Source organism: Thamnophis sirtalis, unplaced genomic scaffold (assembly GCF_051295495.1).
Source record: "Thamnophis sirtalis isolate CommonGarterSnake01/CBP01778 unplaced genomic scaffold, rThaSir2_p1.2 scaffold_2, whole genome shotgun sequence".
Lineage (NCBI taxonomy): Eukaryota > Metazoa > Chordata > Lepidosauria > Squamata > Natricidae > Thamnophis > Thamnophis sirtalis.
Genome location: NW_028261382.1, coordinates 12,580,766 through 12,724,944, shown reverse-complemented (window position 1 = coordinate 12,724,944; position 144,179 = coordinate 12,580,766). Strand labels below are relative to the sequence as shown.

General features: G+C 44.4%; 3 protein-coding genes across 4 annotated transcripts in view; 1 reads left to right on the top strand and 2 right to left on the bottom strand.

The window, feature by feature from the left end:
• ACAN (aggrecan) overlaps positions 1–2,114 on the top strand; it is an 87,800-nt gene extending 85,686 nt beyond the window's left edge. The window contains exon 18 of the mRNA XM_087704298.1: positions 1,801–2,114. Coding sequence (XP_087560424.1) covers positions 1,801–1,877 — 77 coding nt within the window. The 3' untranslated portion in view covers positions 1,878–2,114. The remainder of the gene's footprint in view (positions 1–1,800) is intronic.
• A 6,402-nt stretch (positions 2,115–8,516) lies between these two features.
• Positions 8,517–34,182, bottom strand: HAPLN3 (hyaluronan and proteoglycan link protein 3). The gene is made up of 6 exons (XM_087703639.1): positions 34,082–34,182; positions 31,881–31,989; positions 16,221–16,357; positions 13,913–14,281; positions 11,413–11,715; positions 8,517–8,847 (listed from the first exon to the last, which is right to left on the bottom strand). The coding sequence occupies exons 2-6, from the start codon at positions 31,916–31,918 to the stop codon at positions 8,567–8,569; spliced, it is 1,128 nt and encodes a 375-aa protein (XP_087559765.1). The 5' UTR covers positions 31,919–31,989; positions 34,082–34,182; the 3' UTR covers positions 8,517–8,566.
• Positions 34,183–59,339: 25,157 nt separating this feature from the next.
• On the bottom strand, positions 59,340–104,177 carry MFGE8 (milk fat globule EGF and factor V/VIII domain containing). Of its 2 annotated transcripts, none has more exons than XM_087704296.1 (10): positions 104,001–104,177; positions 82,242–82,367; positions 80,857–80,982; positions 78,662–78,775; positions 76,336–76,517; positions 73,254–73,409; positions 69,768–69,912; positions 66,930–67,114; positions 64,829–64,984; positions 59,340–60,848 (listed from the first exon to the last, which is right to left on the bottom strand). In XM_087704296.1, the coding sequence occupies exons 1-10, from the start codon at positions 104,071–104,073 to the stop codon at positions 60,705–60,707; spliced, it is 1,407 nt and encodes a 468-aa protein (XP_087560422.1). In that variant the 5' UTR covers positions 104,074–104,177; the 3' UTR covers positions 59,340–60,704. The 2 variants fall into 2 exon arrangements, with proteins under 2 accessions (XP_087560422.1, XP_087560423.1); XM_087704297.1 differs by having other exon boundaries at positions 66,930–67,132; positions 104,001–104,174.
• Between the last annotated feature and the right edge of the window lie 40,002 nt (positions 104,178–144,179).

Here is a 144,179-nt window from a genome sequence, read left to right as displayed (position 1 = left end):
CCACACCTACAGAAGAGGTTCCAAAAAATTTTGAAACCCACCACACACACACACACACACACACACACACACACACACACACACACACAGACAGACAGACAGACTTACACAGAGAGAGAAAGAGAAAGAAAGGAAGAAAGAAAAAAGAAAGAAAAAGTGAGAGAGAGATGAAAGAAAAAAAGGAAAAAGGGACAGAGACAAAAGGAAGGAAAGAGAGAGAGAGAACACATGGCTGGCAAGCCACTCCCACCAGGTCACATAGCCAGCAAGCTACACCCACAAAGGAGGCCACACCCACAGAGTAGGTTCGAAAAAATTTTGAAACCCACCACTGGACTGGCCCAAGGTCATGCAACTAATTTTGTGTCTAAAGCAGGAGTAGAATTCACAGTCTCTACCTGATGGCTCAACCGCTACAACAAACTGACTGTTTGTTTGAACCGTATTCTAACCCAGCTGGAGAATTTGAGCTATACCACAGAACTGCCCAACCTGTGTGCATCTGTATAGTTCATCTGAACTGACTCTTTTATTAGAAATGGTAGCTTTAACCTTCTTTGTAGAACATAGAACGATTGGGCTACAGGGGATCTTGGAGGTCTTCTGGTCCAACCCCTTGCTCAAGATAGGAGATCTTATACCATCCCGGTCAAATGTTTCTCCAATCTATTTTTCAAAATCTCCAATGAGGGAGCACCCACCACTCTGGGAGGCAAGCTATTCCATTGATTGTTCTCACTGTGAGAAAATTCCCCCTTATTTCTTGGTTGGATCTCTCTAACGGGCTTCCACCCATTACTTTTTTGTCTTTCCCTCTGGTTCTTTGGAAAATAAGTCAACGCCCCCCCTCTCCAGTCCTGAAAGACAGTTATCATGTCCACCTAATCCTTCTTGAAACTCAAATCCTTTGGCCACCTAATGAGAAGGAAGGACTCATTGGAGAAGAGCACAATGCTGGGAACACTGGAGGGCAAAAAAAGAAGGGGACTGCAGAGAAGGAGGTGGCTGGATGGAGTCAATGAAGCAGTAGGCATGAGCTTAAATGGACTCCAGAGGATGGTAGAGGACAGGAAGCCCTGGAGGAACGTTGTCCATGGGGTTGCGATGAATCAGACACGACTTCGCAACTAACAATAACCACAATCCTTCTTGTTGATAGGCTAAACATACCTTATGAGTTAGATTTCAAGGCTCCAAGAAAGTTTTGGACCATTTTTTATCTTCATCATAAAAACGGGGGGTGCGGGAGGAAGCTCCTGTTTCATTTTTAAGCCACCCGGTCAAAAGATTAAACTTTCCTAACTCTTAATGCTAACAAGGCTTTCATTGACAAGCACCTCCCCCTCTCCATCTGGGTCCCTTCAAGCAGCTCTCTTGCTCATCCACAGGACAGGGACAGAATTCTCTCTGGCAGTGCCCAAAATCTGTTTGTGGGAAGGAGGAGGATTGGAGGGACAGGAGGAAGGCAGGACAGGACCTCCCCCCCCCCACCCGCAAAAAATGCATGAAGAAATCCCCTTCCAGCTCATACATCAACTCCCGGGGGTCCACAAGTAAGAAAAAAGCACAATTGTGCAAGAGAAAGAAATCTGGCACGGTCACACACTTGCCATGGGCAGCCAGAGAAACAACATGCTGCAGCCTCTGTGGTGTTTTTCCACAGAGAGAGAGAGAGAGAGAGACAGAGAGAGAGCCAGCAGGAGGGGAAAAGTCATTCAATCCAGCCCAGGACAAGCCAGGCTTGTGTAGCCACCCTTCCTGAGTAACAAGGTCTCTTTTCTTCCCTCTCTCCTCCCACAGCCTCCACCTATAAGCGCAGACTACACAAGAGGAGCTCACGGGCTCGGTCAAGGACCAATGGAAAGATGACGGCATGATCCACCCTTCCAAGAGAGAGCAATCGGGGAGGAGCAGAGAGGGACAGGCAGAGAAAGAGAGAGAATTTATGGAACAGTTATATTAACAAAATTGATATATTTTTCATTGTTGTTGCTTTTAAAGGGGGTCTCATTATATAAGGAACAATGTGTGTATATATAAAGAAAAAAGGACAAGGAAAAAGAAGGCAGAGAGGAGTGGGGGGAAATCTTTTGCCAAATAGGAAGCAAACATGATTCCAGCAATATTTTTTTTTAAATATAATGATTCTTAGAGCCAACTATCTTTGTGCCTTTGTGGGGAAAAGGGACAGGGGGTGGGGTGTTACAGAGGGTTAAGTTAAATAATAGATTATCTGGAGGAGGTGGAGAAGGAGGAAGAGGAGGAGGAGGTGGAGGAGGAGGAGGAGGATAGGGGGAATCCTGATTTTTATCTCACACAAAGCGTAATTTTTAAACTGCAGAGTGGACAAGTACTCTTTTTAAAAAGCCCCCTTTTCCAATCCATCGTTCCACATTTGCAGCAAATATCATGGGATGGAGTGGGGACTACAGGGAGGAAGCGATCATAAGCGGGTGGAAGGTCAGGAAAGCTCTTTTTCAGCTCTCCCGAATACACATCATCATGGGTGCGAACTGCGATTGCTTGTTTTTGGATATGTTCATTCCTTTAAATAAATGCAAAATGTCAAATCACGTGTGGAAGTTGAAATTAGCCAGAGCATCAGAGCCGCTCAAATGCAAACAGGTAAGAAGAGGGAGTTGGGGAGGCAGAACAAAACTCCACACCTTACTGCCTTTTTTTTTCCCAGTTCCGAACCTTCGTGGTCGGAATCCGAGGGTCCTAGTTCAGGGGTCAGCAATCCGCAGCTTAGGAGCCGCATGTGGCTCTTTCATCCCTCTGCTGCAGCTCCCTGTCACCGGTCAGCTCCACAATTGATAGGGCTTTAGGTTAGGACAGGTAGAGGGTAAAGGATGCCGCACTAGGAGGAGACTCTATGGTGGGGGAGCCAGGCTTCCGTTCGGCTCCAGAATTGAACGGGGAGCTTCCGGTTAGGACCTTTGTGGCTCTTTCAAGTGTTTAAGGTTGCCAACTCCTGTCCTAGCTGAACCTGATGCTGCATCTCTTCTGACTTGTTCCCCCTGCTCCCCATTTTTATTCCGCGGGGACAGTCTAGTAACGCAACTTCATATTGCCTTTGTTTCTTCTTGGCTGCAGTTTTCTTCCCTGGGACACCTGGCAAGGCAAAAGCAGCTTCCACCCTGAGATGGCGTACTCTCTCTCAACAGGGAACGGTGCAGGGCGCTTAAGATTCCCTGCACCTATTTATATTTTTTTAGAAAAATACATATATATGTTATATTGATTGAAAGCAGAGAGGAAACCGAGAGGGGTCTTTTTTTTTTTTTAAACAGTAACTTAAACGGACTTGCCAAGGTCTCGGAGATGCTGGTAGGAGTTCAGCTTTGGGTTTGTGCTCTGTATACCATGGGGAAGGGGGAAAATGCATGGAGACGGGAGGGAAGAGTGGGTCTGGTGAACAGAACCAGGAAGAGCCTTTTATATTGCAAAAGAAAAAGAAAGAAAACGCCATCAAGGAAAACGGCCTTTTATTTTCTTTTAAAGTTCTGTGCACAGACACACACACACACACACAAAGCAACTCTGGAATGAAAAAAGAGCCAAGCCTATTGCTGTCAGTGCTATGGTGAATCCTTGTACAATAAAAGTTGTTGTAATTTAACCTGGCTGAGGTGCTATTTGAATGCAATGGGGGAGGAGGGAAGTCCACCTGGATGGATGCGTGAATGTATTTGATTATCGGGGTATTCATGCACCGCTTGTGGGTGAGTGGTGCGGTGATCTAGAGGTGGAGCCCTCACCTCATAATCAAGAGGCTGTGAGTTTGATCCTAAGTAGATCATTTTCTCCCTGCGCACAATGAGCATATTGTGAAGGAAAGAAGGAGAGCCTTCTCTGTGGCTGCTCCGACCCTCTGGAACGAACTCCCCGTGGAGATTCGCACCCTCACCACCCTCCAAGCCTTCCACAAAGCCCTTAAAACCTGGCTGTTCCGACAGGCCTGGGGCTAAAGAACCGTGCCCCTATCTCGAATGGTATGATTGTTGCGCTTTTTAAATTATGTATTGTTTTGTGTTGTTGTCAAATTGTCTGTATTCCCCTTCCCTTGTTTGAGTTGTGAGCCGCCCTGAGTCCCCCTCGGGGGGAAAAGGGCGGCATACAAATGAAATAAACATTCAAACAAACATTCAAACATTCAAACATATCTGCTGAACAAAGCTCCGCATTGGTGACAGGAAGGATATCTGGCCAGTAAACACTCAGCTCCATTCAGTTACTCAGACTCCACCCCACAAGGGATTATGGGGTTGTTAAAAGAGGATGATGATGATGATGATGCACTGCTTGTGGGTATTGTAAAGGTAAAGGTTTCTCTTGCACATATGTGCTAGTCGTTCCCAACTCTAGGGGGAGGTGCTCATCTCCATTTCAAAGCCAACAAGCCAGCCCTGTCCGAAGACGTCTCTGTGGTCATGTGGCCAGCATGACTAGATGCCAAAAGGGCACGGAAGGCTGTTAGAGCCAAGGTGGCGCAGTGGTTAGGGTGCAGTACTGCAGGCTACTTCAGCTGACTGTTATCTGCAGTTCAGCGGTTCAAATCTCACCGGCTCAAGGTTGACTCAGCCTTCCATCCTTCCGAGGTGGGTGAAATGAGGACCCAGACTGTGGGGGCGATATGCTGACTCTGTAAACCGCTTAGAGAGGGCTGAAAGCCCTATGAAGCGGTATATAAGTCTAACTGCTATTGCTATTCCCTTCCCACCAAAGGTGGTTCCTATTTTTCGACTTGCATTTTTACATGCTTTCAAACTGCTAGGTTGGCAGAAGCTGGGACAAGTAACAGGAGCTCACTCCGTTATGCGGCGCTAGAGATTTGAACCGCTGAATTGCCGACCTTCTGATCGACGTCTTCGGACATCGCTGGCTCTTCGGCTTTGAAACGGAGATGAGCAGCGCCCCTTAGAGTTGGGAACGGCTAGCACATGTGTGCGAGGGAAACCTTTACCTTTACCTTTATATATATATAAAACCTGAAAATGAAGTCTCTATTAATGTTGATACAACTCAAGAGAAGAACACCTTTTTTTTAAATGAAAAAGGTATTGGATTCCATCGTTAATTGTTTTAGTGAAGAGGTCCAACAACAAATCAATGGTCCTACTTTGAAGATTCTCAACAATTGACCAGTCCATAACATGCAGTGGTAGGGATTCGAACCGCTGAACTGTCAACCTTCTGATCGACAAGCTCAGCGTCTTAGCCACTGAGCCCCCGCGTACAATACACTTTGGCTATTGTAGGGCAGATTAAATGCCCTGCTTGGTCCCATCCAAAAGAGAGGACAGCTAAGACCCCACAGCTCAGAAGATTCACATGGAGGTGTGGAGATGAGAGACCCTTCAAAAGATACTCCTAACATTGGTCCTCATGAATTGACATTGCTCACTGAAGCAGCCTCCTGTTTTCTATATCCTTTTATTAGTGGGTGGTTTGCAAACATTTACAAATGCTCATCCAGTTGTGCTTGTTTCCCTTCCACACAGTCACATGGTTCTTATGCCTAAATCACTGTATTTTCTGTTTAACAGCGTGGTGGTAGAAAACTCCCATGTTATAGCCCGGAAATCATGACAGTGCCAGTACCCAAGTGAAACCCGGGGAGTAAATTTAAAGTGGGTGGTGGGGGAGAAGGTAGCCCAGCCTTTATGACCAAAGTGTATTTCAGAGTCTTTGGTGCTCTCTGAGCTTGGTGCTTTTCTTGCAGACGTTTCATTACCCAAACTAGCAACATCATCACTGCTAGTAAGGAGTGAGATTTACGAGGAGGAGGAGGAGGAGGAGGAGGAGGAGGAGGAGGAGGAGGAGGAGGAGGAGGAGGAGGAGGAGTCCTTGGTATCCTCAGAGCTTGGTGCTTTTCTTGCAGACATTTCATTGCCCAAACTAGCAACATCATCAGTGCTAGTAAGGAGTGAGATTTACAAGGAGGAGGAGGAGGAGGAGGAGGAGGAGGAGGAGGAGGAGGAGGAGGAGGAGGAGGAGGAGGAGGAGGAGGAGTCCTTGGTATTCTCAGAGCTTGGTGCTTTTCTTGCAGACATTTCATTACCCAAACTAGCAACATCATCAGTGCTAGTAAGGAGTGAGATTTACGAGGAGGAGGAGGAGGAGGAGGAGGAGGAGGAGGAGGAGGAGGAGGAGGAGGAGGAGGAGGAGTCGGAGGAGTCGGAGTCCTTGGTATTCTCAGAGCTTGGTGCTTTTCTTGCAGACATTTCATTACCCAAACTAGCAACATCATCAGTGCTAGTAAGGAGTGAGATTTACGAGGAGGAGGAGGAGGAGGAGGAGGAGTCCTTGGTACTCTCTGAGCTTGGTGCTTTTCTTGCAGGCAATTTCATTACCCAAATTAGGTAACTTCATCGGTGCTAGTGGCAACATCAGATAACATCATCAAGACTAGCACCGATGATGTTACCTGCCGTAATTTGGCTAATGAAACATCCACAAGGAAGCCACCTAGCTCAGAGAACACCAAGGACCCCCTCATTCCATCCCTGACTTACAAATATTCTCCTTTATCGGTACGAAGATACTAGGAAAGCAGGAAAAAGATGAAGATACAATTCTCTGTCTTACACCAGGAGGGTCAACACCATTCAAACGTGATCACATCGCCTGCAGTCTGCTTCAACGGCATGAAGAGAAAAGCCGCCTCTGTGAACGATTTAGACTCTTTATATAAAGAGGGTGTTTTCATTTGATTTCAATATTTAGCCAGAGCATTTCGATCTGTGCGGTAAACAGCAGAGACCTTTCATAGCTGTGATGAATGCAGCTCATTCAAAGCTCCTTCCATCAGCCTTCCGTTTTTTCCTTTGGCCCCTCCATGCCCCCTCCCCATGTTTCCTTTCTACCCACCCACCCCGACCAACACAACTCACTTTTCAACACTTTCTTTCCATTCTGCTCCAAAATGCTCAGGATTCATCGTGGTTATCCCACTACCCACCTCCGTGCTATCTGTGTGAGTCAGGTAGGGGGGAAAAATTCTAGCGGAAAATTAGGATCGGTTGACGCGACAGCTTCGGTAATCAGGATGGAGCCGGCAAATTGACATTCAAGTTACTTCTTTGAGTGGTTTCTTCCAAGTTTTATTAGCAGACATCCCAGAGACCCCATCTTTGGACACTCCCCCCCCCTCCCCAAGACAGTGTTTAACTCACATTTGACAATAAAAAAAGGTATGGAAGCCATTGTTCTCTAAAATAATGGTTTGGTTGAATGTCCCAACAGAGATTTGCTTGTTCTGGATACAAAAACTGACAAAACAAAATGGCTTACTCTGTTTCCCCCAAAATAAGACCTCCCTGGATAATAAGCCCAATCGGGCTTTTAAGCGCATGCGCTAAAATAAGCCTTCCCGGAAAATTTTGCAACACAGCAGCAGCCATGAGGTGACCACGCATGCCGCCTCCTACACCTCAAAAATAATAGGATCTCCCTGAAAATAAGCCTAAGGGCCTATTTCGAGGGTCAAAAGAAAATAAGACCCTGTCTTATTTTTGGGGAAACAAGGTAGTGAGATGAGTTAATCCAGGTCCAGATTTGTCTGCCCTTACAGCAAGCTGAACAATAGATTGTAAATGATTCTTTCTTTTGTCCTCTTCTTCTCTGGTCTACCTCTAAATTAGAAAAGGTTTATATGTAGGTTTTTACAAAGACAGAAATCAGGACTCATACATTTCTCCAAGGCATAGTTTAACTACGGTTTGCTAAACGGTTGGGTTGGTACAACAATCTGTGCCCAAACCAAGCAAAATACAGCCCAGCCATGCCACTTTCTTGTCGCTTTATAAAAAGAGTAGGAGACAATTTGGTGACTTCACAGGCACCGCTCAATAGGGATCTAGGTCCAATTCGTCATTAATCAGAAGGAATTGCATTCCCCCCCAGTTCATATATCAACAGCCTGAAGAACAGGAGAAAAAATACGGAGAAACAGCTCCTTCTGCATCCATTTTTTTGCCCTGAGATTCTTGTTGATCCCTTATCACACAGTGTTCTGAGCCATTAAAACAGCCGCTTCAGTTTGAAAAGTTGCAAATATTGGATGACTTAAAGACGAGATCATATGCTACTATAAAAGAGTTGGGGGATGTCACCCTGGAGCAGGAATAACTTTCTCAAGAGAGTTGTTACAACAGCTGCCTAAACCGGTACTTCAGACGGCTTCCCTAATCTCACTGACAGATGTCGGCAGGAGCAAAAGACATCATCAAATGGCAAAAGATATCATAATCAGATGAGCATCTTCTCACATGTGCGGTCCTCATCCCTAGGCTCAGGTTTCCCGATCGCATAATTAAAGGGGCAACATCAGCACCAAGGCACTTCAATTTCCACATCACAGCTTGTACAGCATTTTCTGTTTCGTTACGAAAGTGTTTTTTTAAAAAAACCATAGAAGAAAACAGAAACTGGAAAACATACAGTTAAAACAGACCTACCCCCCTCCCACCCACCCCCACCCACCCCTGAGACTGGCCCTTTAAATAATAAACTCTAGGTTCTGATAAAAAGGACACCGTCCACTGATAAAGGACCCTTTTCTTTAGCTCATCTTGTAACAGTAGACTCCAAATTTCCCAGTTTGGGGGAAGCCAAAACTTCGGATTCCTGGTTCTGGTGGGCCACAGTTGGGCCGGGGAGAAGTGATGGGGTAGCGCACGCTGCCATCCGCCAACCAGCCGGAATTGCAGTTGTCCAAGTCAAAGAACTTCCATGCCGAGTAGAGCTGACCCACCTTGGCAATTTCCGCTTGGTCGTCTTGGCACGCTTGCTTGGCTTCTTCTAAGGTGAACTTCTTATTGTGATCAAGATAGTAGACAGTCCCTGTTTGGGTGAGCAAAGAATATTTTACTGATATTCGTGTATTTTTTAACATACCGTATTTTTCGGAGTATACGACGCACCTTTTTCCCTCAAAAAAGAGGCTGAAAATCTGGGTGCGTCTTATACACTGAATACAGCATTTTTTGTCTGCTGAAACCACTCCCCTTCACCAAAATGGCCATGCATAGCCTTTAGGAGGCTTTCAGAGATCTCCTGGGGGCTGGGGAGGGTAGAAATGAGCAAAAAATGGGCCATTCTTTGCTCAATTTTGCCCTCCCCAGCCCCCAGGAGCACTCTATAAACTTCCTAATGCTCTTTTTTTGACAAAAAATGGGCTGTTTTTTGCTCCACCCCCCGTGCCTCCACAAGAACACTCTACAAGCCTCCTAAGGACTATTCATTCCCTTTTTTTGAAAAAAAAAATGGGCCTGTTTTTGTGAATAACAGGCCGGTTTTGGGAGGTTTCCAGAGTGCAAAACCTTTTTTTAAAAAATTGCCTCTTCAAAACCTAGGTGCATCTTATACTCCGGTTCATCTTATACTCCAAAACGTACTAGATAGATAGATAGATAGATAGATAGATAGATAGATAGATAGATAGATAGATAGATAGATAGATAGATAGATAGATAGATAGATATAATTAAAAAGTCAGAATTGCTAAAAAGAAAAGAGAATGAATACACTGCAAATGATTAGTTTTGCATACCCGTTGAGTTATTCTACTGAAACAAGCCAAATGTTGGCTAACATAGGTTACTAATCATTCCCGACTCTAGAAGGCAGTGCTCATCTCCGTTTCAAAGCCAAAGAGCCAGCGCTGTCTGAAAACGTCTCCGTGGTCATGTGGCCGGCATGACTAAATGCTGTTCCCTTCCCACCAAAGGTGGTCCCTATTTTTCTACTTGCATTTTTACATGGTTTTAAACTGCTAGGTTGGCAGAAGCTGGGACAAGTAACAGGAGCTCACTCCGTTATGCAGCGCTAGGGATTCGAACCGCTGAACTGCCGACCTTCTGATCGACCTCTTTAGACATCACTGGCTCTTTGGCTTTGAAACGGAGATGAGCAGCGCCCCTTAGAGTCGGGAATGGCTAGCACATATGTGTGAGGGAAACCTTTACCTTTACCTTTAGATATATATATATAACCTGAAAATAAAGTCTTTATTAATGTTGATAGAACTAAAGAGAAGAACACCTTTTTTTAAATGAAAAGGTATTGGATTCCATCCTTAATCGTTTTAGTGAAGAGGTCCAACAATGAATCAATGGTCCTACTTTGAAGATTCTCAACAACTGTCCAGTCCATAATCTAATCTTTGGATACTTTTCATTTGATTATAATTGCTGTTTTCAAGGCTCCTTCAGAGGCAGATGCGTGAACAAGACATGATATCAGTGGATCACAAGTGACATCAGAACGTGGAAATCACCAAAATGAGAAAAGCTCCCCAGCCTGTTACCTCTTTCTCAATACATCTGCTTCTACATGTCTATGGAGATTCTCAAGTCATCCAGGTCATGTTTTTCAGTGGCTACCAATCGGTCTCCGGATACGCTTCAAAGTGCAAGTCGTAACTTATAAAGCCCTTCATGGTATTGGACCTGGGTACTTGAGAGACCGCCTGCTGCCAATTACCTCCCAAAGACCCATCAGATCACACAGGGTCGGCCTCCTCCGGGTTAGTCCACCAGCCAATGCCATCTGGCTACTACCCGGGGGAGGGCCTTCTCTGTAGCAGCTCCGGCCCTTTGGAATGAACTCCCCGCGGAGATCCGGACCCTCACCTTTCTCCAGGCCTTCCGGAAGGCCGTCAAAACCTGGCTGTGCCGGCAGGCCTGGGGTTGATGAGTTCCCCTCCCCTCTCGACTGGTATGGCTGTGTGATTTTTGTGTATTTTAATTATGTGTACTGTTGTTTATGTTCCCTTTCCCCTTTGAGTTGTTCGCCGCCCTGAGTCCCTCCTGGAGAAGGGCGGCATACAAATAAACCAAAACTGAAACTGAAACTGAAACTTGTCCCAAAGGTGCTTTTTCAGGCGGCAACTGGACTTTCTTTCTTTTTTCTTTTGAAGATGTTTCGCTTCTCACCCAAGAAGCTTCTTCACTTCTGACAGTTCAGGACTGTAGAAGATTCTTGGGGGAGAAGCAAAACATCTTCAAGGAAAAACAAAGCAAGGCCAGTTGTCTTTGGGGGAAAAAAAACACCTTTGGGACATCCTTGGAGAATTACATTTTGTCATGTATTTTTTTTCCCAAAAGGAAAACTTACAATCTCACCAAGCCTGGGCAGAAGAAAGATTCCAAAATTTCATAATACCCCATAAGAGAGAAGTCATAAAAACTCTTAACCATCAAAACAGGAAAAAGAAGAAAATGCGGATAAGGATTTGAAAGAAAGGACTCAGCCTCATATCTGAGTGGGGAATTAGAAGATGGCAATTATTTCTTGAAAAGAAAGCTGGAAAGTCATATTTTATAACTTTTGTTTCCTCCCTCCCTCTCTCCCTCTGACTGGTCCCCTTCCACAAATAGTCGCAGCCCCAAAGATAACCCCGCTCACCTTTCAGAGCAGAAGAGAAGCAAAAGACATCAAAGCGATGGAGATTCTTGTGACGTTCTCCATAGCTTCTGATACCAGGTTGTAGGTGATGCCCACCACAGGGTTCCCGGGGTACCGTGATAGGATACTGGACTGTGCCATCAATCAGCCAGCCAGCATTGCACCAGTCTAAGCCGTCTAACCAGGAGTCGAAAAGCTGGTCAAAAGAGGCTATTACTGCATCCTGATCTTCACAGATCTTCTTGGCTTCGTGGAAGTTAAGCTTATAGCGTCCATGGGGAGGCTGGTAAGGAAAGACCACTCCTGAATCGGGAAAAGCGAAGGAATACAAATGGAAAGATTACCGAATGTGTGCATTTTGTAACTGGATAATAGCAATAGCACTTAGACGTATATACCGCTTTACGGTGCTTTAGAGGCCCCTCTAAGCAGTTGACAGAGTCAGCCTCTTGCCCCTGACAATCTGGGTCCTCATTTTACCCACCTCGGAAGGATGGAAGGCTGAGTCAACCTTGAGCCTGGTGAGATTTGAACTGCCAAACTGCAGCTAGCAGTCAGCTGAAGTAGCCTGCAATACCGCACTCTAACCACTGCGCCACCTCGACTCTAATCCAAGGCTATAAACAAAGTACAGAGTCACATCGATGCCTGGAATTGGAGGAGTGACTCAAACCCTACTTAGATGACCTTAATCTGGGGAAAGGTTGTGTAAAACAGAGATGGGCAACTTTGTGGCCATCTAGACACTGTTCGACTGGAAAGCATAGCATCCCTCACTGCTAGCCATACTGGTAGTAACATCTGGAAATTTTAGTAACAACAAAGGTTGCTTGGTTTTTAAAATATATCTCCAGATTGCAAGCCACATATTTTTGTTTTGGATCTGGATTGTGTCAAAGCAATCAGACAATAGGCTTCTTATATCAAAAGGATACCAATTAAAAAATGACAGACTGCTGGTGACATCTGGTGGCCAGAAAGAGGAAGAAACTCTAATGTTATCTTACCAAAATAAAAACTGATCCATCCCTTAACTACCAATATATCTCTTTCCCTCTCTCTCTCTCTGTCTGTCTGTCTGTCTCTGTCTCTCTGTCTCTCTCTCTCATCTATCTCCTATCTATCTATCTATCTATCTATCTATCTATCTATCTATCTATCTATCTATCTATCTATCTATCATCTAATCGTCTATCGAATGATCTATCATCTATCAATCTATCATCTATCAATCTATCATCTATCAATCTATCATCTATCATCTATCTATCTATCATCTATCTATCATCTATCATCTATCATCTATCATCTATCATCTATCATCTATCCTATCTATCAATCTACCCTATCTATCTATCAATCTACCCTATCTATCAATCTATCCTATCTATCTATCCATCTATCTATCATCTATCTATCATCTATCAATCTATCCTATCTATCATCTATCTAATCTATCTATCATCTATCTATCATCTATCATTATCAATCATCTATCAATCATCTATCTATCAGATACCATCTCTAACATCTCTATCTTCTATATTCTATCTATCAATCTATCATCTATCAATCATTTATCCATCTATCTATCTATCATCTATCATCTATCATCTATCATCTATCATCTATCAACTATCAACTATCAACCATCATCCATCATCCATCATCCATCATCTATCATCTATCATCTATCATCTATATCTATCTATCATCTAATATATCATCTATCTATCTCTATATCATCTATGTATGTATGTATGTATGTATGTATGTATGTATGTATGTATGTATGTATGTATGTATGCATCTATCTATCATCTATCTATCTATCTATCTATCTATCTATCTATCTATCTATCTATCTATCTATCTATCTATCTATTTATCATCTATCTATCATCTATCTATCATCTATCTATCTATCTATCATCTATCATTATCAATCATCTATCAATCATCTATCAGATACCATCTCTAACATCTCTATCATCTATATTCTATCTATCTATCTGTCTGTCTGTCTGTCTGTCTGTCTGTCTGTCTGTCTATCTATCTATCATCTATCAATCATTTATCAATCATCTATCTATCTATCCTCTATCAATCATCTATCAATCATCTATCAACCATCATCCATCATCCATCATCCATCATCTATATGTATCTATCATCTAATATATCATCTATCTATCTGTATATCATCTATCTATCTATCTATCTATCTATCTATCTATCTATCTATCTATCTATCTATCTATCTATCTATCCCGGCTGATCTGACTGTTTCTAAATAAAACAGTAAAATACCTTCTTGCTATATAGTCAGAAGTTAATCCATCAAATTAAATGTCTCTTTCATGGTTTCAAGTAATGATCCCAACCAATTCCTGGTTGCCTCAGTCAGACTCCACCCCACAAGGGATTTCCGGGTCATTAAAAGACAAAAACAAAAATTATATCTGAGAATATTGGCCACATCCGTTTCATCCCTGTTCACCTTGCAGTTCTAGATCCACGGTCCCACTTTCATCTTCCAGACCATCAATGACTTCACAGCGGTACTTCCCAGCATCATTCAAGCGCAGGTCATTGATCACCAGGGAGGCTTCATCAGCCGACTCTTGCTGCAGATGAGTCCTTCCACGGAAATCGCCAAAGCTGCGATGATTTCGCCCAGATGCCACCAACACGTCTCGATCTTTAGAGTTGTCCTCCCGCAGCTTGGACCACTTGATGCGGATCCTGCGAGGGGCATCCAGCTTAGGTGCGTAGTGATAATGGCAGGGCAGTGTAACATTGGCACCACGCTGGGTAGAGATGGCATCGTCGGAGGTCTCAACTAGTAGTCGGACACCATTGTGCAGACCTGAGAAAGGAAGAAACCAAGGTCAGATGTCAGGCAACACAACTCAAAACACCAGGTCTGGTAAACAACAGTGGGAGAAGGTGCATCTCAGGGGACCAACAATGGGAACAGGTTAATCTCTGGTGAACAACAGTGGAAGAAGGTGCATATCAAGTCAACTTCAAGGGAAAAGGCGCATCTCAGGTGATCAATAGTGGGAAAAGATAAATCTCAGGCGAACTATAGTGGGAGAAGGTAAGTCTCAGGTGAACCACAGTGGGAGAAAGTGCATCTCAGGTGAACTACAATGGGAAAAGGTGCATCTCAGGTGAACCACAGTGGGAGAAAGTGCATCTCAGGTGAACTACAGTGGGAAAAGGTGCATCTCAGGTGAACCACAGTGGGAGAAAGTGCATCTCAGGTGAACTACAATGGGAAAAGGTGCATCTCAGGTGAACCACAGTGGGAGAAAGTGCATCTCAGGTGAACTACAGTGGGAAAAGGTGCATCTCAGGTGAACCACAGTGGGAGAAAGTGCATCACAGGTGAACTACAGTGGGAAAAGGTGCATCACAGGTGAACCACAGTGGGAGAAAGTGCATCTCAGGTGAACTACAATGGGAAAAGGTGCATCTCAGGTGAACCACAGTGGGAGAAAGTGCATCTCAGGTGAACTACAATGGGAAAAGGTGCATCTCAGATGAACCACAGTGGGAGAAAGTGCATCTCAGGTGAACTACAATGGGAAAAGGTGCATCTCAGATGAACCACAGTGGGAGAAAGTGCATCACAGGTGAACTACAGTGGGAAAAGGTGCATCACAGATGAACCACAGTGAGAGAAAGTGCATCACAGGTGAACTACAGTGGGAAAAGGTGCATCTCAGATGAACCACAGTGGGAGAAAGTGCATCACAGGTGAACTACAATGGGAAAAGGTGCATCTCAGGTGAACCACAGTGGGAGAAAGTGCATCTCAGGTGAACTACAATGGGAAAAGGTGCATCTCAGGTGAACCACAGTGGGAGAAAGTGCATCTCAGGTGAACTACAATGGGAGAAGCTGTGTCTCCAGCTCCAGTTTGCAAACACCCTAAAGCAGGGCCAGGCAATTAATTTTCCCAAGGGGCTACATAAGACGCTGGACTGTTGCGGAGGGCTGAACCAAGAGAGAAGTGAAGGTACATTGCATGTACACACTACATCGGTAAATTTAAAAATAATAGCAGTTGCCTTCCAAACAAAGCAATCCAAGTGGGCCAGACAGGGGCAACCAAAGGACCAGATGTGCTATAAAATGCCCAAGTCTGCCCCAAAGGCAAACAACAGTCTGGACTAAGATGGACCTCGGACTAGCTCAGTAGAGCAATTTTCACAATTGAATGTAATTTGCAAAACAACCTCAGTGCTATAAAATGTGCACATTTCTTGTTAGGTCAAACCGTTCTCTGACCCACGATGCCCATAAGTCATATCAAAATTAATTGGAAAATTGTGAATGCTCAACTACAGTTTTTATTTCTCTCCTGTACGCTCTAATATTCTCATTTCAGAGCCCTGGGAAAGGGGGGAGGTGTTCTATAAATTTTCAGTGAATCAACCAGAGATAGTATTCAGCAGGTTCTGACTGGTTCTGGAGAACCGGTAGCAGAAGTTTTGAGTAGTTTGGGGAACCGGTAAATACCACCTGTGGCTGGCCCCGCCCTCATCTATTCTCTATCTCCTGAGTCCCAGCTGATTGGGAGGGAATGGAGATTTTACAGTATACTTCCCCTGCCCGCCCATCAAGCCATGCCCGCCAAGCCACATCACGCCTACCAAGTCACGCCCACAGAACCTGTAGTAAAAAAAATTTGAATCTCACCACCGGAATTGACTTGTTAACTATTTACTCTACCCACCAAGCCCAGGTACTCAATTCCCCCATCCAAACTGTATCGTCTCCATCTCCCTGATCATCACCTTCATCATTCACGGGTCTGTCATAGTAGAAGCCATTGTAGAAAGGGAGGCTGCCATGACTACTCTCGGTTTGTAACAACATCACCACCAGGGGGAAGAGCATCAGTTCTGGAAGATTCTGGAAGTGGAAGGAAAACCTGACAAGTGAAGGAAGAAACCATCCAGATTAATAGTGTCTTTACTATATTGCCTCAACAGGGGGAAGCATCAAACTGGCCTTGGGGGATTCCCCCTCAAGCTAAGCAAGATAGACCCATAGCATGGGATAGCAAGACAAACATAGTTTATTAATTTTGAATTTATATGAGCCAGGGTGGCGCAGTGGTTAGAGTGCAGTACTGCAGGCTACTTCTGCTGACTGCCGATTGACTGCAATTTGGCAGTTCAAATCCCACCAGGCTCAAGGTTGACTCAGCCTTCCATCCTTCCGAGGTGGGTAAAATGAGGGCCCAGATTGTCGGGGGCAAGAGGCTGACTCTGTAAACCGCTTAGAGAGGGCTGTAAAGCACTGTAAAGCGGTATATAAGTCTAAGTGCTATTGCTATTTATTCCACCTTTATTACTTTAGAAATAACTCAAGGCAGCGAATCAGAGGTGGGTTCCTACCAGTTTGGACCAGTTCAGCCAAGTGATTGATTGATTGATTATATTTCTATGCCGCCCTTTTCCCCGGAGGGGACTCAGGGCGGCTTACAATCCAAGTCAAGGGGGGGGGGGTACAAATAAGGGAAAGAAAAAGCACGAAACAAAACAGTACCACACTTTAAAAGCACACAGCAATCATACCATTCGAGAGGGGACAAAAGCTCATTAGCCCCAGGCCTGTCGGAACAGCCAGGTTTTAAGGGCTTTGCGGAAGGCCTGGAGGGTGGTGAGGGTTCGAATCTCCACGGGGATACCAGTTCTATCGGCGGAACCATAGGTGCTACCATCTTGTTTTTTGCTTCTGCGTATGCGCAGAAGCATTTTTCTCAGTACTGCGTGTCCCTGAGCAAACCAGCAGTGGCATCAGCCGGAACCCACCCCTGCAGCGAATATATAGAAATAACTCAAGGCAGCAAAACACATAGAATACTCCTTCCTCCTCCTATTTTTCCCCACAAGAACAACCTGTGGGTTGGCTGAGAGAATGTGACTGGCCACCCAGCAGTCTTTCATGCCAAAGGCAGGACTAGAACTCACAGTCTCCTAGTTTCCGAGCCAGTACACTAACCCCTACACCAGATTGATTTAGGTCGGTGCATTCTATCTCTTAGTGATTGTGCCTTCAGGAAAGGGAACTGGGCACCGGCAATCCAACTGAATTTGTACTGTCCTGAAACATTAGAAGGAAAAGAAATGTCTCAATACAAATAGGGTTTTTTCAACTTCCTTTTAAAAACAATTTATTGATTCTTTTATTAATTACATTTCTTAGTGCTTAATAAACATCATGTTGTCTGGGTCTTTAGTTTGCTTAACAATGCTGATTATATGGGACTCAGTGGCTAAGACGCTGAGCCACCATGGTCGGAAAGGTTGGCAGTTCGGCGGTTCGAATCCCTAGCGCCGCGTAACGGAGTGAGCTCCCGTTCCTTGTCCCAGCTTCTGCCAACCTAGAAGTTCGAAAGCACGTAAAAATGCAAGTAGAAAAATAGGAACCCCCTTTGGTGGGAAGGTTGAGTTGAGTTGAGTTGAGTTTATTATATTTCTATGCCACCCTATTCCCCAGAGGGGACTCAGGGCGGCTCACAACCAAGTCAGCGGGGGGGAGCACAAATAAGGAAAAAGAACACGAACAAAACAATACCACAATTTAAAACACTCAACAACCATACCATTCGAGGGGGGACAAATAACTCATTAGCCCCAGGCCTGTCGGAACAGCCAGGTTTTAAGGGCTTTGCGGAAGGCCTGGAGGGTGGTGAGGGTCCGAATCTCCACAGGGAGCTCATTCCAAAGGGCCGGAGCAGCCACAGAGAAGGCCCTCCTCCGGGTGGTCGCCAGTCGGCATTGGCCAGTAGATGGAATTCGGAGGAGGCCTAATCTGTGGGATCTAATCGGTCTATTGGAGGTAATTGGCAGTAGGCGGTCTCTCAAGGTAACAGTGTTCTGTGCACCTCCGGCAATAAGTCATGCCAGCCACATGGCATGACTTCCAGCTGCTCTTCGGCTTTGAAACAGAGATGAGCACCACCCCCTAGAGTCAGGAATAATTAGCATATATGTGCAAGGGAAACCTTTACCTTTATCTTGCTGATTATATTCTTAATCTCCACCCCTTCTTTCCAACCACTGGTAAAAATAGATTCTATGTTTGATAGTATTCTGTGTCTTCTTTCTGCTTAATTTTCAATATCAATCAACTTCTTTCTTAAAGACTCGGATTTATCCAGGCTCTTTTTCTTCCCGCCTTCAAATTTCTCCCTGGCTTCCAAACTTCAAAAGATGCTTGGACTTTTTAAAATAGTAGATTAGAAAATCATACCCTGTTTGGAAAAAAAGAGTTTCGTTTCATGGTTTCTTTGCATTTAGGGAATGACATTTGTCCACATACTGAGAAAGATATGCATCTCCTGGAGAAAAAAAATGTCCAAAGGCTGGAGTTTCACAGTCGTTTCCAAAAGTCATGACTTCATGAAATCATCCTTTTGTTTCGCCCTGTGAGACGGGTGGTCTCCACATTTGATACATTGAATAAATAAATAAACATATTTAGAAGGTTGCTCCTCTTCTCCAAAAATTCATGGATTCCTCCATAAAACCACTCTTTGTGGTTTTTCTTTGCTGTCTTTTATCACTTTAAAAAAAATGTAGATGATGTAAGTGTCCTTGAGAACATAACTACATTTTTCCTGTTGTTAGTTGCGAAGTCATGTCCAACCCATTGCGATCCCATGGACAACGTTCCTCCAGGCCTTCCTGTCCTCTCCCATCCTCTGGAGTCCATTCAAGCTCATGCCAACTGCTTCAGTGACTCCATCCAGCCACCTCTTTCTCTGTCGTCCCCTTCTTCTTTTGCCCTCCATCTTTCCCAGCAATAGGCTCTTCTCAAGTGAGTCCTTCCTTCTCATTAGGTGGCCAAAGTATTTGAGTTTCCTCTTCAGGATCTGGCCTTCTAAAGAGCAGTCAGGGTTGATCTCCTCTAGGACTGACCGGTTTGATAGCCTTGCAGATCAAGGGACTCGCAGGAGTCTTCTCCAGCACCATGGCTCAAAGGCCTCAATTATTTGGTGCTCAGTCTTGCTTATGGTTCAACTTTCACAGCCAGACATTGCAACTGGAGAAACCATCGCCTTGACTATATGCACTTTCATTGGCAGGGTGATGTCTCTGCTTTTTTGTATGCTGTCTAGATTTGCCATAGCTGTCCTCCCACAGTTAAAGAACAAAGATTCTCTCAACTTGAGTTCAATTTCCGGTGACAACACAAACATGGCCAATTCCTTGGCAGCACTCCTGAAGTGGCTTGTAATTTCCCTCTTCAAGGAAGTTTTACTAACTTTTCCATCTAGCCGATAATTCTGGAATGTCCTAGTGATGTCTTCTCCAAGTGATCCTGCTTTAACCTTTTTATAATCAGCCAAGGTCAGCTAAGTAATGTTACCTATCTGGGCAAAAACTATTTTGGAATGCTTTTAAGGCTTTCCAAGTGCCATAAAACATTTTTAATTCCAAAGTTTCCAAAACCTTTAAAATAAAAAACACCGGGGAAGCCACTTCTCAATATGTCTTTGTTCTTTTCTATTTTTGAATCTAAAAACATTTTATGAGTAGTACACTTTTTTTGGTACTCATCATTTTCTGCCTGCCTTGGGCTCACTTAGCCTAGAAAAGTATAAGTACTGCGGCTGTCTGTTTTGGGAGAACTGTTTTATATAACTTGGATGAAAGGCAGCTTAAAACTGAGAATTCTATGTGGTTGGCAACCCATCATTTTTCCACTCTTAGCATTGGAAGAACAGATTCAGTAGATGTTCAAATGTTCATTCTTAAGGGGACTGAAGAAGAATAGAAGAATAACAGAATTGGAAGTGGCCTTGCAAGTCTTCTAATTCAACCCTCCTGCTCAGGCAGGAAGCTGTATATCATTTCAGGCAAATGGTCTCTTCTTAAAATGTTGGAGCGCCCACAACTTCTGGAGGCAAGTTGTTCCATTGTTTAATTGTTCTCACTGTCAGGAAACTTCTCCTTAGTTCTCTCCTGGATTAGCTTCCATCCATTGCTTCTTGTCCTGCCCTCAGGTACTTTGGAGAATAGCTTGAGTCCCTCTTCTTTGTGGCAACCCCTAAGACAGAGGTAGTATTCAGCCAGTTCTGGCCAGTTCTGGAGAACCGGCGGAGATTTTGAGTAGTTTGGAGAACTGGCAAATAGGCTGGCCCCGCCCCCTGCCTCCCAGCTGATCTTCTTTTGTTGAACAGGAGAACAGAGCTGGAAAGTGGATTAGTGGGGTAGGGAGGGAATGGGGATTTTGCAGCATCCTTTCCCTGCCAAACCCACAAAGCCATGCCCACAAAGCCATGCTATGCCTACAAAGGGATGAAGCAGAGACAGAGACAAGGCCGTCTGGCAGTGATCAGGTGCCTTCAGAGCTAGACAGCAGTGAGGCAGAGGAACAGCTGGAGCCTGTTCCCGATGGACGCATGTGCAGAGCTGCCAGGAAAAGAGAGCAGCTAAGAAATCAGGGTAGACTTGGGGGTAAAATCACAAGTGGACGGTGAATGGCCCCTCCCATAGGAAATAAAAGAGGAGCAAAAGGGGAGTGGCCTTTTGCAGGAAACAATTCGTTCGTTCGTTTTCAAGAGTGTGAAGATCTGTCCGTGAATCTCAGAGACTCTGTGCCCAGCCTTTCCTTGCACAGCACCTCATTTGGAAAATATTTACATGGCAGCTTTCCAAGCTAGATAAGGTCTGTGGTAATAAGTTCACCTTTGAAAGACTGTTTACCAGGCCTTTACTGAATGTGAATGAGAAGAATTCCCATTCATCTAATAAAAGGGGTTTTGCCCAGACCAGGAATCTGCTTTGTGCTTTTTGGGGAAGCCTAGCTCAGAACACAGTGCATCTGATTAAGGTGACATAAGTGTGTCTTTAATTCCTCCTCCGATGCAAAACCTCTTTCCTTTTCCCACTGCAAAATTATTGCAAGCTGTCTCACCTGATAGATTGAATCTCAAAAATACTGCTCCTTTCTGCCCACAGAGGGCGCTTTGCACCCATCACTATATTTTTCCCCCTGTATACTCAGAAATTTGACTTTTTGGACTCCGGGCTTAGGCAAAGATTGAACCTCCTTTGGAAATTGCCGCCTTCCCTGCCTGCTACCAAAGGAGCAGCTTTATAAAGAGGATTTCCCCCCAGCCCTCTCTTCTTATCAAAGGCCTTAAATGGCCTTTCTCATCACACCCACATCTTGCAGAAATTCACATGCTTGGCTTCTTACTTACGGAGCCCAATAATGAGTGCCTTTCTTAGCCTTGTGAACTCTGGAAAAGAAGTGTAAAAGCCGGTCATTATGGTAACTGCAAGCTGATGTGCCAAATTTCAGCAGAACAGAGCCAAAATGTCACAAAATGCTTACTGTTGAGACTGGGTGGCAGAAAACCAAGATAGAAATGCAGGTATCAGAAAACAGCGTAACTAGTAGGCTGATGCCTTCAATGGGAGCATTCCAGACGAAGTAATTTATCATTTATTCATATTCTGGAATCGAGGGACAGAATACCCTGCATTATCTTCTAATTTGCTTAAATTTCTTGAATAAGCCGCGCTTAAGAGTCGTGGTGGCGCAGTGGTTAGAGTAGCAATAGCAATTAGACTTATATACCGCTGCATAGGGCTTTCAGCCCTCTCTAGATAGATAGATAGATAGATAGATAGATAGATAGATAGATAGATAGATAGATAGATAGATAGATAGATAGATAGATAGATATAGAGGTAGGTAGGTAGGTAGTTAGTTAGTTAGTTAGTTAGTTAGTTAGTTAGTTAGTTAGTTAGGTAGGTAGGTAGGTAGGTAGGTAGGTAGATAGGTAGATAGGTAGATAGGTAGATAGGTAGATAGGTAGATAGGTAGATAGGTAGGTAGGTAGGTAGGTAGGTAGGTAGGTAGGTAGGTAGGTAGGTAGATAGATAGATAGATAGATAGATAGATAGATAGATAGATAGATAGATAGATAGATAGATAGATAGATAGATAGATAGCAATAACATTTAGACTTATATACCGCTTCATAGGGCTTTCAGCCCTCTCTAAGCGGTTTACAGAGTCAGCATATTGCCCCCAACAACAATCCAGGTCCTCATTTTACCCACCTCGGAAGAATGGAAGGCTGAGTCAACCCTGAGCCGGTGAGATTTGAACAGCCGAACTGCAGAACTGCAGTCAGCTGAAGTAGCTTGCAGTGCTGTATTTAACCACTGCGCCACCTCGGCTCTTATAGAGTGCAGTACTACAGGCTACTTCTGCTGCTCACCGGCTGCCTGCAGTTTGGCAGATCGAATCTCACCAGGCTCAAGGCTGACTCAGATATCCATCCTTCCGAGGTGGGCAAAATGATGACCCAGATGGTTGGGGGGCTCTGTAAACCACTTAGAGAGGGCTGTAAGGCACCAAGAAGCGGTATATAAGTCTAAGTGCAATTGCTATTGTTAAGCACCAGAGGGCAGGACAATGAGTGATAGGTGGAAGCTTGTTAAAGAGAAATCCAACCTAGAACTAGTTTTGGTCACCACACTGTAAAAATGCTGTTGAGACTCTAGAAAAAGTGCAGAGAAGAGCAAGCAAGATAATTAGGGGACTGGAGGATAAAACATATGAAGAACGGTTGCAGGAACTGGGCATGGTTAGTCTAGTGAAGAGAAGGACCAGGGGAGACATGATAGCAGTCTTCCAATATCGGAGGGTCTGCCACAGAATGGAGGGGGTCAAGCTATTCTCCAAAGCACTTGAAAGCCAGACAAGGAATAATGGATGGAATAATGGATAAATAATGGATGGATGGATGGAATTATGGATGACCAAGGAGAGATTCAGCCTAGAAATAAGGAGGAACTTTCTGACATTGAGAACAATCAACCAATGGAACAGAAGTTCCCTTCAGAAGTTGTGGGAGCTTCATCACTGGAGGCTTTCAAGAAGAGACTGGACTGCCATTTGTCAGAATAGAATAGAATAGAATAGAATTTTATTATTTGCATGCCGCCCTTCTCCGGGAGGACTCAGGGCGGCGAACAATTCAAGGGGGAAAAGGGGAACATAAAAAAACAAAATACAAATAATAAAAGTAAACAACAGTCGCACAACCATACATGTCGAGAGGGGAGGGAACTCATCACCCCCAGGCCTGCCGGCAAAGCCAGGTTTTGACAGCTTTTCGGAAGGCCTGGAGAGAGATGAGGGTCCGAATCCCTGCGGGGGGTTCATTCCAGAGGGCCGGAGCTGCCACAGAGAAGGCCCTCCCCTGGGTAATAGCCAGGTGGCATTGGCTGGTAGATGGCACCCGGAGGAGGCCAACCCTGTGAGATCTAATGGGTCTATGGGAGGTAATTGGCAGCAGGTGGTCTCTCAAGTACCCAGATCCAATACCATGAAGGGCAATGATATAGGGTCTCCTGTTTGGGCAGGGGGGTGTTGGACTAAAACATCTACAAGGTCCATTCCAACTCTGTTTCATCTGTTTAATTTAGGATACATTTTCTGATGGAGACAGTGAGAACAATTAATTAATGGAGCAGCATGCCTCCGGGAGTTGTGAGTGCTCCATCACTGGAGGTTTTCAAAAATAGACTAGAGAGCCATTTGACCGGGATGATATAAGGTTTCCTGCTTGAGGAGGGGGTTAGATTAGAAGACCTCTGAGATCCTTTCCAGCCTTATGTTCTATTTCTTGAATAAGCCTCAGTTCAATTCAGGTTCTTGAATAAGCCACAGTTGCATGGATTGACGCACAGGCAGGGCCTCGGCCACAGTTTAACAACCCACAGTGACTGCATTTGCACATGAAGGCCAAACCAAGCCAACCACATCATGGTTTTGTGCAAGCCACACTTGTTTAAAGGCAAAATGCCTGGCATTCAGTCCATGTGTGCCTAAACTAAGGGTAATTGTCCTTTTTTACTATCGGGGTGTGCTGGAGACATATTTCACTTTTGCAGCAAAAGTATTTTTTCTTTTCCAACCAAAACACAGTAAGAATTGCTTGCTTGCAAATTCATCCCTCTGCCCATATTTGGGAGCTAATAGCTCCATCCTATGCTAAGTTAAGCACTGTTTAAGTTCCATGACAGCCAAATCTCTGTCTCTTTAGTTCCTTGAATGGAAGATGCAAAATAAGGTATGCAAGCGAAGGAGAGAGATTCTGTTAATGATGCTGTAGAAGCAAAGATCCAACCTTTAGGAAGGGCAGGAGTAAAATCTCTGCCAGCTTATAACTTTAAATTCAGAACAGTGTCTCGTGTGGGAGACAACAGGCAGCCGCATTAGAGAATGGGTTCAAAATATGCTTTATTTTGACATTTAAATCATGCCACTCTTCTATTGCATTGATTTACTACATTTAGGAGCCGTGGTGGCACAATGGTTAGCATGCAGTATTGGGGGCTAATTCTGCCGACTACCAGCAGTTTGATCCTGCTAAAGGTTGACTCAGCTTTCTGTTGTGGCCCAGCAGGAGCTGTTGGAGCTGCCACCAGACTCCGACAGCGAGGGGTCCTATGAGTCGGCTCTGGAGGATATGGAGGACCCTGGACAGGGTTCCAACTCCGAGCAGGGTGCAGAGAGGCTGGTTGGCCACCAGGAGGCACCTGAGCCTTGGACCAGTGGGGAGGAGACAAGGGAGAGTGAGCCGGTTGTCAGTAGTGAGTTCTTCCTGGATGCACGCCATCAAAGAGCTACTAGGCGTCAGGAACAATTACGCAATTACAGGAAGTGATTGTACTCAGCTGGTGGTCATTAGGCTCCTCTCCAGACTATAAAAAGACTCCTTGTGCACATGCCCCTCTTTGCAGAAGTCAATGCAGGATTGAATGTCGGAGGACATTACTGTGAGCTTGGCAGGCTGGATTGCTGCCAAGCCTTATCTGTATTTATTGCTGCCCAAGCTTGTCTGTGCCGGTTTGCTGCCAAGGACCTGTCTGTCTGTTAATTAAACAGACATGTTTAATGTGTGTTGGTGTGGGACGAGGGGGGTCAGAACAGCTTTCTATCCTTCCGAGGTCACTAAAATGAGGACCCTGATTGTTGGGGGTAAGATGCTGACTCTGTAAACTGCTTAGAGAGGGCTGTAAATGTGAAGCAGTATATGTCTAAATGCTATTGTTATTTACAGCCCAATTTCTCTTTCAGAAAATTCAGATTGTGAATGTTTCCTCTCCACCCCTGTAACATTTTATCCTCAAAACCACCTTGATTAGGTTGAAAGTCTAGATGACCCAAAGTTAAACCTAGGAGTATACATTTGCCAATATATATTATGTCCTGTAAAAGTTTCATTAGCACTTTGAATCTGCACCACCTCATTCTTGGACCAATACTCTAAACCCAAGTCTTTAAAAGGAACAACCAATTAAAGAGTCAGGATGCAAATAGGTTATATCTGCAAGAAATTTCCCAGCAACATCTTCTACAGAGAGACAAATGGATCTTGTCCAAGAACCAGCTCTTAAAGCAGAATTAAGCTGAAAGTGAAATCCTCATATTAAACTTTGGACCAGTCACTTTCTTTCAGCCCTAGGAAGGAGGCAATGGCAAACCACTTTTGAAAAACCTTGGCAAGGAGGCTGCCAAGACTTCTCCGGGCCATCTCTGGGAATTGAATAGAAGGGAGGAAAAATGGGACACAAACTATTCTCAATTTCTTGTCTCAAACTGCCTATTCGCTCAAAACTTTGATGTAAGATAGACATCATCATGGGGGCATCAGGATGGAAATTAAATATACCATACTTAATAATACAAATTGGGAGATTCTAGGGGAGTTATCCATGACTTAGTTGGAGCTGTTATCACTTGTCTTTAAACAGAGCCATTGGTTCTGGAACAATCCTTAGAATATAAGTTATATCATCTGCTGTGCAGCTAATCTCTAACCCCTAAACCAGGGGTGAAATCTACTTACCTTCGCTGCCGGTTTGCAAATGTGAGCACAAGCACCACCTCTGCCCATGCACAGGACCTTCTGCGCATGCGCAGAGCGTCAAAAACAGACATGGCAACATCGGGGCGGGTGGGCGGAGCCTGCTACCGGGCACGCCTAAAAGGTAAGTAGAAGAGCGAGGGGAGGGGGGAATCTGCTGTGCCACCTGATTTAGATTAGCTAGAACGCAGGAAATCCTGTTTTCTAACTAACATAAATTGCATGTCACAGCTGATTGTCAGACATACCGCTTCACCTAAACCAGCAGCATTTTTTTACTTCCAGTTTGGGCGAACCGGTCTGAACTAGAGCCAAGGTGGCGCAGTGGTTAAATGCAGCACTGCAGGCTACTTCAGCTGACTGCAGTTCGGCTGTTCAAATCTCACCGGCTCAAGGTTGACTCAGCCTTCCATCCTTCCGAGGTGGGTAAAATGAGGACCCGGATTATTGTTGGGGGCAATATGCTGACTCTGTAAACCGCTTAGAGAGGGCTGAAAGCCCTATGAAGCAGTATATAAATCTAACTGCTATTGCTATTGCTAACTGGTAGCATTTCACCCCTGCCCCAAAACCTTTATTTCTCTCAAAATTGTCCACTATAAATTATGATTACGGTCTTTGGGAGGACTTTTATTTTAAAAACACCCAGCACAATGCCTCTTCAAAGTCCCACCATTATTTATCATGTAATAATAGCATTGACAAAGGTAAATTACATGTTGGCATTCTTTTTAGATTTCCCACACAGAAGTGGGGGGAAGGAATCAAAGACACCTTTCTACATTCTACAACTTAAAAATAAAAAAAAGTTAACTTACAGAAATGATGAGATAAAACAGAAAGGAGGCAGGGAGCAGAGGTGGTATTCAGCAGGTTCTGACCAGTTCTGGAGAACCGGTAGTGGAAATTTTGAGTAGTTCGGAGAACTGGTAAATCCTACCTCTGACTGGCTCCGCCCCCATCTATTCTCTCCTCCCGAGTCCCAGCTGATTGGGAGGAAATGGAGATTTTGCAGTAACCTTCCCCTGGAGTGGGGAGAGAATGGAGATTTTACAGCATCCTTCCCCTGCCATGCCCACCACACTCGCCAAGCCATGCCACACCCATAGAACCAGTAGTAAAAAAATTTGAATCCCACCACTAGCAATAGCAATAGCAATAGCAGTAGCAGTTAGACTTATATACCGTTTCATAGGGCTTTCAGCCCTCTCTAAGAGGTTTACAGAGTCAGCATATTGCCCCCAACAATCCGGGTCCTCATTTTACCCACCTCAGAACGATGGAAGGCTGAGTCAACCTTGAGCCGGTGAGATTTGAACCACCGAACTGCAGCTTAGCAGTCAGCTGAAGTGGCTGCAGTACTGCACTCTAACCACTGCGCCACCTCAGCTCTTCTAACCACTAGTAGGGAGCACCATGAAAAGACTTCCCAGTCTATGAAATCTGAACATTAAGAAGGGCATATACGACAAACAATCCAAGCAAGATAATCTGTTTTATCTGGCAGGTGGGAAGAAAGATAATTAACCTGATCCTTTTGCTATTAATTTTTTACGTATTTACTGCACCCAATTCAGGGGTGCCAAAAAGATTCATTCAGATTTTTAACAGCTAAGTGTATGCTAATTAAATCCCATAAATTTCAAGGAGCTGCTTCTTCAGGACATAGTTAATCTTGCTCGATCTACAAAATATAAGCAGAAATAGTGGTTGCATTGGAATTCACCAAGGAATCCTAAGGCTGGAAGTCAAAACAATCCTATGCACAGAGTCTACAGAATTGCAGCTTGACTCAAATGAAACTTTATGTTCTTTAACCTACTTTGTCTAGCAGCGCCCGGCAAAACCTGGTTTGTCTAAGAAGCTAAGCAAGGTAGATCCTCTTTAGCATTAGGCTAGAAGGACACCAGAGAATGGACGGTTGCAGTGCCCTGGGGTCACGTGATTAGATTTTGCAACTTTCTCTTAAGCAAAGTCAGTGGGGAAGCCAAATTCACTTAACAACCAAGTTACTAACAACTGCAATGATTCACTTAACAACTGTTGCAAGAAGGGTCGTAAATGGGGCAAAACAAATATCCGACTTAACAACACAAATGTTGGGCTCTGTGGTGATTGTGAGTCGAGGTGCACCTGTATTACAAAGTCAGTTCTGAAGAGGGAAGGTAAAAGTGATCAATTACAGAATTCAATAAAAGTTCTCACAAGAACAGGACCCATTTGCAACCACAATAGAAACAGAGGAATTCCTTCATCCCTTTTTAGTTGGAATCCATTACTAAAGGTAAAGGTTCCCGTCGGACATATGTGCTAGTCATTCCAGACTCTAGGGGGCAGTGCTCATCTCTGTTTCAAAGCCGAAGAGCCAGCGCTGTCTGAAGACGTTCTCCATGGTCATGACTAAACACCAAAGGCGCATGGAACGCTGTTACCTTCCCACCAAAGGTGGTCCCTATTTTTCTACTTGCAGTTTTTACATGCTTTTGAACTGCTGGGTTGGCAGAAGCTGGGACAAGTAATGGGAGTTCACTCCATTACGCTGCACTAGGGATTCGAACCATCGAACTGCCGACCTTTTTTTTTTTTTAAATTAAAAAAAAATAATTTTAATTTGAAACAAGTACATCTTTCTTTACATCTATAGAAAGTGTATCAGTCGACCTTTTTGATCGACAAGCTCAGCATCTTAGCCAGGGAGCCACCGCGTCCCTCGATCCATGACTAGCCTAATATTAAAAGGGTCACCAAAGCAGCAGAAATACATTAAGACTTGGGCTCTGAAGACACCGTTGAGTCAAAGATGAGTCGTGAATTTCCAAAGGTTCATGAATTCAGAGTAGTTTCCTTGGCATTTGTGCCAAGTCAGAATGGAATTTTGGAACGTAATCAAACACACCCCACGGCTGTCGATGGCTTCATTATTTTGCAACATATCTGTCTATTGCCTTTCTTTATCAAGTGGAGGATATGAGTAGTATCTCCTCCTACTAACAGTTTTAGTAAAAGGCACAGGTTTTCAGGAGCTGCAACTATCACATCAGAGCCATTGAGTTAGTCTGAAAAGAGGCTACAGACTCCTGCTCTTTTCCCCCCATTGATTAACAGGACTCTCCTCTTACAGAGCCGAGGTGGCGCAGTGGTTAAATGCAGCACTGCAGGCTACTTCAGCTGACTGCAGTTCTGCAGTTCGGCTGTTCAAATCTCACCGGCTCAGGGTTGACTCAGCCTTCCATCCTTCCGAGGTGGGTAAAATGAGGACCCGGATTGTTGTTGGGGGCAATATGCTGACTCTGTAAACCGCTTAGAGAGGGCTGAAAGCCCTATGAAGCGGTATATAAGTCTAACTGCTATTGCTACAACACCTGGGAAATAGAGAACATAGAGAACCTAGAAGAATAGAGTTGAAAAAGACCTTGAAGGTCTTCTAGTCCAACCCCTACGTCTGAGACCCTACGTCTAATAGGACCATGATGGCAAACCTATGGCATGCATGCTGGAAGTGGCATGCAGAGCCATCTCTCTGGGCACACCAGCCATCGCCCATTGCTCCTCTGGGTTCCGATGCACATGCGCGCCAGCCATCTGGTCTTCGTGTACACATGCATGCCAGAAACCGGGAGACCAGGTGACCAGCACACATGCACATGCCGAAAACCGGAAGCTCAGTTTCCTGGTGCTCACATGTACGCCGGGAGCTGCTCTTCCAGTTTCCGGTACTCTCCCCCCCCCACCCCATGAATACACTCAGTGCCGAAAAGATTTGCCAACACTGTAATAGGGTATATTGATCAAACCTATTAGGATTGATCAAATGATTAAATTGGTCAAATGATTAATACTGGGATGCATCATAATCTGGGATAGCAATAGCACTTAGCACTTAAGTCTTATATATTGCTTCATAGTGCTTTACAGCCCTCTCTAAGTGGTTTACAGAGTTAGCCTATTGCCCCCAGCAATCGGGGTCCTCATTTTATGGACCTCGGAAGGATGGAAGGCTGAGTCAACCTTGAGCCTGGTGAGATTCGAGCTGCCAAACTGCAGCAGACGGCAGTTGGCAGAAGTAGCCTGCAGTACTGCACTCTAACCACTGCGCCACTGTGGGATGGTTTAAGTTTTAGATAGGAAGATGGAAGATTTCCAATTTCTCGTGTGGAAGGTATATGGTTTTTTTTTAATTTTATTTTTCACCAAAAGACTTGGGCATCTCCCAAAGAGAAAGAAAATGGGCCCCTTGATGTAAAGCAGGTTTTAAGACATCTGCGCTATCAGTGTTATCACAGATCCCCCAGCTCATCTTGAAGAAACCAGTTGCTGCAATCCAAGCCATGCTTACACCAGAGCGGAAAAATTAGAAAATCTGTTGGCTCAGCCGGGAAAGCTTTCCAAGTATATATAGAAAGGCAGACTTGCTCTCATAGATTCCATCAGGAGACAAGCAGTGCAAAGCAGCCAGCTACGTATTTGCTTAGTAGTTCATCCCAACCCCTAGAGGAGATGGAAAGATTTCATCCAATGCATAGAATTCCCCAAGTGAAGTCATGGCTTATTGCAAATACTTAATCAGCAGTAGATAAAAGTTAACAGATCAAATAATCATGCAATTGCACAATTCCTCGGAGGCAATCTGACAGTTAATCTTAGGTTTTCATTCAGTTAGACCACAGTCAACAAGTTATTCCTTTCCGTCGTCCTTTTCGAGGAAAACGATGGTTATTTATATTGGTCCGGTTACCGGTTTATCAGTTTGGTCGAGTGGTTAAGGCACCAGACTATAAACCAGGACACTGTGAGTTCTAGTTCCACCTTAGGCGTGAAAGCTGACTGGGTAACTTTGGGCCAATCACTAGGAGACAGTGAGTTCTAGTCCTGCCTTAGACATGAAAACCAGTTAGATGGCTTTTGGCCGATCACCAGGAGCCAGTGAGTTCAAGTCCCACCTAAGACAGGAAATCTGGCTGGGTGACTTTGGGCCAATCGCTAGGAGATGATGAGTTCTAGTCCTGCCAGATATGAAAACCAGTTAGATGGCTTTTGGCCGATCACCAAGAGCCAGTGAGTTCTAATCCCACTTTAGGCATGAAACCTGGCTGGGTGACCTTAAGGTAGTCACTCACACTCTCTCTCGCTCAGCCCAACACACTTCACAGGATTGTTGTTGTACAGAAGATAGGTGGGGAGAAAGTAGTATGTTTGCTGCCTTGAGTTATTTATAAACAATAAGATGGAATGCAATAAATAAAATCAAATTACTTTAGGCAAGTTTTATCCTGGATCCATTCAAGGATATCATAATTGGATATCAAGTTTATGTCTGATAAAACTTTCTTTCACATCAGCAGTTCTCTGCCTGCTAGGCTCAGGTGGGTTTCCAGCCTCCTCCTGTTCAGGTAGTAGCCCAGGTAATTCCATATTTAAACATGTTGGGCTCAGTCTTAATACCCCTTTATAAGATGTCACTGGCCACTAAGTGCAAAGGGACGTTTCCCAACAATGCAATATGATCAGACCATACATTTCAGGTCTCTTTGGCAGCCGAGCCCACCTTGATGACACGAGGGGCATCCCCATGCTTGTAGACATCAGTCCAGTTGGTTTGTTCTTGAGACCAAGGCGCTGTTGGGACCAACTTCAAAGCCGCTGGATCTTCCCCACTGCTCTCCAACACAAATGTGAAAAAAAGATAAAACAAAATCACCTTATACTGCAGTTGCCCTCTGCAATCGGACAATACCCCCAAAAGATAACAGACAAGATGTTCCAAAGTGTCTTAATTGGTAGGGAGCTTCCGCTTGATAGACACTTGTTAACAGAACAATAGTGTGCGACGAGACCTTGGAGGTCTTCTAGTCCAACCCCTCTGCTCAAGGAGGAGACCCTATTATTTCTGACAAATGGCTGTCCAATCTCTTCTTTAAAAAAGAACTTCCTACCTTGGCAATACTCAACACCTTCATTTGCCGAGGTGGCGCAGTGGTTAGGGTGCAGTACTGCAGGCCACTTCAGGTGACTGTTATCTGCAGTTCATCGGTTCTAATCTCACCGGCTCAGGGTTGACTCAGCCTTCCATCCTTCCAAGGTGGGTGAAATGAGGACCCAGACTGTGGGGGTGATATGCTGACTCTGTAAACCGCTTAGAGAGGGCTGAAAACCCTATGAAGCGGTATATAAGTCTAACTGCTATTGCTATTGCCTCTCTAGCCTTGCACGAAGGTTGTGTTTAGGTTGGGTTGGGTTGGGTTTATTGTCACTACACCTCATACAGTGAAATTAAATCCCATCTTTAGTGTACATTATAACTATAAAAATAAAACACAAACATGCATCCTTCACATTGTATACAATTCCCACAAGGTGCCTAATTATCAAATTCACACATTCTCTGAGTCGTTCAATACACTGAATTACAGCCGGATCAAACCAGCTGAGTTCACACAACCAACTGAAATCCAAGACTGGGTGGGGAAAACAAACCCTAACTGAGATGGAAAAACCCTAAACCCTGGGTCCTGTACCCGCTAGGTTTGTCACCAACGTGATTCTCTAGGTGTGAGGCATCCTCGCTACCTCTGCAAATTGCTCCCTTGTGCTTCTCCCATTCCTCAAATTTCTCCTCCACTTCTCACATTCCGCCTCATACCTGGGGATCGGGTTTTAAATTGCACCAGGGCACATTCGTGCCTCCTGTGCTCCGATCCTGCCTCAGAGTCCCACAGCAGAGAAAAAGAGGGGAAAAGCGGAGGGAGGGAAGAGATCTCTCTCTCTCTCTTTCTCTCTCTCTCTCTCTTCCCATCTCTCTCTGTCTCTCTCCTCATCTCTCTCTCTCTCTTCCCATCTCTTTTTCTCTCTCTGTCTCTGTGTGTGTCTCTCTCTTTCCCTCTCTCGCTCTCTCTCCCTCCCTCCCTTTCTCTCTCTCTCTCTGTGTCTCTCTTCCCATCTCTCTTTTTCTCTGTGTGTGTCTCTCTTTCCCTCTCACTATCTCACTCTCCCCCCTCTCTCTCCCTCTCTCCCCCTCCTTCCCCTTTTCTCTCTCTCTGTCTTTCTCTCTCTCTTCCCATCTCTCTTTTTCTCTGTCTCTGTGTGTGTGTCTCTCTTTCCCTCTCACTCTCCCCCTCTCTCTCCCTCTCTCTCCCTTTCTCTCTCTCTCTCTTCCCATCTCTCTTTTTCTCTGTGTGTGTCTCTCTTTTCCTCTCACTATCTCACTCTCCCACCCTCTCTCTCCCTCTCTTTCCCCCTCCCTCTCTTTCTGTCTCTCTCTTCCCATCTCTCTTTTTCTCTGTGGGTGTCTCTGTGTGTGTGTCTCTCTCTTTCCCTCTCCTTCTCTCGTTCTCCCTCTCTCTCTCTCCCCCTCCCTCTCTCCCCTTCCCCCTTCTGTGTGGTGTGTGTCTGTCTGTCTCTCTCTCTCTCTTCCCATCTCTCTTTCTATCTCCCACTCGGTCTCTCTCTGTCTCTCTCTCTCCTAACCTCTCTGTCTCTCTCTTCCCATCTCTCTTTTTCTCTCTCTGTCTCTCTCTGTCTGTGTCCCCCTCCCTCTCCCTCTCTCGCTCTCTCTTCCCCCCCCTCCCTCTCCTCTCTCTCTCTCTCTCTCTCTCTCTCTCTCTCTCTCTCTCTCTCTCTCTCTCTCTCTCTCTCTCTCTCTCTCTCTCTCTCTCTCTCTCTCTCTCTCTCTCTCTCTCTCTCTCTCTCTCTCTCTCTCTCTCTCTCTCTCTCTCCCCGTCTTCAACTTCTCCATATAGCCTTACTTACGGAGCAAGAGGACATAACCAGCCCGCAGCGTCCTGAAAGGGACTTAGCAGCAGCAATTGCAGGAGCGGAAAAGTTGAAACTTCCCTCCGCGGCGGGCAAAACCCAACTGAGCCTCTTGCAACTTTAGCGAAGTGGGTTGTAGAGCCGCGGGGCGGGGCGGCGGCGACCCAAAAGGAAACCGGGGCAGGACCAATCCCTTAAAGGAACACGCGAACACCCTCCCTCCCCCCTCTCTCTCTCCTCCCTCCCTCCTCCCGCAAGCTCCCCCCCCCCCCCAGAGCCGGGGACCCCGGTAAGGTCTCCGTTGGCTTCTCGCTTTCTGTCCCCCCGTCCCCGCCCGCTTTCCTCGAGCAGTGATTTTCGGCAACACCCGCCTCGTCTGAAAGTTGGAAAAGGTCCCCCGGGGCTGGGGGCAGAGTTAGCCTTCCCTAATTCTTATTCACGCCTTTGCTTCCGAGGGAGTTTGCGTCTTATTTACGCCTTGGCTTCGGCGCTTTAAATATTTGTCGGCTGTTTCCCGTTAGAAACATGCCAAAGAAGAGTTATTGTTGTTGTTGTTGTTGTTATTGTTATGTGGTTAATCTTTGGTGGGATTCACAGCCTTTGGGGCTGGTTGGTAGCTCAACAACTCGAGTCCTAACCAAGGATGATGATGATGATGATGATGATGATGATGATGATGATGATGATGATGATGATGATGATGATGATGATTAGGTTAATCTTTGGTGAGATTCACAGCCTTTGGGGCTGGTTGGTAGCTCAATAGCTCGAGTCCTAACCAAGGACCTAGGAACTGTTAAGGTAACGTCGGAGGATATATAAGCTGTTCCAAGTAGGGTGGTTTTTTGTAGAATCAGAATGTTCAAGTCTGATAAATTTAAAATTTCCAAATTGCGAGGTAGCCCTTTGGGTATTGCTCCAAGGGCTCCAATTACAATCAGGACAACACAAGATGATTATTATTATTATTATTATTATTATTATTATTATTATTAGTAGTAGTAGTAGTAGTAGTAGTAGTAGTAGTAGTAGTAGTAGTAGTTCAGCTACTGCAAGAGTTTGCAATGGTTACTGCAAAATGACAGCGGTCTTGTGTCCGGGCTTGTCCTTTCCTTATTTATTTATTTCATCAATGTGTTAAAGGAGGAGGAAAAGGAGGAGGAGGAGGAGGAGGAGGAGGAGGAGGAGGAGGAGGAGGAGGAGGAGGAGAGAATCTTGGATGAAAAAGAAAGGCACAATATTTTGATCTTTTAAGCATGTGTGTGTGAGATTATTACATAACCCTGATCCATAACAAGATCTAATATGAACTGATCTGAACCTCCAGAAGTTGTAAATGCTCCAACACTGGAAGTTTTTAAGAAGAGATTGAATAACCGTTTGTCTCAAGTGGTGTAGAGTTTCCTGCCTAAACAGGAGGTTGGACTAGAAGACCTCCAAGGTCCCTTCCAACTCTGTTATTCTATTCCATTCCATTCCATTCCATTCATCTTCATAATCATAAGGGAATCATGCTGAATTGAAGGGGGAAAATGGATGAGCAAAGGCTAGTCTAAAAAAAAAAAGACTATTTTCCCCAAATATCACTTTGCTCCCACTCTTAACGTTTTCATCATTAAGCTTGAAATGTACATTCCAAAAACAGATCAATGGTATCCAATTTTCTACACAGGGAAAACCATCCTTTGTTTTCTCAGTCAATTGACACCAAAATGTATTCTTGGGCAATGGCCAAGAAAGATGGCTGGGGTTTTGTGTTGAATTCCTTCTTGGTTTCTAGCCATGGTTAAACGCCACATGTGTTGGACCACAGTTCCTGCTTCCCCAGCCAACTTGGTTATGGCTAGCTGGGGATAATCAAAATTGCAGTCTGCTCGGATCGGGGTTGCCTAAGGTTACCTTAAAGCCATTTCCACAATATTCTTATTCTAGATGTGTACCACAATTGATCCCCAAATTTATGCTGCTAAGGGAAACACAGGTTAAGTGAGTTTGCCTCATTTTTATGTCTTTTCTTGCTACCATTGTTAAGTGAATCATTGCAGTTGTGAAGTTAGTAACGCAGGCTTATTAAGTGAATCTGGCTTCCCCTTTAACTTTGCTTGTCAGAAGGTTGCAAAAGTTGATCCCTTGACCCCAGGACACTGCAACCATCATAAATATGAGTCAGTTGCCAAATGTCTGAATCCTGATCATGTGACTATGGGGGGGGGGATGCTGTAACAGTTCTAAGTGGGGAAAACTCTTAGTGAAAAGTGAAAAGTCACTTTTTTCAGCATTCTTGTAACTTTGAACGGCCACTAAATGAACTGTTGTAAGTTGAGGACTATCTGTATAATATCAGAAGAGGCATGTGGTAGGATTTTAAGGCATAACATCTTCCTTTTCAGTGGAATTCTGATCTTAATTATCATGGAGCATTTAGGTAAAAGGTAAAGGTTCCCCTTGCACATATGTGCTAGTCGTTCCTGACTCCAGGGGGCAGTGCTCATCTCCGTTTCAAAGCCAAAGAGCCAGCGCTGGTCATGTGGCTAGTAGGACTAAATGCCAAAGGGGCACGGAATGCTGTTACCTTCCCACCAAAGCTGGTCCCTATTTTTCTACTTGCATTTTTTACGTGCTTTGAACTGCTAGGTTGGCAGAAGCTGGGACAAGTAACGGGAGCTCACTCCATTACACAGCGCTAGGGATTTGAACTGCCGAACGGCTGACCTTTCTGATCGACAAGCTCAGCTTCTTAGCCACTGAGCCCCCGCATCCCATGGAGCATTTAGGATTGCGCAAAAGACTAGAAACGCCCAGATTCAAGTTCTCAATTTCCTCAGGAAGTTTCTCTGGTGTGAGTCTGCATTAGTCACAATCTCTTAGGCAGCCTTTCCTACCTGAACAGTGAAGGTGACTAGATGGATAATCATGCGTGATCCCTTGAGCAAAAGGAAAAAGAAAAGGCGAGATGTAAATAAGCAATAAAAACGAATAGCCTTAGCTGCAGGTGCTGTCTGGAGCCTACATACAAGGCAGATCGTCCAAGTTTTGTTTGAGTTATGACTCTTAAGACCTCAGGGAGTGGATGATGCATAAAACTCTTGAGAGAGCAAATTCTTTTGAAGGTGGCTGATCCTGGGCAGATAGAATGAAGCTTGCACTGCATAAAACCCCCTTTCTGTAGATGTTCTTCAGCTTTTGATACCATTGGTAGGTAGCAAGTAGAAAAATAAGGAACCAAGCTTTTGCTCGTCCCATCCCTCTGTTTCCGAAAGGCGTTTCCTGCTTTAATTTTGAACATTAATCTTACGTTATCAGCACGAGAAAGGAGTTTCTTAAAATGAAGCATTGGGGAGGGATGACCTCTTGCCGGAGTTATCTTCTGCCTCATCAATCATCTCTTTAGATGCCTGATCTGATGTTGGCTCCAGAAGCTTTCCACTCATGTGCCCAAGGGTGTATGGGTTCGTTCCCCTCCCCCCCCCCCCGGCAGGTCTTGTGATCACATCACTCTGAGCCATAATTCCATTGTCATTTGGTCTGGCTTAGCACATTTTATTTCACATCAATGCTGGACTTTCCATTTTACCATCTGTAGCATGGAATTTGAATGCATAACCCAGTGGTAGTCAACCTGGTCCCTACCGCCCACTAGTGGGCATTCCAGCTTTCATGGTGGGCGGTAGGGGTTTTGTCCGATACTGAAGCACTTTCCTTTTTTAAAATTTAATTGACTTTTTAAAAAAAGAAATTCAAAGCATTATTTAAAAACATTTTCATTAGGTTTTCATAAAATCACCATTACTGTGGAACCGGTGGGCGGTTAGAAAATTTTACTACTAACAGAGATACAAAAGTGGGCGGTAGGTATAAAAAGGTTGACTACCCCTGGTCTAACCTATTTTTTTCTGCACGTCAATAAGGCCATCAACTGATCAAAGAACATGTCAATTAATCCATCCACAGTCCAAATCACCCACATGATCTAAATTAGCTTCAATACAGTGTCCTTTCTTTTAACCTTAGCAACTTTTAAGATGTGTGGACTTCCACTCCCACAGTATGCTGGCTGGGGAATTTGGGGAATTGGAGTCAATCTTTCCATCCCATCCCATCTCCCCACCCCACCCCCACCCCTATTCCGTCAGAACCCATCATTCCCTCTCCTACCAACTAATCTGAACTGTCAATAACTGTCTTTCCATCTCCCACGCCATCCTATACAACTGATGAAGCTTCTGGGATAGGAAGCGAAAGGTCTTTTTCTTCTTCCTCCTCAAAAAAATTCAGTCCAGTTGCCTTTTCAAAAATAAAAAGCATTTTTGAGACAACTGTGACCTGGATAACTGAGAATCTCCATAGACACATATTTGAAAGTTTCTAAGTTTTTACAAGCACTGCTCTGATAAGAGTTTTTGGTAATTGTCTATGGAGATTCTCAGTCATCCAGGTCATGGTTGTCCCAAAGGAATTTTATTTAAGAGGAAATTGGACTTTCTGTTTTTTTTTTCTTTGAAGGAGTTTCGCTTCTCATCCTAGAAGCTTTCTTCAGCTCTGACTGGATGATGAGGAAAGTCAAAGGTGAACAAGCTTCTTGAACGGGAAGTAAGACATCTTCAAAGAAAATCCAGAAAGCCCAGTTGCCTCTTGAAAAAGCACCTTTTACCAAAGGCAATGATTGGTAATGTTATTTCCCATTCTGAACAGCAATTACAAGAAGACTGAAAGAAAATAGATGCAAGAGAAAGATGTTCAAATCTGCAGCAAAATGTTATAAACTAGATTCCCTGGGCCCTGATATTATCAAGGGCAATTTTTTGTGATTTCACATGTATTGGTTAGAGGACTTATTTTTATCCGGATACTTAAAGGTAAAGGTTTCCCTCCCATATATGTGCTAGTCATTCCCAACTCTAGGGGGTTGTGTTCATCTCTGTTTCAAAGCCAAAGAGCCAGCGCTATCCGAAGACATCTCCGTGGTCATGTGGCCGGCATGACTCAATGCCGAAGATGCACGGAACGCTGTTCCCTTCCCACCCAACAGTGGTCCCTATTTTTCTACTTGCATTTTTTACATGCTTTCGAACGGCTAGGTTGACAGAAGCTGGGACAAGTAACAGGAGCTCACTCCGTTATGTGGCACTAGGGATTCAAACTGCCGAACCACCGACATTTCTGATCGACAAGCTCAGCATCTTAGCCACTGAGCCACCCTTTTATCAGGATAAAGCTACAAAAAAAAAAAAGAGTTCACTTTAATCTCTTAAATTGGGACTCTTGAAACAAGAAGATAACCGATATCCAATCTCAAGCTAGTTAAGATGAGTTGAGCTTGGATGGTGTGATTATTTAGCCGAACACATCTGTAAAGGGCCTGATTGAATGAGATGGCTGAGGTTTCTTCTGCCTTCCAGGCACAAATTCCTGGCTTCTGCCTGTCACTGCTAACTGCTGGACTGTTGTACCAAAAGGAATTGGAAAATTGTGTGCACTGTGACCTCTCTGGCCTTTTGGGCTGTCGGCTTAGCAGGGCAACCTTGTTATTCTAGGATGAGGAAACGGGGTTTTGGATCCAAGCAGAATCAGGAACTGCTCAATGTAGAATGAAAACAGCCTTTGATATTTTTTTTAAAGGATAATAATAAAACAGCTGCCTGGTTTGGAGCACCGCATGTGGATAGCACCCTAAATCTGGGGATCTTTGGAAGCAAAGTCTGTGCTCTGGTGTTCAGCTATGGGGTATCTCATCCCCAGGCAGCTGTTTCTGCTTACTTAATTAACATGGGCATGTTAGCGAGTCTCTGGTGGCTTCCCCAGACCTCCCTTCCCTGCACGGAGGCAGCCCTAGCCAACTAGCTATCTCTCACCCAGATGCTGCTCCTTCCCAGACTCCTCCTTTGATCTTGGGGGCCCAAGTATCCTGGTTAAGGACTGCAGTGACGCTATTCTCTTTCTGTTGCTCTGATAAACAGCCAGTGGCTTTATCAGACAAAACCAGTCTGTCTCCTGGTCCCAAACAAGGAAGCTTTGTCTAGAAAGGGTGAGGGTAAAAAATTTCTTGCCTCTGGGAATTACCTTTGGAAGGTAACCCTGTACTGGCTAGGCAAACTCCAATGTTGATTTCTTTATTTATTTAGTTAGTTATTCAAACATGTACAAGATAGCAGGTATAATAAGTATGTCCATTTGACATGAACAAAGGAAAGGAGTATAAATAAATGGGGACAGTAGGACAGGAACATTAGGCACGCTGGTGCGTTTATGCACGCCCCTTTTATGGACCTCTTGGGAATGGGGTGAGGTCCACGCTAGACAGTTTAAGGTTAAAGTTATGGGGGTTTGGGGATGTAACAACAGAGTCAGGTAAAGCATTCCAGGCATTGACCACTCTGTTGTTGAAGTCGTATTTTCTGCAATCAAGTTTGGAGCGGTTTCCCTTGAGTTTGTATCTATTTTTTGCCTGTGTATTATTGAGGTTGAAGCTGAAGTAGTCATTGACAGGTAGGATGTTGTAGCAGACAATTGTGTGTACTATGTTTAGGTCAGATCATAGGCAGCATAGTTCCAGGTTGTCCAAGGTCAAAATTTCAGGGCCAATGGCATTAAGGGATTCTATTGTGAGCAGAGGAGTGGAGGACTCTTCTCGTGAAATACCTCTGGATCTGCTCAATCATATCAATGTCCAATATACAGTCTGGATTCCAAGCAGATGAACTGCATTCGAGAATTGGTCTGGCAAAGTTTTTGTATGCTCTAATTAGTATACATGTCCAAATACGTCTTATTTCGGCAGGCTTCTCTCTTGCACCCGAGACCTGTTCCTTGCTATTTGCAGCCTCGCTTAACAGTGTTATGTTCAAGAAGAAGAGGCAGCTGCCATTGTTTGTAGAGGTTTGTTTGTATTCATATTTACAGACTAAGCACATGGGGGAATCCAGAATGATTAAAAAGTAAAAGCAAGAAACAATGGGTGGAAACTAATCAAGGAGAGAACCAACCTAGAACTAAGGAGGAATTTCCAGACAGTGAGAACAATTAACCAATGGAAAAGCTTGCCTCCAGAAGTTATGGAGGCTCCATCGCTGGAGATTTTTCAAATCAAATAACTTAATTGTGGTTGGTCATTAACCATAAGAACTGGAGATTTTTAAGAAGAGGGCCATTTGTCTGAAATGGGATAGACTCACCTGCTTGAGCAGAGGGTTGGACTAGAAGACCTCCAAGGTCCCTTCCTACTCTGTTATCCAACATCTTCTCCTGCTTTTCTTCTAGGGTTCTATGTAGCTTCTATAAGGATCTTTATTCAGCCAAGAAATCCAGAAAAAGTCAACGGCAACTCACTTCCATATCTTTGCCAAAGGAAGAACACAAGCCTATCTATCAACAGTAATCTATCAACACAGTTCTATCAACAGCTATCAACAAATCCTGAGAATGTAGAGTCAGGGGAAAAGGTCATTACAGGAGATGTTACAAAAAAACATTCCTGAATCCAAAGGAGAGGGGAAAACTTAAGAAAAAGACTCCAATGAACTCCACCTTAATTAGGCTTGGTATAAATTGAGCTAAAAAAATGCTTTCACTACTAGCATGGAAGATCTCTCCAGAAATCCAAGGGTTTCTTATTTCCCAAGTTTGCCTGCTTAACACGTCTCACACCCATGAGCTAAGCTCAACCAAAGGGGGTTTTAATTTTTATCCAGCCCCAGATGCTACTTTTTGGAATGCAGGCTTGGCTCACCAAGTCAAAGGTCAAACGTTGACCTGGAAAAAAATTGCACACATTTGGTTTAAACTATACCTTGGGGGCTTCACTTCATAAGGGTTTGGGTTTGCCTTACGGGTAGGGTTTTGTTATTTATATACATTCTCTATTTTATATGCAGCGTGAGACAATTCCTCTTTACTCAATGTGGCCCCAATTCCTCTTCACTCAACGTGGCCCAGGCAAGCCAAAGATTGGAAAAACTTGCTTGAGACTGGCACCCATAGAAGGACCACGGTAGCAATACTTGTATGCATGTTGACTTACCACTGTTCTTTGGTGATTAAATACAAGGAATAATGCCTTGTGTGCATTACCGTGGTGGCGCAGTGGTTAGAATGCAGTACTGCAGGCTACTTCTGCTGATTGCCAGCTGCCACTTTGAATCTCACCAGGCTCAAGATTGACTCAGCCCTTCCATCCTTCTGAGGTCAGTAAAATGAGGACCCAGATTGTTGGGGGCAAGAGGCTGACTCTGTAAACCACTTAGAGAAGGCTGTCAAGCACTGTAAAGCGGTATATAAGTCTAAGTGCTATTGCTATCACAGGTGTGGCTGTCAGCATAAGAAAAACAAGGGGCATAGAAACTTCGGAAAATAAAATATGGATAATATGTGGAATACGGAGACAAACTAGATGTTCGCCGGATTGCAGAAGTAAAAACCATCTATAAGTCTAAGTGCTATTCCTTCTTTCTTTCTTTCCTTCCTTCCTTCCTTCCTTCCTTCCTTCCTTCCTTCCTTCCTTCCTTCCTTCCTTCCTTCCTTCCTTCCTGCACCCTGGTTACAATGCAGTATTGCAGGCTAACTCTGCTCATATTGCCAGGAGTTTGATTCCTCACTGGCTCAAGGTTCTCATAATATGCTGCACCCCAACATATCAACCATATTGGGTTTTATTTAATAGAGCCCTGGTGGCACAGTGGTTAGAATGCAATAATTGCAGGCTAATACTGCCAACTGCCAGCAGTTCGATCCTGACTGGCTCAAGGTTGACTCAGCTTTCTATCCTTCCAAGGTTGATAAAAATGAGGAGCCATATTGTTGGGGGCAATACACTGACTCTGTAAACCACTTAGAGAAGGCTGTAAAGCACTGTGAAGCGGTATATAACTCTAAGTGCTATGGCTATTGGCTCCCTCCCAGACTCCTGGCACAAATTTATCTCAAGTCCACCAAATCCCATTTCTACACACCATTGGGGGGGGGGGGATAGGATCTCTTTTTAATCAAATGGAATAATGCAGATGTAATTTCCCAGTATTGCATTTGGTGGTGTTTATCAGTGGCTAAGATGCTGAGCTTGTCGATCAGAATGGTTGGCAATTGGGCAGTTTGAATCCCTAGTGCCACATAACGGAGTGAGCTCCTGTTACTTGTCTCAGCTTCTGCCAACCCAGCAGTTTGAAAGCACATAAAAATGCAAGTAGAAAAATAGGGACCACCTTTGGTGAGAAGGTAACAGCATTCCATGTGCCTTGGGTGTTTAGTCATGCCGGCCACATGACGATGGAGACATCTTCGGACAGTGCTGTCTCTTCGGCTTTGAAACGGAGCTGAGAATTGGGAATGACTAGCATCTATGTGCAAGGGAAACCGTTACCTTTACCTTTATCAGTGTTCTAGTCTAGCCACCATTCTGGAAAACTCACTCTGAAGTCTCTCATCCCAGCATTTACCCAACCCTGCTTAACTTAGGAGCTGAGATAATTCCCTACCACCTGCTGAGATTCCTGAGGAAAACATATTTATTTGCTTCAGATCTGGATTAGGTTTCTTTGGTTCCACCACAAAACCGCGCTCGAATAAACCGCACTCAACTAAACCGCGTAGCTGACATCATCAACAGGGCGACAACAGCATGGAGACAGAAGCACGCTGTAAACGCTAAACCTAAAATTAACCCCTAAACCTAAACCTAACCCCCCTAAACCTAATCCTAAACCTAACCCTAAACCTAACCCTTAACCTAACCCTAAACCTAATCCTAACCCTTAACCTAACCCTAAACCTAACCCTAACCCTAACCCTAACCTTTAACCTAACCTTAAAGCTAACCCTAAACCTAACCCTTACCTTAAGTTGAATCGGCTTGCTTTCAAAGCACTATTTAAAGCGCCCTTCTTTCTCTGCGCTGGCTGTTGCCGCCCTGTTGATGACATCAGCGACGCGGTTTAATCGGGCGCGGCTTAGTCAAGCGCGGTTTTGACGGGTCACGGGTTTCTTTTATCTCAAAGCAGCTATCTCTGCCATTATTTTCATATACTCTGGCCTCCTTTTTGATTATTCTCTGTCCTGCATAAATATGATCAATTTTGGTTATTGTGTTGCACCTGGAGACCTTCTCCTACTTAAATCTGCTGAGGACGGCGGTAGGCTATTAGAAGCATAATAAAAAATATGTTGTTCTTAAAATAAAATGGAAAGATCTAAAAAACTCAGGCATTTCCTAGCACAAGACTTCTCGGTATACAGCAAAATATGTTGTACATACAAGACCCGTTCCATAGACTCTTCCTCTCTTTCTTGGTCCCATATGACTTAATAAAAATAGCTTGGCAAGAGATTTGAGTACGAGAAACGCTGAAACATTTAATAGGGGTTAAAAATCCGATTGAAGTACGAGAGGGGGAATCTGGCTAAAGAAAAGGAAAAGGATAGTGAAGGTTTCATGTGTCACACAGAGCTGTTGATTTTGGATTAGAATTCTCTAACCAGGCGCCAGAAACTGGGCGCCTAGATGGTGCCGGGAAATCGGTTCAGATGGAGCCCCAAATGAGCAGGTTCCCCCCCCCCCCAATTTCCATGAAGCGTTTTTGCAGTTTCTTGGAATGAACTGCCCTATTCAATTACAATGGTGGTAGTTTTGCAAAACACAACATTACAATCTTTTGGGGGATTTAGTGCTAGGTTGAGAAATGTCCTTGCATCACCCCTCCTCCCCATTATCCCTTCACACTTGATTTGATGGAAGAGAATTTGCCTCTGAAACTCTCCTTCATGGAAAATATTTTGATGAAATTGACACGCACGAGAACTGTGTTTTTGCACCCATTTGATGGCCAGAATGCCAAGAGGTATGTGTGAATGTTTCAGTCTGTCAGCTGCCACTTTGCGCTTGCTTGTTCAGCTTCGCTATCCATGCAGTGACAGTCTGCCATGAACTCTGGGGAGGAGGAATGGGAAGAGGAAGACTTGGGGGGAAAGCAAAAGTAACTACTGTATCTCTCCGAGACTCTGCTTCAAGTTCATCTGGCCAGTGCCAGAGGTGGGTTCCTACCAGTTCGCACCTATTCGGTAGAACCGGTTTGTCAAATCTACCGAACCAGTTAGAAGAGGACCCGGAAAGCAGGCCACACCTACAGAAGAGGTTCCAAAAAATTTTGAAACCCACCACTGGTCCTTGGATATGATTATTCTACACTATCATGGTCATATTTATAAAACTCGGTGCCTCTGTGAAAGGTAAGGATGACTACTGCGTTTGTGGTGCAATCAGAACATTGCGTGTGTTGAAGTTGTTTTAACGCAAACCAAACCTTTTAAAAAACAAATTTACATCATATTCTTATGCATGCCAGTGCTGTGTGAGGTAATTTAAGGTGGTTCTGACAAGTGTCATCGGTATTTTCATATCCGGTCACATGGGCGGTAAGCCACTCCCGTCCGGTCACATGGGGGGCAAGCCACTACCACAAAGGAGGCCACACCCACAGAGTAGGTTCGAACAATTTTTGAAACCCACCACTGGCAACTGCATACCAACCTAAGCTTGAAGTGACCATTGTTCTGACTGAGGCTTCCCCAAAAAGCACGAAGCAGATTCCTGGTGCCGGCAAAACCCCTTTGATTAACGAATGTGAATTCCTCTCATTCACCTTCAGCAAAGGCCTGGCAAACAGTCTTTCAAAGGTGAAGTTATGATCACCTTATCTAGCTTGGAAAGCTGTCATGTAAATATTTTCCAAATGCAGTGCTGTACAAGGAAAGACTTGGCACAGCGTCTCTGAGATTCACGGACAGATCTTCACACTCCTGAAACGAATGAACAAACGGATTGTTTCCTGCAAAAGCCCACTCCCCTTTCGCTCCTCTTTTATTTCCTATGGGAGGGGCCATTCACCACCCACCTGTGCTTTTCTCCCAAGTTGACCCTGATTTCTTAGCTGTTCTTTTCTTCCAGCAGCTCTGCGCATGCGCACACTGGAAACAGCCTCCAGCTGTTCCTCTGCCTCACTGCTGTCTAACTCCAAAGGCAGCTGAGAACTGCCAGATGGCCTTGGCCCCACCTCTGCCTCCGACACAAAGCCCTCATCCGAGACTTCCCCAGTCTCCAGGGCTGGCCTATGTTCCTCCCCAACCTTCTCACTGTCCGACTCTGCTGCCAGATCTGCTGGCCACTGGCGGGTCACAACAACCATTCTGAAAACATCTTACTTGCCCCTGTGACCTCTAGACTGGACTACTGCAACGTGCTCTACATGGGGCAGCCCTTGAAGAGCATTCGGAGACTTCAGCTTGTCCAGAATGCAGCCGCGTGAGCGATTGTGGGTGCACCTCAGTTCACCCACGTAACACCTATCCTCCGCAAGCTGCACTGGCTGCCTATTAGTCTCCGGATACGCTTCAAGGCGCTAGTTGTCACTTATAAAGCCCTTCATGGTATTGGACCTGGGTACTTGAGAGACCGCCTGCTGCCAATTACCTCCAATAGACCGATTAGATCCCACAGATTAGGCCTCCTCCGAATTCCATCCGCCGGCCAATGCCGGCTGGCGACTACCCGGAGGAGAGCCTTCTCTGTGGCTGCTCCGACCCTCTGGAACGAGCTCCCCGTGGAGATTCGAACCCTCACCACCCTCCAGGCCTTCCGCAAAACCCTTAAAACCTGGCTGTTCCAACAGGCCTAGGGCTAAAGAGCTTTTGCCCCCCTCCTCGAATGGTATGATTGTTGTGTGCTTTTAAATTGTGTATTGTTTTGTTCATCTTTTTTATCCCTTATCTCTATCCCCTTCCCTGACTTGGATTGTGAGTCCCCTTCGGGGAAAAGGGCAGCATATAAGTGCAATAAATTCAATTCAATTCAACCCAATTGGTCATGGGGGGAGCGGGGAGGGCAGCGATGAGAGGCAGTTGAACATAGGGATTTTGCCATTTGCAATTCTCAGTTCTGGCTATGCACAACTGCAATACGCTTGACTTATGTATAATTATAACAGGTATAATGTTATACCTTTCTCAACTAATGGAGCCAAGAATCATTCCTATTTGGAGTTTTAAGTGCTGGCATGTCTATCTTTCGCTACCAAACTTTCTAGCACTTCACAGACTCCATTCAACCCCAAGAAAAATATCAAGAGGGACATTTTCACACTAACGTTTCCAGAAAGGGTGCTCCTGTCACCAATAGCAAGGAACCCTATTCTCATGCTTTGTCTGTGCTTTCCTATTCTTGGCATAGCAGGCACCTGAGAAAAATGATTGCATTACATTAGTGATGCTAATATTTTCCCCACTTTTTTTTTTTTGCAAATCTCCAAAGGAAACACCCTTTTTTCAATATTCTTATTCCTTTTCCAAGAATCAAATGTGTGAGTTAGCCTCTCCATCCTAAAGTGTATTTGCCTCCCTACTTTTGCCTATTCTTTTTTTCTGCCACTAGGCCAATAGATTCTCTTCTTCTGGACTATGCAGAACCCCTTATTTCTCATGTCATGTCTGATCTGGTCCCAGATCAGTGGTGGGATTCAAGGAAATTTACTACCGGATCTGTGGCCATGGTGTGGCTTGGTGGGTGTGGCTTGGTAGGCATGGCAGGGGAAGGATACTGCAAAATCCCCATTCCTGGAGGAAGGATACTGTAAAATCTCCATTTCCACCCCTCTCCAGGGGAAGGATATACTGCAAAATCCCCATTTCCACCCCACTCCAGGGGAAGGATATATTGCAAAATCTCACTTTCCATCCCACTCCAGGCGAAGGATATACTGCAAAATCCCCATTTCCACCCCACTCCAGGGGAAGGATATACTGCAAAATCCCCATTTCCACCCCACTCCAGGGGAAGGATATACTGCAAAATCCCCATTTCCACCCCACTCCAGGGGAAGGATATATTGCAAAATCCCCATTTCCACCCCACTCCAGGGGAAGGATATATTGCAAAATCTCCCTTTCCATCCCACTCCAGGCGAAGGATATACTGCAAAATCCCCATTTCCACCCCACTCCAGGGGAAGGATATACTGCAAAATCCCCATTTCCACCCCACTCCAGGGGAAGGATATACTGCAAAATCCCCATTTCCACCCCACTCCAGGGGAAGGATATATTGCAAAATCCCCATTTCCACCCCACTCCAGGGGAAGGATATACTGCAAAATCCCCATTTCCACCCCTCTCCAGGGGAAGGATATACTGCAAAATCCCCATTTCCACCCCACTCCAGGGGAAGGATATATTGCAAAATCTCCCTTTCCATCCCACTCCAGGCGAAGGATATACTGCAAAATCCCCATTTCCACCCCACTCCAGGGGAAGGATATACTGCAAAATCCCCATTTCCACCCCACTCCAGGGGAAGGATATACTGCAAAATCCCCATTTCCACCCCACTCCAGGGGAAGGATATATTGCAAAATCTCCCTTTCCATCCCACTCCAGGCGAAGGATATACTGCAAAATCTCCATTTCCACCCCACTCCAGGGGGAAGATATACTACAAAATCTCCATTTCCACCCCACCCCATTAACCTGCTTTCAAGCTCCATTCTCCTGTGCAGGGCAACAGAAGAGGACCCAAGTGATCAGCTGGGACTCAGGAGGCAGCAAATAGATGGGGGCAGGGCCATCCAGAGGTGGTATTTGCCAGTTCTCTGAACTACTCAAAAGTTCCGCTACCGGTTCCCCAGAACCAGTCAGAACATTGCTGAATACCACCTCTGTCTCAGATGTTTGAAGGTGACTCATTATCCTTCCATATTGGATTAGAAACTGATGGATAGATTCAAAAGGTTCTGTTAACTAAAGCAGCAACAGCTGCCTGCTACCCATATGCGAGCACCAACCAAACATGGAAAAGGTCTCTTATGCACAGTTGGCATAAACATTGGGTTAAGTAATCTAAAAAACATTGGTGTTGTTTTGTTTTGTTTTTGCCCAGAGTGTTTGCTCTTGTTCCTCTGCTGTTTTCGGAAGTGTTGCCTTCCCTAACACCTCCACAATCATGGGATACACAATTCCCCAAAGCCAAAGATGCTGAGTCAGCTACTCTATTGTTTCAGGTAAAGGAAAATGCTGCCTGCTGTCTTGCGTGTGGCAACGGAGCGCAAATGGCTCCCGGGAGGCTTCTGGAATGCACCGAGGTGTGTACAGCCTGTTCCTTTTTCTTCCTGGAAACAGAACCAATCGAAGATACACGGTCTTGATAGCAGTTCCTTGCCAAGCATCACAATTCTCCACTGTGGCACGAGGATGGATTTCTTCAGTGTTACAGAAAATACCTTTGGCTTTTGTCGACTGAATTGGTGTGGCTCAAACGGTTCTACCACAAAACCGCGGACGACAAAATCGCGGTCGACGAAAGCGCGTATGTGACGTCATCACAGCACGACAAAAAAGATCGAAAAAGATTGAAAAATGTAAAAATAAAGCTAAAACCTTCCCCTAACCCCCACAAACCTAACCCTAAACCTAACCCTTAACCTAACCCTAAACCTAACCCTAAACCTAACCCTTAACGTAACGAAAAACCTAACGCTAACCCTTAACCTAACGCTAAACGTAACGCTAACGCTCTAACCCTAACCCTAACCCTTAACCTAACCCTAACCCTAACCCTTAACCTAACCCTTACCTTTATGTGAATCGGCTTGCTGTAATTTAATTTTTATTTCAATTTTTCGATCTTTTTCGTCGCGTTGTGATGATGTCACATACGCGATTTCGTCGACCGCGCTTTTGTGGAACGCGCTTTTGACGGGTCACGGGCTCAAACAGGTCAAAATAGCTCGATGCTCTGCCGCCGTGATTGCCTGGCCTCTCCTTACATCACAGAAGTAGGAAATGGCCATTGGCTGCTCCCACCTGGATCAGTGGCCTCCAACCAGCCTGATCTGGCCTAGGCAAGTGTGCGTGTGAGAGAGAGAGAGAGTGGCAGACACAGGCTCACAGCTCCATTTGTGTGAATGGTGCACACAATGCGCTGTCTGCTCGTGCAAATTGAACTTTGCACACGAGTAAAGGGTGTTTGAGCTAGCGCACGCAGCTTGAGCAATACCTTGAGCTGTTTGCATGGGCATAGCTTACTCACACGCACGGGGGTACACTTGGCCATTTCTCCCGTGACTCAGTTTCAAACACGCCGTGGCCCGGGGTTAGGGACCCCTGACCTGAATTATTATTAGCCAAGAGAGTGGGGTGATAAGGCAAAGTCTAAATGACCTTGGGTAGGAAAGATCTATGAGGAAAATATTGAAAAGGTACCTTGGAAGATATTTAACAGAGGAAAACATTGAAAAGGGGAAGATGTTGAAAAATATATATTGGGAGGAATATTATAGAAAAATAATTTTAACTGGGAACCAAAAATGAGGAAAGATTCTGCTTCCAAATGTTCCTTTGGGTTTCCTTTAAAAGATGTCCACTGGCGGCATGTGGCATCTTAAAATATTTCAGGGAGTGGAGCATAACATAGATGTATGCAGTTAAAAGTCCATGCATTGTTATTGTTGTTAGTTGCAAAGTCATGTCCGACCCATCGCGACCCCATGGACAATGTCCTCCAGGCCTTCCTGTCCTCTACCATCCCCCAGAGTCCATTCAAGATTGACACTGTTTCAGTGACCTCATCCTCTGTCATCCCCTTCTTATTTTGCCCTCAATCTTTCCCAGCATTAGGCTCTTCTCCAGTGAGTCCTTCCTTCTCATTAGGTGGCCAAAGTATTTGAGTTTCATCTTCAGGATCTGGCCTTCTAAGGAGCAGTCAGGGTTGTTCTCCTCTAGGACTGACCGGTTGGATCACCTTGCAGTCCAAGGGACTCGCAGGAGTCTTCTCCAGCACCAGAGTTCCAAGGCCTCCATTCTTTGGTGCTCAGCCTTCCTTATGGTCCAACTTTCACAGCCATCCATTGCAACTGGGAAAACCATCGCCTTGACTATATGCACTTTTGTTGGTAGGGTGATATCTCTGCTTTTTAGTATGCTGTCTAGATTTGCCATAACTTTCCTCCCCAGGAGCAAGTGTCTTTTAATTTCTTGGCTGCAGTCCCCATCTGCAATGATCTTGGAGCCCAGGAAAATAAAAATCTGTCCCTACCATGCATTATGATGCTGCAAATATTGCAATACTCTGTGCTACATCAAACAAATTAAACACCTGTGTGCACAAAACACAAAGTTTGGTTAGTTTGAATCTTAATTAGGATTTTTGATGACTTAGCATGTTAGATGAATAAAAAGCATTCATGGGGTCTCTCAGCTTTCATCAGAATGATCAAAACATGCTGCAGCACTGCAGTGTGACCTCAGTCCATTTGAATATGTCAACACTACAATGCACATAGAAAAGGATTAGAAGTTATGTTGTGAGTCTACTTTCAACACTCCGTCCCTTGCCCTTTTTGCAGATACTACTAGTAGGAACTAACTCAGTTGATTATTTTGGACAATAAAAACCAGTCACCATATTAAGGGGGGATTGGGATAAACAAGCTTGTAAAAGGTAAAGGTAAAAAGTTCCCCTTGCACATATGTGCTAGTCGTTCCTGATTCTAGGGGGCGGTGCTCATCTCCATTTCAAAGCCGAAGAGCCAGCGCTGTCCAAAGACCGCTCCGTGGTCATGTGGCCGGCATGACTAAATGCCAAAGGCGCATGAAGCACTGTTACCTTCCCCCCAAAGGTGGTCCCTATTTTTCTACTTGCATTTTTACATGCTTTGGAACTGCTAGGTTGGCAGAAGCTGGGACAAGTAACGGGAGCTCACTCTGTTATATGGCACTCGGGATTCAAACCGCTGAACTGCCGACCTTTCTGATCTACAAGCTCAGCATCTTAGCAACTGAACCACCGAGTCCCTAAGCTTGTAAACACCACCATCAACATGTCTGTTCTAAGTCATAGTGTCTCACTGAGTATTTTCTGTAGCTGACGATGGAATTCAGAGCCATTCCAACAAGTAAAGACAAAAGACAAATACATTGTTTAATGGTATCCAGGTCCCATTCCTTTTTTTTCTCTCCTTTAAAAGCACATTAGAAAATTAAGCCAGTTTTGAAAGACTGGAAAATGCCAGAAGAGGTAACCCATGAGCAGACAGGTGTGTGTGGGTTCAGCATTGCTTACTCTTTAACAGATTAACAGACATGGAAGGGATCCTGTAGGTCATCTAGTCCAACGCCACACCCAAGCAGGAGACCCTACACCATTTCTGACAAATGGCAGTCCAGTCTCTTCTTGAAAGCCTCCAGTGATGAAGCCCCCACAACTTCTGAAGGCAACTTCTGTTCCATGGATTAATTGCTCTCACTGTCAGAAAATTTCTCCTTATTTCTAGGCTGAATGTCTCCTTGGTCAGTTTCCATCCATTATTCCTTGTCTGACCTTCAGGTGCTTTGGAAAATAGGTTGACCCCCTCCTCTCTGTGGCAGCCCCTCAAATCCTGGAAGAGTGCTCTCAAGTCTCCCCTGGTCCTTCTCTTCACTGGACTAGCCATGCCCAGTTCCTGCAACTGTTCAGAACTTCTTCAGAAGGGGTGCAGCCCTGGGTGGTTATTGTTCCTGGTAATCATTCCATGGTAATCATTCAGCTGTCACAGTTTGGCAAATGCTTCTGGGTTCACCATGACCCCATACATCATATTTAAAGCTGGAGATTGATGCCTACAGAAGGAAAAGTAGAGTCTTCTTTAAAGGCACCCATTGCCCAAATCTGCAAGGACTTTCCTTATTCGTGTCCAACCATAATTGAACAAGATCAAGGCACTTTGGGACTTGATTCTGTATGAACATTTTTACTTTGTTTACTGGGCAGTTACATGACCTCTTCTCCTACTACAGCGTCCTCTGCCAAGTTTTTTTTGTGAGGATAAATTGGAAATGGTGGGGTTTTCACTCCCTTTCAGGAAGCGGCTTTCACGATGGATTTCAGACAGAGTCTTCCCAGGGCATCGCGCTCTGGCTCAGCACCATATCTCTGGCCAGGAATTTCCTTGTTTGAAGGGAGGATGGCCAGAGCCTTGTGTTTCCGGTGCAGCAGCTGTCTTCCAGACACCTGGCTGAACTAGCAGATTGATATGCAAGAGTGAGAGACAATGTCTGTCTCTGCGGCTCGACCTACAGAGAGAGACAGGATTCCCATCTATTTCCTGCCTTGATATTCTGGAGACTTTATCAGTTTCTGCTTCACAAGGGGTGAGGGGGGGGGATGTTGGAAGGTTTGCTGGTGGCAAAAGACAGAGGTTACCAGGGGAAGTTTGTTACAGGCCATTCCCTGTTAGGTCCATGGTCTGGAAAACATCAGTGTCAGTGTATTGTGAGCCACACAATACACAGAGAGAGAAAGAGAGAGCCAGAGAGAGCCACAAAGAGACAGGGAGGGAGAGAGAGACTGGGAGAGAGAGAGACAGAGAGAGAGAGAGAGAGAGAGAAAGACAGAGAGTGAGCTTTAAACTAAAGTCAAAGTCCTCTCAGAATGAATAAAACAAAAAAAATGTAAATGTTTCTGGTTCAAAGCACAAAGAAAATTTAAGAGTATCCCAGAGTCCCCTTATAAGAGAGATGGATGTTATAAAAAATAAATAAATAGGTAAAATAAATAAATAAGATTGGGATCAGGAATGTAGTACCTTGTCTATCGATTCAGACAACGCTGCATACATGCTGGCTGAATTCACAGTCGCATTAAGCCCGTGGTTTTAAAAAAATATTTGGTTCATCCAATATATCAAAGTAGCTCGGCTTCCTCTCATGCTGAGCCAAAAGCAAACGAAATGCATTGTGGCTTAGTGCAATGCGAGACACACACACACACACACACACACACACACACACACACACACACACAAACGGGGGGGAGGAGAGCGAGAGAGAGAGATCCCTCTCAAATATCTGTGATATTTCTCATAGAACAGAATAGAATAAGATTTGCAAGAAACCTGGAAACTGCAATAGACAAAACCAAACTTTATCCAGTCCATTCAAGGCAAGGGGGAGATCGGAAGGATAGACTTAACAGCTCCCTTTTCCAACCACCCATCGGTCATGAGGTCTTGCCTGTTTTAAAGAGAGGATTAAAGATCTTGAAAAGCAGCTCTGAGCTCATGAGTGCACCCAACTTGATCAAAGAACACCTCTGTTGAAAGCCAAACTGTTAACAGTATTTATTTATTTTTTAAAGTAACAGAAATAAAGCCATTCTCCCAGTATCTTTCTGGATCACTAGGTGAGAAAAAGGTGGAGAGAAAGAGTGACAGGCTGTCCCGGAGCATTGAATTAGATGTGCAAGTGTATGAAACTTTAATCAGTGAACTGATCTGCCAAATGCCAGGTTTTGTTTAAGGAGCTGACAATTTTATTTACAACTGTTGAAGCAGAGGTGCGAGGGAGGGACTGACTGAATGGAAGCATGGGTGGGGAGAATGGAAGGAGTAGGGAGAGCGAAAGCAGCTGGTAGAGTCATTCTCCCACCTTGGCACCAACTTTTATGATATCTGTGCCTGTCTCGGACGGCATCCAGGGCCCCAGTATTTATAAGTAGCTGTGGAGCAATTAACCCATCCTCCCTCTGAGACCAGCACCTCAAAACCTTTGATTCTGGAAGAGCTGCAATTGAATAGTTTGGATCTGGGGTCCTCCCAATTTCCCAGGGAGGAAAGCAGCTCCTTCCCGGATGGGCTACGAGCCAAACCCAAATGAGAGCAGCACCCATGAAACATGGCCGGATGACAAAACCTTGAAGTAAAGTACGATTAAAAATAATAATACGCCGAAAGATGCCCCTTTTCTACTGGCCCACAAACCGTGAGAACAAGACGGATTTACTTTGAAAGGCGCTCTGCTTCGGTGAGTGTATTTGCACGACACGCTTCCACGTCGTTAATCATGGTTTCTCAGGCCGATTTTGTGCAACCCACTGAACTGCAAACTAATTTCACCGCTTGTGTTATGCTCAATTGCAATGGGTAGTTGTCGGGAGTTTGCACAACACAATTTGGCGCTTGCGTCGGAGCCCTGTGAACATTTCCCACAAAGCGATGGAGAATTTTAAGAGCCATTCTGAGAATCGGAAATGCCATTTTGTTCAGAAATTGGAAGCCTTTCTCTATTCATGGTGCTGTTGGAAGAAATGTCCGTCTGGGTTCAGTTCCAAGTGGGAAGAAAGACACTGGAAACATGGAGACTGCTTGGAAAGATGGTTTTAATGGTGGGCAGAATCACATGGTTTGAGATCCTGGGCAAAAAAAAAGGCAGTGGTGGGTTTCAAAAAAATTTCGAACCTACTCTGTGGGTGTGGCCTCCTTTGTGGGAGTGGCTTGCTGGCCATGTGACCTGGTGGGAGTGGCTTGCCGGCCATGTGTTTTCTTTCTCTCTCTCTCTCTCTCTCTCCCTCCCTCCCTTTTGTCTCTCTGTCCCTTTTTCTTTTTTTTTTCTTTCGTATCTCTCTCTCACTTTTTCTTTCTTTTTTCTTTTTTTATTTCTTTCTTTCTTCCTTTTTTTCTTTTTCTTTCTCTGTGTGAGTCTGTCTGTCTGTGTGTGTGTGAGAGAGAGAGAGAGTGAGTGAGTGAGTGGTGGGTTTCAAAAATTTTTGGAACCTCTTCTGTAGGTGTGGCCTGCTTTCTGGTGGAACCTCTTCTAACCGGTTCGGTAGATTTGACGAACCGGTTCTACCGAACCGTTGCGAACTGGTAGGAACCCACCTCTGGCACATGGGTGAGAGTGGGAGATAGATGTATACCCTCTCTTGGGCTCTGCCTTGGAGCTTCCTGTTCCTGTGTAAGAAATGTATTCTGATTGGTTGTCAGACTCCCATGGCGCTAAGTTTAATCTTGCTGATTGATGATGTAATGAAGGGGCTTTGGGCAATTCCTATTATGGCCGAGGGCTAATCCTACCTTTGTTGGATCTTGGGTGAGGGCATTTGCTTATGAATAGGCCTAGCTATCTCTTTATGTCTTAAGTGCTGACATCTGCTGTGGGCTATTGAGGAGGGTGGGGGCTATTAAGAATGTGTCTGCTTCCGGTCTTAAAAAAAACATGCTTCTCCACTTCTCATCCAGGGAAATATAATATTCTGCCTTTTTTAATATTTCCTAGAATATTTCATTTTCCTAGGAGAGGGGTGGGTGCGAACTTCCTACAGTGCAAACAACTGAAATAGAGAAGGAGCATGGCTTAATATCACAGCAATTCCTTGTAGGGAAGGAGCCGAGGTGGCGCAGTGGTTAGGGTGCAGTACTGCAGGCCACTTCAGCTGACTGTTATCTGCAGCTCAGCGGTTCTAATCTCACTGGCTCAAGGTTGACTCAGCCTTCCATCCTTCCGAGGTGGGTGAAATGAGGACCCAGACTGTGGGGGCAATATATGCTGACTCTGTAAACTGCTTAGAGAGGGCTGAAAGCCCTATGAAGCGGTATATAAGTCTAACTGCTATTGCTATTGTAGAGTCGAGGTACTAAAAGTCTCCCCTAGAGTTTATATACCAGTCAATGCAAGAATTGGCGTTCACACATCAACCCAACCATGGTTTGCTTGGCATTTACGTGTCTTAGTCAACGATTTACCAACATCACAAAGTCTTGATTCAGACAACAGGTTGGGTCACAATATGGTCCTTTGGGTTTGGCCGAAGGGCTGAAGTGTAGATTCAGCTAGTAGTTGCTCTGGCTTCTAGAGATTTTGAGGTCCAGATCAAAGCACTCTGCAGTTTTCTTAAGCCCTGAACTGTCTCCAGCGAAGGGTTTAATCCCCTGGAGATCTGCAGTGCATCTGGCAGAGATACTAAGAAAAGGATTTTTCAGTGATGCTCTTAAGTTACACTTGGAAAGAAGACAATGGTCTTTGCTTAGGAAAAAGAATACGAAAGATAAACAGAAAGGGGGAAGTGTTGGGGAAATCCAATATTTTGACCACTGGAAAAGTAAAAAGGGATTAGCAGAGATGGCTGGGTGGAGCTTATTGGTTCCCATAGCATTCTTCCAAAGTCTCTCAACCATGAATTTGTTTGGATTGTTCTTCAAATAAACAGTTTGCTATTAACTCCAAATACCTATCTGTGCTTATCTTGCTACGAGGTGTCTCCATTGCATAAATATCTATTCTCAGCATCTTCTGGCACAGCAAGACTGCCTCGCTTCTACCCTACACCACCCCAAAAACCCCTGAAGATAATCTGGAGAAGAAGATGCTTCTACTGTACTCTAACACATTCCCCACCCAAGGACAATTCACTCACTTGCTTCTTACACCTGAACTCCATCTGCCCCCTCTTTGCTACTTCTTGTACATTGGATTTGTTCCCTGTACTGACACTCTCTGCTTGGCTGCTTTGAAGCCTCGACAGTTCAGTTGTCCTAGTTTAAAAAGAAAACCAAATATGGAAAAAAGAAGAGAGAATGGCCCTGCGGTAAATTGTCAGAATTTCTTGGTGTACCTTTGTGACTTTATTGTGTGGAGAAGAGCACAAGGTGTGCTGCCCTTTGCTGAAATACTCCTATTGAATGTGGAGCGTTGAAGCTCACACCTGCTCAACAGAAGAATCTTAACTATAAGGGATCAGTGGTCAATGGTTAGTCAAGTCCTGCTTAAATGCCTCCACCAAAGAGAGGATCAATACCTCTTGATGTTTTGATTCTCATAATATGCTGTACCCCAACATAGTGACCATATTGTGGTTTAATTTAATAGAGGCCTGGGGGCAAAATGCTTGCAATGCAATATTGCAGGCTAATTCTGCTGACTGCCAGCAGTTTGATCCTGACTGACTCAAGGTTGACTCAGCCTTCCATCCTTCCGAGGCTGGTAAATGAGGACACAGATTGTTGGGGGTACAAGGCTGACTCTGTCAACCACTTGGAGAGGGCTGTAAAGCAGTATATAAGTGGTATTGCCATTAATTTGATAGCTTAATCCATACAGGGATAGAAGAGTGAGAAGTCCCACACCTTTAGTATAAATGTGGGAGGTGATAATGGCCAGGTTATTCAAACGTTATGCCATTTTTTTTATTCATAGCATTTGTTGATGTGGTGTTATTGATTTGGTTTTCATGAAATGATTCAATAATGTTGTACACTGCCTTAAAAGTGTACAATGGAAGCAGTTTAAAAGCACTGGGTGGATGGAAGGTCAAGGTGGGCCTGGGAAGCAATCAGATCAGAACGTAAAGAAATGTGACAGAACTGCTGTTAAAATCTTCATGACTGGGAGAGACATGGGAACAAGGTCAGCCAATGAATAGGCATAGCAACCAAGTCAGCCAATGGGAGCTTAAACAGATGAGAATCTGTGCAGAGAAGTGAAACAGAAACTTAAGAAGGAAGCAGTCTGCTGCTCTGAGAAGTAAACTTGTGACTGATTGGATATCAACATCCTCACCACCACCACCAATGTATGCCACCCAACTTTCAACAATGCTGGGCTTTGAGCCATGAGGACCCAGATTGTTGGGGGCAAAAGGCTATGCAACCTTCTTAGAGAGGGCTGAAAAGCACTGTGAAGTGGTATATAAGTGCAATTGCTATTGCAGATTAACTCTGCCCACTGCCAGGAGTTTGATACTGACCAACTCAAGGTTGACTCAGCCTTCCATCCTGGGGAAAATGAGGACCCAGCAATAACTGACTCTGTAAATTGCTTAGAAAGGGCTATAAAGTCCTGTGAAGCAGTATATAAGTCTAAGTGCTATTGCTAGTGCTATTACTTTCAAAATGTGGATATGCCATACTGTGGCTTCTTGCCATTTCCATTTGCTTCGTGCCTCGATAAGGGGAGAAATTGGGCAGTTTTCTCCAAGCGTAGCCTGACAGGACACTAAACGGGGATGGAGCTGACCATCGCTTACATGAGCCGAGGTGGCACAGTGGTTAAATGCAGCACTGCAGGCTACTTCAGCTGACTGCAGTTCTGCAATTCGGCTGTTCAAATCTCACCGGCTCAGGGTTGACTCAGCCTTCCATCCTTCCGAGGTGGGTAAAATGAGGACCCGGATTGTTGTTGGGGGCAATATGCTGACTCTGTAAACCGCTTAGAGAGGGCTGAAAGCCCTATGAAGCGGTATATAAGTCTAACTGCTATTGCTACATAGCTTGAATTTCCAGAGACACAAAACTTGGAGAAAAGTTTCAAAGGGTTTCTCGGAGTCTCCCGAAAGTAACCAGTCTAGGAAGATGCCTTTTCATTTGTACCACCCCAGGTTCCTCGCCCTCCCACCCTGTTGGTTCTTTCTTTAAAAAAAAAAAAGCTTTTCTTAAAGTTCTTTCTGAATTCCATATGTGGAAAGAGACATCAGAAAGCAGAGATCTTGTTTTAATGTTGCCCGTCCTTCTTTAACACTGCATCCCATCGCGAAGTCACAGCCATCATCAGAAATTGCTTACAACTTTGGATTTTCCTTTGCTCTGGGGTTAATTGCTTCCAGAACCCACATCCTCATTTCTCCCCACTCCACCCCAAAGCCAGCCACCGACTACAGAAAGACATATGTCCCAACCCTACCCTCCCTCAGCCCTGCCAAAAGAACGGTCTCCATCTATTTGCATTTTTTCTTTTCTTTTTTTTAAAAAAAATGTTTTTCTTCCCCTCCAGAAAAATTCTGTTTCTTCTTAGCGTCTCTGCCAAGCATGGAGTTGACATGACGGTGTGGAATCGTTGGTGGCAGCTGGGGCGAGGGTAGAGAGGGGAGGGAGAAAAACAGTCAAGTTTCTTCCACTCAGCAAAATGCCTACACACTTGGGGGCAGGGAGGGATGGAGTGCCTTCGAGAAGACTCTGGGCTAAAGAAGACAAAACAGCAGGATCCGTGCCAAGTGAAAAAAAAAATCTCAATTCTCGTGGCTAAAAAAATAAATCAAGTTTCTAGCCCTCATGGTGGCAAAGTTAAATAGAAACACAGGTGGGAATTGGCTGGAGCTGAGAGAATTGTGATGTACATTCCTCAGGCAGGAGACGCATTAGCGAAGATGACGTATTCTCCCTCAGCAACCGGAGTGGAACAATATATATATATACAAAACTGGGCGCATCTATTTAATTTTTTAAACCGGCATGGCAAAACTACCTGTTCCATAAAATGCACACCAGCTGTCTAAAAACAGAATCCTGGGAACTGGGATTTCTAGAAGAAGGGAGGATCTCTGCTACAGAGCTCAAAAGTTTCCCCAAATTATAGTTTGGGGGATGCCTTGGAGAGAAGGAATGACTGCTAAACTCACTTAAATCTACAGTGTATGGTCATGCTCCGGGAGAACCCAAAACATTGCAGGACCTTAAAAACAGAGTCCTGCCACAGAATAAGGTCCTTAAAGTGCAGTGTTGGGGACCCACTGTGGAGGTCATATCACGATCATCTAGACTGGGCAACCATGCCTCAAAGAGCCAGCCGCATAATTGGAGAAAGCAAGAAGGGGCAGAAAGGGACAAACTAAAATCCCTTCTTTCACCAGCTCCTGGTGTCACCTCTAAAAGTTTGGCAGTGCCCAACCTGTGAAAGATGGGACATTCTTACGAACGGTGCAAAGATGAAAGACGGAGGAGAGGATGCTGCAGACTGTAAGCCCCATGGGATCTTGGGGGATGGGGGGGAGGAGGGGGAAGAGCATCCGTGGGGAAATGTGGAGCTGTCCAATTCTTGACACCATCTCTCCTAGGGTCAAAACCATCTACTCGTCGCATCCCAGAAGTTCCACTCGCAATGTGATGCGGTTATGCCAACCCTCGGGGTAGATACGGACAAAGCGGGTGTAGAAGGGCTCATCAAACATGTTCTTCTTGTGAGAGTTGTTATCATGGTTGCCTTGGAATACCTATGTGGAGAGGGAAAGGAGGAGGAGAAAAGGAGAGGTGAATTTTTAGGAAGTGAGCAAAGGTCTCCTAAAGGTGCTTTTACATGGTATTGGACCTGGGTACTTGAGAGACCGCCTTCTGCCGATTACCTCCCACAGACCCATTCGATCCCACAGATTAGGCCTCCTCCGTATTCCATCTGCCAGCCAATGTCGGCTGGCGACTACTCGGAGGAGGGCCTTCTTTGTGGCTGCCCCGGCCCTTTGGAACGAGCTCCCCGTGGAGATTCGGACCCTCTCCAACCTTCAGGCCTTCTGGACGGTCGTGAAGACCTGGCTGTCCCAGCAAGCCTGGGGTTGAGTTCCCCCCCCCCTACTCGAATTTGCTGTGTCTGTTGTGCTTTTAAACTGTTTGTATTGTCTGATTGTCTTTGTCTTACTTTTTGCAATTTCCCCTCCCTTGGCTTTGTTCAGCCGCCCTGAGTCCCTTCGGGGAATAGGGCGGCCTACAAATTGAATAAAATCCAAATCCAATCCAATTTTTCAAGAGGCAAATGGTTTTTTTTCTTTGAAGACGTTTCGCTTCTCATCCAAAGAAGCTTCTTCGGCTCTGATGGGATGGTGGGGAAAATGGAAGGATTTATACTCCTTGCAGACAGACGTTTGCATCCTTTGAGACAACCATGATCTGGAATTGGGGGGGGGGCGGGGGGCTGCTGGGAGTTTGCAGGAGTTTGGGAGAACCTCTAGCTAAGATTCTGTGCATTGCAGAGAACCCCCAAATGCCACTCCTGGCTGGCCCTGCCCACCACGCCCCTCCCAGGAGTCTTCCTGCAGCCCGTTTTGGATACAGGTAAGTTCAGGGCGTGCGCAGAGGCTCAAGGAGAGCAAAAATGCGCCTATTGGAAGTTCGGTAAGGCTGGAAAAGGGCCCATTTCTGGCCTCCAGAGCCTGGGGAGAGCAAAAAAGCCCCCCCCCAGCCGTGGTGCAGGACGTCAACTAGGCCATGCCCATGCTCACCCAGCAACCAGGCAGAGAACCCATTGCTAAAATTTTTGATCTGGATGACTGAGACTCTCCATAGACTTTTAGCCCTGCTCTGTTGGGATGAATCCCCTTCGAAGGGTGTGGGAGGATGAACGGATGTCCAGAAAAAAAATTGCGGACTACAGGGACCATTCGCACTACTCAGGTGGCCCTCAGGACACAGATAAACCTCCAAGCGGCCTCAACGACTCTCTCAAAAGGATGCAAATGACCCGCTGTCTGCAAGGAGTATCAATCCTTCCATTGCCCACCATCCAGTCAGAGCCGAAGAAGCTTCTTGGATGAGAAGCAAAATGTCTTCAAAGAAAAAACAAAGAGTAGCCTCTTGAAAAAAAAAAAGAGCACTTTTGGGACAACTCTGACGTGGATGACTGAGAATCTCCATAGACGTTTAGCAAAGATCTGAAATTCTCACCGTCCTTCACTAAACAACTTTGGCAAGAAAGAGGCAAAACTTACTTACCCTCTCTCTCTTGCTCAGCCATAGAAATTTGGGGCTCACCTTGCAGAGAGATGGGTGGCAAACCAATTTAATAAATAAAATAGGAAATAATAATTGTGGTCCTAAGTTGAGGGCGACTGGAATATGTGGATTGAGATAACCAACTTAAATTTGTCTGGGAAAGTTAAAAAAAAATCCAAGCTACCATGTTTCCCCAAAAATAAGACAGGGTCTTATTTTCTTTTGACCCAGAAATAAGCACTGGGCCTTATTTTCAGGGTGGTCCTATTATTTTTGAGGTGCAGGAGGCAGCGAGCGTAGTCACCTCATGGCTCCTGCTGTGTTGCAATATTTTTGGGGAGGGCTTATTTTAGCTCGTGCGCTCAAAAGCCCGATTGGGCTTATTATCTGGGTAGGTCTTATTTTCAGGGAAACAGGGTAGAAACACATTTCTGCTGCCTGAGAGAGACTTTTTACTTTACCTTATATTCATAGACTGGCTCCAAATATTTTTAGCAAGGGAAACCACAGGAAATTAAGCAAGCAACACCAGTAAAAAAAAAGGGGGGGGGAAATGTTAATAAAAGTCAAGTCTCTTCAAATTATATTTAACTCCAAGTGACTCTGTTGCTTTCTTGGGAACACTGTAGAAATAATTCATTATTGGCTTCTTTCGGGATGTTTTTAAAACACCCCCTATCTAGTTTACTGCCCTTGGATTTCCTGATATTCTACTTTCCTAATAGTAGTAAGCAGATCTGACCCCATTTTTAGATTAAGTGCTGCCACCTGGTGTGACAATAAAATCACTGGCATTTTGATGCTAGAGGGCAAGAACAAAGCCTTGAAGAAGCCTATGGAGATTCTCAGTCATTCAGGTCATGGTTGCCCCAAAGGTGATTTTTCAAAAGGCAACTGGACTTTCTCAGTTTTTCCTTGAAGACGTTTTGCTTCTCACCCAAGAAGCTTCTTCACTTCTGACAGTTCAGGACTGTTTTTGTTTTTTTCAAGGAAAAACAAAGCAAGGCCAGTTGCCTCTTGAAAAAGCACCTTTGGGACGTCCTTGGAGAATTAGGTTTTGTCATGTATTTTTTTTTCAAAAGGAAAACTTTTTTTAAATTTTATTTTATTTTATCAATTTCATATATACATTCACAATTATATGATCTCATAACTGTTATTAATAATATGTATTTATAACAATTTTTCCCTACTGTTGACAATATACTTGAAGATTGCTTTTTTAACATCCCATAGATCCATCTTATCTTACAACGGTCCTACTTCTTCTTCCCTCCCTCCCTCCCTCTTTCCTTCCCTACTCCCCTTCCTTCCCTACTCCCCTTCCTTCCCTCCCTCCTTCCCCTTCCCTCCTTCTCTCCTTCCCTCCTTTCTTTTCTCCTTCTCTCCTTCCTTTCCCCCTCAAAAGGAAAACTTACATGCTAACCAAGCCTGGGCAGAAGAAAGATTTCAAAATTTCATAATATGCCCTGAGAAAGAAGTCATAGTAAACGTAAAAGTTCCCCTCGCACATATATGCTAGTCGTTCCTAATTCTAGGGGGCGGTGCTCATCTCCGTTTCAAAGCCGAAGAGCCAGCGCTCTCCGAAGACATCTCCATGGTCATGTGGCTGGCATCGCTAAACCCCGAAAGCGCACGGAACACTGTTACCTTCCCACCAAAGGTGGTTCTTATTTTTCTACTTGCATTTTTACATGGTTTCGAACTGCTAGGTTGGCAGAAGCTGGGACAAGTAACAGGAGCTCACTCCGTTACGCGGCACTAGGGATTCGAACCGCTCAACTGCTGACCTTCATGACTGACAAGCTCTGCATCTTAGCCACTGAGCCACCATGTCATAAAAAGTCATAAAAACGTTTAATCAAACAAAACAGGAAAAAAAGAAAACGCTAAGGGTTTAAAGAAAGGATTCAGTATCATATCTGAATGGGGATTAGGAGATTGCAATTATTTCTTGAAAAGAAAGTTGGAGGTCATATTTAATAACTTTTGTTTCCTCCCTCCCTCCCCTCTCCTCCCTCCATTCTTTTACAGAGGAATAAAATTTTGGAGAAACTAGAGGAAACATTTCAGCACAGCATTAACAGAACAGTCTAAGAACTACTCCATAACATAGAAAATGTGCTGTGGAGAACAGTTAGATTATGAATGCATTAACAATATCCGGTGTTGTTGCATCTTATTAGATATCAGTTGTTTTCATTTCTTTATATCTGTTGGGAACATTATAACTTTAACAGAAGTTTTTGTCAATTGTTTTGCAAACTGAGCCTGTGATTGATGGATGGATGGATGGATGGATGGATGGATGGATGGATGGATGGATGGATGATAAATGAAGTCAAAAGATGAATGTATGGTTGCATACATGAATGAATGAATGAATGAATGAATGAATGAATGAATTAATTAATTAATTAATTAATTAATTAATTAATTAATTACCCTGCAGTGACTCCCAATCCTACAAAAAGATTTTGCCCAATTCTACCTTGGTATTGTTTGTCCTGCTGTCGCGGTAAAAAGTCCAGGTTTTCCCATCATTGCTGTGGGCCACTTTGTAGGATGCAACATATTGAATGTGTCCAAAATCTCGTGCTCCCTGTGTTACGATCCCAGTCACTTTTTTCAGTTTCTGAAGATCAACCTGCAGAAAACAAGCATAATAATTGCACCGGTAGAAATCAATCAATCAATCAGAATAGAGCTAGAAGGGATCTTTGGAGGTCTTGTAGTCCAGCCCCCTGCTCAAGCAGGAGACCCTATACTGTTTCAGACAAGTGACTGTCCAGTCTCGTCTTAAAAACCTCCAGTGATGAAGCTCCTACAACTTCTGGTGGCAAGCTGTTCCACTGGTTAATTGCCCTCATGGTTAGAAAGCTTCTCCTTAATTCCAATTCCAATTGCTTCTCTCCTGGATTAGTTCCCATCGTTTCTTGTCCTGCCTTCTGGTGCTTTGGAAAATAAGTTTCCCCCCCCCCCCTCTTCTTTGTGGCAGTTCTTCAAATATTGGAATACAGCTTTCATGTTACAACAGCACGAAAAAAGTGACTTATGACCATTTTTCAAACTTATGACCATTGCCACATCCCTATGGTCACGTGATTAAAATTCAGACGTTTGGCAAATGCTTCATATTTATGACGGTTGCCGTGTCCTGGGGTCCTGTGATCACCTTTTGCGACCTTCAAACAAGCAAAGTCAATGGGGAAGCCAGATTCACTTCCCAACCCTCTTACTAATTTAACCTCACCTAACAACTGTGCCAAGAAAGGTCCTAAAAATGATAGGGAAATTCACTTAACAAATGTCTCACGTAACCACAGAAATGTTGGGCTCAATTTGTGGCTCTAAGTCGAGAACTATCTGTGCACACATTAATACGTGAGTGATAAAACATGAAAAGTGCTAATTTAAAGGAATTCCATAGTAGATGGAAAAAGAGTGTAAAAAGTAAAAAAGGTAACTAGGATTTACTTTTTCACTAAAAAAAAGTAAAACTGTCTAGAATCATTGGCAATCAGGCACTATGGACATTAAATTTATTAATCATAAAGAGGATGTTTATAACATATGAAAAATATTTTTAAAAATGAGATGGGAGCGACAGAAGGGTATAAGGGAATAAGAGCTATGGAACTTCAAACAAGCTATTCCCAATAGGAAATCTTTAGTACATTAAACTACATTCAAGAGGGGTGGGTTGTGTTTTGTTTGTTTCTTGTTGTTGATGATGTTTGTGTGAGTGCGGGGATTAGATCAGGAGGAATATTGCCCTTTAAAAATTAAGGAAAAACTGATGCAGACTGAGCTTGCGTCCTTTGCTTCTCTCCCATCTCTCTTTCCTTTTGTGCTAAGGCATAAAGGCTTTGCAAACTCAAGGTTCTTTGAAATGAAAAGAGGCCCTGAAAAACTCCAAAATAATAATTGGAGACCTGCTGAGAAGGATCCACTTTGATTTACCGATTGTATGAATGAATAGAATCGGTTTGGACCAAGAATTTGAAGTTGGAGAGACAAGGGAGGTATTTTAAATCTATCAAGGAACTGTCAAATGTAAAAGGCCTTGTTTGTCATCACCCCCGAAGATCAACTCTTTATTTTATGACTGCCACATCTATTCATCTCTGCCTCCTGCTTTTTATCCCCAGAGCTATGGTAGGGCTTTGCTAGCAGTGGTGCCTCTTCCTTCCCGAGGACCAGCCCACAGATTTCCACTGCTCTCCTCTCCACTGTCTTTGGTGCATCTGCACACCAGGCGCCCAGGCACTGTTCCTCCTCTTCTTCATCTGCCACCTCCAGACCTGGGGGCTATTGACTCTTCATCTAAGGGCTAATGGATGGTCCAGGCTCCTCCCTCCCTCCCCCCACTCTCTCTCTGAGAGCTCCATTCCCTCTTCCTTCTCAGAGCTCTCAGATTGCCTTGACTCCCACGCCTCCTCCTTATCCAATTCGGTGCCTGACAGGTGCCAACACATCCAAGGAAGCTGGATGGTTACAATAAGGACCACGTTTATCAGCCCTACCCCGCAGGTTCTACTTAAAGCTGTCTCTTCCTACCCCAGCTTTGATCCCCTCTGGCAAAGACATACCTGAAGCCATTCGCCTGCCTTTTTGGTGAGGGCCGTCCAGGCATTGGTTTTCCCAGTGTTATCAAGGCGGGCGTAGTGAGGGAGCCAAGTCATCTTACTTATGCCCCAGGTCTTGTACACGCTGGAGGCTGTGATCTGCCGGTCAGAGATGAGACGGGACTTCATGCCCAGTGGTTCAGAGCAACCTGCCGTGTTGAAATACACTGTAACACAACGATTTATAGACAGAGTGAAAGGCAAAAGTCTGGAAGGAGGAAGACTCTCCCAAGGATGGTGCCATTAAGGAGAGCCCCCCCCAAAAAAATAGTCCTCCAAGAGAAAGGTCAATTTTTAAAAGCAACAAGACATTTAGATAGACGCCACCTCCAGAGCAATAGCAATAGCAATAGCAATAGCAGTAGACTTATATACTGCTTCATAGGGCTTTCAGCCCTCTCTAAGCGGTTTACAGAGAGTCAGCATATTGCCCCCAACAATCTGGGTCCTCATTTTACCCACCTCGGAAGGATGGAAGGCTGAGTCAACCCTGAGCCGGTGAGATTTGAACCGCTGAACTGCTGATCTAGCAGTAGCCTGCAGTGCTGCATTTAACCACTGCGCCACCTTGGCTCTCAGAGGGTGTCTTGATGATCACTGGTGCAGATAGAGGATGCTTTCAGGTTAGCGTTTAGACAGCAACAACCTGCCAGAATTCTACACTCCAGATTAAGGATATTTAGAATAACAAAGAGTTGGAAGGGACCTTGGAGGTCTTCTAGTCCAACCCCCTGCTTAGGCAGGAAACCCTACACCACTTCAGACAAATGGTTATCCAACATCTTCTTAAAAACTTCCAGTGTTGGAGCATTCACAACTTCTGGAGGCAAGTTGTTCCATTGATTTTTACATGCTTTCGAATTGCTAGGTTGGCAGCAGCTGGGACAAGCAACGGGAGCTCACTCCATTACACGGCGCTAGGGCTTCGAACCGCCAAATTGCCAACCATTCTGATCGACAAGCTCAGCTTCTTAGCCACTGAGCCACCGTGTCCCTTTCCTTTCTACTAAGGGCTTGCAAATGTTTCATTTCAGCCCATTTTATTTATAACATTCATATAACCACCCCTCTTATAACCAACTCGGGGCAGCCCCCCGTCAAAACAGCAGAAAAGCTATATTAAAACTACAAAAACTAACTGTTTAGCTTTACATTTGGGTTACATTTACATTTGGGAGTGTGAAACTATTTCAAGTGCAAAATGACCTATCTTGGGCACTTGGGAATGGACATGACACAGACAATGCTTTGAACCTTTTGAACCGCCAAAGATTCTTAAAGGAACTGCTGCAGGCCTGACACACAAACTATAAGTAATATCACCTTTACTATTAGTATCGTAACAGAAGTCAGTCTTTTATATTAAGAGCCAAGGTGGCGCAGTGGTTAAATGCAGCACTGCAGGCTACTGCTAGATCAGCAGTTCAGCGGTTCAAATCTCACCGGCTCAGGGTTGACTCAGCCTTCCATCCTTCCGAGGTGGGTAAAATGAGGACCCAGATTGTTGGGGGCAATATGCTGACTCTCTGTAAACCGCTTAGAGAGGCATGAAAGGCCTATGAAGCGGTATATAAGTCTACTGCTATTGCTATTGCTATTTTGAACCTCTCTACTTTCTACCTAGACGTCTGCTAAGGACAAAGAGATGGGACTGAGACAATTTCATGGTGTCTTAGGATGCTTAGAGATTGTCCATCTGAAAGCAGTAAAGAGATCCTGGCCCCCCATATGCTGGAATATGGAGACGTCACAGTTAGCAAGAAAGGTTCCCAGGACCATAAGTCAAGTTCATTGAAGCCTACTTTTATTGTTCCCTATGATGTACACTGAGAGCATAATCACCAAAGACAAATTCCTTGTGTGTCCAATCAAACTTGGCCAATAAAGAATTTATTCTATTCCGTTCTATCCCATCCCATCCCATTTTATTCTAGTTTAACTCAGCCATGGTGGCAAGTCCCATCCTTCAGCTAAAGGTACCCATTTCAAACGATGAGCAATGTCAAATACAGAAGCCTTGCCTTCTAAAGAAAATATTTAGCATCCCCTCTTTGCATCAATATGTCACCATCTAATTAAAAGAGTCAAGACGGTCCATCATTCTATCCTTCCCCATTTTTGGAGTGGAGCCCCAAATTATGCAAAAAAAAAGCTGGCTGTGGTCATCTATATCATTCACACAGCTTGCAAAATTCTGCCTTTCCTGCGGGGTAATTTAAACCACTCAGGCACCCTTTTAATTTTTTTTTAATACACCAAGCTGGTCAATTGTCCCAAGTGCTCCCGGTGTCAGAAGGACTGGTCCAATTTTCAAGGGCTATTGGAAAGAGCCTCTCCTTATTGAAGAGCCGAGGTGGCGCAGTGGTTAGGGTGCAGTACTGCAGGCCACTTCAGCTGGCTGTTATCTGCAGTTCAGCGGTTCTAATCTCACCGGCTCAAGGTTGATTCAGCCTTCTATCCTTCCGAGGTGGGTGAAATGAGGACCCAGACTGTGGGGGCGATATGCTGACTCTGTAAACCACTTAGAGAGGGCTGAAAGCCCTATGAAGCAGTATATAAGTCTAACTGCTATTGCTATTGCTAAAGTAGGAGAGGTCCAAAATGAAGTTTTTGATTCCAGAGAACCTCTCCAGGGGTTTCCATCATCTTCTGTCAGCACTTTAGCTTTCTTGTGCTCAGTCCCCAGTTTTTTTTAAAAAGGGGACACTGTATGGGAAAAGCACCAAAGCCCCATTTACCCAATTATCCATGCGGGATTGTGTGCCTCCACTCAAATTCATTAGACCAATGGGAAGCATTTACCATTCATTTCACAGCCAATCAGTTCAAACCGCAGAGTGCAGCCACGATGGCATGTCCCTGGATGGATTCGGAAATACTGGGCGATGATTGGAGCCTTAAACATGTTGGTCGCTGGGGTATATTTGTCTTGATTGCCCGAGAAAATCTGCAGGAAGGAAAATACAAAACGAAGAGTATCTAAAGAGTAGGAATGGGAATCCCTTTCCAAGGCTACACAGCCCTGGAGACACTGTTTTTGCCATATATACTTGTACAATTATAGCATAAAGGCTGGGTTATGGAGCTTTGGTTAGGGATAGGAGAATGCAAATCCGTTTTTGGATACATGGATAATTTGTCTTGAACCACTTATACTTTTAAGTCAACTTTCCAGAGTAAGTATGACAGGAACATGGGTTAACATATGTAGATGCAGACTAATTTAAGTTCCTAAAGCCCATTTGGACTCAAAAAAACCCATAGAAGCTATTATCCTCTACAGCAGGGATGTCAAACTAAAGGCTACTTTAGGGTACTTAGATCTGGCCCGCTGGGTTGCCCTGGAAACAGTGAAGGATCAGCCCATAATGCCTCTGCCAGCGAAAATGGAACTCGGGAGGGGGGGCTGCCGTTTTCAGCTGCGATGGCCTCCTGCAGCCCTCTGCCAGCGAAAACAGAGCACGGGGGGGCTGCCGTTTTCAGCTGCGATGGCCTCTTGCAGCCCTCTGCCAGCGAAAACGGAGCACGGGGGGGCTGCCGTTTTCAGCTGCGATGGCCTCTTGCAGCCCTCTGCCAGTGAAAACGGAGTTCAGGTCTCCGTTTTCGCTGGCAGAGTGCTGGGGCCACCACAGGAGCCCCTGACACGAGTGATGTCGAGCTGGCCACACCCACCATGGCCATGCTCACCAGGCCCCCAATGTCAAACATTACCCTGATGCAGCCCTCAATGAAATCAAGTTTGACACCCCAGATCTAGAGTAAGCAAAACCAACTCGCACTTAATTATAATATACCAAAAAATATGAAAGAGGAGGTGGAGAAAACAACTAAGCCAAGAACCTGGATCATACAGGCTAACAAGTTTGAGGAGATCCATATTTTGAAACGTCTAGGAGTGCTTTTTGATGACAAGGATTCTTGGAAGGGCATCATAATGAATTTTTCTATGCAGCACTGGTGGCATCAAGCTTTTTTTTTTTCACCAAAAGGGGGAGCTAGTCCCTCCTACCCCGCCTAGCTTTTTTCCCCAGCGGGAGAGCCTTCTCTGTGGGAGCGCCTTCCCTCTGGAATAAGCTGCCCCCGAAGCTTCCTATATATAATCCCCGACCTCTCTAAAAAGTTGGCTTTTCCAGCAAGCCAGCCTGGCCTGAACAAAACAAAATAAATTATTGATCATTGTTAATTTTAATCGTTTTTTTTTTTAAAAATGTTATTGTTAATCCTAATTGGGTTTGTTTGGGATATTCTATTTAATTTTTTTTTAACTTTTGTAATATGTGTTCTTTTTTAATGTTGTACCCCGCCCTGAGTTCTTGGGAGAAGGGCGGCATAAAAATCCAATAAACCAAACCAACCAACCAAAATTCAGATGACAGCTTTTTCTAACAGTTTCACCAATTCTGATTGCTCATTAATGCAGGGACTTGGAGAGTAACTTACATAGCCACTTTTATTTATTTATTTTTAGAATGAGGTCAAGTCAGCATTCAGGTTTTTAGAGGCTACACCCCACATGCCTCAAGTTAATACTGGAACTAACTCACTCAAAAGTGCTTTGTGCCTTTTTTCCCCCAGCCCCCCAAAAGGCGAGAAGAATGGGGAGGGAGCAGAGAGACAGAGGAAGGAAGCCCAAGGGGAACTGACAAAGTCAATGATGCTTGAAGACAAATGTGCTTCTGATTATCTTGCTAGTCAGGGCTTGCAAATAAATAAATAAATTAAAAATTCAGAGCTGCTGGCTTCCCAAATATTTAACACCAACTGAAGCTCTTCAAATACCCTCAAGCTAGAAAATGGGAGTGCAACAGACCCACCTGGAGCTGGGTGAAAATTAAATATAATTAGCATTAAGTATAGGGGAGGGCAAGGTGCTAAAACATCCGTCTCTAGGAATGGAATTCTAGCAATGCAGATACTAAGTCATTCCCCCGCACACCTCTTATCCCCAAGGCTTTTTTTAAAAAAAATAGTGGAAAATTTTGTTCCTGTTTATGTTTACAATATCGCGCAACATATAATTTTCTATACAAGAGCCAGTTTGGTGTAGCGGTTAAGGTACCAAGCTAGAAACTGGGAGTCTGTGAGTTCTAGGCCCACCGCAGACCCAAAGCCAGTGGGGTGATTTTGGGCCAGTCCTTCCCTCTCAGCCTGGGGAGCAAGCAATGGCTACTTCTGAAAACCACTTCTGAAATCTTCCCAAGAAAACTGCTCACATACTACTATTGTAATCTTGCCAGGAATTAAAACTAACTCAAAGGCACCCACCCCCCAAAAAACCAGATCCTCCAGGGCTCTGAAAAAAAAAGTCACAGAACATTTTGTCCCCGTTTATGTTTATAATATTTCACAATATAGAAAGGATTTCTATACATCTTACAACAATTTACACCATGGCTCAGATAAATTGCCAAGACCTTTCCCTTCTTTTAAATGCAAATCATACTACTTTACACATGTAATTCATACGTTTTCCCCATGGGAAACTTGTTTGTGTGTAAAAGACAGAAAGGGAAGGGAGAGAGGAAGAAAAGAGGGAGGGAGGAAAGAAGGAAGGAACGAAAAAAGGGAGGGAGGAAAGGAGGGAGGGAGGAAATAAGTAAGGAAGCTAGCAAGCAAGTAAGGAAACAGTAAGAGAAGAGGAAGGGAGGAGAGAAGAGATATCCCTCTTTATGTGAAAGCTTTACATAAAGATAAAGGTTCCCCACTCACATATACACTACTCATTCCCAACTCTAGGGGGCCATGCTCGTCTCAGATTCTAAGCCGAAGAGCCAGAGCTGTCCAAAGATATCTCCGTGGTCATGTGGCTGGCATGACTAAATGCCGAAGGTGCTCAGAACACTGTTGCCTTCCCATCAAAGGTGGTCCCTATTTTTCTACTTGCATTTTTTATGTGCTTTCAACCTGCTAGGTTGGCAGAAGCTGGGACAAGTAATGGGAGCTCACTCCGTTAAGCGGCGCTAGGGATTTGAACTGCTGACCTTTCTGATCGATAAGCTCAGCGTCTCAGCCACTGAGCCACCGCGTCCCTGAAAGCTTTAGGCTTTTGCTTTAATAGAAAGAAGAATTAAGGGAAGAATGAATGAAGGGTTAAAGGAAGCCAAAGATCTCCCTTCTGTAGAACACCTGAAAATGCTTTTGTTGTCTACTTTTATGCTCTTGAAAGGATAACATTGTGATGTAAATAAGGCAAATCTGATCATTCCAAAATGCATTATAAGCATGGTTTAAAATAATCCCTTTGTTTTTCTTTCCTTCTTTGGCCTTCAGCCGTGCTCTCTTACCCACCTTTTCCTTGTTTTGGTCCACCTCCTTGTAGAATTCAAATCCTTGTCCATCTAGACTGTAGGAAACTTTGTAAGTCTGGACATACTCTGAGTATCCTCCACGGCTGGCCCCTTGAGTAACAATCCCAGAGAGGAACATTGTTTTCAACAGATTGACCTGCATGGAATTTAAAAAGGGAGGGTGGCTTCAAAATCAAATTGGCTGGGCACTTAAATGAAAACAGAAAATGTAAAAAGCAAATGAAAACAGCAAAACTGAGTATTTGATTCTGTGTCCAAAAGTCAAACTGTATTGAAGTTACATTATTCTTTGAGTCTGTTCTGCATATGTGAACTCTGTTTCTGTTTATTAGCTCAACACAGTAATTTTCATAAGAAAAGGTTAAATTGTAATCTGCCCAGGGCATGGATGGATCTGGTTGTTTTCTTTTAAAAGCCAAGAAATTAAAAGTAACACAATACAAACCTATCACCAGAAAGTGAAAAATTCTGTAAGAATTCCCATGCCAAGCTCTATCTAACGAAGGACCAACTCAAGCGTTATTGTTGTTATTGGAATACTTTTTATACATCATTTTGTGTTTTTGTTTCAACATAGATTAAGAGGTTATTTTATTGTATACGAGCTGGATACCCGTGCTCCACGACGAACCCTGTGAGTAGGCTATACAGGAGAAATTGGCTCAGTGGCGATCAGTGATTGAAACACATAAGGGAATTTCTCCTGCCGCCTTGAGTTTGGACGTAGTTCCATAGGTAGAAGTTATAGACATTTTGGTGACGTACCAATGTTTAGTACTGTAAGGAGCCCCAGACCGCTCTTGAGTGAAGGAAAGGAAACGTCTGCCAGTTTGAACTGAGGTAATGGAATGTGAGGCAACTGGCAGTTGAAACAGAGTTGTTTTCAGGTGGGGAGGGGGAGTAGAACTCCTTAGCATCAGAGCGTGTTAATTCCATATAAGAAATACTAATGATCTGATGGTCATTTCGAAAAATCCTTTCTTAGCAAGCACCTAGAAGCCAAGAGGAACAGCGGAAACCAGAGTTTCTTGCCATTTCTGGATGGGGACTGGATGAAAACAGTAATACAAATCTAAAAATTGAGATTTTTTTTTAAAAAAAGGAAAAATAGATTGTACTTCAGTTTTGCTTAGATGTGTGATGTGAGTCAACCGTTTTTGATATTTATACCACCAAATCTTAAAGACTATGCAGATGGTCTGGAAGGGGTTAGTAGCAAAGCTAGTGTTGATATTGTGGAAATTAATGAAACTGAAAATTACAATGATGTTATTGCAGGGATGTGACTATCCAGCTAAAGTTGTTTCTCTGACATTCTAAGATTTAGATGTCTGAATGATATCAGGATCTTTTTTTTTTTTATGGAAATTCCAGATTGGGTGATAAATCCATTTTCAGATACTGAGGAAGATGGGGTAGTGGAAGAACAACTCATAGAGCTGCAAAATGACATTGAGCTGAAGCCAAAGTTTAAGAAATCATACCAAGAGTTTTTGGTTACAGAAAGAAATTTCTGATTGCTATCCTGCACTATGGACAGTGGTTAAGAAGCTCCTTGTTGCATTTCCAACATCATATTTGGTGGAACATGGCTTCAGTGTGGCCATCCAACTTCTCTCCAAGCAAAGAAATCGACTCCAGATTACTGAACGTGGTGATTTAAGACTCCTGCTAAGTGACTTAAAACCAGACATTGGGAAACTGGTATCACTTCATCAAGCCCATCCATCACATTAAGAATTTACTGAACAGTGAAGTAGTTACTAAATTTTACTGAATTTACTAAGTTACTAAGGTTCTTGATAAATGACTATCAGACTTTGAAAACCTGGTATCACTGGATCATGTTCAACAATTTTGTTGAATTAACATTAACTAAAAAAGTTTTTAAATTGGATTTTGAATAAATGTGCAATTAATTGTTACAGTTTTGAATTTTACTGTTACTATCTTCTTTCTGTCGTGCAAACCGCCCAATCACATGACCACCACCCCCAGCCACGCCCACCAAGACACGCCCACAGAACCGGTAGTTTAAAAAAAATTGAATTCCACCACTGGGTGGGGGGCACTGAGGATCAGTTTGTAGCACCAAGGGGGCGGTGGACTGAAAAAGTTTGGGAACCACTTTGGGTAACAGTAAGAAGGTGAGTTCAATGTAGAGATCTTATCGACCCTTTTTTTTTTTCCTGCTTTGTTTTAAGACATTTTAGACTGTGTTTGCTAAAAAGTTATACTGTGTACGGGCTCTGGGAAGTCGGGGGGAGGGAAGGGAGGTGGGGTTCTAGGGGGAGGGGGGGAGGGGGGAAAATATAATATGTGTTAGATCTTAAAGCACATGATTGCACTTGTATACTGTGGCTTTTTAATAGTGTAAAAATAGGACAAGCTGAACATATTGGTAGACAATAGAGGTACACCGAAGGGAGGAGTAGAATGAAAGAAGAAGGAGGGGTGGAGAGGGTGGAAGAGAGGATTGGAGGCAGGAGGAGAAGGAAGGGAGGGAATGTATTGAGAGAGAGGAGTGATAGAGAGGGAGGGGAAGTAGGAAGTAGAGGTGTATGTTGGAAGGAAGAATGAAAGTTGGAGGGGGGTGAAAGAGGGTGTATGGTGGGTCAAGGTGGTATATTGGGTTTGTATTGTGGGGGGTATTGTCTATAAAAGCGAGGGCTGTGTTTATTATTCAATGTTATATGCCCCGGTTATGCACAGTATACATGTGATTGTATGGAATGAAATGGAAATAAACGTATTTTTTAGGGGAAAAAAAGTTTGGGAACCACTGACTTAGACTCATATACTGCTTCAGAGTGCGTTACAGCCCTCTCTAAGCAATTTACAAAGTCATCATATTTCCTCTAACAATCTGGGTCCTCATTTTACTGACCTCAGAAGAATGGAAGATTGAGTCAACCTTAAGGCAATCAGAATTGAACTCCAGACTGCGGGCAGACTTAGCCTGCAATACTGTATTCTAACCACTGCGCCACCATGGATAATGACCATATGTTTCCATTCCCCTTCTTGCCACCTGGAACAGAAGATTCCTCTTGCACCAATACCTGAATCCAAGGTTTTTTATCATAGCTGCTGGCTGTCCAGGCATTCACAACTCCTTTCTTGTTGAGGCGAGCGAGTTCCGGGCCCCAGCGTTGCATGCCTAGGAAGCCGTAATATATCGATGATGCTGTCAGCTGGGTGTCTGCAATCGCTTTTGTCTGCATGCCCAAGTCATCTCTGCAGCCTGGAGTGGGTGAATTTTGGGGAAAGGAGAAAGAAGAAAACGAGAGCATTGGAACAAAGCTGGAATAAAAGGGCAGAGGAGGATTAAACAAACAAAAAGACAAAACCCTTTTTATGCTTTTTTTAAAAACGCATTTCAAAAAAAAAAAACCCCTCTGAAGCACAATGCCCTTTTGTGCGGCTTGTTTTGTTTTGCGCTGTGCTGCGCTGCTAATGAAAGCAAGTTTTTGCATTTGTTCAGAAAAGCAGAAAATGTCCATGCGTTCTCTTGCCTTATGACTGAGCCGTAGGTTCAATGGGTGTGTGTGTGTGTGTATGTGTCAAATCACTGCACTTTTGGCTACAAGGGCTCACTAAAAGGAAAAAGCAGATCTTAACCAAAGACCTACATAATCCATTAAAAAAAAAACTCATTGTGAGGATATTTATGAAGAGCTACCCTGATTGGGAAGATAATTTTTTTGCCCTGAAAATTGCTAGCTAGGGCATATACCCAGAGCTGCACTGGCTACCCATTAGTCTCCGGACCCGCTTCAAGGTGCTGGTCATTACCTATAAAGCCCTACATGGCATCGGATCTGGGTACCTGAGAGACCGCCTCCTGCCAATTACCTCCCATAGACCGATTAGGTCTCACAGGTTAGGTCTCCTCCGGATTCCATCTGCCAGCCAATGTCGGCTGGCGACTCCCCGGGGGAGAGCCTTCTCTGTTGCAGCTCCAGCCCTCTGGAATGACCTCCCCATGGAGATCCGGACCCTTACTACCCTCCTGGCCTTCCGCAAAGCCACCAAGTCCTGGCTGCTCCAGCAGGCCGGGGGGCTTGTGAAACATCCAGCCCCACGGAAACTGTGAATGTTGCGTATTTTAAAGTGTTGTTTTTGTCTATTTATCCCCCTTCCCTTGTTTATTGTGAGCCGCCCGGAGTCCTTCGGGAGTGGGCGGCATACAAGACAAATAAACTGAACTGAAACTGAACAGATGCACCTGGGATTACTTTCTTGCTCATACAAACTCCCAAATGTTTCCCTTTCCTCCCTCCCAGGGTTCTTGAGCAAGCAGGATGTGTGGCAGGGAAGGGAAGCTACAAGATTCCCCCACCCTCCCACCCCAAATGGTTGCAGACTTTTGATATTCCAAGGTGAGAAACAAGTGACAATGAGAAGAGGGAGGATGGTTGGCGAGAGAGAGGAAGGGAGAGGACAGTCAGATTGGTCTCAAGATCTCTGTTAATGGCAGCAGTTAACAAACAATCTTGAATGGCTGGTGGGAGGAGGGAGGGAGGAGGGAATAGGGAAGGAAGGAAGGAATAGGGAGGGAAGGAAAGAAGGAATAGGGAGGGAAGGAAGGAAGGAAAGAAAGAAAGAAAATAGGGAAGGAAGGAATAGGGAAGGAAGGAAGGAAGGAAGGAAGGAAGGAAGGAAGGAAGGAAGGAAGGAAGGAAGGAAGGAAGGAAGGAAGGAAAGAAGGAAAGCCTGCTGGTATCTCCAGGATGCTTTGAGGTCCATCAGGAACAAACTTTCATTGCCTGGAAACCTTCACAAAATCCACCAGGAGGGGTGGCTGCTGGGGATCCCCAGGGGTATGGAAGAACAGTTCGGAGAACACCCAAATCCTGCTCCTGGCTGGTCCCACCCACCCAGCCCCTCCCAGCCCATTTTGGATGCAGGTAAATGCAGGGCAAGGGTAGAGGCTCGAGGAGAGAGAAAAACAAGCATATTGGACATTCAGGAAAGGCCTCCAGAGCCTGGGGAGGTCGTTTTCACCCTCCCGGAGCCTTGAGGAAAGTCTCTAGAGCCAGGGAGGGCAACTCCCCCCATGCCATGGTGCAGGAGGCCAACTAGGCGACGCCCACCATGGCCACACCCATCCAGCAACCAGGCAGAGAACTCCTTGCTAAAATTCTTGAAGTCCACCCCTAGTTAAGATCCAAGGAAACGTTAACTTATGGGTTTAATGTTTTGTGAACCATGGCTCAGCATTCCTTGAAACTGCAGGAATTGCTCTTCTCAGACCAACGCAGATGACCTTTGTCGGGGGGGGGGGGAAACCCTGTCCTCTCAGTGCAGACAGACCCAGCAATGGCGCTTGGAGCCTTCTTCATTTCTTAACTCTCTTCCAACTCGCTATCAGGACTAAAGACTTACGCATCTGGCAGGTCTTCCCCACGAAGGGCGAAGGGCATTTACAGTCGAAGTTGCCATTCAGATCCAGGCAGGTCCCTCCATTCTTGCAGGGCTGGGAAACACATTCATTCACATCTAGGGCAAAAGGAAACGACAGACGCAACGCAATTACTCCCAGGTTTCACCAGACTGACCTTTCAAGAAAGCCAGATCAAGCCATGCCTAGTAACAGTAAAACTATGGCAGGGGTATCAAACTCGATTTCAATGAGGGCCGCATCAGGGTTGTGTTTGACTTCAGGGGGCCGGGGTGGGCATGGCGAGCTCGCCGTCACGCCTGTCGGGGGCACCTGTGGAGGCCCAAGTCTTCTGCCAGCAAAAACGGGCTCCCGAGCTCCGTTTTCATCTTCCACGGCCTCCTGCAACCCTCTGCCAGTGAAAACGGAGCTCGGGAGGGCCGCCATTTTCACTGGCAGAGGGTTGCAGGAGGCTGTGGCAGCCGAAAATGGAGCTCAGGAGCCTGTTTTCGCTGGCAGAAGTACCACGGGATTGTCATTTGCTGTTCCCGTGGGCCAGATCTAAATACCCCGCAGGACAGTTCCACCCACTCCCCTCCCTGGGCCTTGAGTTTGACACCCCTGGACTACAGTCAAATACTTTCCATTATTTGAAAAACCATTACAGTCCGTGGCTCAAAACACAGCACTGGTTCATACGATATAGGATATTCATTTAGAAAGACATGGTGTTGAGTCTTCATTGTTTTCTGGAAAATCCAGAAAATGTTAAGATGAGCATGACATTGGTGCTCTTTTTCCAATGTGATGGTTTGGGGGAAAAAATAGCAAGAGGACGACTGAAATGGCATGTTTATGTTGTATTTGTGCTGATAAATAAATAAAGGGAGATATTTGGGCATACCAGGGGTTGTGACTTTAAATACATACATACATACATACATACATACATACATACATACATACATACATACATACATACATACATACGCATTTAGTGTCACATAAAGGAGGAGAACCTTCTGGCTTAGTGGTTAACACAACTGCTTAATATGTAATACAGCACAGGTTCAAATCCCAGTAAGGGTATGGCTAGCTGATGAGAGCTAAATAGCTTGAAATAGATCTATACTAGTCTCCCTTTATTTATTTATTTATCAGCACAAATGCAACATAGATAGATAGATAGATAGATAGATAGATTGATAGATAGATAGATAGATAGATAGATAGATAGATAGATAGATAGATAGATAGATAGATAGATAGATATCCTTCCAGGTTGGCAGGATGCCCATTGTTTGCTAGTTGTATAACTAGCTATTAAGAGGGCAAAGTTCAGGTCTGCCACACACAACAATCAATCTCTTTTCTCAGTCCTGCCCCTAAATGAACAGGTGTGGACCTGACCTTGGGAATAGAGAAGGACTAAAGAAATCATGAAGAGGGAGGGGTGGTGAGGTGGCTTTCAGAAAAGATTCCTAAAAAGCATGAGAAAAGACTGAAACTGATGGTGTTACCTAGTTTGGGTAATGAAACGTCGGCAAGAACACAACCAAGTTCAGAGGACACCAAGGACCCCGTATGAGAAAGGAAGTCAAAATAACATGGCCTTCGTTTGGTAGAAGAGGGACAGTGAAAGACTGTCATCTATTCTACTACAACAGGGGTGTCAAACTCATGTCGTCATGGTGGCGTCATGTGTCACATTGGGACTTTCCCCCCCTCGCTAAACCGGGTGTGAGCGTGGCCCACGCGTGACGCATCCAGCCCATGGACCGGGAGTTTGGCAGCCCTGTAGTACAATAAAAGATATTCCTGCAATTCCTGTGCAATTCCAAATGCCTGTTTCTTAACATGACCTATCTCCCAAGGAATGAGATCCTATCACAAAATGTCCTTTTTTATCACTGCAAAAAGAAACGCAGGGAGATAAGATGAAGGATGAGGGAGTCCGAAATACTGGCTCATTGTTAGGTTTTGCATCTCACCGATGCCACAAGGACAAAAGGTGAGTCTCGTAGGTGGCAAGAATGGCAAGAATGGCACAAAATGATGACATTTTCTGGATGGACCTGAGAGAGTTGGGTAGGGATGCCCGTAGTTTTAAGACCCACTTATGAGCTTCTGGTTCGAAACTAGCATGAGCAGAATCTTCTGTGACCTGTGGGATATCTTTCCAGAAGAAAATCATACTCACTGTACTGGCAATGTTTGCCATTATACCCGGGACGACATATGCACATGTATTCACTGAAGGCATCACCCCGATTGGGATGCAACCTGCATTCCCCGTCATTCTTGCATGGATTTGGATTGCAGGGACCTAAAAGTGTGAGAGGCAGGAGGAGGAAGAAATTGGGAAGAAAAGGAACACAATCAGCCTCCGCAAGATCCGTCTCTCTTAAGAGTAGCATTGAGCCAGTGGTTAGAGTGCAGTACTGCAGGCTACGTCTGCTGACTGCCGGCTGCCTGCAATTTGGCAGTTCAATTCTCACCAGGCTCAAGCTTGACTCAGCCTTCCATCCTTCTGAGGTCGGTAAAATGTGGACCCAGATTAATGGGGGGCAATATGCTAACTTTGTAAAATGCTTAGAGAGGGCTATAAAGCACTCTGAAACGGCATATGTCTAAGTGCTCTTGCAATTGTATTTAAAACAACCCTTACCCCATTGCCTGCATCTTAATTCAAGAGAAAGAATGAACAGCTGCTGAATTCTAAATGTGATTTGCAAACTATGATTCACATATTATAATATATGTATGTATGTATGTATGTATGTATGTATGTATGTATGTATGTATGTATCTGTATGTCTGTGTATGTGTTCCAGCCTAACTCTGGAATGCCTCGAGCAATTTCAACCAAACTTGGTACACAGATGACTTACTCTCTGGAAGCAAATACTGTGGGGGTAAGTCGCCCCTAAAAACCTCTCGGAATGTGTGTTCTGTTAAGATATAGCCTGTTGTGCCTTCAAATGGCTTCTACTGTACTGCCGTAAAAGGGCTTCTACTGTACAGTGCAGTGGAGTTGTCATAGTAACGGCTTCACAGTACTCCACAAAGGGGCTCCCTCTGGTAGGGGGGAAAATCCAGCATTAGAAATTACATTTGGTCCGGATATTTTTCCCTTATAAATAAATACTCGGGCAACACCAGGTTATTAGCTAGTGGTTAATAAAGTTTGGTCCATTTGCCGTGATTCAACCTTTAGATACATTTGGCCTGGATGACTGAGTCTTCATTGACAGAAACCATCCAATGAGCTGTCCAGATTTGTTGGGCGATCCTCTCCTCCCCTAGAAACTTAGTGGAAGAGATGCGCTGCCAAGGAAGGGAACATTCACAAGAATTCTGGCTTAGTGGACATTCAGACAGGAATGTCCACTATTCTATATTCTATAATCGAGGGCAATCTACAGTTCCTGGACCTCTCCTTCATGGCCCTCTCTGCTCTGACCACTGAGGTTCAGCAGCACGGTTGCCAAAACTGTCTGGTATTGGTCACACCACATCTGGACCGTTTAGAAAAGGCTTCTAAACGGGACTTCTAAACATCTGGGCTAAGAATGTCACACTTACCTTTCTCCGTTTCATTGCAGGTAAGGCCAGTGAAGCCTTCTTCACAGACACAGAAGAAAGGAGCCTCATCTAGACTCTTGAGGCAAGTTCCTCCATTCTGGCACAGATTTACATCACAGAAATCACCTATTTAAAAAAACACACACACACAATTTAACATATCAGCGCAATAGAGAAGAAAAGGCTTGCATCTCTTCCTATCTGCCCTTCTGAGCATTTATCTAACCCTCTCTCTCTCCTTTCCAGCGTTGTGCAGATAGAACAGCAGGGCTCTTGCAGATAGCAAACGGGTGAAAGATCATGCAGAAAAAGAACACACACACACACACTTCCAAACAAGGGCATGAAACCCATTCCAGGTCAAGGGTTGCACTAATGTTTTGTGTGACATGCTGGCACACAATGCAAGACTGCATTTCAAGGCAATGAAGCTTTCAATATCATTACTGCTGAGCTAACTATTTATTGTCCGGGGGTGGTGGTGGAAAAAATCACCACGTGGAGCTAATGTGGACCACACCCAACTCACCGAATAGGAACACAAATCTATAGAGCCACCAATGGCAATGGAAAGAAAGCTGCTGGCTCAGGTCAAAAGCTGATCAGTTTTGACACTTCTGTTCATAGAGGAACAAGGAAATGATTCTGGGCAATTCACAAGCAGGGCCCAATGGTCACTGGCCTCTCTCCTGTTCTTGTTCTGCAATCAACGGCTTTCAGTGTTGTAACCATTCTGACCTTAGACATAATCTCCACCATCCTAACCAATAAAGATTGAAAGTCTTATCACCCATGAATTAGTTTAATCCCTTCTAAAAGACTTGGAAAATAGTCCCTGCTTTCAAACCCCTGGATCAGAGGTGGGTTCCTACCAGTTCGCACCAGTTCGGTAGAACCGGTTCGTCAAATCTACCGAACCGGTTAGAAGAGGTACCACCATAAAGCAGGCCACACCTACAGAAGAGGTTCCAAAAATTTTTGAAACCCACCATACACACACAGACTCACACAGAGAGAGAAAGAGAAAGAAAGAAAGAAAAAAAGAAAGAAAGAAAGAAAGAAAGAAAGAGGGAAAGAAAGAAAAAAGAAAGAAAAAGTGAGAGATGAAAGAAAAAAAGGAAAAAGGGACAGAGAGACAAAAGGAAGGAAAGAGAGAGAGAGAGAGAGAGAGAACACATGGCCGGCAAGCCACTCCCACCAGGTCACATGGCCAGCAAACCACTCCCACAAAGGAGGCCACACCCACAGAGTAGGTTTGAAAAATTTTTGAAACCCACCACTGCCCTGGATGTATAATTTTCCTTTTCAACCTAAGGTCAAGGTAAAGGTGTTCCCTACTCTAGGGGGCGGTGCTCATCTTCATTGCAAAGCCGAAGATTCAGAGCTGTCCGAAGAGGTCTCTGTGGTCATGTGGCCTGCATGACTAAATGCCGAAGGTGCACAGAATGCTGTTATCTTCCCACCAAAGGCGGTTCCTATTTTTCTACTTGCATTTTTTACATGCTTTCAAACTGCTAGGTTGGCAGAAGCTGGGACAAGTCACGGGAGCTCACTTTGTTATGCGGCGCTAGGGATTCGAACCGCCGAACTGCCGACTTTTCTGACTGACAAGTTCAGCGTCTTAGCCACTGAGCCACCGCATCCCTGAGCCATCCCGTGGTTATTAAACACTGAATTACCATTGATAAAAGAGCTACCTTGTGTGCATACCAAATCACTCATGCTAACTTACTGCAGGGCTTCCCAAAAAGAAAGAGACAGAGAAAGAGAAGTCACCACCACAAACGCAAACTCTCTGAGATCAGACAGATGGGATTGCTTCCCACACTGGCTCATGAAATGGAGCTTTCTTTGGCTTAAGCTACTCCCAAGTTCTTTTTATAGCACAGGTTTCTTGGGGCTAATCTCAACTTCCTGCCCTTCCGCAGACTTCACTGCAGACTTTGCCAAGAAACTTGGCTCCACACAGGGAGTTCAAAGGTGCTGGTGTGACTCCTACAGCCAATCCCGGGGGAGAGAGAAAAAAAGGCAGCAGCGTTGGGCGGGAGTTGAAGTCCTTGCTTGTACTGTTGTTGCCCTGGCTGGTTCTAGATGACTTCACCCTCTATCTATGCATTGCCATGAGATAGAACCAAAGGAGAAGGGCTTGCCAGTTGGAAGGAAGCAAAACACTGTCTTCATCCAACTCAGGCCATCAAAGGCTGGGAAGAGAATCTCGCTCTTGAACAGCTTTCAGCCAAGGATTTCTAGGGTGTCTGCCAAGCTACTGTAAAAGCCCTAGACCCCTTGGAAGACAGAGATGGTTTGAATAACCATGTGCTTTTATTGTCAGGGTTCCAAGTAACACCCCCCCAGCAAAAGAAGCTTGACGTTCCTCAAAGTTCCATTTTATTAGAGATGTCCTATTGGCACATCTGGGAAAATGCGAATCTGAAAGCTTCCAGGTTTTCCCCACCCAAACGAAAGTTCAAGTCCCTGCCCAGCTTCCACGTGGCCGTCACATGGCCCAATCAGGCACCATCCCAAACTGGAGATGCCTCCCAATCACACCATCGCACCTGCAGGGCAAGTTGCCCTTGACTCTCTGATAAAGGAACGTTATTATGACCTGGGTACTTGAGAGACCGCCTGCTGCCAATTACCTCCCAAAGACCCGTCAGATCTCACAGGGTCGGCCTCCTCCGGGTTCCGTCCACCAGCCAATGCCATCTGGCTACTACCCGGGGGAGGGCCTTCTCTGTAGCAGCTCTGGCCCTTTGGAATGAACTCCCCTCTCCAGGCCTTCCGGAAAGCCGTCAAAACCTGGCTGTGCCGGCAGGCCTGGGGTTGATGAGTTCCCCTCCCCTCTCGACTGGTATGGCTGTGTGATTTTCGTGTATTTTAATTATGTGTACTGTTGTTTATGTTCCCTTTCCCCTTTGAGTTGTTCGCCGCCCTGAGTCCCCCCTGGAGAAGGGCGGCATACAAATAAACCAAATACTAATACTATACATCTCCCATACTCCAGATACTCCCCCCTCCCATTTTCACACCGCATTGAATGTGGCAGGCCTGAAGGCCCAATGCAAAAGATGGTTTCCAGGCCTGAGGTTTATTTGTTTGGATTCTTCTCTCCAGGGATCCTTTGAAGGTTCATTCACTCACTTCCAACAGGTGGGAAATTTCAGATGCAATGCTATTAAAGCTAGTTAAAAAAAGATTTTAAAAAACCTAATATAAACTCAGATAAAGTGAGATAAATATAAAGAGCCGAGGTGGCGCAGTGGGTAGAGTGCTGTACTGCAGGCTACTTCAGCTGACTGTTATCTGCAGTTCGGCGGTTCAAATCTCACCAGGCTCAAGGTTGACTCAGCCTTCCATCCTTCCGAGGTGGGTAAAATGAGGACCCGGATTGTTGTTGGGGGCGATATGCTGACTCTGTAAACCGCTTAGAGAGGGCTGAAAGCCCTATGAAGCGGTATATAAGTCTAACTGCTATTGCTATTAAAAGGAGAAAGAAGAAACCAGAGAAAAAGCTAAAAATGCAAGAAATGGGGGGGGAGATTAAAATAAAATAGAAAAGAAAGTAAGATAATAAGAAATTGAGTGTAGAATAATAACAGTTGGAAGAGATCTTGAAGGTCTTCTAGTCCAACCCTCCTCAAGCAGGATACCCTATACCATTTCAGACAAATGGTTGTCCAATCTCTTTTGAAAGCCTCCAGTGATGGAGCATTCACAACTTCTGAAAACAAGCTATTCCATCGGTTGATTGCTCTCACTGTTAATACATTTCTCCTTAGTTCTAGGTCGCTTCTCTCCTTGGTTAGTTTCCATGCATTGTTTCTTGGCTTGCCTTTTGGCGTGGCACGACAAAACCGCGGTCCACTAAAGCGCGCCCGATTAAAGCGCATCGCTGATGTCATCAGCAGCGCGACAACAGCGACCGCAGAGAAAAAAGGGTGCTTTAAAAAGCGCTTTGAAAGCAAGCCGATTCACGTTAAGGTAAGGGTTAGGGTTAGGGTTAGGGTTAGGGTTAGGTTAAGGGTTAGGGTTAGGGTTAGGGTTAGGTTAAGCGTTAGGGTTAGGTTTAGGGTTAGGTTAAGGGTTAGCGTTAGGTTTAGCGTTAGGTTAAGGGTTAGGTTTAGGGTTAGGTTAAGGGTTAGGGTTAGGGTTAGGTTTAGGATTAGGTTTCGGGAGGTTAGGTTTAGGTTTAGGGGTTAATTTTAGCTTTAGCGCTCACAGCGTGCTTTTTTCGTCGCACTGTGGTTTCGCGGTTTCGTCGAGCGCGCTTTAGTCGAACGCGGTTTTGTGGTGGAACCGCCTTTTGGTGCTTTGGAAAATAGTTTGACTCCCCCCCTCATCTTTGTAGGAGCCTCTCAAATCTGTAGAGATTCTCAGTCATCCAGATCAAGGTTGTCCCAAAGTTGCTTTTTCAGGAGGCAACTGTATTTTCTAGTTTTTTTCTTTGAAGGCGTTTCCCTTCTAATCCAAGAAGCTTCTTCAGCTCTGACATAATAGTGGGCAATGGAATGGTTTATATCAAATGACCAGCTGTCTGCAAGGAACATAAATCCTTCTATTCCCCACTATCCTGTCAGAGCTGAAGAAACGTCTTGGATGAGAAGGGAAACGCCTTCAAAGAAAAACCAAGGAAGTCCAGTTCCCTCCTGAAAAAGCACTTTTGGGAGCCCCTCAAATATTGGGACACTACTATTCATGTCTCCTCTAAGTCCTTCTTTCCATTAGGTTAGATATATCCAATTCTTGTAACTGTTCTGCAAGGGTTTTAGCCACATTGCTTGGTGGCGCTGCACACTGTTAGGTAGCAAACTTTGGCAGCGAAAAGCATAAGGATAAATTTGCATCTTATCCTATGGTTACAATTTAACTCTCTTCTTTCTATCATCTACTTGATAATGTTTGGTGGCTCATCCTTTGGTAAATATTTACTTACCTAAACAGAGAAGGAAAATGGCCATGGCTGGGCCAAAACCCCCAAAAAACATTGACTTTGTGAGAAACTGGCCAGGAATGTCAGAAATCCCGTGACCACAGCTGACCATGGAGGCATTGAACACAGCTGGCCTGATCCTTGAAATTTCAGTTCCTTGAGAGTAATGAGTCTCCGATTTTGTATGAATTCTTTAAATTAGCGGAATTGAGGTGGTTTGATTCAAAAACTGTAACCCTAGGATGCATCGTTTCAGCTAATTAAATAGCCAGGACACTTTTAGTAGTACATGGAGTCTGTCTGAACATCAAAACGGTAAATCAGAAGTTTATTTCATTCTCTTTCATGCAAAAGATTTCTAAGGGATTTCCAATAAATATTGATGCTGTCTTTGCTCTGGGCAATTTAGCCATCTAAGGGGCATGCATAAGCGCACCAGCGTGCCACTACCATCTCTGTCCTGCTGTCCCCATTTATTTGTACCCATTTCCTGTGTTCTTATTCATGTTTATTCTTATTCTTGTTATCTTGAACATGAGTGACAAACTAAATAAATAAAATAAATCTCCGTAAATCCCTTCATCTTCACCAACCATTCCACCATGGTGAGTAATGTTGAGTCGCTTTTGCGCATATAATAATCTTACTGCAGTTGTCAAACATAAAACCTCGAACCTTGAACAGTGGAACAAAACCTTGTCACCTCGAACAGTGAGACATTATCTATCTATCTATCTATCAATCAGTAAAAAACGTGACTTTTTCCCAGCTTTGTCCATCAATTCCCCTAAAGAAAATCTCCAATTTCAACTGTATATTAATCTTCAAACTCCTCTGAATCCTGACAGTACAGGTAGGGAGTTGTTAGCGGGCAGGAAAACTGAATTACCAGCTCACAGTGCTCAGATGCTGGCAAAGTTGATTTCATCTGACAGGTACAATGTGAACAGGGGATTAAGAGGGAGGATTCATGCCCCAGACAGTTCAAAATGTGACCCTACTTATCCCCTATTGTCTTGGCTGTCAACAGTAGTTGGATTCTCTTGCAGAGATCTCAGCATTATACAGAAATGTTACAGAAGAGACATTTATGTGGAATCAAGTTTTGGCCTCGTGGGTCTTTCTTCTACATAGTTAGCTCTTGATTTACAATCACAATTGGGACCATAATTTCTGTTGCTAAGCATGACAGTTGTTAAGTGAGTCACAACTGATTTTACAACCTTTTTTAATACATATGATTGTTAAATGTATCAGTGCAGATTAAGTGAGCCCAGCTTCCCGCAATGGCTTCGCTTGTTGGAAGCTAGCAAGAAAGGCCCCAAACGGTGACCTGGGACACTGCAAGCACAATAGATACAGGTAGTCCTCAACTTACAACATTTAATTTCATGTAGTGACCATTCAAAATTGCAACAGCACTGAAAAAAGTGGCGTACAGCCGTTTTTCACACCACCTTTGTCGCAACTTCATGATCATGTGATCAAAACCCAGAGGCTTGGCCACTGGTTCATACTTATTTATTTATTATTTATTTATTTATTTATTTATTTATTTATTTATTTATTTATTTATTTATTTATTTATTTATTTATTTATTTATTTATTTATTTATTTATTTATTTATTTATTTATTTATTTATTTGTCTTGTATGCCGCCCACTCCCGGAGGTCTCTGGGCGGCTCACAAAAGACAAGGGAAAGGGGGGAACGAGACAAAGACAACATATTAAAAACAAAACCAACATTCACAATTTCTGTGGAGGTAGATGCTTCTCAGCTCCTCCCAGCCTGCTGGAACAGCCAGGACTTGGTGGCTTTGCGGAAGGCCGGGAGGGTAGTAAGGGTCCAGATCTCAACAGGGAGCTCGTTCCAGAGGGCCGGAGCTGCAACAGAGAAGGCTCTCCCTCGAGGAGTCACCAGCCGACATTGGCTGGCAGATGGAATCCAGAGGAGACCCATCCTGTGCGATCTAATTGGTCTGAGAGAGGTAATCAGCAGGAGGCGGTCTCTCAGGTACCAGTTGCAGTGTCCCTGCAGTTGTTTAAGTTAGTCAACACGGTTGGTAAGTGAATCTGGCTTCCCCATGGACTTTGCTTGTCAGAAGCTCGTAAAAGGGGATCAGGTGACCCCGTCATAAGTGTGAACCAGTTGTCAAGCATCTGAATTTTGATCACATGACCACAGGGATGCTGCAACAGTCCTAACAGAGGTGGGTTGCTCACGGTTCAGCCCGGTTTGGTCGAACCGGTAGTGGTGATTCAGCCTGGGTCACAGAACTGGCAGCTACCCAGGCTGGCCATGCCCCTGAACCAGTTCCCCAGTCTCTTCTGCCATTGCCAGCATGTTTCTGTGAATGTGCAGAACAATTTACAGTCAACTGTGCATGCGCAAGCAACACATGATGGGCGGGCACACACATGAGCAAAGCGAGCAGCACGCGGGCAAAGGCCACGCATGAAGTGAACCAGTCCAGGAACCCACCCCTGGATCCTAAATGCGGAAAATGGTCATCACTCGCTTTTTTCAATCCCATTTTGCTTCAAACAGTCAATAAATGAACTGTTGTAAGTTGAGGACTACCTGTACTTAGGGATTATGAGCCTTGCCATCCAAATAAAACTTCAGTGTGACGGACTAGAGAAGGTTGAAGGGCAACTCTTTCGGCCCTCTTCTCTTCCTACTTCCGTGAGCCAAGTAAGTTTGTGTCATTCTGATATTTACTTTCCAAACAAGCCCATTTCTGTCCCTTAATTAAGCAACCTTCCTGTCCCTTAAATAAACAGCCAAGGAACAATGGGAACAGAAACCTTATCTGACAGCAAAGGATAACAACAAGGGAAGCATTGCCTAAAGATTGCAGCTTCATGTCAAGAACGCTGGATTTGGGCCAGCTTCTTGTTGTCATAACTTTACTCCTTATTCAGAAATTGGATGATCAGCATCATGGAATCTTAAATATAGATAGAGCCTCTATTGTGCAGGAGCTACTCCCCCAAATCTATCCATATTTAGGGAGGTTGGAGGGGTGAACACAAGAAAAGAAGTGAAAACTACCCAGTTTCAAAAGTAGTACTAAGGCTTCATCATTTCTCCAAATCTGGCTTAAAAATGCATTTATTGCTCTACCACCTCCTTAAGGCACTCAGAATACAGAATTTGCATGTAGGCCTCCTCATCAGATGCTCAACATCTTAATACTGTGTGGCTTTTCCTATGCTTGCTTCTCCCTCTCTCTATCTCTCTCTCATCTTTCCTCTCTCTGTCTCTCTCTCTCCATCCCTCCTTCTCTCTTTCATCCTTCCTCTTTATCTGTCTCTCTCTCAAAATCCCTCCCTCTCTCTTACTCTCTCCCCCTCTCTCTCTGTCTCTCTCTCTGTCTCTCTCTCTCCATCCCTCCCCCTCTCTCATCCTTCCTCTCTGTCTCTTTCCATCCCTCCCTCTCTCCCTCTCTCCCTCCCTCCCGCCTCTCTCTGTCTCTCTTTCTCCATCCCTACCCCCTCTCTCCATCCATCCCTCTCTCTCTCACCCTCTCTCACTCTCCCTATCTGTCTCTCTCTCCATCCCTCCCCTCTCTCTCACCCTCCCTCTCTCTCTCACCTTCTCTCTTTCATCCTTCCTCTGTGTCCCTCTCTCTCCATTCCTCCCTCCCTCTCTCTCCATCCCTACCCCTCTCTCTCACCCTCCCTCTCTGTATCTGTCATATGTTCATTTGCATAATGACCTGGTCATTGGAATGCCACTCAGTCACTAAGTGGAGAGCAGGTACAGACCTAGGATTAAGAACACTTAAACACTCTCTTTCATCTAATTACTAAATAAACTCTAACAGCTACTGCAGAAACTATCCCATCATTCCTCCCGACTCAGAACTGATTTCATTCCAGAATTATCAACGGAGAGGGCAAAGACCATCAGATGCATTTAAGGACCTTGAATTTATACCTTGATCACTTCTTGGTTACCGAAGCTGAACCAGCCACGACCAGGGAAATAACTTCCGGGCAGAAGTGAGAAGATACACTTTTGCTAACTGTGTTGCTACCTTCTTCAGGGAGGATCTAAAACCTCTTTATCTATTCCCTCTCTTCTCTCCATTGGCATCCTTCTGTCTCCAAAGACTATGGTATCATGCTCTGGAAAGAGGTCCTAAAGCAGCATCTGGTGTGGCTAAGAAGGCCAATTCGGGAAGAGCAATCTCTTCCACACTGAAAGCAGATACATTCAGTTGCCCAGACTCCACCCCACAAGCGATTACAGCAGTAGTGGGATTCAGATAATTTAACAACCGGTTCTCTGCCCTAATGACCAGCATGGTAGGTGGGGCTTGGTGGTCATGTGATTGGGTGGGCATGGCCAACTCAACATCACTCATGTTGATGGGCGCTTGGCCTTAGTTGTTACAATGTAATAAGGGTTAACCAGCGAGGCAGTTTCTGTAAGCAGGGCAATAAAGATTAGGCTAGAAACAACATCGGAATGTTTCCTTCCTGCCTTCCTTACAGGATTAGCCCTGTAAAGTGGAGAAAAACAAAAGGAGATTTCTTCCAACAAACAGTTCTCCGAACTGCTTAGAGAGTTACCAACCGGTTCTCCCGAATAGGTGTGAACTGGATGAATCCCACCGCTGGATTACAGGGCTGTTAAAAGAAGATGTACCTTCGCCCTCCTTCATGAAAGACTGTCTTGTTTTTAAACATTTGTGACAGCAAGAAATCTCATGCTGAGATGTTCATTTCTGTAACTGGCTTTACCCAAACCTCTTCAAAACTAACTGGTTTCATTTTCCTTTGTCAAAAGGGCTGAATCTGCTCAGAAACATCCCAACTGTCTGGGCAGGTAAAATGCTTACTGCTGCAGATTCAGGCCAAGCCCCACGCAAGCAGCTCACGGTAGAAATTTAAACCATTCCTTCCTGCTGTCACCCTCCAACAGGAATACAAGTACATCATGCTTTCTCCTTCAGTGCTTGTTTTGGAAATGAGGCAAATCCTTAGCAGAAACAAAAAGCTCTCAGATATAGTGACAAACATCACAAGTGAGTTTACATAAAGCTTGTCACCTTGTTCTGCACTGAATAAGGATTAACATCTCACAGCACTCTAAGCCAAGGCTTGGCTTTGGCTCAGCGTGTTGTACAAAGCAAGCCCCTGTAATTCGCAAGCCATGATTTATGACTTAATGTTGTGTGAATTCAGCCAATGGGGGCTTAGTCAACGAATCATTATTTAAGTGCAATACACAAACTATTTTTTTTATAGTTTTCTTCTTCATCCAAATGATTTAAGTTGATCTTTTCTAGAATGTAACGTCTTCCCCAGCATAATGGCTGGCGTATAAATTAAGGTTTATTCAAACACAACTCACTGAATAAGCCATCATAGGCCGGTTTCACACAACCAGGTAAGCTATAAACCATGGTTTACAAATTGCAATGGCCAGATTTGCAGTAGATGTGGAAAAATATACCTGTCAGCGTTCCAAATATCACCCAGAATTAAATCAAAGTTCAAGGCATAGCTTTCATCAAAGTCCTATTTGATAAGAGAGACATGTTGGTACAATCTGTGGAAAATCCGAATCTGAAAGCTTCCTGGGTTTCCACCCAGTTGAAAGTTCAAAACCTTGCCCCCACACCCACAAGTCCATCACATGGTCCAATCTTCTTCTGCCATGCTGGCATTTCCACCCATCTAGTTCCAGTCAGGTGCAGAAGTGCGGAGACAAAAGATGACCTTGGGCTTCTAGAAAGGAATGTTTTATTTTGACAACAACACATTCTATTCCTTACTATTCCCCCTCCCAATTCCCCACTAATGAAACAGCATAGAAAAATAATAGAGAGTGTGGCACACCAAAGATCCTAAAAGGAATATGACTGCAGGCCTGACAATAACTTTTTAAGGCTTAAACTGGGGATTCTCAAATGATGGTTCAGGTTAGGATTAGGGGGTGCCATAAGTAGTTTAGAAGGTAATCACAGCCCCCAAAAGTGGGAATGCTGCAAAACCTCACGGGGCACTTTGCCCCGTGTTAGCCTGAGAAAGTTTGGGGGCAGCTGCAATACCTCATAAACCTGAGACTCTCAGGGATAAAAAATGTTTACATTTATTAAAAGTAAGTGGTGTATTTTTTTTTAAACCATCCATATCCCCAATGTCTGTGGAGCTTCTCAATTATCATAGCCATGGTTGTCCCAATGGTGCTTCTCAAAATGCAAAACTGGAAAGAAAGTCCAGTTGCATTTTGAAAAGCACCTTTGGGACGTCCATTAGATTTATTTATGAGACATCCCAAGAGGTTTGTGAAGCCCAACTTATGAGTGATGTAGAAATCCAGCTATATTGTCTTCACGGTGGCGCAATATGGTATGCTGGCTCTCTAAATAGGGATAGGGTCCCAATCTTTGGCTTAATGCTTAAATGATATTTGGTGGTAGGGAGGAACCTGCTTGCGTATCTCAACCTACAATCAGAGGTGGTATTCAGCAGGTTCTGACCAGTTCTGGAGAACCGGTGGTAGAAATTTTGAGTAATTGGGAGAGCCAATAAATACTACCTCTGACTGCCCCCGCCCCCATCTATTCTCTGCCTCCCGAGTCCCAGCTGATTGAGGGGGAATGGGGATTTTGCGGCCACACCCACAGAACTGCTAGTAAAAAAACCTGAATCCCACCACTGCCTACAAAGGTGTTATTACCAATCTATTCAGAGTTTTAAAAATATTTATCCTTGATTAAACTTGGAATTTCAAACATTATAACCAGATCAAAGAGGCAAGCATCAGATCCCCAAGAAGCTGTCAGATAGCAACTTGGCGCAGGAGTAGAAGAATATTTTAGGGCCAAGTTAGGATCCGCTGCCTGTAATTTTCCAACCCATCTCCAAAACTTAAACTATAAAGTATCCAGCTTTTGCTCAACCTCAAGTCGATCCCTGCCGAAGTGTGCGAAGGGAAGAAGATGTTATTATCTTTATTTGCCTTATTCACCGGAAAAAAACACCCTGTTCTCTACACATACAGAAAAATTATACACTGCCTACTGGCAACAATTCAAAGTTGCAAGCGGTCACTGAGAAAAGAAATGGTTACTAGCATAGGCATGAGAGGTCCTTGGTGCTCTCCGAACTTGCTTGTTTTCTTGCAGACGTTTCATTAACCAAACTAGGTAACATCATCAGTGCTAGAAAGGAGTGAGATTTGCAAGGAGGTGGGGGAGCAGTTGGAGTCCTTGGTGGTCTCTGAGTTTGGTGCTTTTCTTGCAGATGTTTCATTACCCAAACTAGGTAACAACATCAGTGCTACTGAGGAGTGAGATTTGCAAGGAGGAGGACTGTGATGTGAAGTCCCTAGTACTCTCTGAGCTAGCTTGTTTTCTTGTCGACATTTCATTAACCAAAGTAACAGTGGTGGGATTCAAATAATTAAACAACCGGTTCTCTGCCCTAATGACCAGCTGGGTAGATGTGGCTCGGTGGTCATGTGACTATGTGGGCGTGGCCAACTCAACATCACTCAGGTCGATGGGCGCTTGGCCTTAGCTGTTACAATGGGTTCTACCACAAAACCGCGGATGACAAAATCGCGGTCGACGAAAGCGCGTATGTGACATCATCACAGCGCGACGAAAAAGATCGAAAAATGTAAAAATAAAGCTAAAACCTTCCCCTAACCCCCCCAAACCTAACCCTAAACCTAACCCTAAACCTAACCCTTAACCTAACCCTAAACCTAACCCTAAACCTAACCCTTAACGTAACGAAAAACCTAACGCTAACCCTTAACCTAACGCTAAACGTAACGCTAACGCTCTAACCCTAACCCTAACCCTTAACCTAACCCTAACCCTAACCCTTAACCTAACCCTTACCTTTATGTGAATCCGCTTGCTGTAATTTAATTTTTATTTCAATTTTTCGATCTTTTTCGTCGCGTTGTGATGACGTCACATACGCGATTTCGTCGACCGCGCTTTTGTGGAACGCGCTTTTGACGGGTCACGGTTACAATGTAATGAGGGTTAACCAGAGAGGCAGTTTCTGTAAGCAGGGCAATAAAGATGAGGCTAGAAACAACACCAGAATGTTTCCTCCCTGCCTTCCTTACAGGATTAGCCCTGTAAAGTGGAAAAAGGGCGTTGGTACTTACCTGATACGCCTCTTCTCATAGTGGGGGGGGAGTATCCAGCATGGGTTGACTTTATCCTCTCGTTGATTGGACTGAGTCATCAGAGCTCTTGGTATAAGCCTCTGGTCCACCAGGCTCCGCCCAGTTTGTAGACGAAGAACTCTATCCGACTCGTTGAACCATCCACTCCAGACCTTGTTAAGGTTTCTACTTTTTATTGAATCCTACTTTGGTCATGTTATTACAACCTACAACCTAGTAAATGTTACCCTACCATGACAGGGGGGGTCTGGATACTCCCCCCCCACTATGAGAAGAGGCGTATCAGGTAAGTACCAACGCCCTTTCTCCATAGTGAGGGGGAGGAGTATCCAGCATGGGACGTACCAAAGCCAACGTCCCTAGGGTGGGTAATAAGTTGAAGACCCCTGGCCAAATTAAGCCTGGTGAGATGTCTCCCTTGCCCTGTGGACAGCCTGTAGTACCCTGCGCTCAAACAAAGCCTCCACCGAGGCAAAGGTGTCCAGCTTGTAGTTCCTCACGAAGGGTGAGGAAGAAGACCCTGCGGCTGCCCTACATGTCTCCGCCAATGAGGCCTGTGTAGCCCAGGATGCCAAGGTGGCTGCACTTTGTGTGGAATGTGCTGTGATGGGGCTTGGTGCCTGCATGCCCTGGGATTGGTAGGCTGTAGCAATGCAGGTCCTCACCACCTGCCTATTGTGGTGGAAGTCACCTTTTTACCCAGAGACCACAGATGGTAGGAGACCAACCGGGCCTCGGACTTTCTTTTTGGGCAGGTTCTGTCTAAGGTGTGCCACTTCTTCTCTAGGGGGTGAGCAGGGTCCAGACAGAAATTGGGCATGCCCAGGTCCTGTAATTTGTGGAAACATGAACCCACCTTAGGAATGAAAGAAGGGTCCAGCCGCGGCACCTCTCTGTCCTGGTGAAAGATGCATAGGTCGTCCTCCATGGACAGGCCCTGCAGCTGTGATGTCCGCCTGGCAGATTTGATGGCCACTAGGAACACCACCTTAAGGGTTAAAAACTTTAGAGACATTGTTCGCAATGGTTCAAATGGGCCCCCTTAAAGCATCCAGCCCTTTATGCAAGACCCAGGAGGGGCACCTGTGTATCCTGAGTGGTGTGAGGTTGGATGCCCCCTTCAGAAACTGCCTTGCTAAAGGTTGTTGACTGAGTGCCTGGGCTCTACCGCATAGAAGCGCTGAAAAATGGCCGAGACTTGTCTCCTAAATGTGTTAGGGTCTAACCCCTTGTCCAGGCCTGCCTGAAGAAATCTGAGCACTAAGGGCTCTATCCCCCTGATGGAAAGTCTTTCCTCCTTCAGGATGCTCCGCTCAACCACCAAGTGGTCAATTGGAGCCATAGGGGTTCCGGGTGATCCAGTGACCCCTGCCTGAGGGAGAGCCTATCCTGAGGAATCCTCTGCACTCTGTCCCCCAATAGCGACTGAAGGTCTGCCAACCATGGCCTCCTGGGCCAATAGGGGGCAACCAGTACCAGCTCCGCCCCCTCCCACAGAATTTTTGGATGACCCTGGGAATCCGGGGCAAGGGTGAGTAAGCGTAGAGCAGTCCCCGAGGCCAGGGGCCAGGAACCTTCCATCCTTCCAAGGTGGGCAAAATGAGGACCCGGATTGTTGTTGGGGGCGACATGCTGACTCTGTAAACCGCCCAGAGAGGGCCGAAAGCCCTATGAAGCGGTAGATAAGTCTAACTGCTATTGCCCCTTCTGACCCCAGGCTTTGGTACCTGGCGTAAACCTTGGGAGCTGGGTGTTGGGGGGGGGGTGGCAAATAGCTCGACTTCCGGGTGGCTGAGGTGGTCCATCGCCTCTCTGAAGATCACCGGGTGCAATCTCCACTCCGAGTTGTCCACTTCTGCCCGGCTGAGCCATTGGCTCTGATGTTGTCCCCCCCCCCCGCTATATGTTCCGCCCTTAAGGAGAGAACATTCCATACGGCCCACTGACCCGGCCTTTTGGCCTCCCTCATGAGGGCCTTCGACTTGGTCCCCCCGTCTGTTGAAGTGGGCCTTGGGTGCAATATTGTCTGTGGGGGCTGGAAGGTGTCTGTCCTTGACAGAGTGGTGAAATTTTTCTAGGGTCAAGCGAACTGCCCTGCGTTCCAACCAGTTGATATTGTGAGTCAGTTCTGTCTGGTTCACTGTCCCTGCACTATCTGGTCTTGTAGGTGGGCGCCCCCCACCCTCCGAACAGGTTGGCACCTGTGGCTACCGTCACCCGGTCTGGCGTTCTGAAGAATTCGCCCTTGGTTATCGCCGGGGACGTCCACCCGATCAGTGAGCGTGGGACTATTGCCGGGAGAAGAACCCTGGCCTGGGAGTAGCTCCTGTGCCTTTGCTGGAATGGCAAGGGAACCCTTGTAGGTCTCTGATGTAGAGACGGGCCCAAGGAATAATGCCAAAGGCTGAGACCCTGGTGCCTAACCATCTAGACCATGTGGCTAAAGGCACCCTGTCTCCCTTGATTACCTGGATGACTAGTCGTCTTAGCGAGCACTGTCTTTTGGGTGACAGGAATATCTTACCTGCCACTGAGTCTATCAGAGCCCCTAGGTGAATGAGCCTAGTGGAAGGGTAGAATTGGCTTTTAACCGGATTCCCCGAGAACCCGTGCTCCCTCAGGAATGGCAAGGTGATATCTAGATCCCCTAATGCCCCTTCAAAGGATGACTGTATGAGGAGGTCATCTAGGTGGCCTAGAATCCTAACTGGAATCTGCCTCCAGCTCGCTGCTAAGGCAGCCATTACCTTGGTGAAGTCTTGCGGGGAGGGATACCGGCCGAAGGGCAAGGCCTGGTTATGGGAGTGCTGCCCCAGGTAGCTGCACGTGAGAAACCTCCTGTAATCCCTAGTGATGGGAATGTGTAAATAGGCCTCTGTGGGGTCTATAAAAGTGCGGAAGTCTCCCTGTCTGATTCCCTCCAAGATGGAGTGGAGGGAATGTATTTTGAACCTCCTGTAACGATTGAAGCGGTCCCGCCACTTCAGATCCAGAATTACCCTCCATCCCCGATGTCTTGGGGATTCCGAAAGGGATGGTGTAATGCCCTTGGCCCTGCTGTCTAGAGGCACTGGCTGGATGGCTCCATGTCCAGCAGGAGTTGTATAGCTGCATCAGTAATCTCCGTGCCGGGTTATTTGAAACCGGGCAGCTCTGGAAAAACCCCAGGGGTTTAGACAGGAGTTCCAGAGCCGGACTGTGCCTCATGGTGTTCTGAACCTATTTATCTGATGAGGCACGGTCGCAGCAGTCGGTGAAGTATGCCAACCGCCCCCCTGGGGGGGGTGACTCGGTTCTGGCCTTAGTTTTTGCGGGAGGGGCATCCCCCCCGCCACATCCTCCGCTCCCTCGGAAGGGCCGCTTCTGCTGCCTGCCCCTCTGCTGCCTATCTTGGCATCTCTGCCTGCCGGAAGAGCCTCCTCGTAATGCCTGGCACCTGAGTACCCCGCCCCTGAACCCCTGAAGGGATCCTAACCCCAGAAGGAGGACCCGAAGTCTTGTCCCCGGGAACAGGGCCGTCTGGAGTAAGGCACCGTCCTGAACTGTCCCCTCTTAGGGGCTGTGGGGAGATCCTTCCTCTAGTCCTTATTCTCGACCAGATAGGGGTCCAGAGCGGGTCCAAAAGGGACATCTCCTGTGAAAGGAGTGGATGCCAGGCGCCACCTGTGGTGAACCTCTGCCTGCCACTGTCTCAGCCACAGCAGCCTGCGAGATGCAACAGTGGAACAATTGCCCTGGAGGCAAGCCTGGTTGCAGACAATGAGGCATCTGCCACAGATTGGATGACCGCCCCCAGCTTATTGATGTCCTGGTGCGCTCTGACCTCGGTAATGGGGATGCGTTGTTGCAGCTCCTGCAGCCAGAGCAGAGGAGACCTATTGAACAATGAGGCGGTGATGGCGGCCTTCACCGCCCAGGCGGCTGCCTGATGCCTCTTCGGAGGGTGAGGCCCGCCTTCCTGTCTTCCCACGTCAGAGCCTGCTCAGGTTCCCCTGGCAGAATCAGGGGTGTTGCAGAGCCAAAGCCAAGGCGCCCCTGGTGGGTGGGATAGCACATTTGATCCACATTGAAAGGCCTTGTCTGTGGATGTGAGCATGGGAATGGCCCCTTGGCACTTGACCGATTCAAGAAAGGCCCTGGGAGTTGGCACTGTGTCGGTCTCAATGGCCTGCTCCTCAAACCTGGTTTCTGCAGAAAACCCCCTGCTGCTGAGGCGGTGCCTCTGCTGCTCTGTTCCCAAGCCTGGCGGCTGCTTAACCCTTAAAAAGGAGTGATTTATATAACAAAGGCTGGAACAACCCGGTGAAGGTCAGCTTGGGGGGGGGGGAAGCCTATGTCATTGGATAGGTAATCCTCCCTGACTTCCCCCTCCTCACAATCCAGCTCACTCTCCTCCCATGATAAGGCTGAGGAGCTAAGCTGTCCTTCCCCTGGGTTTCCAGCCCTTCAGGTATCCTAGGAGAGGATGCCACTGAGGCAGCATTTGAGGCTGCTGCAGCAATGTCAGGCATTGCTGGAAGCCCTTCATCATTATGTCTGAAAATTGGGGGCCCCTGTGGTAATTGCTGGCTGGGGGCCCTTGCCTGTCTGGGGGGGGGGTGGCAGAGGCTGATCTCAGGGAGGCAGCATGGGGGAGGGGGATTGCCACCTCTGAGGGAGACCCCAAGGACTAGGGGTGTCAAAGGGGATTCTTGCCTGCAAATGGTTGTCTCCCCTGCAGTCCCACCTGCTGTGGGGCCTCCAGGAGCCTTTCTTTTCTTTCCCTGGCATGGGATGGATTTGAGGCCACTTGCCCTCTTGCAAATCTGTTCCAGTCTTTAATGCCTCCTCCTTTCTTATTTAGATGGCTTGGGAGGCTTGTGACTCCCCCCCCCTGCTTTCAGCTCTGCCCTGGGGGGAGGTGTTTTTTTTGTTTTTGTTTTTTTTGTCTCTGCCTTTCCTCCCCCCCCCCCCCGCCTGTTTCCAGCTCTGCGCTGGGGGAGAGGTGCTTCTTTTTGTCTCTGCCTTTCCTCCCCCCCTTCTCTGGGCCGCCTGAGGGGTGGTCACTAACCTGGTGGGACTGCCGGCTGTTGTTGCCAGTACCTGTGTCCTGCCAGTCTCCTGTTGCCTCTGGGCGCCGCCATCTTGGAACACATGGTCCCTTATGGCTTCAAGATGGCGCCTTTGCCAGGAGATGAAGGCGCCCCTTTTGAATATTCTGGCTGGGCGGCTTGTGCTCCGAAGAGCTGCGCTGCTGCCGTTTTCTTCACTTCCCATGCCGCTGGAGTCCTTGCTTTGCCCGTGAGCCCCCTCCAATGAGGTGGGTCACGTACCAATGGGGCGGGCGCTCCGCGTTTGCAAGGCTCCCTTCCAGGGGGCGGGGGGGCTCCGCGCCGTCCTAGCCTGTCCCTTCTCACGATCCGCGGCTCTTGGGGAAGTCTCCGGCGCTGCTGGTGTCCTTGCAGCCGGGCGTGCCTGCCAGAGGCTTCTGCCCTCTGTCTCCTGCTCACCCGGCAAATTCCTGTCTGAGTGTTGCTTTTCTCACTCAGAAGCCTGGGCGGCGGGCCGCCCGCTGAGGGGCTTTTGGCCGATCCTTACAGTCCCGGGAGTTGCCAGCTCGCCTGGGATGCTGTAGGAGGGAGACACTGGAATTTTCCTTCCTTTTCTTTCTTGAATATCTTCGACCTGTTGGAGATCTAGGATGGTCAACTGTCCATTTGAGTGGACTGAGTCTATAAACTGGGCGGAGCCTGGTGGACCAGAGGCTTATACCAAGAGCTCTGATGACTCAGTCCAATCAACGAGAGGATAAAGTCAACCCATGCTGGATACTCCTCCCCCTCACTATGGAGAAAAGCAAAAGGAGATTTCTTCCAACAACCAGTTCTCTGAACTGCTTGGAAAGTTAACAACCGGTTCTCCCGAATAGGTGCGAGCTGGCTGAATCCCACCACTGCAACTAGGTAAGATCATCAATGCTAGTTATCTAGTTTGGGTAATGAAATATCTGCAAGGAATCAAACAAGCTTAGGGAACATCAAGGACCCCTCATATCAACCCTGAGCTACCTATATTGTCCTTTATTAGTAGACTAAGCATGGTTAGGAAAAATAGGTCCTGGCTAACAACATTTTGCAGATTTACCTCTTAACCATCTCAAATTAAATCTCGAGTTTCTATAACAATGAGAGTTCCTTTGCTCCAGGATTGTCCCTGTCCAACTATGCAATTTATCTTATTTTAAAGCTACCACCTCAATAAGAAGAAACTGCAGTGAAGCTGAACCAGCCAACTATGTACTTAAATTAATGAGCTGGCTTCATTTCAGCCAAGCTGTCATCTAAACACGTACAGAGTTTTCTTCTCACTCTCAAGAACCACAGATAGAAAGTGTGTGTATCAAGACAAAAACATCCAGGTTTTCAAGGACAACGAAGCCCAGAGAGATGTGTTATTTAGCAGTAAAACATACGTTTCACTGACCAAAGATCCTTGGTTTTTGTCCCAGGGTAGGCTCTGATTTGAAACCTCAAAGACATCTTAGTCAGTGGCTGCTTTCGCCCAGCACATTAACCCATGGATAACCGAACCAGACAGAACAAATTCAACTGCCTGGATTTGCACACTATGCTGGACCGCAAACCAGCCAAGCATCCTTTAGCTAACATACTGCAACTGTTTTAAAAATAAACAGTGTGCATGCTGAGTTCACACATCCTGCCAAGACCTCATTGGTTTGAACCAGAGTTTGCTGAACAACCACCATTGCCTGGATTCAGACATTTCTCTAAGGCTCAGAGCAGAGGGGATCAAGCCTCCCTTTGGGGGCCTTCAGAGGTCAGCACACTGCTTGAAGGTACAGGAGAGAGATCACAGGTTAGTGCACTGCAGCTAATTGGTGTCTGCCAAATTTACTTCAAGCTTCACTTTCAGACATGATGTGCCACAGTAATCCCCAAAATACTAAACTTGAGTCTGGGGCATCAAAAGGTTGTTTATCTTGGGCTAAAGTGATCCACAAACCTAACCATTGCCTACAAATCACAACAATTGAGTTCAACACTCTAAATCCAAATCAAGCTAACAATATGATTCCTTAAGATGCAAACAAGAAGTCAGATATATCTTTAATACCTCAATGGGAGGAGAGAGAAAAAAACCTCCACCTAACTCCAAAACAGTTATCCCAGTTGCTGAAGAAAGAACCTTCTTTCAATTATGATTCAGTAGCTGCACTCAAACATGTCAGATTACATTTAACCAGAGTTTCTTAAAGAAGTCATAATTGGCTAGGCACACTGAGCCTTTAAAAGAGAGAGAGAGAAAGAGAGAGAGAGAAAGAGAGAGAGAGGGGGGGGAATCTTGCAAAGCACATTGGCGAGGTTGACACAACAGTAAGATTGATTCAGCATCTGTAGCTTAGACTGAGAAGTTCAACCAATTGTCTTAGCTCATGGTTCTACAAAGAGTACAAACCCAGAGTAATAATAATAAAAACTCTCACGTAATTAAACAGATGGAGAGCTTTCCTTTTCATTTTAGTTTGGCATTACCATCGTAATGCAGAACTGCATCGAACTGCAGAAAAAACAATGACTACCAACCTGCCTTTGATTGAGGACCTGTACACTGCACGAGTCGTGAAAATATCTACATACCCCTCACATCCTGGACATAAATTATTTCAACTCCTACCCTCAAAACGATGCTATAGAGCACTGCACACCAAGACAACTAGACACAAGGACAGTTTTTTCCCCCCGAACGCCATCACTCTGCTAAACAAATAATTCCCTTACCACTGTTAAACCATTCACGAAGGCTGCATTACTATTACTATTAGTCTTCTCATAGTTCCTATCCCCCATCTCCTCTCACTTATGACTGCAGGACTGTAACTTTGTTGCTTGCATCCTTACAATTTATATTGATATTGATTTTTTCCTTATTGCTTATTTGTACCCTGTGGCTATCATTAAGTGTTGTACCTTATGATTCCTGGTGTTGTACCTTATGATTCCTGGCGATTCCTGTGACTATGATTAAGTGTTGTACCTTATGATTCCAGTGTACATTTTTATGTACACTGAGAGCCTAGGCACCAAAGACAAATTCCTTGTGTGTCCAATCACACTTGGCCAATAAAGAATTCAATTCTATTATTCTATTCTATTCTATTCTTTATTCTCTATTCTATTGCATTCTATTTTCTTTATTCTCTATTCTATTCTACTTTCTCTATTCTCTATTCTATTCTATCTTCTCTATTCTCTATTCTATTCTATTTTCTCTATTATTCTATTCTATTCTACACCGGCAAAGATAAAAACAGGATTCCTTGCTGTTTCTGGCAAAGCAAGATTATTTAGCACGCCGTACTTAATAAGTCAGCTCAGGGAAGATTTAACCGCTAGCACTCACGTGCAAAATGGAAACCTTCACCTCGGGAGATTACCGATTTTGCGTGCCGAGCGAAACCAGCGCGTCAAAGCGCGATATAACGAGCAGCCTGAGCTGAAAAGGATCAGATTCAACACCCCGTGGGAACACGACGGAACCCCCGCTGCAGGTTTCGAGCACAGGAGGACGGGGGGTCTCCCCCATCCAATTAACCGGTGGCACTGGAGCCCCTCGGGAATCATAAAGGCAATATTCAAATCCCGGCTCTCTCCCTTACCTCTGATGCTGCTGAAGGCGGAGAAGGCGAGCCAAAGCCCCAACAGGAGCTGCCAGGCGCTGGATCTCTCCATGAGGTTCCCTCCGGCGCTGGACTCCCGTCCCGTCCCTAACTCCGCGGCTGTTTGTGTTTGGCTTCCTGTCTCGCAGGGATGTAAGTCGGTGAGCGAGTGACTCAGTGCCCTCCGCCCCCTCGCTCCCCGGGGACTCGAGCCTGCCAGTTACGCCCGGCCTCCACGTGCTCCAGCCGGCCAGCCAATGGAGAGACGGCCCCGGGGAAGCCGAAGGGGAGAGGGCAGGCTCGGATCTCTCCCACCCACCCCCACCCACCCCCAAAAAGCCGCCTCCTTTGGCTCGGATGAGCCCCGGCTGATGGACCAGGCTGGGCGGCTAACCGTCAACTTTTCCAAAAGGGGAAGAGGGGGAAAAAACCGGTGCGCTCCTTTTCAGGGTTCCAGGAATGGTCTTCTTAGCCATTGCGCGCGGGAGCGCGTGATTTATTAGCCGGATTCACGCAAGAACTCCCGAGAACTAGACTAATGCTCAATCAGCGCAAGAGCTGACCCTGAAGTGGGCTAATTCCCCCCTGAATGTAGGTCAGCCTCTGCCAGCTCAACCAACATGATTTCAGGTTAAGATACTATTGCAGTGATGGCTAACCTTTTCTGGACCCAGTGCCCAAAGCGTGTGGGCGCCCGAACCCCCAAATGCAATACCTGTGCAGCCCCCCACATATATTCCGCCACCACCCCCGTCCATGGTGTGTGGCCCACACATGCACCCCGTCCCACGTATGTGCTCTGCCCCACTATGCCCACTCACATGCACCCCACCCCACACAGGAGCACGTGCCCCCCCGCACACCCTCATCCCCCCCGCACATACACCTGCAGCCTCCCTGCTTGCATCCCCCCCCACGTGGCCCCACCACACATGCGTGGCAGAGACCCGAAGACCAGCTGGCGGGAGGCACATGCGCATGCACAGCGGAGCTCATCTGGGGGTGACAGCTCAAATGGCCACAGAGAGGGCGCTGCAGGCCACCTCTGGCACACGTGCCACAGGTTCGCCATCACGGTACTATCGCATGGGCTCATCTGTTTCTACTGTACAGGTAGCCCCTCCAGTTACCACCGCGGTTGAGCTCACAATTTACGTCGCTAAGTGAAACATTTGTCGAATGAGTTTGTCGCCATTTCACCGCTTTTGGGGGGGGCCAGGGTGGTTAAGTGTATCACTGTAGTTCTGAGTCATACGATAAAGTAGGACGTAAAGTGAGGTTTGGACATTAAGTGTGAAACCTACTGGGTCAGGCTGGATAGCCTCTCAGGAACCCTTTACTTCTATATTAAAAGCCACATAGACAGAGTTGGAGCTTGCAAAAGAACAGGAAGCAAGTGCCTAACCTCAAGATGTCCCTATGTCAAAACCTATGTCAAAACCTATGTCAAAAGTCCAAGGTCCAATTAAAGTTCGTTAATGACACGTACTCCATAAACAAAAGGAGAAGTAAGACCCCCATCTCCTTATAAGGCTTTCTCCTCAAGGTAACCACTAAGAAATGTGTTAAGTATTTCCGTGTTGCAATGCTTTTGAGACTAAGAACACGTGCTTCGATAATGAAGGTTGTTCAGAACTGGCAATGCTAAGCCATGGGCTAGCTTTCTGAACCTGGCTGCCAAATAAACTTTTCCTGTATCCTGAGAAGTCTAAAGCCTGTTATTTTCTGCAACAACACAGTTGTTTATTTTTATTTTATTTATTTTGTCAAGCATGTCTTAGATAACATGTACAAGGATACATGAAAAGGATACGAATAAAAGGAAACATTGGGACAGGGACGGTAGGCACATTGGTGTGCTTATGCACCAACTTATGAGTGAATCTTATGATTCTACTTATGAGTGAATCAGGCTTCCCCATTGATTTTCCTTGTCAGACAGTCGCAAAAGGTGATCATGTGACACACACCCCCCCCCCAGGGGACACTGCGCCTGTCATAAAGCTGAACCAGTTGCCAAGAGTCTGGATTTTGACCACGGAGATGCTGCAACGGTTGTAAGTGTGAAAAACGGTCATCAGTGGCTTTTTTTTTCAGTGCCGTCGTAACTTCGAATGGTCACCAAACGAACTGTTGTAAGCCGAGGACTACCCGTACTTCAACCACTGCTTGGCACAGCTGTCTTAATTGTTCTGTGGGATGTGCCATGGCTTTTATTATTACATTGCAACCCATGGCATGCATCTGCTGTGAGAGGCCAAGTTTTAATTGCTCTGCTGGGAGATTTGTAAGGCTCCAGATGTGGTCAAACGAGAACTTCCAATATTGCTTCAACATCAGGCAAATGTGGACGATCATGGGCTGTTTGGCCTGTAAGTAAAACTGCTCATTACACCAGCCTGCAAGACTTGTTGGGACCTAATCTTCACAAGAGACACTGACCCACATTTTTGAACAGGGTGTGGCTGATGCCTTCAACCATTCTGCATGCAGGAATGGTGTAGAAATTAATCAGATGCTCTGGTGCATTTCTTTATGAGTCACTGGACTAGTTGACTAGCTTCCTAACTGCTTATGCAAACATGCAGAAGATAGTTGTTTTGTTTCAAACTTAATTTCCAGATAAAACAATCTCTGACTCCCTTGGGCCATCACGTCAGAGATATTTCCTTCCCAGATTCCTCAAGGCCTTCAATGAGATTGGACTGCCATTTGTCAGAAATGGTGTAAGGTCTCCTATTTGGACTAGATGACCTACAACAGAGGGGTCAAACTCACGACCCATGGCCTGGATGCATCACAGGCTGGCCACGCCCACACCCAGTTTAGCAAAGGGCGAAAAAGTCATGATACGTCTCACGTGACGTCACCAAGATGACACACGTTTGACACCCCTGGCCTACAAGGTCCTTTCCAACTCTGTTTAATGGCTTCCGATTTTCTTAAAAATTATTTAGGATTAATTTTATGTCATGCCATGTTTTTATAAACGTTGCCAAATTTGAATTCCACAGGGAAATACTTAGAGAGGTATCTGCCTTGAAAGTAGATAATGTAGAACTGCATAGCGCAGTCATACATCAGCAAGAAATGTTTGATATTATGTCATAAAATGTTTTGTGATTAATTTTATGTCATGTAATGTTTTATAAAACTTGCCAACTTTGAATGCCACAGGAGTTACGGGTCCCAGAGTTTTGGTGTGTTCTGTAAGTTGGTCCATTTGAGGCCCCTTGGTTCGCAAATTTTTGCTCTACGATGCACCATTTTGGCCAGTTAAAAGTTACAGACATGTGAGTTTTAATAGGAAAGAAAGAACGCATGAAAGTTTGATCAGGGAGCACTGGAAATTGGGAATGTCTAGTCCAAGGAATGATGGGTTTCAAACATTTTTTTACTACCAGTTCTGTGGGCGGGGCTTGGTGGGCAGCGTGGCAGGGGAATATTACTGCAAAATCCTCATTCCCTCCCCACCCCACTAACCTGCTTTCCAGCTCCCTTCTCCTGTTCAGGGCAAAAAAAAAGATCAGCTGGGAGGCTGGGAGACAGCAGGGGCGGGGCCAGCCTATTTGCCAGTTCTCTGAACTACTCAAAATTTCGGCTACCATTTCTCCAGAACCTGTCAGAACTGGCTGAATACCACCTCTGGTCCAAGCATGTCAAACTTCATTTCATTGAGGGCTGCATCAGGGTTGTGTTTGACCTCAGAGGGCTGGAGTGGGTGTGGCCAAGTGGGCATGGCCAGGGTGGGCATGCCAGCTCAACGTCACTTGTGTCAAGGGCCCCTATGGTGGCCAAGTGCATTTTTTGCTGACAGAGGCACCGTGGGCCAGTCCTTTGCTGTTTCCAGGGTGGGTCCATGGGCCAGATCTAAGCACCCCGCAGGCTGAATCTGGCCCACGGGCCTTGAGTTTGACACCCCTGGTCTAGTCTAATGAAGAAAGGCTAGGGATGACAAGTTTTCCAATATTTGAGGAGTTATTACAGAAAGGAGGAGTCAATCTATTCTCCAAAGCATCTTGAGGGCAGGACAAGAATAAACTTCTCAAGGAAAGATCCAACCTAGGACTAATGAAAAATTTCCTGACCGTGAGAACAATTAGTGCAATGGCTTGCCTTCAGAAGTTGTGGGTGCTCCATCACTGGAGATTTTCAAGAAGAGATTAGACAGTCATTTGTCCCAAAAAGTTTGGACTAGATTAGAAGACCTCCAAGGTCTCTTCCAACTCTGTTATTCTGTATTCTGGGTCATAGAGGTATGGAAACCCCCAGGAGTTGAAAAGAGAAGTGGCAAAGAAACAGAGTGGAAGAATGGTAAATCCAAGTTTATGCCCAACAAGAAGTTGCCTGCAGCTGATGATTCCTCATCTAAAGCCACATCGAAAAACTTGCTTACCAAATCTTTTCATAATCTGTAATTAGGATGCACTGTTTTTACAGAAGTGTCTCCACTCTTTTGAGCTGAACCCAAAAGATATCAAATTTCTAGTTCCTGATACTCAACTTGAAACACAACTTCAATCTCTGCATAGCCTTTACGTTTTTAAAAACAGATTTACAAGAAAAATCAGAAGTTTCTTGAATGCATATTTCTTCACTTGGATTGTGAAAAACGTATTAAAACAAATTTTAAAACAAAACTGTTTTTTTAAAGTGTTATTGCAAAAACTTTTAGGGAAAGTTTACACATCCACTATTAGATGTTTTAGTGATGAAAAATGGGATAAAAGCAGTGGTGGGATTCAAATTTTTTTACTACCTGTTCGGTGGGTGTGGCTTGGTGGGCGTGGCAGGGGAAGAATACTGCAAAATTCTCATCCCTCCCCACTCCTGGGGGAAGGATACCGTAAAATCTGTGACCCGTCAAAACCGCGGTAGAATAAAGCGCGCCCGATGAAAGCGCGTACGTGATGTCATCAGCAGCAGGACGAAAAAAATTAAAAATAAATTAAATTTAAATTAAAATTAAATTAAAGCAAGCCGATTCACATAAAGGTAAGGGTTAGGTTTAGGGTTAGGGTTAGGTTAAGGGTTAGGGTTAGGTTTAGGGTTAGGTTCAGGGTTAGCGTTAGGTTTAGCGTTAGGTTAAGGGTTAGGGTTAGGTTTAGGGTTAGGTTAAGGGTTAGGTTTAGGGTTAGGTTTGGGGGGGTTAGGGTAAGGTTTTCGCTTTAATTTTAAATTTACCGCTCACAGCGCGATGTTTTTGTCGCGCTGTGATGACGTCACGTACGCGCTTTTGTCGAGCGCGCTTTATTCTACCGCGGTTTTGTGGTGGAACCGTAAAATCCACATTCCCTCCCCATCTCACTAACCTACTTTCCAGCTCCATTCTCCTGTGCAACGCAACAGAAGAAGACCCAGCTGATCAGCTGAGACGCCGATCAGCTGGGACTCAGGAGGTAGAGAATAGGTGGGGGCAGAGCCAGCCAGAGATGGTATTTGCTGGTTCTCCAAACTACTCAAAATTCTGCTACTAGTTCACTAGAAGCAGTCAGAACTGGCTGAATACCACCTCTCAAAAAGCAATAAATATTGATTATAAAACTCTTACTATTACTATTAAGCCAACTAATTACCTATAGTAAAAAGAGATGTTTCCCAGCTATTAAAACAAATTACACTCTCTTTCTTTAATCTGCCTAAGGCCCAGATTCTATTACTGCAGTTAAATAAGAATAAATCCTCATCAAATCAATAGCAAATGAATTGAAAAACTATTTACGGTACATAAATATCTTATTGGAGGGAGGAGGAAGAGGGCAGCTCCCTTCTTGAAAAAACCAATCTATTATGATTGATTCAGCTACACAAATATTTCATTAAAAGTATTTTGCACGCCTTACTCTCTTGAGAAATAGAAAATATGCCAGAAAAAAAAACCTGTAGCAAATGTCAGATGTAGGAGGTCCTTTTTATCAGAGACTATTGATTTTGCCTGAACAACCCAGATAAGTCTGATAGAGGTATCAACATGTCCTTGCAGCCACAAGCAGATTCATCATGAGTCATGATCTAACAACTGCATGTGATTGGTAGTCATTGCTTGATTGATTTGTTTTAAAAAAAATAAATTGTATTAATTTTCTATTTATTACATTTCTTAGTGCTTAATAAACATCGTGCTGCCTGAATATTTAAATTGCCTAACAATACACATTCCCTTCTTACTCCACCCCTTTTTTCCCAACTATTGGTAAAATAGGTTCAATGTTTGATAATATTCTGTGTCTTCTTTCTGATTGATAGTCTATCCATTTCTGCACCGTCTAATATCTTCTTAAATATCTCTTCAGCTTTGCGGTGTTTCTTCATCTTTCCAATATTGTGCGAAAATAATCCTCGCCACTTGTAATATTAAATACATACTTTTCTTATCAAATTTTTTGATATCATCCTTAATAAAAACAATTCAGGTTTAAAATCTACATGTTTCCCTGTTATCTGTGTATTTTTGCCCATTTTTTTTGCTTTAAAACACGTCCACCACATATGATAAAAATATACCCATTTTTTATTACATTTCCAACACTTGCTAGACATATTTTTAAACATTTTAGCTAACCTAGAAGGTGGTAAATGCCGTCTATAAAACATTTTATATAAATTTTCTTTCTAAGAAGTTGCGATTCTTTCCCATAAATTTTGCCATTTCTCTAGTTCTATGTTATAGCCCATTTTTTCTCTGTTGATTGATGTGTCATCAAGTCCTTTTTGACTCCTGGAAACCACATTTTTTTTTCCTTGACAATTCATCCCTTATATATTCTTTCAAGTTTTCTAACAGTGCACTCATCACCGCCATAAGTCCATCAACCTTGTCCCTTATTTTCTTTCCTTCTACTTTTCCCAGTATTATAGTCTTTTCTGGCAGCTGTGTCTTCACGTAATATATCCAGAGTAAGATGCTTCTATTTGCAAGTACTAAACACCATGCAGAATTGTAGGAAATTAATTGTGGATTTGAGTCCTGGAGAAAGTCCATGAAGTAGCCATGTACATCATTAGAGTGATTTATGCCATTTGGGTGATAACATCTCTACTGTATACAAATTAGGTACAGTGATACCATCAAATAAGCACCATAAACTGATATCTAATAAATTAAGGCTTTCGTTGAACTTGGCAGACCGCAAAATGTTTTCATTGACATTTGATGGTCGAGTTGAGGATCCCTGCCTTTTCTTTGTTATGGAATAGTAATGAATCATTCTATGTGTTAATCATTGTGGTTGTGCTGCAGCATTTAACAAAGTAAAACAAAAAGATGGAAAGGTCTAAGGATTTCCAAGTAGGAAGGATTCCCCACTCTGGTCCTGTCCTTCCAACAGACAAGAAAACGATTGTATTATGCTTTGTTCAAGGCTTGGTCTACTTAGGCATGAGTTACTGAATCAACAACACTTTGTAGTATTCACACAATGCATTACAAACTTCAAGGACTGGATTCATTTATCCTCCAAAGCGAAAAGTACAGAGAGCCCTTGACTTGTGACCACAATTGTGATAAGAATTTCTGTTTCTAAACAAAGTGGTTCCTAAGTAAATCTTGCCCGATTTTACTATCATTTTTTGGCATGATTGTTAAGTGAAGCACTGCAGTGATTAAGTGAATCATGCCATTGTTAGTTAAATCTAGCTTCCTCCATTGACCTGGCTTGTTGGAAACCAGCTGGGAGTAGCAATTGTATGATCCTAGGATGTTGCCATCATAAATACATTCCAGTTGCTAACTGCTGAACTTGTGTTCATGTAACCATGGAGATGCTGCAATGGTCATAGGTGTGAGGAACTGTCATGTCACTTTTTTTCAGTGCCACTGTAACTTTGAACAATCACTAAAGGAATGGTTGTAAGTCAAGGACGACCTGCAAGGAAACCACAGAGCTTAACAAGAGCCACCCAACTAACCAATGTAGTCATTTATGAAATTCTCCATCACATGGTAGAATGATAGAATAAAAGAATAATGGAAGGGACTTTGGAAGTCTTCTAGTCCAACCACCTGTTTAGGCAGGAAACCCTGTGCCATTCCAGACAAATGGTTTTCCAATCTCTTCTTAAAACCTTTCAGTGTTGGAGCATTTACAACTTCTGGAGGCAAGTTGTTCCGTTGATTAATTGTTCTAACTGTCAAAAAAATTATCCTTAGTTCTTCTCTCTTTGATTAGTTTCCACCCAATGATGATGCGCTGTAACTTGATACATTTAAGGAAATGGACCACACGAACTAAACTAGTGTGCCACGTAATACCACAATCTGATCCAAATAATGGGTTGATGACCAAAGAGAAGTAATAGAAGAGATCTTCAATATCATACCTTGCTTGCAAACTTCCTAAAGCATCTATTTGGCCAATCAGGATCGGATCGCTAATTACCCCAATAAAGCACTAATATTGATTCCATTTCCCTGATTTCCTGACTTATTTGTGTTTGATATGTCATTCTAATGGCCAATTCAGCACCAGCCAGCTTTTTAAGAGCATGAGGCTGATGATGTGAAGAATGAGTCTAGATTTGTCATGATGAAGAAAAAACTGATAAGCCCATTCCTTTCTTATTATCCCTTCTAGCTTATGATATTCAGTATCTGTTGCATCATTAAGCTGTGAAGCTTCAAGGTTGACCCAACTTCCCCTAAAGTAGACTTCATATATAGTTATCCGAGCGCAATTGTTAAAGACAAATTGTTAAAGGATATCTTTTGCTCTTTGTGTTCATTGTTTTCACTCTTTATTCCATTAAGATGATGTTCTATAAACATAACAATAAATTTATTTTAGAACCATGTAAGATTTACAGAATGCATAGAATTACTAGGGTCACTCAGAGGTCTTAGCTGTATCCCATCATCCAAATAACTTAGTTCTCCCTCGTTTCTCTTTCACACAACAATCCTGCAAGGAGATGGAAACCGGTCAAGGAGAGATTCAACCTAGAAATAAGGAGAAATTTTCTGACAATGAGAACAATAGAACCAATGGAACAGACGTTGCCTTCGGAAGTTGTGGGAGCTTCATCACTGGAGTCTTTCAAGAAGAGATTGGACTGCCATTTGTCGAAAATGGTATAAGGTCTCCTGTTTGGGCAAGGGGTTGGACTAGATGGCCTACAAGGTCCCTTCCAACTCTGTTAATTTAATCTAAATGCAGTAGTAGAGAGGTGTGGGAGACTATTAAAGCCAATACAAAATGGACAAAACCAGATCAATTAGATGGGCTGGACTAGATGTCTCAGAAATAAAAATAATATCTTTCAGGGGATTTCTATGCTTTTTGAATCTGATTAAACTTACTTTAACAGATATTAGTACAGTTTTCCTGAGTGTCTGGATTTAGGAGGTTAGGAAGTTAAACCACAGAGATACTCCTGAGAATAGTAAAAATGGGACCTTGGGCTATTGGTTGACCACCATAGTTTTTATCATGCTTCTCATACCTTCCCGTGATTCCTTTTTCTAGCAAGAAGTCCATCTGACCTTTCTATTTCAACATGTCCAAATTCTATTTCAAATTCTATCCAAATGAATCTCCATTTGTTCCAAGCAGTCAAAACAGAATTATAGAGTTGGATCTTGGAGGTCTTCTAATCCAACTCCCTGCTCAAGTAGAAGACCCTCTACTATTTCAGACAAATAGCTGTCCAATCTCTTGTTAAAAACCTTCAGTGTTGGAGCATTCCACTGGAGACAAGGAGATTCCACTGGTTAATTGTTCTAACGATCAGGAAGTTTCTCCTTAGGTCTAGGTTGGTTCTCTCCTTGATTAGTTTCCGTGCATTGTCCCAAAGGATGCTTTTTCAAGAAGCAACTGGACTTTTCTTTGATGGCATGAGAAGCGAAACGTCAGAAACCAGAAAGCTCAGTTGCCTCTTGAAAAAGCACCTTTGGGACAACCATGACCTGGATGACTGAGAATCTCCACAGACATCTCCATCCATTGCTTCTTCTTCTGCCTTCAGGTGCTTTGAAGAATACTTGACCCCTCTTCTTTGTTACAGCCCTTGAGATACCGAAAGACATGAGGAATGTTTTGATGTTTGCCGTGGCCAGATACCAAGGTTGAATAATATTTGACGGTGTGAAGGCTACTCAAAGAATATTCTACTCACAGCCTTGAAAGTCTGGGTACGTGGAGATAGAGAGTCTTTGAGCAAAAGGCTGTGATGACCAGTGGTGTCTACAGCAAACTGCAAGGACAGCAAAGTGAGGACACTCATGCACCACACTCACGCAAACACCGGATGACCGCTAATGCAAATATGGCATCACACGATGAATATTGTCTTGAAAATTTTATCATCGGATTCCATCACCATCATTTGTCCTCCTCTCTTGGTTTCCCTGCGTGAGAGCTGAAGCCAGCTAGGCTGCAAATAAAAAAGTGTGAAAGGACACAAACGCTGTTATCTAAACCTTGCACAGATGTCCATAGTATTCAAGGCCGACAAGCAAGCAGCAAAAAGTTGACATAAAAAGCAGGAGTGGCCTTGGTTCTGTGAGATAAATTTGGCAAGGTTCTATGATCCTGCAAAGGCCTTCAGATAATGTTCTTTCGAGTTTTTGGTATAATTTGTTCTATATTCAGATCAATAGGTGGTAGGTGGCTAGAAGGCTTTTATTTGCAAAATCTCTGTTATATTCTGTTGGGGTTCTTTTCTTTGAATCTTAATGTTCATTGGATAGAACAGCCACAGCCATAACAACAGTAACAACAATGGAATGGAATGGAATGGAATAGAAAAGAACAGAACAGAATAGAACAATGGAATGGAATAGAATAGAACAATGGAATGGAATGGAATAGAATAGAATAGAACAGAACAATGGAATGGAATGGAATAAAATAGAATAGAATAGAATAGAACAATGGAATGGAATGGAATAGAATAGAATAGAACAATGGAATGGAATAGAATAGAATAGAACAATGGAATGGAATGGAATGGAATAGAATAGAATAGAATAGAATAGAATAGAATAGAATAGAATAGAATAGAATAGAATAGAATAGAATAGAATAGAATAGAATAGAATAGAATAGAACAATGGAATGGAATGGAATAGAATAGAATAGAACAATGGAATGGAATAGAATAGAATAGAACAATGGAATGGAATGGAATAGAATAGAATAGAGTAGAGCAATGGAATGGAATAGAATAGAATAGAACAATGGAATGGAATAGAATGGAATAGAATAGAATTTGAATAGAATAGACTAGAACAATGGAATGGAATGGAATAGTATAGAACAATGGAATGGAATGGAATGGAATGGAATGGAATAGAATAGAATAGATTAGAACAGAACAGAACAGAACAGAACAGAACAGAACAATGGAATGGAATGGAATTCTTTATTGGCCAAGTGTGATTGGACACATAAGGAATTTGTCTTCAGTGCATAAGCTCTCAGTGTACAACATAAAAGATATATATGATAAATCATGATCATTGTCATCATAAATACATTCATCACGAATCATAAGATACAACACTTAGTGTCAAAATCACACTAGGAAAGTAAACAAAACAATATAAATCGTAAGATACAAGCAACAAGGTTATAATCATAAGTAGAAAAGGATATAGGTAATAAATAGGAAGGATGAGAAGAAGAATAGTAATACAGTCTTAATGAATAGTTTGACAGTGTTGTGGGAATTAGTTGTTTAGCAGAGTGATGGCATGTGGGGAAAAAACTCTTTGTGTCTAGTTGTTCTGAGGTTATGCTCTATAACCTCATTTTGAGGGTGCAAGATGAAACAATTTATGTCCAGGGTAGGAGAGGTATGTAGATATTTTCTCAACCCTCTTTTTGACTTGTGCAGTATACAGATCCTCTATGGAAGGCAGGTTGGTAACAATTGTTGTTTTTTAATGATAGGCTAGGCAAATATAAATTAATAGACCTAGTTCTGGCAACCATCATCCCTCTGTTGGGGTTTTACTTAATTTTAGGCATCTGATCCTAGACATACCCTTCAAAGGCTGTTACGATCCCTAGCCCAAGAGATAAGACACCCTAGTCTAAAATAACATCTTCTCTTTAAATTCCTGCTTTTATGGTCTGAAAGCGAAGAAGCTTCAGTCTCTGTCCCTCTGTTCTGTCTTGCTGAGACACAATGGCTAATTATCAGCCTTGGAGTAGGAATCTGGATTGCAGGATAATGAGATTATAAAGCATGCCATGCCTTTCGTCATTACTGGGGGTCCAATTTTCTCCGGGATTACTTGCAACTCGCCTTGACATGATCCGGGTGGAAGCTTTGTCATGTGGTGAGACGCAGGAGGTGCCAGGTCAGCCTGGCAATAGGAAAACAACACAACAGACAAAAGAACCTTTTCCAGCAACAGTGGCAGAGGTGTAAAGGCGAGAGAAAACACAGATGGGAATCCTCTTCATAGCTCAACATCCATTTCTCCTCTGTTCATAAAAATGAAAGCCAAAAACAAACAAAACTACATCCTCCTCCTCCTCTTCTTCATCTTCTTCTCCTCTTCCTTCTTCTTCTTGTTTCTCCTTCTTCTCTTCTTCATCTCCTTCTCCTCTTCCTTCCTCCTCCTCCTCCTCCTCCTCTTCCTCCTCCTCCTCCTCCTCCTCTCCTTTTTCTTGTTATCATTATGATTTGAAATCTATATCTAAACTCCCAGCTTTTCAGGACCCTATGAAGACACCAGCAGGGTGGAGGCAGGGAAGTTCGGTTCCACCACAGCACCTGTCCTCTGGAATGAACTTCCCCGTGATCCGTCAAAACCACGGAGGACAAAATCGTGCTCGACGAAAGCGTGCATTTGACGTCATCACAGCGCGACGAAAACATCGCGCTCTGATCGAAAAATGTAAAAATAAAGCGAAAACCTTACCCTAACCCCCCCAAATCTAACCCTAAACGTAACCCTTAACCTAACGCTAAACCTAACGCTAACCCTTAACCTAACGCTAAACGTAACCCTAACGCTCTAAACCTAACCCTAACCCTTAACCTAACCCTAACCCTAAACCTAACCCTTACCTTTATGTGAATCAGCTTGCTTTAATTTTAATTTTATTTCAATTTGTAATTTTTTTCGTCGCGCTGTGATGACGTCAAATGCGCGCTTTCGTCGAGCGCGATTTTGTCCTCCGTGGTTTTGACGGATCACGGGGAAGTTCATTCCAGAGGACAGGTGCTGCTAAAGAGAAGGTGTGTTTTAGGGGGTCCTGAAAGATGACACAGTTTAATGGAAGGAATCCAGAGCACACAAAACCCTGCCAGATCAGATCAGCTGGGCAGATGCTGTGGGAGACAGGAGATCCTTCCAGGCCATATGCCATGTAGGACTTCATAGGTAACAACCAGCACCTTGAATTGCACCCAGAAGCAAAGGGGCAACTAGGGCAGCTCACAAAGTAGAGATATCACACAGTTACGCCAAGGCTGACAGTACCACTTCACTCTGGACCAGTTGAAGCTTCTGGATAGTGTTCAAGGGCAGCCTTATTTAGAGAACATTGTAATAGTCAAGCCTAGGAGAATGTTAGAACTTCGGCCAAAAAAAGTGAGAACTTTTTCTCAGTGTGAAAAGCTGGTTGGGAAATTTTAGAACTCCTAATGTATGATAGGGATGACTGACTACCTTGGAGTTCTGCCAATGAATTAATACACTTTGATAGGAAGGGTCCTTAGTGTTCTCTGAGCTTGTTTATTTTCTTGCAAACGTTCCATTATCCAAATTAGGTAATGCACTGATGACGTTACCTAGTTTGGGTGATGAAACGTCTACAAGAAAATAAACGAGCTCAGAGAACACCAAGAACTCCTCATTTCAACCCTGAGTTACAAACATTCTCTCTTTTCAGTACATTTTGACAGGTCCCACATTCTGAGGATTACAGCAAAAACCCTGGTCCTGCCCCAGAAGACTTTCTACATGCCCTTTTCTTTGCTTCTGGTTTCACTAGCCAGTATCTGTGATGTCAAATGATAAATTTCCTCCTTAATCCACATTAGCATTTCCTTGGTATCACATTTTTATTTTATTTTATTTAGTTTGTCAAACATGTACAAGATAACAAGTATAACTATAAACATGGACATGGACAAGGGAAATGAGTACAAATAAATGGGGACAGTAGGACAGGGATGGAAGGGACGCTGGTGCGCTTATGCACACCCCCTTTACGGACCTCTTAGGACTGGGGTGAGGTCCATGCTAGACAGTTTAAGGTTGAAGCTGTGGGGGTTTGAGGATGTAACAACAGAGTCAGGTAGAGTATTCCAGGCGTTGGCCACTCTGTTGCTGAAATTGTGTCTTCTGCAATCAAGTTTGGAGCGGTTTACCTTGAGTTTGTATCTATTGTTTGTCTGTGTATTATGGAGATTAAAGCTGAAGTAGTCATGGACAGGTAGGATGTTGTAGCAGACAATTTTGTGTACTATGCTTAGATCAGACCGTAGACGGTGTAGTTCCAGGTTGTCCAAGCCCAAAGTTTCGAGCCTGGTAGCATAGGGAATTCTATTGTGAGCAGAGGAGTGGAGGACTCTTCTCGTGAAATACCTCTGAACCTGCTCGATTGTATTAATGTCCGATATACAGTGTGGATTCCAGGCAGACGAGCTGCATCTGGGACATCAAATGGTAAATTTCCTCCTTAATCCACATATGTATTTCCTTGGTATCATTTATAAAAGCCCAGGGGGAAGAGAATGAAAGCGTCTTTAGGGAGGCCCAGACACCCATTTTCAAGCCATCTGCATTTGCATGGGAACCTCTGTTTGTGGCTATTTTTTTTTCCTCCCAGAAGGCAGTTTAGAGGAAGCAGGAAGAATTCCCAGCTGTCATCGAGTACATGGCCTTTTGCAAGTGGCTACGGGCATCTTTCCCAATGACACAAGTCATTATATAAGGCTGTGAGATCTCTTGCCAAGTTTGTGTTGCCACTTTGGTTTGAAGAAGATAACAGCCTGGCTAGCAAAATACTGTCTGGCAGGTATTCTTTGTTTCATGTGGCATCGTTTAGAATTCGTTTCGACAATAAACAGCAGTTCTGAAAGCCTACACTCTGTAACATGAGTGAATGTCAACAGAGGGATAATGTTTATACTCTGACAAGATGATAAGGAGGTTCCTTTTTAAAAAAAAACTAACAATACATCCATTATCACACAAAGCGTTACTACCGCTTTGTAAGGCCTTGGTGAGATCACACTTAGAATACTGCATCCAGTTTTGGTCGCCATGATGTAAAGAAGATGCGGAGACTCTAAAAAGAGTGCAGAGAAGAACAGCAAAGATGATTAGGGGACTGGAGGCCAAAACATATGAAGAACGGTGGCTGGAACTGGACATGTCTACTTTAATGAAATGAAGACTAGGGATGACATGATAGCATTGTTTCAATATTTGAGATGCTGCCACAAAGAAGAGGGAGTCAAGCTATTTTACAAAGTACGTGAAGTCAGGACAAGAAGCAATGGATGGAAACTAATCAAGGAGAGAGGCAACCTAGAACTAAGGAGAAATTTCTGGACAGTGAGACAAATTAACAAGTGGAACAACTTGTCTCCAGAAGTTCCAAATGATCCAATACTGGAGGTTTTTAAGAAGAGACTGGACAACCATTTGTCTGAAATGGTATAGGGTCTCCTGCTCACACAGGGCTTGGACTAAGAGACCCCCAGGGTCCCTTCCAACTCTGTTATTCCTTCCTTTCCTCTTTTCCATAAGCCAACAAATTTGGTGAAGAAATAAGCCATATTCAAACACTGAACACATGAAGGATTTTTACAGTGAGTTAAGAGGAAATGATAGGCAAATCTATAAAAACAAAATACCATTCAAGCAGCATCACAAAATCTCCAGAACCGTGAAGCCTTCAAACTTGAAGTTTGGCACGTATGTTCCTCTTGGCTTCTAGGTTCTTGCTAAGAAAGAATTTTTCAAAATGACCATCAAATCATTAGTATTTGTTATATTATTATTATTAACATGCTCTGATGTTTAAGAGTTAGACATTCTACTCCCCCTCCCCACCTGAAAAGAACTCTGTTCCAACTGCCACTTGGGTGTGGGCAGCCTGCAGGCTGGCAGTTTAGACATTCTACTCCCCCTCCCCATCTGAAAAAACACTCTGATGCTAAGACTGAGGGAGAGAAGAGGGGATAGAAGAGGATCAATGGGGCCAGCCTGAGAGAGAGAGAAGGGGAGAGGAGAGGACGATCGTTACTACTCATTAATTTTCAAGCTATGTGTCGATTTATCAAGCCCGATCACATTGTTTCATAGTGAAGCACAGGTATCCAGCTAGTACCCAATAAAGGCACTTTTTCCCCTAAAAAAATACTTGCAATGAAGGGAATCTCAACATCTACAGAGATAATAATGTAGGAAATATCTTAAGCAGCTAAAACATAATTGCCATGTACAGGGTAATTATCTGAGAAACAAATCTAGCTTTTTGAAAAATCTAGAAGGATCTTGAGTCCCTGGAAAATTTTCTCCTGCAAATCTTCAAGCTGTTTATTCACAAGCTGGCTAAGACTTCATGGAGGGGTGGGATGCTATTTATATCGCAGTGGAGGAAGTTATATACCATTTCACTTCTCCCGCATTCGTGTGTTGACCTAGGGTTGTTAAGCTCGCATTACAGTTACCCCAGCCAAAGTTAGAGAAAGGGGAACATTTGGTTCCGCTTTTCAGACTTACTTAGAACTTCTGAAAAATAGCTGGGTGATTGTTGTTTTTTTCATTGTCCTATACTTTCCTCCAGACACTTTCTCTCCATGGGGAAAACAAAACTAGCTTCACAGCAAGATTTAAAAGGCTTCTGCAGGGGAAGAATCTCTGTTCTGACCGAGGCTTCCCAAGAGCATGAAGCAAACTTTTTGTCCTGACAAAAACCCCTTTTATTAATTGACTGTGACTTCTGCTCATTCACATCCAGCAAAGTCTTTCAAGGGAGGATTTACAGTCATAGACCTTCTCTGGCTTGGAGAGCTTGGCAAGGAGTCTCGGAGAGTCACGAACCAATTAAGCAAACTAATTGTCTCCTGCAAACCTCTGGGAGAGCCATTCATTGTCCACCTGTCCCCTTACTCCCAAGTCGACTCCTGTTCTTTAGCTGTTCCCTTTGTCTGGCAACTCTGTGCATGCGCACACTGGGAACAGGCTCCAGCTGTTCGTCTGCCTCACTGATGTCTGACTCTGAAGGCAGCTGATAACTGGCACATGGCTCTGGTCCCCTCTCTGCCTCCGACACAGAGCCCTCATCAGAGCCTTCCCCAGACTCCAGGACTAGGCCATGCTCCTCGCCAACTTTCTCACTGTCCGAATCTGCCAGCTCTGCTAGCCGCTGGTGGGCCACAAAAATCTCACTGTAATGCACTTCCTAGATTTCTGGTGTGAATAGCTTTCTTCCAAGCATTGCCCTTAATCTCAGTCTCTGCTGCCTCTCCAGTACGAACAGTTGTATGCTACAAGCAGACATTGCAAAACAACAACACAGCATTCTTCCCCACCATCCAATCAGGGCTGAAGAAGCTTCTTAGATGTGAAGCAAAATGCCTTCAAAGAAAAACCAGTTGCCTCTTCATGGTTTCATGTTTTTATTGAGTTATAAGATAAAATAAGATACAAAACACCAAAGTAAACAGGAAAACAGTGAGGAGGAAGAGGGGGAAGAGAAGTGAAGAAGAAAAAGAGGAAAAAGAAACATTGACTTCCGACTCTCTCTGTTGAAGTAAAATAAGGCATTAACATCAAATCACTTTTTTGATTTTTCATAATAATATGGACAAGCCATTTCTATAAAGATCTATCAATCTAATCGGTAAAACCCAGAATCAAAGGTTCATTCTTTTCCATTTCAAGGACAAAGTTCAGAAGCTGTCTCCATGTGGAAACTGTGGAAACAGTTGCCTCTTGAAAAAGCATCTTTGGGACAACCGTGCTTGGATGACCGACACTTTCCATAGACACAACATTCTTAGAGTTGCCCATCACAGAACTACCTCCACAGAACTCCAACGCAATTGGATTGGCATGCCCTTTTGATTTTAGGTTCTCTTTGGGTAGAAGGCAATGCCAGAGAAGAAGTTTTGAGGACCAGCAGAGGCTGTGGAGAAGACTTTGTCCCAAGGGACCACAACCCTTGAGGGCTGCCCAATAGCAATGGATGGGACTAGAATTATCCATGAGTCAATTATCCATCATTGACTATGATCACTTTTAGAAGTAGTTGACAGAAATAAAGCCAGATGGAGACATTCTTCTGCCTTTTTCTACTAGTTTGGTGGGAGAGAATTTGCTTTATAAAGTTCAGAGAAGTGCTCATGAACGGAATATAATGTGTTTGTTTTTTTTGCAAGTTATGAGATATTCCAAGGATATTGGTGAATGTCCTGTCTTTCATTGTATAACCATTATTTCCAATGGTCTTCAGCCTCCCTAGATTCCCAGATAGTCATTCAACCCCAAAGGGATCATTATTTCAGGAGGCTACTTCTCTGTGTTTTACACAATTCTTTATTGGCCAAGTGTGATTGGACACACAAGGAATTTGTCTTTGGTGCATATGCTCTCAGTGTACATAAAAAGACAACAAGATACATTCGTCAAGGATCATAAGGTACAACACTTAATGATAGTCATGGGGTACATATAAGCAAACAAATCATACTAGGAAACAATCAATATAAATCGTAAGAATACAAGCAACAAAGTTACAGTTATACAGTCAATGCAGATTTAGTAAATAGTTTGACAGTGTTGAGGGAATTATTTGTTAAGCAGGGTGATGGCATTTGAGAAAAAGCTGTCCTTGTGTCTAGTTGTTCTGGTGTGCAGTGCCCTTTGTGTCTTTTTGAGGGTAGAAGTTGAAACAATTTATGTCCCGGATGTGAGGGGTCTGTAGATATTTTCACAGCTCTCTTTTTGACTTGTGCAGTGTACAGGTCCTCCATGGAACTCAGGTTGGTAATCATTGTTTTTTTCTGCAGTTATAATTATCCTCTGAAGTCTGTGGTTATATCAGTGGCATACTGTGTATTATGAGTTTCAGTGTCCTTATCACTTCAAATATGTAAGTCCTGTCTTTGAGAAACAGTTGGGGAATTTCTCTTTTCCCTGGAAACTTCTCAAGAAGTTCTCTCCCCCGTTTCTCTGCTGACAACTTGGGTGGAGAATTACAAAACTCTCTTTGTTGTAGAGGGGAGGACCATCTGTGGGGTGGACTGTCATCCGTAACCCACCTCGACGTGACACATCTCTCTTGTGCAGGGAGAAGCATTTTATGAGCCTATTCTGCTGTGATAAAGAGATGTGAGGCATCACATTATCATTTCACTTTGAAGAAGCATGCCAAGCACAGCTTCTGAGAAGCAAAGTATCTCTGCATAGCATTATTATCTAGGTTCCATTTTAGTTAGGCAACAAAGTAAGACATTTTTGAAAGGTACCATCAAGGCAGTGCCCGCTCTGATATATTTCTGAATGGATCTCTTTGGTTCTTAAGCGTAGCAGAAGACACAGGCTAAGAGATAAGAGATAAGAAGCCACAAAGATGTTAGGTGTGTCCCAACATCGCTGTGCAAAGGACACAAATTTGTCACATATCACAATGCATTTGACATTACCTACTCTTTCCCTTGCTCTTCTGTGGGTGCCCACGGGCAGAGTGGGGGGAGGAAGGGAGATTCCTGGTGCTCTCTTTTATATATTTATTTATATGTGTATATGTGCATATACAAGATATGTGGACAATACAATACAGGAGACAATATATTGAATTAAGATAAAACCATAATAAAATCACTATAATGTGGAGCCATAAAATTGCAATGGAATAGATGTTATAATTCGAGACCTAAGGAAGCTAACCATCTCACTGCTTCTGGTGTGGTTGCAGTGAGGTCAATCTATTTTCCAAAGACCAGACACGGAATAATGGATGGAAACTGACCAGGGAGAGATTCAACCTAGAAATAAGGAGGAACTTTCTGACAGTGAGAACAATCAACCAATGGAACAGAAGTTGCCTTCGGAAGTTGTGGGAGCTTCATCACTTGAGACTTTCAAGAAAAGAGCCGAGGTGGCGCAGTGGTTAAATGCAGCACTGCAGGCTACTTCAGCTGACTGCAGTTCTGCAGTTCGGCTGTTCAAATCTCACCGGCTCAGGGTTGACTCAGCCTTCCATCCTTCCAAGGTGGGTAAATTGAGGACCCGGATTGTTGTTGGGGGCAATATGCTGACTCTGTAAACCGCTTAGAGAGGGCTGAAAGCCCTATGAAGCGGTATATAAGTCTAACTGCTATTGCTATTGCTATTGGACTGCCATTTGTCAGAAATGGTGTAGGGGGGTTGGACTAGATGACCTATAAGGCCCCTTCCAACCCCGTTAATCTGTTAAGTATTACATGACACACTAGTTTGGTCTGAGTGTGTGTTTGCAATCCCATTTCTCACGTATCTGCACTAAGAAGTTGGTAAGTCACTTCAATTCTATCTCTTTTCTTCCCCCAGACTGCAGTAAAATCTCGCCAATTAACCTCTCCCTAAACTTTCCCATGTACAGTGGCAGGCTAACCCTAAACACAAAGCATTCTGAGTCATCCAGGTCATATTACAATGAGGTTTACATTTTATAGCTCCTTATCTGAGCCCAGAGGAATTTTACCTCCCTCAGACTGTGAATATGCTCAGTGTGGAGGAAGTTAGCAGCACAATCTCACATCGGTCTCAAAAGGGATTAAGCTGTAGGCCAGTTTCCAATCCTTCTGTCAAGACAATCAAACACCTCTTGGTTTCCCTGATTTGTCCAACACAGCAAATTTTAGCCAATGGTTAAAAAAAAGAAATAAAATTAGCAGGTCAGGTCAGAGCTAAGATTAAAGAGGACACTGGTATGAGCCCATTGATTGGGTTCTCGGAATACATTTTTGTAAAATCCATCCATTTCCATTCATCTTGTTTCCTTGTTAGTTTTAAAGAATAGTTTTACTTTAACCTGCGTATGTATTTGGGGGCACATTTCTTCCTAATATTCAGCCTTTCTTATTGCAGTTTTGCCTAATGCACATATTTGGGGAAGCAATTCTTCTTGATGCCATGCATTTTTGTACATTATTTCCATAGCCATTGTTTTGTGTGTGTGTGCAAACTAGTCTCTAATGAATGATTTTTACAAACAAAGTGCGAACTGTATCGCAATGTTTGGAAAATACAGGTTTTGAAAACTGAGTTTTATATATATGGTCAGGTTGACAAAGTCGATTGGATTGGGCTCAGTGAGTCATGCGAACTGAGCCAGGGATTGTTCCACTGTGGAATATTTACTATATCCATACTTTATTTACTCTATCTAAACTAGTGTTTCTCAACCTTGGCAACTTGAAGATGTCCGGACTTCAACTCCCAGCATTCGCTGGCTGAGGAATTCTGGGAGTTGAAGTCCGGACATCTTCAAGTTGCCAAGGTTGAGAAACGCTGATCTAAACTATAGGGTATTTACTATATCTGGGGTGCAAAAATTAACACAGTCACTAGATTGCAACAGAAATCCATATGCGGTAAGTCTCATTTTTGATGCCGCCTAATTGTTATCCAGATGTTTGCAGACTACTTCTGATAGCCTTGGACTTGGACCTGGAATTCCTCCATCCTCCATTCCTTCATTCTAATGCCATCTGACAGATTCATTTAATGGAATAGCATCTGCTCAGGAATTTATAAAATCATGAAAAATGAAATGAGTTAGAAGTATCAACCTTTCATAATAGGTCGGGTCAAAAAACAGATGCCACAAGGATTAGTGGAACCTACGGTACTATACAATTTCAGGTTATAGCAACAGAAACAAGCAACTCTGCGTTGTGGTTAAAGCTATGGGTGGGATTCAAATATTTTAACTACCGGTTCTGTGGGTGTGGCGTGCCTTGGTGGGCGTGGCAGGGCAAGGGTAGTGTAAAATCCCCATTCCCTCCCCACCCCACTAACCTACTTTCCAGCTCCATTCTCCTGTGCAGGGCAACAGATGAAGACCCAGCCGATCAGCTGGGGCTCCGATCAGCTGGGATTTGGGAGGCAGAGAATAGATGGGGGCGAGGCCAGCCAGAGGTGGTATTTGCTGCTTCTCCAAACTACTCAAAAATTCCGGTTCGCTAGAACTGGTCAGAACTGGCTGAATACCACCTCTAGTTAAGGCCCTTAGGGCTAGAAGCAGGAGACCATGAGTTCTAGTCATTCCTTAGGCATGATAGCTAGCTGGGTGACTTTGGGCCAGTCAGTTTCTCTCAATCCATAGAAGAAGGCAATGGCAAATCGGTTCCCCAAAAAATGTTGCTAAGGAAATCACAGGGACTTGCCCATGTAGTTGCAAGAAGTCAAGCCAGACTCAAAGGCAAAATAACAGCAACAACAAAAAGAACTTTGACAACCTAATTAAGATTCTCTCTCCCTGATCTCAAACCAAGAGCCTCAAGGCCAATGAGGAACAATTTTGAATAGTTTCCTCCTTCCTTTTGGGGGCTAAGCTGGTGTTTAAATAAAGGCTGTCAAGGATTTCTGTCAAGGCCATCTCCATAACTGTCTACTACGGAAAGTTAGTTCCTTATTAATGTTAGTTCCTTTGTAATCCACATCTCTGTTTTATGTCTTATGGGAGGAAGTATTTTGCTTTTCTGCTAGGGGGGAGTGGAAAGGGAAAGGTCCCAGGTTGTCCTTGAACTGGTTTTTTTTTTTTTAATAACCTTTTCAGTCTCCTTCTTGTTTTAAAGTCGCGTAGCAACTGGGTTTTTGCCTAAATCTCCAGTTTTTTACACTTTGGAGATTACTGTTAGATCTGCACTACGATAACTTTCAGCCTTTAAAGCAGTTGATCTGATGAAAGCATGACTTCTCTTATCTGATAAACCAGTGCTTTTCAACTTTTCAATTTTAGGATGGGTGAATTTCTTTCTTCTTTTTTTTGTACAAAGTTTTTTTTATTTTTCCTTTCAAATTCATTCTTAGATAAGCATTCTTATAATTGTTATTTAACATATGTCAATTCATATCATTTTTCCGCCTGTATATTTACATTTTAATATTTTCTTATTTCCCCTCCCCCTATATTAATTATGTGTTGTCTGAGATACTTATTTCATGTTTTGTTCCTTTTTCTTTCTATTTATACCTTTTTTCAAACCACTCGTAAAATTGCCCCCGTGTCCTGTAGTACACTGATTCCTCTTTGTCCTTTATTCTCAATGTCAACCTGTTCATTTCTGCAATCGCAATTCACAATTTAATGAGTGTATATGCCACCCAATCCCGGAGGACTCCGGGTGGCTTACAAATACGAAATAAAATAAAATAACACATAGGGGAAAGAATACAAACAGTTTAAAAAACACAATATACATTTGGTTTAACTGGGGGTTGGACCTGATTTAAAAATCGGCAACCCCAGGCCTGTCGGAACAGCCAGGTTTTGGTGGATTTTTGGAAGGCCACGAGGGTGGGAAGGGTCCGGATCTCTGCTGGTAGCTCGTTCCACAGAGCCGGAGCAGCTATAGAAAAGGCTCTCCCACGAGTGGTCGCCAGCCGGCATTGTCCGGTCAATGGCACCCGGAGGAGGCCTAGCCTGTGGGTTGTTATCGGACGTTGGGAGGTGTGTAGAAGGAGACGGTCTCTCAGATATCCAGGTCCAATGCCATGTAGGGCTTTAAAGGTAATCACCAGCACTTTGTAGCGCGTCCGGAGACCAATAGGGAGCCAGTGCAGCTCACGGAGGATAGGTGTAACATGGGTGTACTGAGGTACACCCGATATCGTTCACGCAGCTGCATTCTGGACCAACTGTAGTCTCCGAACACTCTTCAAGGGTAGCCTCATGTAGAGTGTGTTGCAGTAATCGAGCCTTGAGGTGACAAGGGCATGAGTGACCATTTGAAGTGCCTCCCGGTCCAGATAGGGCCGCAACTGGTGCACCAGGCAAACCTGGCAAAAGCCCCCCTGGTCACAGCCGACAAATTGGATTGGATTGGATTTATTCAATTTGTATGCCGCCCTATTCCCGAGAGACTCAGGGCGGCTAACAATCAGAGAGGGGAGGGGGTACAGAATAAAAATAAAAAGACAAACACATTTTAAAAACGCAGCAGTCATACCATCGAGTGGGGCTGAAATGGTGTTCTAAAGTCAGCTGAGGATCCAGGAGGACACCCAAGTTGCGGGCCCTCTCTGAGGGGTGTAAACTTTCACCCCCCCAGGCTAATAGATGGAGAATCCGGACTGTCCTTGGGAGGAAACATCAATAGCCATTTGGTCTTGTCTGGATTGAGTGCCAGCTTGTTTACTCCCATCCAGACCCTAACAGCCTCCAGGCACTGGCACATCACTTCCACTGTTTCGCTGAGTTGGCACGGGGTGGACAGATACAATTGAGTATCGTCCGCATATTGGTGGTGCTTGATCCCGTGCCGGCGAGTGATCTCACCCAGCGGCTTCATGTAGACGTTAAATAGGAGGGGGGACAGGACCGAGCCCTGTGACACCCCATATTTGAGGGGCCTAGGGGTCGACCTCTGTCCTCCAACCAACACCTACTGCGACCTGTCAGAGAGGTAAGAGGAGAACCACTGTAAGACGGTGCCTCCCACTCCCACCTCCCCCAGTCGTCGCAGAAGGATACCATGGTCGATGGTATTGAAGGCCGCTGAGAGGTCAAGAAGCACCAGGATAGAGGAAAATCCAATCTAATATCTTCTTTATTACTTCCCATTCCGATTATGGGTGACTTTCAAGTCCCAAAATTCCCCAGTCTTGAATTCCCCATGGGACTTGAAGTCCACAAGTCTTAAATTGTCACGTTTGCTAGCTGGGGAATTCTGAGCTAAAGTCCACACACCTTAAAGTTATTGTGTTTGCTGGCTGGGGAATTCTGAGAGTTGAAGTCCACAAGTTCCTCCTCCTTCATTAGAGGTTTCCAAATGGGGACTAGGTGCCTACTCAGCGAGGGACATTTAGTGAATTTTGGCATTTCGCAAGAGCTTGGATTAGATGATCTCTAAGATCTCTTCCAATTCATATGTTCTTGGAAAATAAAAGTTTCCTAAAAAGTTTCCAAGGTTAAGCATCCGTTATGAATGCTTAAAAGCTGGAGTGGCAAAAGAAAACAAAAGAACATTAAAACCGAGATAAATGGCACAGGAGGTGATAAAATTAAATGACAAACTCAGTGCAGGATGCTAGATGTGAAATTCAGACAGAAACATTGCTGAAGTTCATAATTAAAAATTTGCCAGCTTGAATCTGGGCTCGTTTCAGAATGCACTGCCCAAGCAAATCTAAGCATTTGAAGCATCTGTGTCTTTTTCTCCTTACCAGGTTTTACGTAGGCAAGAAAACAGCAGAAGCAACAGGAAATTGTGAGCAAGACATGGAAAATACCTGCCCCCCCCCTTGTAAAGTCATAGGACTGTGTATATTTATTTAACAGATTAACAGAGTTGGAAGGAATCTTATAGGTCATCTAGTCCAATCCCCTGCTCAAGCAGGAGACTCTACACCATTTCCGGCAAATGGCAGTCCAATCTCTTCTTGAAAGTCTCAAGTGATGAAGCTCCCACAACTTCCGAAGGCAACTTCTGCTCCATGGTTTCATTGTTCTCACTGTCAGGAAAGTTCTCCTTATTTCCAGATTGAACCTCTCCTTGTTCAGTTTCCATCCATTATTCCTTGTCTGGCCTTCAGGTGCCTTGGAAAATAGCTTGACCCCTTCCTCTCTGTGGCAGCCTCTCAAATATTGGAAGACTTCTATCATGTCTCCCCTGGTCCTTCTCTTCACTAGACTAGCCATGCCCAGTTCCTGCAACTGTTCTTCATATGTTTTAGCCTCCAGTCCCCTAATCATCTTTGTTGCTCTTCTCTGCACTCTTTTTTAGCGAATATACAGCAAAACGATTCAACATCAAAAATGAATGAACCAATGAATCAGTCAATCAATCAATGTTTGTGAAGGTACAAGCAAGAGACTACAATGGAAGAAAAATAAGAAAATAACCTACAGTACATTACAGAGCATATGAGACATGTGACAGCTGAAGTCTATTTCTGGGTCATTTGTTCTGTTCACCACTTTCAGTGGGATTTGACTCCAGGCAGCTTGTGATTAAAGCATTTTCTAAAAACATTGGCGATGTCTGAATTCTGAGTAATATCCCAAAAGGCGCCAACCTCCAGCCTAAATACCTTACTTTAAAACCTCTTCCAACCTTTCTCTCTTACTAAAAGTGGTCAGTCAACTCCACCATCTCAAAACTTAAGCCAAAAGAAATAAGACCACAAGTCGAAAACTCTGGAATACTCGTTTCCTACTTGGATTGAGTTTTTGTTTTGGAAATTCCTGCCCGCAGCTTTACAAAAATAAAATTAAAAAAAAAATCACATATTTGCAAAAAGGCTGGAAACCTCGTAAAAAGTCGGGCCTAATAAAATTCCACATTGGGAGAAGATTTTTGCCCACGGCTGCGTCTTCTTTTCTCAGTATGACTATTCTTTTCCTCGCGGGGTAGAGAAAGGCCTTCCCAAACTGGCAAAGTCGTGAATCATCCATCTGGCCTAAATGAAATCCATGTGCTTGACTGGCAGATATTTTCCAGAAGAGCCAACGCGCTGAGTGGCTCCCTTAGCTTGTGATTTTCTCTGCAAAGCTCTTCAGCAAAAGGAGAAAAATAAAGTGGGTGTCCCATGTCCACAAACCACAATGTGTGTTAGGCAAACAATTTGCCATCTCCCTATTACCTATAAGTCTGCATTTCAAAGGTCTTTTTGGTTAGCATTATTGTCCAGAAATGATTCGGTGCCGTTACAGTTTTTCAGTGGCACAACAAATGAGACGATTTGTAGCCCTTGATTTATGATTACAATTGAACCTGAAATGCCTGTTACTAAGGGAGACATTTCTTAAGTGAATTTGGCCCCACTTTTTGACATTTCTTGCCACAGTTGTTAAGTGAATCACTATAGTTGTTAAGTTAGTAGGTTGTTCAGTGAATCTGTCTTCCACATTGACTTTGTTTGTCAGGAGGCTGCAAAAGGTGATCACATGTGAAAATTGTTATAAATATGGACCCATTGCCAAGCATCCAAATTTTGATCATGTGATCATGGAGATGCTACGTTACTCATAAGTATGAAAACCAAGCATTAGTCATCCTTTTTCAGGGCTGTTGTAACTTTGAACCAGGATTAGGATTACTTGTACAGTGTAAAGTTTAGGAATGAAAGAATATAATTGTTATAAAATCAGGGAGTGATCTGTCCTTGAGTAGACACTTAATTCTCAGCCAGCAGGTGCTTAATTGCATCTTACTGGAGCCAGGCAGAAAAATTCTCTATTTCTCTTTCAGGCTCATGAAATAGCAATAGCGCTTAGACATATATCGCTTCATGGTGCTTTATATAGCAATAGCACATAGACTTATATACCGCTTCACAGTGCTTTAGAGCCCTCTATAAATGGTTTACAAAGTCAGCATATTTCCCCCAACAATTTTGATCCTCATTTTACCCACCTCAGAAGGATGGAAGGCTGAGTCAACCTCAAGGCAGTGAGAATCAAACTGATGGTAATTGGAACAGTTAGCCTGCAATACTGCATTCTAACCACAACACCACCACAGCCCTTCCTTCCTTCCTTCCTTCCTTCCTTCCTTCCTTCCTTCCTTCCTCCCTCCCTCCCTTTCCTTCCTTTCCTTCCTTCCTTTCTTCCCACTTAGCAATAGCACTTAGACCTATATACAGCTCTACGGTGCTTTACAGCCCTCTCTAAGCAGTTTACAGAGTCAGCCTGTTGCCTCCCAAAATTTGGATCCTCATTTTACACACCTTGGAAGGATGGAAGGTTGAATCAACCTTGAGCCTGGTGAGATTCGAACTGCCAAATGATAGGTAGCTGGCAGTCAGCAGAAATAGCCTGCAGTACTGCACTCTAACCACTCTGCCACCAAGGCTCAGAAAGGGATTCTGCTTTTACCTTTGGCTCAAAGTGGAGAAGATTAGTGAAATTTTTGCGAGTGTAGCACTAATCTTCCAGGATTTAGGTAGGCATATATGAATTTCCTGTGTAGCCAATGTAGTCAATTTTTCTTGCTGCCTGTTTGAGATTGAAGCCCAAAGCGACTTTTCCTTCATTTTTTTCAATCCTTTCTTTGAGAAATCCTAAAAGAAAGTCTTGTTTCCCTTGAGACTTTTGGAGAAATTACCTATCAAGTGGCTTTCATGGCAAAGATTTTGAAAAGGTTTTGGCAATACTTGCTTCAGTTTCAAGGCTAACACAGATATGAAGATTCAGTGTTCTAAATCCTAATTCTTGGCATGAATGCCCATTACAGAAAGTCTATCTTCATTTTCCTTCCTTGTTTTCTGTTGTTCTGGAGATTGATGTGCACCTGATGTAGAAATTCGGAGAGTTATGACATCTAGGAAAAGGGCATTCTTAAATGGGCCAAACATGGACCAAAAGTGAAATGTCTAATTGTATCATGAAAAATCAGGAAGTAGGAACTAATTTCTCAAGATGCTCTTTGTTTCGGATGCCAAAAACATGCCAGCCATGCTAATGGAGCTCTATCGTTGGTATTGTTCATTGTATTCCTCCTCCTATCAGTCACGAAGGCAGGGTTGAAGGAAAGTTGGAACAGGAGTCTTGCCATCATAATCCGTCTTTTAAGATCAAAGGTTGACGTAGTCCTATTTACGTGAAGCGGTTGGGTTGTTCGCTACACTGAGATGGTGTCTATTACATACATGGTGTTCATCACCATGATCCCTACAGAACTGACAGATGGTTGCTGCCAATTTCAAACCTGGGGTTCTTTTCTGACCTAGGCTTCCAAGAGCATGAAACAAACTCCTTGTCCCGACAAAAAACCCTTTTATTAATTTACTGTGAATTCTGCTCATTCACATCCAGCAAAGTCTTTCAAGGGAGTATTTACAGTCACAGACCTTCTCTGGTTTGGAGAACTGCCAGGCCGATATCTGCAAAACTTGGCAAGGAGTTTCGGAGAGTCACAAAAAAATTAAGCAAACAAATTGTCTCCTGCAAAATCCACTCCCCTTTCTCTCCTCTTTTATTTCCTCTGGGAGGGGCCATTCACCGTCCACCTGTGGCCTTACTCCCAACTTGACCCCTGTTCTTTAGCTCTTCCCTTCGTCTGGCAACTCTGCGCATGCGCACACTGGGAACAGGCTCCAGCTGTTTGTCTGCCTCACTGATGTCTGACTCTGAAGGTAGCTGATAACTGGCATAAGGCCCTGGCCCAGTGGTGGGTTTCAAAAAATTTTGGAACCTCTTCTGTAGGTGTGGCCTGCTTTCCGGGTCCACTGGTGGAACCTCTTCTAACCGGTTCGGTAGATTTGACGAACCGGTTCTACCAAATAGGTGCAAACTAGTAGGAACCCACCTCTGCCCTGGCCCCCTCTCTGCCTCTGACACAGAGCCCTCATCAGAGCCTTCCCCAAACTCCAGGACTGGCCCATGTTCCTCTCCAACCTCCTCACTGTCTAACTCTGCTGCCAGCTCCACTGGCCACTGGTGTGCCACAACAGGTTGAAAGAGGATGGAAAGAGATGCAAGTCTTGGGGGTTAAGGGAATTAAAGAGCCCCATGTTACAGATGTGCGATTCTCATATTGCTTCCATCGTTGTTTGCCCTGTTTTTCTAAGCAGCTTTCCTATGCTTTCATCTCCCAAGTTTGCTGGGAGGATGTTATTCTTCCTCTCCTCCTATTTCTTTTTTCTGTTTGCTTTTCTTTCTCTCCTTTGTTTCCTTTGCTTCTCGTTTTCCTGCTTCCTGGCTCCAACCTTCATCTCCAGTTGCTCCTTCCCAGGCTCTCGAGGAGGTCCTCTTCCTGAAAAACCGGGAAGCTGCTGATACATTTCTGATTGATGAAATAAGAAGACATGTTCAAAGCATCACCTTTAGCCTACTATCCGCGGCTCCCACCGGGGATGGGGAAGCGGTGGTCCAAAATGCTGCTTTGCATCTCTTTAAACTACTACGCACACAGCTGGATTTAGAAGAAGGGTATTCAGGTTTCCTATTGTCTCTGCTGAGCTGAAGATTCTGTGACCCATCAGATGTTACTGCATATAACTTCGAGCATCGCTCACTGTTGGCCTTACTGGTTGGGTCTGTTGGGAAATGTAGTTCAGGAACATATTGAAGATCACAGATTCTCCATTCTTGGTCTATGGAGCAATCCTATTTGGTTGTTTGGGATTTTAACAGATTAACAGAGTTGGAAGGGACCAGTGGTGGGTTTCAAAAAAATTTGGAACCTACTCTGTGGGTGTGGCCTCCTTTGTGGGAGTGGCTTGCCAGCCATGTGACCTGGTGGGAGTGGCTTGCCGGCCATGTGTTCTCTCTCTCTCTTTCTCTCTCTCTCTTTCTCTTTCCTTCCTTTTGTCTCTCTGTCCCTTTTTTCTTTTTTTCTTTCATCTCTCTCACTCTTTTTCTTTCTTTCTTTCTTTCTTTCTTTCTTTCTTCCTTCCTTCCTTTCTTTCTCTTTCTCTCTCTGTGTGAGTCTGTGTGTGTGTGTGTGTGTCTCTTTGCCTCTCTCTCCCTCCCTCCCGCTGTGTCTCTCTATGTGATTCTCTCTCTGTGTCTGTCTCTCTGTGTGTGTATCTCTCTCCTCCCACCCTCTGTGTCTGTTTCTGTCTCTCATTCCCTTTATCCAGTGGTGGGTTTCAAAAAATTTTGGAACCTACTCTGTGGGTGTGGCCTCCTTTGTGGGAGTGGCTTGCCAGCCATGTGACCTGGTGGGAGTGGCTTGCCGGCCATGTGTTCTCTCTCTCTCTTTCTCTCTCTCTCTTTCTCTTTCCTTCCTTTTGTCTCTCTGTCCCTTTTTTCTTTTTTTCTTTCATCTCTCTCACTCTTTTTCTTTCTTTCTTTCTTTCTTTCTTCCTTCCTTCCTTCCTTTCTTTCTCTTTCTCTCTCTGTGTGAGTCTGTGTGTGTGTGTGTGTGTCTCTTTGCCTCTCTCTCCCTCCCTCCCGCTGTGTCTCTCTATGTGATTCTCTCTCTGTGTCTGTCTCTCTGTGTGTGTATCTCTCTCCTCCCACCCTCTGTGTCTGTTTCTGTCTCTCATTCCCTTTATCCAGTGGTGGGTTTCAAAAAATTTTGGAACCTACTCTGTGGGTGTGGCCTCCTTTGTGGGAGTGGCTTGCCGGCCATGTGTTCTCTCTCTCTCTCTCTCTCTCTCTCTCTCTCTCTTTCCTTCCTTTTGTCTCACTGTCCCTTTTTTCTTTTTTTCTTTCATCTCTCTCTCACTTTTTCTTTCTTTCTTTTTTTCTTTTTTTCTTTCTTTCTTTCTTTCTTTCTTTCTTTCTTCCTTTCTTTCTCGTTCTCTCTCTGTGTGAGTCTGTCTGTCTGTGTGTGTGTGTGTCTCTTTGCCTCTCTCTCCCTCCCTCCCTCCGTGTCTCTCTATGTGATTCTCTTTCTGTGTCTGTCTGTGTGTGTGTGTGTATCTCTCTCCTCCCACCCTCTGTGTCTGTGTCTGTCTCTCATTCCCTTTATCCAGTGGTTGGTTTCAAAAAAATTGGGAACCTCTTCTGTAGGTGTGGCCTGCTTTCCGGGTCCACTGGTGGAACCTCTTCTAACCGGTTCAGTAGATTTGACGAACCGGTTGTACCGAATAGGTGCGAACTGGTAGGAACCCACCTCTGGAAGGGACCTTGTAGGTCTTCTAGTCCAACCCCCTGCTCATGCAGGAAACCCCAACATAATTTCAGACAAATGGCTGTCGAATATTTTCTTTAAAACCTCCTGTGTTGGAGTGTCCACAACCTCTGGAGCTGAGTCATTCCACTGATTAATGGTTCTCATTGTCAGGAAGTTTCTCCTTAGTTCTAGGTTGGTTCTCCCCTTGATTAGTTTCTATCCATTGTTTCTTGTCCTGATTTCGGTTACATCAGATTACTTCATTTGCCCAGTACAGAAATTGCACGTTTTGTGCAAGGCCTTAATCCTGTTAATTTATAACACTAGTTTCCCAGCCCTCAACCATATTATTGTTTTAAAATGATGCCAATATAAATCCCTATAGTTTATTTTCCTTCAAAAAGTATACAAGCGGAGGTTTTTTATTTCAGTATTTCCATGTAAGGGAAGCACAGAAAGATAGTGTTTCTTAGCATCACACTAAGCCTTTTGTCTATAAAGAATCTGCTGAAACAGTGTGAGAAAGGACAAAGGTGTAAATAGAATATTGACAGTACAGATGTCAAAAAAACCAATAAGGACATAGATGAAAAATAAACACCGATTTTCTGATTCCTTTGTTTTACCTTTAATATAGTGCCCCCTAGCAACATTACAAGATGTTTACACATTGTTAACTGGGTTTTCCCATTTTTAACGCCAAGTTCTCCTTTGTTTCATGCAGACTATTTTAGCATTTATTATTCCTGCCCGACTTTCCATTTGCCTGAACAAACATTTACACCCTGGCACTCGTGGGTAGGCTGTGTTCTAGGACATCAAGAATGAAAGCTATGGTAAAAATGATTTCCAGGGGGAAATCCTAATGAATCGGTTCTTAGCAAAATCAGCTGAGAATACTGAGATACTTTTAAGGCTATAAAATGGCAGTGCAAGGTTTTTTTATAAAGGGCTTTAGAGTGTGCAAGTGTACAAGTATTACACCAGTGTGCAACTCCATAAAATGTGACCCGTCAAAAGCGCAAACATCATAAGCGCGCCGACAACACCGCGGCACTAAAACCGCAATTTCAAAAGCATGCCGACAACAGCGCACCGACAGAAGCGCGATTTTATTTAAGGTAAGATTTACAGTTAGGTTTAGGGTTAGGTTTAGGGTTAGGTTTAGGGTTAGGTTTAGGGTTAGGTTTAGGGTTAGGTTGAGCGTTACGTTACAGCGCGCTTCTGTCGGCGCGCTTTTGTCGGCGTGCTTCAGGGCTAATTAGTCGCTCATTCGTCGCGCGGTTTTGTCACTTCGGCTTAGACACCGCCGTTTAGTCAGGCGCGCTTTTGTTGTGCGCGCATTTGTGGTGGAACCCCATAAAAGAGCCACAGAAGTCCAAAGATTCAGGAATGGAAGGGAAGGGAAGGAAATGGCATGACATGGATTATGGATTGTGGATTGTGGATTACGGATTACGGATTAGAATGGAACAGAATGGAACAGAAGAGGAGAAGAAATAGAATAGAATGGAATGGAATGGAATATGGATTAAATGGAACAGGACAGAATACATTCTTGGCTAAGTGTGATTGGACACGCAAGTAATTTGTCTCTGGTACAGAAGTGCTCAGTGTACATGCAAATCAACAGAGTAATAATAATCATAATAATGATATCAATTGTAGAGGGTAATAGAGGAGATGAGAAGGATAATAATAATACTACAGTCGTACAACATGGGTGAATATACTTAAGACAGTACTGTGAGGATTAGGTGTTGAGCAGGTTGATGGCATGAAAGTGTTATACAAAGTGTTATCCAATATGGTATATGTGTTTGTGGATGGGCACATCCACACCAATATCTGGGAATGCACAAAGAGGTACACTATAGAGTGAAACCCGTTATTTTATCCAACAGCACTTTCCCCTTCAGAATTTCCAGGCCTAATTTTTATTTTTAATGCACTTGAAAGCTACCACAGTGACTCGATCACTCAACAGAATAATAGCAATATTAATAGCACTTATATTCCACTTCACAGTGCTTTTACAGCCTTCTCTAAGATGTTTACAGAGTCAGCCTATTCCCCTCAACAATCTGGGTCCTCATTTTACCCACCTCGGAAAGACAGAAGGATGAGTCAACCTTGAGCCGGTGAGATTTAAACTGCTGAACTGCAGCTAGCAGTCAGCTGAAGTAGCCTGTAGTAGTGCACTCTAACCACTGTGTCACTAAATATAGTTTATAGCTCCCTGTTTTGTACAAACTCAAATAATCGTTTTCTGTGTAATTCTGGAACATCCAGAGGGAGACGACATCTTCACTGTTTTTCCCCAGGGTTTCCCTGGGGTATTCAATTAATCCAGGGAACTGTATTACTTCTAACAGTCATGCTTAATTTAAGACCATATTTGTTTGTTATACAAAGAAGACCGTAGTCCGTAAGGTCAAAAGTGGGAAGCATCAAAATGTACTAAGCTGTAGGTAATCTAAGATGCATTATTGGTTTTTTTTTTCTAATTTGCTTATTTGATCATTTTCACCAAGAACTGAACATAGAAACCTGACTATTTGAACAGATGCTCTTAACTGGAAGATATGTTCTAGTACAGTGTTTCTCAACCTTGGTAACTTGAAGATGTCTGGACTTCAAGTCCCAGAATTCCCCAGCCAGCGAATGCTGAGTTGAAGTCCAGACATCTTCAAGTTGCCAAGGTTGAGAAACACTGTTCTAGTAGAATTGTGTTTTTTAATTGTATAACTAGAAATAAAATACAGAAGCTAAGAGAAACTGGGATATTCCTTTCAAGTTTGTACTGATGTCAGCTTTATCTTGAAGCAAATAAGTTACTGAAAAAAAAGAAAATGGATATCTCCATTTTTAGTTTTCAGGTCACTTGTGACAAAGATTGAACAATCTCTTCCACCATGTAACTGGAGGCTACTGATTTCAAGCTATGAAAAAAATAAAAATGTCCTCTTCTCAAATAGAGTTATGATGAACAAAATGAGGTTCTGCTTTTTTAAACAACTAGTAATTAGCTGATGGTCTGAACTTGAAGTTCAAATAAAAATTAGAATAGAGTAACAGAGTTCGGAGGGACCTTGGAGGTCTTCTAGTCCAACCCCCTGATTAGGCAGGAAACCCTACACCACATCAGACAAATGGTTATCCAACAACTTCTTAGAAACTTCCAGTGCTGGAGCATTTACAACTTCTGGAGGCAAGTTGTTCCACTGATTAATTGTTCTAACTGTCAGGAAATTTCTCCTTAGTTCTAGGTTGCTTCTCTCCTTGATTAGTTTCCACCCATTGCTTCTTGTTCTGTCCTCAGGTGCTTTGGAGAATAGCTTGACTCCCTCTTCTTTGTGGCAACCCCTGAAATATTGGAACACTGCTATCATGTCTCCCCTAGTCCTTCTTTTCATTAAACTAGACATACCCAGTTCCTGCAACCATTGGACATATATTTTAGCCTCCAGTCCCCTGATCATCTTTGTTGCTCTTCTCTGCACTTTTTCTAGAGTCTCAAGATATTTTTTTACATCATGGCAACCAAAACTGGATGCAGCATTCAAAGTGTGGCCTTACCTAGGCATTACAAAGTGGCATTAACCCTTCACATGATCTTCATTCTATCCCTCTGTTTATGCAGCCTAGGACGGTGTTGGCTTTTTTTAGCAGCTGCTGCATTAAGGACAGATTGCCAAGACAACATTAGCAGTCCATATAAAATCCTGAAAGCCATGGATTTATTAATCACTTGTAGACTAGGTTGCTACATGCTAATCCATAAACCAGAGTTTCCAAACCACATCCAAATCTTAATAATGGATGAGTCCTTCTAGTAACTAGCAGCACCTCTATAAATCTCCAGTAGAGGTCCTTCTTAACCTCAAATCTTAGCAAAGCTGACATGGAGTCAGCCTTGTGTGAACTTAAAAAGATGGGTTTTCGTTTACTACCTTCTGAATATTTAATGTTGCACTTCTATTACAGCATAAATTAGAATTCTGCTGATTTTCTTTACTAATGTATCAAGTACCAATTAGCCACTCTTGCTTAGTATAAAACAATCCAAGTATAAACATTGTTACTTCCTTTGCTAATCTCTCCCTTTCTAATTGCATACAGCCTGTCCTAAGCTTATAACCATTCATTGGGTGATCATTTGAAGTTAAAGGTAAAAGTTCCCCTTGCACATATGTGCTAGTCGTTCCTGACTCTAAGGGGCGGTGCTCATCTCCGTTTCAAAGCCGAAGAGCCATCACTGTCCGAAGACTTCTCCGTGGTCATGTGGCTGGCATGACTAAACACCCAAGGGACACAGAATGCTGCTACCTTCCCACCAAAGGTGGTCCCTATTTTCCTACTTGCATTGTTACCGTGCTTTTGAACTGCTAGGTTGGCAGACAAGTAACAAGACAAGTAATGGGAGCTCACTCCGTTACGCGACACTAGGGATTCAAACTGCCGAACTGCCAACCTTTCTGATCGACAAGCTCAGTGTCTTAGCCACTGAGCCACGGCGTCCTGCTTTTGAAGTTACGACGGCACTAAAAAAAAGTGACTCATGACCATTTTTCATTCTTAGGAATGCTGCAACATCCCCAAGGTCCCATGATCAAAATCCATACGCTTGGCAACTGCTTCGTATTTATGACGGTTGCAGTGTCCAGGGGTCACATGATCCCTTTCTGCGACCTTTGGACCAGCAAAGTCAATGGGGAAGGCTGGTTCACTTAACAACCATGTGACTAACTTCACTGCAGCGACTATGGCCAGAAAGATTGTAAAAGTGGGCCAAAACTCACTTCACAATTGTCTTTTGTTAGCGTCAGAAATTTTGGACTCAATTGTGGTCGTAAGGACAACCTGTATTAGTCAAAGGGTTAAATAGTTTTATTCTTATTTGTTACAAGCAATATGATTGATTTTCCCTGCTTTGACTCTTTCAGCATATCCCCAGCTAACAGGGAAAACCAAGCCGGGATTACAGCAGAAATGGGAATTTTCTGACTTCAGGACACTGCATTAGTTTCTCTATATTGTTTTGTCTGCCACCACACCACACCACCAGCCCCCAGTCCCTTCTAGGTGTCTTAAATCCAATAGAAGAGAATATCTACAGTTCAGGGTTGAACTGTGGAGTCCTTGGAGCTCCCTCTGAGCCTGGTGGTTTGCTTGTAGCCCTTTCCTGACCTGCTTAGGAAACATCAACAGTCACACAGAGATAATTCACATTTACATACTGCTCAAAAGAGACGGTGGAAAAGCTAAGAACAAAACCAAAAGACAACGCCCAAGTTAACAGGAATTAACACCAAGCAAACAGTCAAAGTAGAATATACAATACAATACAATAGCAGGGTGGGAAGGGACCTTGGAGGTCTTCTAGTCCAACCCCCTGCCTAGGCAGGAAACCCTATACTCGTCTGCCAGTTCCTTCAGAACCCTGGGGTGTAATCCACATGGTCCTGGTGGTTTGAACTCGTCTAGGGTAGACAGGTGCTCACTTATCATTTTCTTCCCTATTTCAAAATCAGATAAACATCTGATTTTTATGGTGCTGTTTTTGGTAGGTTGGACTGTTTTTTTTCCCTTTGTGTAAAGACAGATGCAAAAAATGAGTTAAATAGTTCTGCTTTCTCCCTGTTGCTTGTCACCTTCTTGCCATTTAATCCCAGCAATGGACCAATTGTTTCCTTAACTTTTTTCTTGTTTTTAACATGTTGGAAGAAGCTTTTTTTTGTTGTTATTTTTTTACTTTTGTGGCAAGCCTTTCTTCATTGCGAGCCTTAGCTTTCCTCACTTCATCTTTACAGACTCGGGCTATTTGCTGATATTCTGCCTTAGTTATGTCCCTCTCTTTCCACTTTTTATATTTATCCTTTTTGTCTTTCAATATCATGCCCTAATGAAGGGACTACCAAGGAGAAAACCACACCCTCACCAACCCTGGCAGGGGAAGCTATTGAATATAAGTAGGAAACAAACTCCACGTTCACTTGCAATGTTGATGTTATTTAGACTGGTAATGACATGGGCAAGCAAATAGGCAGGGCTCAGAGAACATGAAGGAGTGCCTTACATCATCATCTATGGAACAAGAAAACTTAGAGAGGACCTGGGGCTGAAATAGCCCCAGAGAGACGACAGGCAGCCCCCAACATGATTGTCCCATCAGGGCTACTATAGAACAGGGTTTCCTAACCCTTAGATTCTCAGAATTCCCCAAACAACCAGGGAAGTTTTGGATGGAGAAGCCTGGTTTTTGAAGTCTACACTCTTAAAGTTGCCAATATTGAGGGGGGAAATATTGCTGGAGAACATAAGAATGGAAACTGGTTAACATTTGAGGAGCAAAGGTGTAACAGAATAACAGAGTTGGAAAGAAACTTGGAGGCCTTCCTAGTCCAATCCTCTGCTCAAGCAGGAGACACTACACCCGTGATGGCAAACCTTTGGCCCTCTCTGCGGGCACGCGTGCCATCGCCAGCTGCTCTTTTAGTTCCCGGCATGGCCAGTTGGTCTTCTTGGGCGCCAGGAAACGGCCTCAAAACAGCCCACAAAATGATCTGGAAACAGCCTGAAAAATGCCCCCAAAACAGGCATGCAATAGCAATAGTAGTTAGACTTATATACCGCTTCATAGGGCTTTCAGCCCTCTCTAAGCGGTTTACAGAGTCAGCATATTGCCCCCAACAACAATCCGGGTCCTCATTTTACCCACCTCGGAAGGATGGAAGGCTGAGTCAACCCTGAGCCGGTGAGATTTGAACAGCCGAACTGCAGAACTGCAGTCAGCTGAAGTAGCCTGCAGTGCTGCATTTAACCACTGCGCCACCTCGGCTCACCACCCAGCTGGGTCTTTGGGTTTCCGGCACTCTGGTGCATGCATGCGTGCCAGGCATGGAATCCTCTCTTACCTTTGCTTCCGGTTCAGAGCGCATGTGTGCGCCAGCTTGCTTTGCTCGTGCACGGCATTCTGCGCGTGTACAAAACCTTCTGTGCATGTGCAGGGCATCTCGGATGATGTCTGGGCAGGTGGATGGAGTCTCCCACCGCCGCTGCTACCAGTTCACCCAAACAGAGACGAACCGGCAGAATACCACATCTGATGCGTGCAAATGCACGCCCATTCCAGTTTGGGCAGTGGTGGGATTCAGCCGGTTCACACCAGTTCAGGAGAACCGGTGGTTAACTTTCTGAGCAGTTTGGTGAACTGGTTGTTGGAAGAAATCATCAGGGCAGAGAACCAGTTGTTAAATTATTTGAATTCCACCACTGAATTTGGGCACTCGGTGCCGGAAAGATTCGCCATCACTGCACTATACCATTCTAGATAAATGGGTTAGCGATAGCAATAGCAGTTAGACTTATATACTGCTTCATAGGGCTTTCAGCTCTCTCTAAGCGGTTTACAGAGTCCAACCCATTACAGGGTTGTCCAATCGCTTCTTAAAAACCTCCTGGTAAGTTCCATTCTTTCTTCAAGGACTGAGGGCAGCCATGTGACTGACAGGGAAAGTGGCCAATGAGCCCCAAAAGCATAGTTGAACTCTCCTCATTAAAAGACTCACTCATGAGCTAGGGGCAAGACCAAAATAATGGTCACACTACAGTAAAGGTGAAGACAGTTGCCATCAGACCTGGACGACGTCCTGCATAAGGAGGGCGTGGGATCTAAGCTGGGTAGCCATTGGCTATGTAATCCCTTCAACACAGAGTCCAGGACGATGGGCTTGAGTTTTGGCTGAGGGACTTGTGTTTTGGCGCCTGCTCTTTGGGTTGGTTGGAGTTGTAGGCAAGGCACGGTTTGCCTCGGGGTAGGGTGGAAAAGAAATCCAACCCTTATTAATCTTATACTGTAAATAAAGTAGGCAAAGCAAACAAACAACAGCCAGGTGATTAATGAGGAAGTCCTACTTAAATTTCAAAGCAGACAACTCATTGCAAAGGCTGCTTTGGTTACAGAATGGCACCGTTCAGTTCTTCCAAAGGGCGTCAGGCAAACACACTTTCAAAGCTCCAAACTCCACTATCACTTTTAACCGCCATTGGAATCCACTGCCACTCTATTTCCCAGCCTTGTGGTGTTCACTAAACATACTAAAATGTGGGCTAGGTCAGGGGTGGGTTCCGGCAGGCACTACTGCTGGTTCGCTCGTGTGTGCGCCGCATGCGCAGTGCAATTAAAATGATTATGTGCATGCACAGAACCAAAAAAACAAGATGCGCCACTAGGAGAACCAGTTCGGGGGCGTGGCAGGCCTGGGTTGCTGCCGATTCCAGAGACCCAGGCCGCCAAACCCACCACTGGGCTAGATACTAGCTTATATTGAAACTGCAATTGATGAAATTGTTATATCTTTTCCATCCTGCTCTATGGAGTAGAGAGTTGGCCTCTGACCAAAAACCACTTGAAGAAACTAGAAGCATTTGAAATGTGGATTTACAGACGGCTGTTATGTAGAAGCTGGGTTGACAAAATCAGAAATGAGG

Coding starts and splice junctions, on each gene's coding strand:
- HAPLN3 (XM_087703639.1), bottom strand. CDS start 31,918: ATGTCTACAAGCATGGGGATGCCCCTCGTGTCATCAAG. Junction 11,716..13,912: donor CGTGGATCTAGAACTGCAAG/GTGAACAGGGAT, acceptor TTCCCGATTCAG/GAGTGGTCTTTCCTTACCAG. Junction 8,848..11,412: donor CTTCTCTTCTGCTCTGAAAG/GTGAGCGGGGTT, acceptor TCACCCAAACAG/GGACTGTCTACTATCTTGAT.
- MFGE8 (XM_087704297.1), bottom strand. CDS start 104,073: ATGGAGAGATCCAGCGCCTGGCAGCTCCTGTTGGGGCTTTGGCTCGCC. Junction 80,983..82,241: donor CTGCAATGAAACGGAGAAAG/GTAAGTGTGACA, acceptor TCACACTTTTAG/GTCCCTGCAATCCAAATCCA. Junction 73,410..76,335: donor ATAAAAAACCTTGGATTCAG/GTATTGGTGCAA, acceptor AATTCCATGCAG/GTCAATCTGTTGAAAACAAT.